General features: G+C 36.0%; 2 protein-coding genes across 8 annotated transcripts; both read right to left on the bottom strand.

The window, feature by feature from the left end:
- Window positions 1–25491: 25491 nt before the first annotated feature.
- LOC149552381 (endoribonuclease YBEY, chloroplastic-like) lies at window positions 25492–134102 on the bottom strand. Of its 6 annotated transcripts, none has more exons than XM_089787921.1 (12): window positions 133505–134102; window positions 97162–97413; window positions 96976–97071; window positions 96634–96838; window positions 96440–96520; window positions 96153–96253; window positions 95859–95951; window positions 78600–78671; window positions 69996–70115; window positions 26530–26580; window positions 26211–26399; window positions 25492–26111 (listed from the first exon to the last, which is right to left on the bottom strand). In XM_089787921.1, exons 1-12 carry the CDS (start codon window positions 133901–133903, stop codon window positions 25944–25946), a joined length of 1827 nt encoding a protein of 608 aa, XP_089644047.1. In that variant the 5' UTR covers window positions 133904–134102; the 3' UTR covers window positions 25492–25943. The 6 variants fall into 6 exon arrangements, 5 of the variants coding, with proteins under 5 accessions (XP_089644047.1, XP_089644046.1, XP_089644048.1 ...); XM_089787920.1 differs by having other exon boundaries at window positions 96440–96547; window positions 133505–134032; XR_016352918.1 differs by having other exon boundaries at window positions 25875–26111; window positions 26211–26335; window positions 96440–96547; window positions 133505–134035.
- On the bottom strand, window positions 27541–30907 carry LOC149552382 (uncharacterized). Of its 2 annotated transcripts, XM_089789785.1 has the most exons (6): window positions 30001–30907; window positions 29578–29863; window positions 29035–29432; window positions 28697–28920; window positions 28406–28593; window positions 27541–28308 (listed from the first exon to the last, which is right to left on the bottom strand). In XM_089789785.1, exons 2-4 carry the CDS (start codon window positions 29648–29650, stop codon window positions 28828–28830), a joined length of 564 nt encoding a protein of 187 aa, XP_089645911.1. In that variant the 5' UTR covers window positions 29651–29863; window positions 30001–30907; the 3' UTR covers window positions 27541–28308; window positions 28406–28593; window positions 28697–28827. The 2 variants fall into 2 exon arrangements, with proteins under 2 accessions (XP_089645911.1, XP_089645910.1); XM_089789784.1 differs by lacking the exons at window positions 27541–28308; window positions 28406–28593; window positions 28697–28920; window positions 29035–29432 and having other exon boundaries at window positions 29651–29863; window positions 30001–30904.
- Window positions 134103–144179: the final 10077 nt, after the last annotated feature.

The following is a 144179-nucleotide window of genomic DNA, read 5'->3' as shown; positions in this document are numbered from 1 at the left end:
TCTTGCTTCAGACTCCTCCTTCTCCCACTAACCCCTTCCTCACCCTTACTCATCCTAGGTTTTGCTAGCAAAGCCCTTCTTTTTCTTAGAGGGAGGGGAAGACATAATAGAATTGTTCTTACAGTAATTCAAAATTACTAAAATTAACCCTTCATGTAAAATCAGATGGGACTTTTTTTTTCCTATGCGCTTGAAGACTTTGGAGTAAAGAAAATCTCAAATAAAAAAGAAATGACATCTTATCCTTGTGCCTAAAGTGATTCAGGAACACAAAATAAAATTTATGAACATGCTTAGCTCTACCATCTAAAATTAAATACTCAAGGATGCAAGAGAGCACATCCTGCCAAATAAGCTTAATTTGACCCAGCTCATAAAAGTTGCCATTCTTCTCTAGGTTCTTTTCCTCATCATTTGTTTTTCGAAAAAAATTTAATGCAGCATTTGAAATACTTTTTTTTTTTACTAAATTTTATGCCTTCCTTAGGCAAACTCGTCACCTCAACAATGAAATCTTTAGACAAAGCACCCATCACCCCATGCATAGAAACCCTATCCTCAATCCAATTTCTGAAGAATGCCTCTATGACATGTGGTTTATAGCCATGAAGGCGCTCCAAATAAGTGGTGACATTACCCTTCTGTAGAATCTGCCAAATAGAGGCTTTGGCCTTCCATGCTTTACAATTTTTAGGTTCTTGTTTTCTTGGTTCCTTGCCTATTTCCAATGACTTCATTTCACTGTGAAATGCCAAAGTTGAGTGGACAGGTAGAAATAAAGTATTAATCGAAGCCGAGGTATTCATTAAAACAACAACTAAGGTACTCATAAAAACACATACGTGCAAAGCCAGGATAAAAATCACATTAATGTACTTTCTCAAGAAAATAACACTGACTTTTGTAACCCCACTTCCATATATCATTAAATTGCTAATCTTAGTGAATCTTTCCCCTCGTCGCGTGAGTTCTGTCATAATTAGTAAGAGCTTTAAAATCCACACTCCTGCTTAAGTCATCATGCCATGTCATCTTACACTCTCATTGGACAGCCCGGTTAGTGATCCAGTCAGCTCCAACATTACCTTCATGAAAAGAATGAGATATAAATACTTTCTCAAATTTTTCCATTAAAGATTTGATTTCCATTACACTAGCTTCAATCGACCAAGTAATCAAACTTTTACCATTAAGCATATTCACAATGTTCAAGGAATCTCCTTCCATCCAAAGGTACCGAAAACCAGTTTCCATTGCTAACCTCATCGTATATAGAGTTGTAGTAGCCTTAGCTTTATGGCTATTAGAAATGCCAATAGGTATAGCAATAGCATCTATTATATTACCTGTGTGATCTCTCAGAACTCCTCCACAACCCGCTTTTCTTGGGTTTCCCTTAGTTGCACCATCAAAATTCCCTTTAAGCCATGCCATAAGAGGAGCCTTCCATCTAGTCTTCAATCTTGGGTCTTCTTTCTTCATATTAGAACCTATGGAAAAAATTGGATTGTCAATTTGAAAATCTTTATTACATTTTCTCTGGGACTCAAAATTTTCCTTTATTGCCCTGACAATGTTTTTTCCAAGCACCCACTCTAGCACTTCTTTATTTCTAAAGATTCTATTATTTCTTTCTTTCCAGATACCTCACCAAAGATGGAGAAGAGTAACTTTCCATAGGAAGTCAACATTAGTATCCTTAGATGGGCATATCCAACTTTTAAAACAAAGTTCTATATTATTTTGATGAACCCAAGTAATATTCGAATAGTTGAGAATAGAGCTCCATACTTGTTGACTAAGTACAGTTTAAAAATAAATGATCTCTATCTTCAAAACCTTCTTTACATAGACTACACCTATTAACCACATTAATGCCTCTCTTTTGCAAATTGTCCTGAGTAAGAATTTTAATTTGAATCAAGATCCAATAAAAGATATTTATTTTTGGTATAAGACTCTTTATCCAAGCTTTTGTCCATAAAGGTCGCTTACCTTTCTCCTTAGATTTGAAAATAGAGGAAACTTTGAACCGGCCACTAGGATCAGCACTCCATATCATCTTATCCTCCTCAAGGGGATACAAAGAAAAGGCATTCAACATAATCTAGATGTTATGAAAAACTTGGTTAACATCAACAAGGTTAACCCAATTGTTGTTATGCAAGTAATGTCCCACAAGAGTCCCATACAATTGTTTGCATCTGTCAATTTAGGTCCTATCCTCAAAATCCTCAATCAAGGGATGATCTATTATCCAAATATCTTCCCAGAATCTGACCTTCTGCCCATTTCCAACTTTCCATGAACATCCTTTACTTAAGGTATTCTTAGTTCCCTACACAGCCCCCCAAATAGCAGAAGGGGAAAGAATATCAGGAGATGACAAAAAATCAGATAATGAAGGAGCATTAAAAAGATACTTATGTTTCCATATAATACTTCATTCATTATCATCATGATAAGCTCTCCATCATGACTTCAGCTTTGCCCATGAAAATAGTGTCATCAAAAAATTGACCATGAGAACAAGTAAGAGGTTGAGAACAAGGCTACAAACTTTTCATATCCCCTTGCAAAACCAATTTCTCAATATATCTCCCCAAATAATCGGCCATAATAATAAAAAGAATAGGGTATAAAGGATCTCGCTATCTCAAAGCTATAGAGGGACTAAAGAATTCAATAGAGCACCCATATACCAAAATAGCAATAGAAGTTGTAGAGATCAACTGAGAGATAGCCCTTATAATCTTATGATTAAACCCAAAGGCCTGTAAAATCTTACCAAGAAAAGCCCATTCAACTCTGTCATAAGCTTTCACAATATCAACTTTCATGATAAAACCCTGATTGTTAGAGCAAGATAAAGAATGAATATTCTTATGAGCAGCAATAATAGAGTTAAGAATTTGCCTACCTGGGATAAAACCATTTTGTTCAACAGCAATAAGAGATGGAAGCACCAAAAGTAGCCTAGAAGTGAGGACTTTTGAGATAATCTTATAAAAAGAATTACAAAGACTTACAGGCCTGAAGTGGTCTGGAGAATCAGCCCCAATATTTTTAGGAATAAGGCATAGGAAGGTAGAATTGATCTCCTTAAGCGTTCTTTTAGCCCAAAGAATTCTTTAACAGCATCACATACATCTCTTCCAACCAATTTCCGAGCCTTCTGGAAAAAGAACATGGGAAAACCATCTAGTCCTAGAGATTTATCCCCTCCTAGAGAGCAGACAGCTTTTAAAATCTCTTCTTCCTTAGGAATGGAACCTAACAATTTATTTTGTTCCTTAGTAATTAGAGAAGGAATCACCTTTAAAAGTTCAACTTGATGATCAGAATCAATGTTAGAGCCAGATGTCATTAAAGAAGAAGAAAAGTAGACCATCTCTTTCAAAATATCATTTTCCTCAATAATCTTCAAATCACCCTTCTTAAGATATGAGATACGGGTTTTAGCTCTATGCTTTAGAGTAGAAAGATGAAAAAGCCTGGTATTCTTATCTCCTTTATTCAACCAGATCGATCTAAATCTTTGCCTCCAATAAATTTCCTCTTTATTGAAAATGTCATGATACTCTACCAATTTTTCATTCTCTTCTCTAACAAGGTCAGGAGTATAACCTTCCTTTTGTATCTTGCCCTGAAAAATTTCGAGTTCTTCCTTAATACTTGCTTTAATCTCAAAAATATTACCAAAACATCTTTTATTCCATATGTTAACCTCATTTTTAATATTTCTTAATTTTGAAGCCACTCTAAAAAGAGCAGTTCCTTCAACATCTATGTTCCACCATTCATCCAATTTACTCTCAAACTGTGGATGTTACATCCAAAATTTTTCAAACCTAATAGGAAAGTTTTTTTTTATATTAATCTTTTTAGCAGAAAAAATAAAAAGAAATTATCCAACCCAATTTTCTATAATTCCTCCAGTTTACATACAAACTCTTTAGTCCAATCAAGAGAAATAAGAACTCTATCCAATCGATCCTGAATACAATCATTACCTAGCCTCTTATTACTCCAAGTAAACTCAATTCCACAAAGATCCAGGTCCATTAAATGCTCCTTATTAATGAAGTCCATAAGATCCAATCTCTCATCTAGCTGGCTCACATTACCCCCCTTTTTTCATGGTCATAAAGAGGAACATTGAAATCCCCCATGAAGATCCATCTACTAAATTAATCTTTACTCTTTATATGAGAAAGAGTATCCCATACCTTTTTCCTATAATTCTTTATATTTTGAGCATAAATATTAACAATATACCATACATTATTCTGGTCAATGCTAGTAATTTTAACCACCATGAAATGTTTACCAGCATTTAAAACAGTTCCTAAGCAGTAGGATTTCTTCCATAACATCAGACTTCCCCCTGAAGCTCCCTCTGAACTACTAGCTTTTAAACAATAATCTTTAAAAGATTTGATTTGTTCAACTCTCTCCTTCTCCATCTTTGTTTCTTGCAGCAAAAGAAAATCCAATATGTGCTCTCTAACAAAATTCCTAACAACATCAAGTTTATGACTACTATTCAATCCCCTAATATTCCAAGTAATTATTTTCATGTTTATTTTTTAGGGGTAAAATCCAGAATACTTCCATGTCTTCCATCAACAATATTCTGCATACTTTCCATTTCTCTAGTTTTCCTAGAAGATTTCCTTCCAGGTTTTTTTGGAGTTCCAACATTTGGTTTCACCTCAACTTGCGGCTCCAATTTACTACTTCGAGTCTCTACTCCTTTAGGAACTGTATTACTCTTCTTTTTCATCTTTTTCCTTTGACTCAATTTATGTTTCAAATCCGTGCCTTCCTCATTTTTCCCCTCAGATTCAAAATCATTCCTAAAGGGAACAATTTCTTTGCACAAGGGTGTCTCAAGAGGCTTAGGAGTAACATTCTTATTTTCAATCAACTAGAAATTCTGGGACTCTCCTGACACCATTGATTTACTAGTATCCAACAGAATTTCACCCTCCTCTAATTTCTCCATCTCAACTAGGTCTTCCCAGTTTGTCTCAGTCTTCTGATAAAAATTAATTGCTTCGTCATATCCACCATATTCTCTATATTTTTCTTAGGTGTGGTAGAGTCTAGCATCACCCTAGCTTCTTGATTTTCACTACTCAAGTTTTCCTTCAAGGCAAAATATGGCATTTTACCAGTTTCCTAAAATTCCAGATACAAGTTATTCTTCACATCTTTTGCATGAATAACTTTAGGTTTCCAAACTTTCTTCTGGATTTTTACTTCTTTCTTATTGTCTTCCTTATTAGTCTTAGGATTGTTCTTACCTCTTTTAGGATAATTTTTCACCCTATGGCCCTGTTTATTACAAGCAAAATAGGTATTTGGGAGATCTTCATATATAACTTCCTGCATTCTTTTCCTCTGTTTTGAAATTAGTTCCACTTTCTCAAGGAGGTGATTCAAGTTTGCCACTTTCACATATAATCCAGCACTCTAAAGTTTAGATTTTGAGGGCATTGCATGATCCATTGAAATTAGTTCCCCAAAGGAACCAATAATTCCCTTTAAGATATATTCATGCCAAAATTCTAAAGGAAGGCCAGGAAGTCTAACCCAGATCGACGTAGTTAAGAAGAAGGCATCAGATAAATCCATATTTGGCTCCCATTTCTTAATAGTGAGAGTACTTTTGCCAAACGACCATGGACCTCCGCAAAGAACCATATTCATATCTTCTTTGCAATTTAAAAAATATGACAAGAATCCATTCAACATAGGAGCTATATAAACTTGACCACGGATAACCCATTTCTGTTTAATCATATTTTCCAAAGTTTATATATCTAGTCTAGCCCCCATGAATTTTCCCACAAGAGCAAATTCAATAGAAGATACAAAAAAATCAACGATTGGGTCTGGAATAAATATTTGAAACTCACCTTTCTCCCAGTAAGATTTTGATGTAATCGGAGGGAAAGATGATTTTCCACTAGGTTTCCTACCAAATAAGGAAGACCATGTCCTTTGATCACCTAACCCTTTTTGAGAACCTTCTGCTTTTCTCTCGATATTGACCTCCACATTCTCCAAAGAATTCTTCTCATTCTCAAATACCTGACCAGGCACGTGATTTGCAGTAAAAGAATCCAAAGAAAGGTCTCGAACCCCACAACTAGTGGTACCAGCATCCGTAATTCTTTCAGAATTTGCTAGATTTTCCTCATTTTGACCTTTTGTCCCTCCAAGATCAGCACCTCCCACAAGATTCCCCCCTTCAAATTTCCCGCCTAACAGGGAGCCAGCCAATTCAAATACACTTAGAGCGCCAACCATCCTCTTCCCTACCAAAAATAATATTTTTTTGTTATTGTTATTATTATGTTCTTGCAAAAAAAATTCCATGTTGTGTTGTGTGTGTCTAATTGAATAAGGGGAGTACCCTTCATCAAGTTATCTTTATTTCCTTTTAATTTAATTAAATCTCCCTACCTCACCAAAGTGTTAGTGCAAGTGAGGTGACTTTGGGTCATTCATCCAATGAGGTTCCATCAATCTAAGTATAACAAATTATCTTCATATTTTCATGAACCCAACTTAAAAGAAAAATTCATCTCTAGTTTTTCCAAGTGATTAATAGAGCATTACAAGGCTCTTCTATGAGCTTCATGACCCAACACGTATAAGGAAATCCTTAAGACTAAACATTCCCCCTTACAAATATAATCCTACTAGACTAGACCCAACACTTATAGAGAATATGGATACTAATGATTCTTTTGGATCTCATCCTTCACTCCAATATTCAGATTCAACATTTCACCAATCTCGAAATCTAGTTCTCAAAATATAATGACAAATTATACTCTTGAATCTCCTTCCACTAGAGACCAAGATTTTGATCTTACAGTCCTATTTGACCAAATTCAATCTCTTGAGAAGATTTTGATATATTTCAAAGAATTTATTGACAAAGAACATGTTTTATCTAAGGTCAATTCTATCATTAGCAATCTGAGATAAATGTTTGTCTCACATAGAAAACCCCTTGAGGTTCTTATGGCATTAAGAAAAAATTGTGAGTTCTTGTATCCTCCACTTTGTTCACTTCCTAGGACATGCACTTTGACACCACTAGTTCACAAATTGATTTTGTTATGCCTACTGCATTTATGCACATGCTAGTAAAAAGATCTAATGTTGATCCCCTATCTTGTGGTAACATCCCTAGCATCACTATGGGTAAGTTTTCCTTTGGGTATTCCATTTCACCCCCTAGTATTGGAGTTAGCCCTAGTGTGGAGTTGGTGCTTATGACTAGTAGTTCTAGTGCTTGTGTTAATGCTTATAATATGGTATTGGCAATATTGGTCCCACTACTGCTAATGCTAGATGTACAAGTGATATCTAATGCAATCATGTATGTCCAACACCTCCCACTCGCTAATCATCATTGCAACTTTCCCAAGGTTCTTAAACATGCTATAATGTATAAGAAAGCATCACCTTCATCATTCAAGACAAAGTTCAACCAAGGCTCTATGCTTGAATTTGGTTGTCAAATATGCAATCCTCCAACTTTTTTCCACATGTGCTTGTTGAGCATGCTTGCCTTCTCTTAATTTTTTTCACACCACATTTGCAATTAGTGGGATTCCTTCTACCTTGCCTTGCATTGAGCCAGCTATGTTCTATGAGGCATGTATTGTTTAACTCACCTGAGGATATTTTGACAATCTTCACAAGATGAAAATGTTGAGGTGGCATCATCGTTGGCTTTGTTTGTTGGTGAAGCACCTAGGGTTGCCTTACTGGTTGTACCTTTTCAATCTTGGTATCCCTCCCCCTATGATTGATATTGGAAGGGCAGTTATTTGTTAGTGTAGGATCATTAAGGCAATTATCTCTTCTTATATGTAGATTAGAGCATGCTTGTATGCATTCCCCCATTCTTGTCCTTCAATATTTTTCTCTTGAAGGAACCAAGTTATGTAGAAGGTATTTAGAAAAAGGGGATCATAATTTGTACATTTTCCCTATTTGTAAGTGACTTTTTCTATTTGACATATCGTGGCTTTCGACATTCAAGGATGATGTAAATCATTGGTGGTAGTTATGCCTTCTTCCATGTTAACCTAAGTTTTTATTTTATGTATTCATGTGCACTTCTTTAGATGCAAAAACATTGAACTCATGATGAGTAGCTCCTATGCAGATTTATATTATTAATTTTTGTAGTGTTATGGATTCTAACACTAAATAATTGTATCCCCTTGTCTCTTTGCACATTTCAATACTTAAAGTATCATGTGTCGCATGTTGTAGGGTGGCATTTCATGAAAGCATCTCACTATGTTGACATGTAGCAACATCTCTCATCTCCTTCGATTAATCATGTTCCCCAATGTATTACATGTTCACTCTAAAGGGCGACTATCTTATCTGTACCATTTACATTTCTAAACTTTAAAAAATATTTTTAATCTTTTGTGTATGTGGGCCCAACCACAATCTTTTAATTTGTTTCCTTTATAGGATTCATTCCACTATTTATTGTAGCTTCCTTTGTGGTGGCCACACTAACCAAATATTTTGCCCAGTCATATTGCTATCTAACATAGCACAACTCGTTATCTGTACTAGTGTAACCTTGGTTATCATTATCTCACAATTTGTATCTAGTTGCCTACCATTTTAAACTTTTTATTCAAGTGCTTCAGTTTTTTATCTAACATGTTTGTCTATAGTTATGGTGCAACTTTGCACTATCTCATAAAGGTTCGAATCTTTTCCCTAGGGGAAAACTCTGCACAGATGGAAGATTTTGCTTCCTCTTAATATCTCCATATAATCTCTTGAAATCTTCTCTATTTTAGCTTTAATATTAGTATCGATATGTTTTCTAAAGTAGAGGGAACATAACATCGTAAATTGCATATTGTATGATTCCACATTGCATTGTGCCTCTACTTTGGCCAAATCAAATATCCACTTAAGCCTCCACTCCATTTTCTTGCCTAAGCACCACCTTTTATCCAAATTCCCAACCATGTAGAATATTTTGATTCAAGATACATGCACGTTGCAAAGATGTTCATGTGGCACACATTTATCCTAAGAATCTACAAAAAAAAGGTGGTGGTTGGAGTGACACACTAGTTGTCCTGATAATGAGGTGTGTTCTTTGCTTGGCACCCACACTGCAAATTTTGTTGCCTCAAACCATTCACTTTAGCCTCATTTTGGGTTTTCTAGACTACATTTTGGTCATTTGAATACCTTTTTTGTGGCTTTCATTAACTTCTCCATCATTTTTCACATTGTTCTACCATCTCTTATTGCAGGCCAAAGAACACTCACCTTCATCCCAAAGAGCTTAGGCTTATTGGCTTCAAAAGGGAGTTATCTCTCACCTTACACTCTCATTTCAATTTTAACAAGCATTTCTTAGTATCTTTATCATATCTTTATGTATCCATTATCATTTATTATGTGTTGGATTGTCTATTGTATTTCTTGGTTGTTCCTAGAGGTAGAAACACCAAAATGAGGATCTAACTTGGGCAAGCTCTAAAACAAACTACCACAACATTTTTTCTTGTTGTCGTCTATATAGGTTTAAGGAATGGATTGAAGTAGTCCATCAGGAGTTTCCTTCAAAGAGTTATAAAATCTTCTCTCCATTCCTAGTTTACTTTCCGTTCATTTACTTAATCACAGTGTACCTTTCTAGTATGGCCTTTTGTACCCTATCCCTTACTCATGCAAGTGTCCTAAACAAAGTTCTCATAGAGACTACTAGTTGGTCTCAATTGTTTTCTTTTTTCTAGTAATGTTGCTTAAACATTTTTATCATCATCTATCATTGAGTTATTTTAGTTTTTTTCATTATTTGATTATAGTTAGATTCATTTCCCTTTCTTAAATTAAATCCACCTAGCTCACCAAAGCACTAAGCACTAGTATATGTGGCGACATATGCTCATTTGTCTTATGAAGTTCCATCAATCTCTAAGTGTGGTGAAATTCCTTCTCTACACCACTTAAATAATGAAACTCAGCCCCCAAAGATTTATAGGAGCCTTCTTCCTCTCATTTCGACATCACTCATACTCAAATTTATTCTTGCTTATTGGAGTCTTACTTTTATGCATTAGAGCTTTAAAACCTTTAATTGTTAACTCTACTAGTATAGATTTTCCATCAAGCTTTTAAACATATTTATACAATGTTTTGTAGCCAAGAAATAGTTTATTTATGGATTTGAATCTTCCTTTTCTCATAACCCTTTTCATCTCTTAATCATCTTTCCAACTTACACCATTTTTTAAAAATTCCTTGTTTCTTTCTTTACCTCTATAACCCCATGGCACTTTTGTTTCCTTGTGTTTCTATTTTACCTTTCATATCGTTCTCCCACAAAATTCTACTCACTATTTGCCATCTCCAATTGGTAAGCATCAAAAGATTTGATTTTCATTTTAACTTTGGCAAGTTTATTGTAGATTGAATTTCAGGGTTTTGTTGCCATCATCAAGCAAAGTGGATCTATGTTTACTGCATGGCTACAAATTCTAGCATCATACTCGATACAATATAATTCAACCAAAAACCTCATTCTCATAACATCTAGATAGTGAAAAGAAATGTGTTACCTAATTGTTTCTAGAACCTTTCAACATTGAAGTTGAGAGCTACAATAACTCTAAAGTGGTTGGAAACTCTACAACTAGTACTGAATTTTTAGCCTTCGTTATAGAAGGGTATTTAGCAAGGTGAACATGTTAACAAAGCAAAACTGTGATTGATAAAGTTGGATGTCAATTGCCTACTAAATGAGGCCATGTTAGCAATAAGAAAAATTAAAGTTATAGATAAAATAGATTTCACTACTACCTTAAAAACAGTAATTCATTACTCCTTTAATAAAAGAAGCTAAGTTGTTATCAAAGGAAGTTGTGGGTGATGACTGATAAGCTTATGCCGTGTGAATTGGCGAGAAAATTCTACTACGTTTGATAACTAGGGCACTTTGCATATTTCTTGTGCACCTTAGCATGTTTTGCATAGATTTTTTGAGTTTGTGAACATGAGAAAACTAGCTTAATACCTAGGAAATGAATAACACTTTTCCCAACATTATTAGAGAACCACTAAGATGTGTAAGTATCAATCGGAATTTGTGACGATTCTTTTAATGGTTGTAAGACAGAACTGTTAGTACAGTATCTCCTACTCTCAAACAAAACTGGCCCTTGTGAAATAAAATGATGGTTGTTTGTATTTGGCTCAATTATATAACTAGTGTATTTTACACACTATCGTTAACACACTCCAAAAGGAATTAGAGGAGGGGTCTGGAGGCGCGGGGTCTGGAATTTTTACGAGTGTGATGAACCGCGGACAATAGGGGCTTGTTTTGGTGACTATGCGATCGCTGAAGACTTTGATGGTCTTATGCTAAACAATTTTTTCCTTTGCAGCTTTGATTCATTCTGCACAGACCCCGCATCGATTCATTCTGCAGCTCGTGAATAGAAGGCGTCTGCAGCTCGTGTACAGAGGAGGTATTCACAACGGTAGGGCCAAGCTCGTGAACGACGGACTCTCTGCAGCGGTGAAAGTGAAGGTGGGGCCTACAGCAGCCAAGGTAGGGCCGGCAACAGCGGCAATCAGTGTAGGGGCAGATTTGGTTTGGTCGGCAATCTTGGCAACCAGTGGGACCAGTCATCCAGTGCTAAAGGCTTTGCTATTACTAGTGGGTCCATATTTGTAGGCTTCAAGATGATGATTTTGTTTGCTATGGTGTTCCTCTCTTTCAGTGGGCTCGAGTCCGGTTCCATTTGAAGACACTCCAATAGGCAGACAAGTAGATCCCAGGTACACCTTTTCCCTTATTCTCACCTCTTACATTTCAATCTACACCTGTTCAGGCTTCCTTTATTACTTCTCCTAGCTTTGGTAAATTTACAACAGTAAAACAACATAAAGAATCTATAACAAGGCACCAATGGGTACAATATGGTCCTCATGGAAGGAACAAACGAGGAAATCACAGAAACATCTGCACAGAAGATACTTGTACAAGTATCATTGACTGATCAACCAAAGATAACAGAGGTACAGCCAGAACTAGGTGGGTCCACCTTGCAAGACACAGGATCTATCAGTAACAAGGTGGCAGAGAATTTGATAGTCAGGGCACCTATAACAGCAAAACAACAAACTAATCTGGGAGAAGCTACGAAACACAATGACATCTCTGGTAACAGTGGCTTGGTCCTGACATACGGGGATAGTTTAATGCACAGCAGCATCATCAAATGGAATCAAGGGAGTTACCTCATTCTTCCAGGACCCTCAGCCAAACACGCGAGTTCATTCAATCTTGGAGGGACAAATGGAAATTTACCCACAAACGCTTTGAGCTTCTCACAAGCCAGTGGACCACCCACAAGAGGAAACTACACCTATGTGAATGCCAAGGAATATAAAAGAATAATTACGCGGAGAAAGATATGAAAGTTTTAAAATGCAAAAAGAGGGAAGTTAGCAGCTTTACTTCCAAAACCGATTCCACATACCTCAGACAGCTTGAGGGAGGGAGAAATAAATCTGAAGCCGACTGAAATATCTGAAACAATTAAGTGGTTTGATAATATCAGAGATATTAACGGTAAAGGGAAGATAAATAATTCTTAGGTGATAGAAACAATGGAAGATGGGCTGCCAAATTATTACAGCCCCACAAGGACACCTATGACGTGGTATCCAGACATCTTTGTGAACGATTTGGTAGCTATGAAGGAAAGGGTGTGGGCACTTGAAGAGAGGAGCCAGATAGAAAGTATCACAATGAAAAGAGTTATTGAGGATAATTGGAAATTGGCAGTAGAGGTCAAGTCACTTAGAGAACAAATTCAAAAATTGCAATTTAATATGGAAAAAGGAGAGTATGAATTAATATTGTTAAAGAAAGAAGTAGGAGAAAAGAGGACAGCAGCAAGTACTACGGGAGAAGGAGAGGCTATGGAAGGAGACAAAAACTCGCAAATGAAAAATATACAAGATGCCATGGCCAATATGGAAATAAAAGAGAATCAACTCAGAGAACAAATCGAAGAAGTTAGATCATGGGCTAACATGGTAAAGGGACCATCAAACACTCCTATTGACAACATAGAAAAACAAGTTCGGAGACAGATTAGAGAGGAAAAAGAAAGAAATGAGAAAGCAACAAATATCGTCATCAAAGGGCTACGAGACTATGGAGAATAGGAGAAAACAACGGATTTAGTTAAAGACTTCTTTAAAGACCAATTAGACTGGCATGGAACAACCATACAAGCACAAAGAATCGGATAATGGATTAGAGGAGGCAAAGACAGACATGTTAGAGTGACAATGAAGAATACAGGAGATAAAAACAACATTTTCAGCAAGAGGAAGTTTCTTAGAGGCACACACATATATCTCGATGATGACCTCACCGTAACTCAACAAGAAGAAAGGAGGAAGGAATGGGAAAAAGTGAAAATAGCAAGAGAAAACGGCAAGTGGGCGTGGCTACAAAATGGCAAAGCCCAAATCAGCAACAAAATCACACACAATAAATAGGAACTCGGGCCCATCCAGGAACATTTAACTATAGTTAGCTGGAACTATAGAGGTTATCCTTAGAGAAGAGGACCTAGGTTAGGGCTGATAGCTAAAGATAATGACATCATTATGCTTACCGAGACTCATGAGCATGATGGATGTAGGGTTCCAAATTTTGAAGGGTAGAAAGTATCACTGTGGAATGAGAAGATAGATAATGGTAAGGGGCATGGAGGCATCACCGTTCTAATAAAAGAAACTTGGAGCAGATTTGTAAACATAGAGAAAGAAGATGTAAACAAGCAATACATTTGGATAAAAATAACAGAGAATCAGATTTCTACAAGGGTGGTTGTCTATTACTTCGCCCCAAAAGGCTCAAAAATATATAAAAAGCATAGATTGGATCAAGAAGACCCGTTCACTGCACTCAAAAAAGACATAGCAGCCTTTAGCTCTTTAGGGGAAATAATGATAATAGGGGATTTCAATGCTAGAACAGCAAACAACCAAACTCTCAATCTTAAGGAGAGTTACAATGAAAGCAGGGACCCAGTTTGGCTTGAAGAAGAAGGGACACAAAAATGGGAAAGATCTTCACAGGATAGCATGGGAAAGATTAGTCATTTTGGTGCTAAATTATTAGGCTTATGTTGCCTATATAACATAGTCATATGTAATGGTTTGGAAAAGTGGCCTAAATCAGGTGGAATCACATGCAAAAGATACAATGGACAAAGTGTTGTTGACTATGTAATATGCTCGCAAGAATATGTCGCAAAGATAATTAACTTTGAGATAGAGGATTGCCTCATGGAGCTAAAATCTGATCATAACCCCATCTTGATAAGGGTGGCCACTCATTTTAAAGATCAACGTATTGTCCCAAAACCTTTACAAAAGAGGAAGATGATTCCGATTGGCAAAGTTTTAATGACACAAGAAAATCATGCTACTTTCCAAAACTCTCATTTGCAACTGTCTAGGGTTCCGGGAAACCATCCCGAGTCTGATAAACAACATTTCATGGACAAGGATAATCTTGTTCTTACTATCATTAAAGCATTAGGGGAGTGTAAAAGATCTAGGGCCATAAGAGAAGCCAAGAACACTTTTTCGGCCAATCCGTGGTTTGATGAGGAATGCAAAATGGCAAAAAGAAATTGGAAAAAGAACATAAATAGAGAAAGTAGAAAGGAGTATGATCAGCTGATTAAAAAGAAGAAAGAAGAGTATGTAAACAAGAGAAGAATCGAGTTGATTAATCTTGGTAAAAACAACCCCAAAAAGTTTTGGAAAGAGCTTCAGTAGAGAAAAACTCAGATAGAGAACAACATAACATGAACCAAATGGCTGGAATATGCCAAGACTCTCTACGAGTGTGATCTAGGAAAACGTAGAACCATGGAAACAAAGACTACAGGGGAGTTATTCAACGAAAAGGATATTATTCAAGGCATAAGGAGGTTAGTTGTCGGTAAAGCGCAAGATATAGATGGGCTTCAAGCTGAATACTTAAAATGGGGTGCTGAAACCCTCACACCACACATCACTAAAATTTTCAACAGTGTCAATAGAGAAGGTTTCCCTGTAAAATGGAAAACAAGTGTGGTGATCCAACTCCACAAAAGTGGAGATATAAACAATCCTTCTAATTACTGAACCATCATGATCAATCCACTATTTGGCAAGTTATTTGGCAGCTTGGTAGAACAAAAAATTAGCAACTAGGCTGAAACAGAAGGCAAACGTGCAAAAGGGCAAGCAGGCTTTAGACCGAAACACTCTACTATAGATCACGGCATCACTCTTAGACACTTGATTGAGAAAGTTTGGGACACTCCGGGGAAAGAGGCTTTTTGTTGTTTCGTGGACTTTAAAAAAGCATTCGACACAGTGCCACGTAATAAATTATGGGATAGAATGGAAGAGTTGGAAGTTCCTAAAGAACTTAGGTCAGTGGTTTAAAAATTATATGAGCAGGTCAAAGCTAAAATCAGAACGATAGAAGAGCTATCAGAAGATTTTGACAACAACATCAAGGTTAAGCAAGGGTGTCTGCTATCTCCAACATTATTCAGGCTCTATATTGACAAGTTAGAAGAGTGGATAAACAAGACCAATGGTGAGAGGGTGCAGCTGGCCCACTTTGTGATAGGATTGCTCTTATATGCAGATGATCTCATAATTCTTGCTAGAACAGCTAAAGGTTTGAAAGAGCACTTGGCAGCACTAGAAAAATTTTGTCATGAAGTAGGAATGCAAGTTAACACTAGCAAAACCAAAATTATGATCTTCTCGCTAAAGAATAATAGGGGCATACAAGACGAGTTTCTGTTCGAAAATAGCCCACTTGAGATTGTGGAAGAGTACAAATACTTGGGCATCGATTTTCATAAAAAACTCAATTGGGATACTTGAAGATCAAAAAGGATCCAAGGGGGCTGGAAGGCGTTATACTCTTTACAAAACAAGTGCAGGAACGCAAAATTATGGGATTGGACGACCATGAAAACTCTTTTTGGTTTGCTGGTCACTCCGATTATTCTATACGGATGTGAATTGTGGGGAGGTAGTATCTCCGAACAGAAATGGCGGCAAGTAGAAAGAATTCAAAAACACTTCATCACATGCAATCTTAAAGTCAAGACCACAATTCTGTATGAGATCCTTTTGGCGGAGGTGGGTTCCTTTCCATTAGAAGTCGTTGCTTTGGTCCGGATGATAAGCTATTTAAAGAAAACCCAAGGTCTGAAAACACATCGTTGGCCCAAGTTGATCATAAAGGAAAAACTTGTGAGGCGGAAAGCACATGGATGAAGCAAAATGACAAATGGATGCGAAAATGGGGTATCAACATCCAAACTTGCCCAGATAACATTACAGAAATAAAGAAGTTTGTCAATGAAAAATTTCACAATATTCTGTAAACAAGACACACAGGGCGGAAAAAATCTTATTACATTAAAGAATTTAATCCCACTTCTAGTCATGATGAAAAGGCCTATATAAAAGCACCTATTAACTGGAAAGCAAAAATGTTGATGGCACAACTTAGAACTAGTTCACATCAGCTGCGATGTGAAACTGGTCGGTGGCAAGTTCCAAAGGAAGAGTGGGCAGACAGAACATGTTTATTTTGTAATATGGGAATAGTTGAGACAGACCAGCACTTTGTCAAGGAGTGCCTGGCTTACAATGACATCAGATCTGGTTATACAAAAATACTGCAGAACAAGGACTTCAACTATTTATTCAAGGAAGATCAAGTGAAGAGAGCAGCGGATTTGATTACCAAACTTCAGAGAATGAGAGACAAGTTAACCAAAACTTTACAACTGACTAGTTTCGCTCCTGAATTGGGAGGGTGATTGCATGGGTCCCATAGACTACTTTAGTCTCGTGGACGTCATTAAAATCTATCATATTATATCATATCACTCAGAATCCAATGAGAATTTATTAGTAACATAGGGATGCAAAGACGCAAAGAGTGTGGAGACTAGTACCGGTGTTGATATGGTTGATTTTCAACACTAGGAGACGGCAAATTTTCCTTTGATATAAATTAATAGTTTCCAAGAAAGAGCATAAAAAGCAAGAACATTATAAAGGTTTAAGTTTGAACATTAAAACCATTGCATCAAAATTCAAATCACTAATACTAATAGTAATGTCATTTAATATAATGTCATATAGAGTCAAATAGTTCAAAACTCACACTACATATCTGATTTCTGAGTATTGCCTATGATCATATCAAATTATCATTACATATTTGGAATTCAAAAATATAAATAAATAAAAAATCAAACCCCCAATGTTGCTTTGTATGTGTGTGCAATTCACAGATTCAATCAACCATGACATGAAACAACAACGTCTAGGCTTCCAACAGTGACAAATGGTCGTACAATTTTTTTAACATGTTTTTTTCACTTGGAGATGTGAAGTAGACACCATAAAACACAGCAGGAGATTTGGTTATAGCAGGAGACTTGAAGATGAACTCTACCCATTTTTGAGCTCTTTGTGTGTGTATCAAATCTCGGAGATGCATCTGTGTCTCCAAGACTCATGTTCGAGTGGAAAGAAAAATCTCTCGATTTCTATAGACATTTATTTATATGTTCCCTACATGTGAATAATAATGTGCACAATGAAAATAAATATATTTCTTTTTTAATAAAATAGGTAAGACAAGAAAATTATGCACTTAGTAAGGATATTCATTGGAGGCTAACGTCTTGACCGATGTTCAGTTGCCCCCTCTTAAGGAAGCAATTTGTAAACCAAAGCGAAGGGTCATTGTCCTTGTGTTGATTGAGATAAACCTTGGTTGGATTAAGCAAAAAAAACTGGACAAAGAAATCGCCAAATTATTTGTTGCAAGGCCACAAAACCAGACCTTGGATATCCAAGATAATACATGAAATTGGAAGTAGATGTTTGCTATTTGCATTGCCTTCCAAATTGAAGTCTATATATCCCACTCTGATTCCATCATCTTCCCTGAAGCACTTGATCACAAGCTATTAAGTATCTTGAATATATTGTAAATGTTTTAGGATCTCTGATAGAGAAATATTTATTTATATAAATATTCCCTGAAAAAACTTTTCTTAAGTCTGATGTGGATATATTGAAAGTATATACATAAATGAGTGAGTGATCTATTATTGCACAAATGATATAACTGTAACTTTAATTAATTCAGACATTGATCGTTGTTGTAGACAGAAAGATTGTACTATAATTATATCTTCTACCAAAGTGTGACCACCTATAGGCATGGTTTGACGAGTATAGTCCCCGTAGGGACATGACTTTACATGGAGTCAAGTCCACATAGAGCCATGTCCCTACGTGGACTTTAATACATGCTCTCATAACATGTTATTAACTAATTGCACATCTTCCAATGGACATAGATCTAAATGTAGTTCAATACAATTAACTTTGATTTGATTTAATCATATATATATCTATATATATGAGATTTCAAGAATAATAATTATATAATGTGTGTGTGTGTGTGCGCGTGTGTGTGTGATACAACATGTAATCTTCAATTTTACAGAAGCTACATTTTAACACTCCTCTCAGTAAGGGAGAATTGAAGTAACTCATATTCTCTTGATATGTGCACTGACATCAACCTCATTGATACCTATCAGGAGAATATGATATCTGATTTCTGGCACTCTGGGACAAAAAATTAATGTACTCTATCAAGTAATAAGAAATCACCAGGTCATGATCTATATCATAACAAATATCATAATCTTCGACACCCCGAGACAACAATTTATGAAGTTTAATTATGATATGTTTCATTATCATGACTTCCGACACTCTGGGACGGCAACTTAATGTAGTCTTGTCATGATAACATGTCCAACTATTGATAAGATCGTCACCTTTCAATAGTTACCCTCGTAGCATATATATCAATGAAAGATTGTCACCTTTCATGAAACATTTCATATAAAAATAGTACCCTTTCTCATCAAGAATATACATTTACATATATTACAAAACTAAGAATTTTTCAACAATTACGATCATATTTGTACCATACCAAGTTTACCTCTGAAGTATTCCAATTTAGGTTTAGACAGAGGTTTAGTATGTACATCGGTTGTTTCTTCATTTGTGTTGATATATTCCAGCTTGAGAACTTCTCTATCGACCATATCTCTAACATAATGGTAAGGAATTTCAATATGCTTTGATTGGTCATGGAAGACAAGATTCACTGACAACTTTATGCAACTTTGATTGTCACAGTGCATAACTGTTGGCTCCAAAGGCTTTCAAAACAATCAAACTAAAAAATTTCTTAACCATACCGCTTCTCTAGTTCCCATGGAGGAAGCTATGTATTCCGCTTCAATGGAACTTAAGGCAACTGATGATTGTTTTCTACTAAACCAAAATATCATTGTTGAACCAAGATTGAAACAACATCTTGCAATGCTTTTATGATTAGTAGAGCTATTAGCCCAATCAGAATCAGAATATCCATGAAGTTGAATCTCAACTTGATCATACTTAAGAGCCAATTCAATTGTACGCGCAAGTATCGTAAGATGTGCTTGGCTGCCATGAGATGGATCTTTTTAGGCTCACACATGAATTGACTTATGTTGTTTGTTGCATAATGGATATTAGTACGAGTATTCACCGAGTACATCAATGATCTGATTATTTGCCTATAGGTACGATCAATGGATTTTTATTCAAATCCGTCATTCTTAAGTTTGTGTAGATTTGCTTACATAGGTATGGTCAAGGGTTTGCAGTCCATCATTCCAAACTTTGCTAGAATGTCAACAGTGTAATTTCCTTGGTTTAGAAAAATGTAGTTCTTCTTTTGCCATACTTCTAGGCCTAAGAAATAGTGAAGGAGCCCTAGATCTTTCGTGTCAAATTTAGCTACCAGATCCCGTTTGCATTTTGCTATAAAATGTTCTTCACCTGTTATTAGTAAGTCATCAACATATAATACAAGAATAATCATATCACCATCAACTATTTTGAAATATATATTAGAATCAACTTCATTTTTAGAGTATCCTAATTTTGAAGGATAAATGTCTATTCTTTCATACCATGCCCTAGGGGCTTGTTTAAGATCATATAGTGCTTTCTTCAGTTTACACACAGGAATTTTTCTCATGGGTGACAAATCCTTATGGTTGTTCTATGTATACTTCTTCGATAACATCTTTTAGGAATGCAATTTAACATTTATTTGGTGTGTATTCCACCCTTTGGATGTTGCAATGGCTACAATGGTTCTGGCAAATGTGTAACGTGCAACTAGAGCAAAGGTTTTTCTTCATATTCTATTCTTACATTTTGAGAAAATTTGCGAGCTGCAAATATGGCTTTATATTTTTCAATACTACCAATTGGTGCATGCTTGATTTTGAATAACCTTTGGAGGAGACAACTAATTATATTTAGGTCTAGGTACAAACATCTCATACATCAATTTTTAGTGTGGATTGATGTTCTTCAATCATTGCATCTTTCCAAGGTTGACATGATAATGCTTCTTCAACACCCGAAAGTTTTATTTTTATGACTTTAGATACTAGAGCAATGTAGCATGTGTGGCTTCTTGTCCTTTTGTTTTCTCTGAAGACTTCACTAGGTTCTACTTGATTTTTCTCAATCATCTTCCTTACCCAAAGTGGCCTCTTTTTAGGGTTTTCAATGTTTCCTATAATAGGACAATGTGGTTCATTTCCTTCAAAACTATTCTCCCTCTAATTCTCATCTATGGGATACTCATCTAATTCACTAGTTGAGTCTGTCTTTGATTCATCAATGTTTTCAGAGAAGTTAAAAGCAATGTCTTCTTCAAATTTCACATATCTACTAATTTCAATTGTTCTTTGTCCAGGAATATAGACCCTGTAACCTTTCGATGATTCATTGTATCCTATAAATATGTCTTTCTTTCCGAAAGGTTCAAGTTTAGTTATCTTTTCTTTGGGAATATGAATATATACAGGACATCCAAAGATTTTTAGATAACTTAAGTCTGGTTTAGTTCCTGTAAGTACTTCAGTTGTTATGTTCTCTACGATTGAGTGAGGACATGTATTTTGAATATAAATTGCGGTGTTGGATGCTTCAACCCAAAATGATATGTGGATATTTTGGTCATGCATCGTGGCTTTGGCGGATTCTATAATCAACCTATTTTTCCTTTTTGCAACTCCATTTTGTTGAAGATTATATGGCACAGAAAACTCCCCCTTAATCCCAACAAAGGTGCAAAATTCTTTGAAGGTTTCACAAATGTAATCACCCCCATTGTCAAATCTTAGAGTATTGATTTTCTTCCCAATTTGATTTTCAACTAGAGCCTTGAACTCTTTGAATTAGGATAATAATTCGCTTGATTCCTTCAATTTTAAGAAGTAAATACAAGTTTTTCTAAAGAAATCATCTATATAACTTACATAGTAAAGACACCCACTTAGAGAAAGGGACTAACATAGGACCACGCAAGTCAGTATGAATAAGTTCAAGTATGGTTTTGAATTTGTGTTCACTTTTGGGAAAGGATCCTTAGGTATTCTTTCCTAAGACACATCCTTTACATGTTTTAGTATGATCAACTTTAAGGTTAGGTAAGCCTGTTACAATCATTTCTATAGATGATAAGGCACAAAAATGAAGGTGGCCCGATCTTCTATGTCAGATTACATTAGAACTTGAAATTTCATGATTTAAGACTAGATTTTGATTGTTACAAAGTTTATACAAGCTTCCATCTCTGAGACCAATAGTGATAGCATTCTTGATATTTGAGTTCTTGAGCCTAGATAGAACTTTATCTTCTTAAAATGTAATGTGATATGCTTGATCTGCAAGGCCAAATATTTAAACTAAGTTTCTTTTTATGCCAAGTACAAATAATACATTTTGTGGCTAAATAGTGATTCTTGTCTTTAGTTCTATTGAGCAAGAACCAATTCCTTTTACTCTATAAGTAGAATTATCCCCAATAGTTACTTCTTCAAATGAGTAATCTTCAATTGTTTCGAATTTGTCTTTGAATCATGTTATGTGGTGGGATACTCCACAGTCAATTATATATGTGTTTTTGTTAGTGTTTAACTCACTTAATAGGGCTAAATAAAATGCTAAGTTCTCATCCTCAACTTCTGCTAGAGTAACTTGAATTTTTTTCCTTTCCGAGCAGACTTTGTGAGTGACCAAATTTGTCACATTTGTAACATTGTACTTTGGACCAGGCTCTTTTCTTGTATGATTGGTTTCCTTTTCCTCTTTTCCATTTGAATTGACCCTTCTTTTCCTTATTATTTACATTAGTTTACAGAGCTTGGATTTCTCCCTCTTGATGTGGATTGATTCCTCTTAAGATTAGTCTCAACTCCTCAAGTGCATTCATTTTTCAATTGCTCACTATTTGGTATTTCAGGTTGAGAGCTTAGTCCACGGAGAATGTTTCCCAACATAAAGGTGAGCCTTTTAGAGCAATTACACATAACTATTTATTATCCACTCGATTTCTGATGATAGCAAGTTGATCTTTTAATTCTACAATTCTTTAAAAATATGAAGTAATAAACTATCCATTGTTCATTTTGATGTAACTAGTTGCTGCTTCAAAGTTAGTAGATTGCTAGTATTATTAATTTCGAATGTACTCTTAATAGCGGTGAACATCTCGTATGTTGTTTTGAGGCTTGATATTGGTGGGAGTTTATGATCTTTAATAGAATGTATATTGATCTTCATAGCTTTATTATTATGTCTTCTCCAGATCGTTTTGTCGAGATCACTTTCAAGTATAGACTTATTTTCTTCTACATATCCTTCTAATTCCATTTCTTGAAGGATAATCATCATTCAAGTTTTCCAAGATGCAAAGTTGGAGGCACCTTCAAGTGTATCTTCTAATCTTACATAGTTCATGGTTGCACATTTGAGATAATTCAATGGATCTAGAATCTAAATGAATCTAAGTGTTTTACTCTATCGGTTAGGCTATGATACCATGTAAATGTTTTAGGATCTCTGATAGAGAGAAATATTCCCTAAAAATACTTGTCTAAAGTTTGATGTGGATAGACTGAATATAAATACATATATGAGTGAGTGATCTGTTATTGCACCAATGATATAACTGTAATTTTAATTAATTTAGAGTTTGATCGCTGCTATAGACAAATAGATTGTATTGTAATTATACCTTCTGCCAAAGCAGTGGCTGCATATAAGTATGGTTTGAAGGAGTCAAGTTCTCGTAGGGACATGACTCTACGTCGAGTCAAGTCCACGTAGAGCCATGTCCCTATGTGGAATTTTATAAGGCCAATACAATTAACTTTAATTTTATTTAGTCATTTGTTATGATTGATTGTTTTTTTCTTTCTTTTTTTCCCTTGTTTTGTGTGTTTGTGTGTGTGTGTAATCCAAGAACCACTTGAAGAAGCCAACTTCATCATAGGATGGAGCCCTTTAGAGATATCCATCTCCACAAGGATGCGAACGTACATTGTCCTAAAGACATTGGAGGAAACCGAATCAACCATTAAGAAATCTCCAAGGGCTTCCCCCACAACCTCCAAGACTGAGTCCTGTCATAGGTGAAGGGGAAGATTTGGCAATCTAACCCAAAAAGGAATCTTATCAAAGGACTCAGTAGTCAAGTTAAATGCCGGATACCAAGGTTTGGCCATCAATGGTTACCGTTCCTCCCAAGAGAAACCACAGCACAAGACGGAAACCCTATCATCAGCATTAGCAAATTTCACAATACAAAAACCCCTTACCATAGGGTAGATCTAAACTAAATCTAAAATGATTGGTTCCCAAAATTTGGAGATCCAAGCATGCAAATCAAAGAGAGAGGGCTAAAAACCCCTAAAACGAAAGATAGTAGCAATAGTAGAGAAATCATCCACATATGTATTGATCTCATCAACAATGTATGATTCAAGCTCAAGCAAAAGCGGCTTACATACAGGAATAGACACAGCCTCATAGTTAGCCACAATTGGATGGGACCCCTTCCCCAAAACCAGAGCATTAATACCTGCTTCGAAAGCTGCCACATCTGCATAAGAGATAGCAGATTGTCCCCCAACCACTTGAGAAACAACAGGAAAAGCGTTCACAGCAGGAACAGCAGTATCAGATCCAGCAGCAACCACAACAGGAGGGGACCAAGGAACCTGGACAGAGGAAGCCGTAATAGCATTTGTTGTAAGGAGCCGGGCCGCAACAAAGGCAGCCACCACACCACGAACCTCCCTCACACCATCGCAGGAACAGTGAGTAGGAGCTGAACAGTGAGTGGGAGGCGAAATTTCAAAAGCACGGGCAGGAGCTAAGAGATAGCAGATTGTCCCCCAACCACTTGAGAAACAACATGAAAGGCATCCACAGCAGGAACAGCAGTATTAGATCCAGCGGCAACCACAACAGGAGGGGGCCCAAGAACCTGGACAGAGGAAGCCGTAACAGCATTTGCTGTAGGGAGCCGGACCGCAGCAGAGGCAGCCACCACACCACGAACCTCCCTCACACCATTGCAAGAACAGTGAGCAGGAGCCGAACAATGAGCGGGAGGCGAAATTTCAAAAGCACAGGGAGGAGCCATTGCAAAATCATCTATTTACTATTATTGTTAACATTTTCATTTCAAGGTATTTTCTGCACTAATGTATTAAAAAACATTTACATTTGTCAAAGTATATGGTCACATATATATCTGTGCCTTTTCCTTGCATAAATTTGGATTGAAGTACGCAATTTTGGTGACTGAAAAACCCAATTAATGTGTTTACCTGCAGCTTTGTAGGCAATGAATCAGGGATGTTGTCTGGCAATGCTCAACAAAAGTAACATTTGTGTCCTGATTTATAAAAATTAAGGTTATTAGAAGGCATTGAGCCTTGACAGCCAGAAACAGAGAGCTTGTTACCATTCAGCCCACGGGCAAAGTCTCCCATAATTCCTTCCTCTAATGCTGGGGATTCTGAAAGCCATATTATTGGAATTGAATCCAACATTACATTTCATATTTGATATTGTCTTATTATGCATCCATATCTCTCTTCCATGTCTTTGACATTTTCCATCATAAATGCAGATGTTTGTTCATTTGCTCTCCTTTTCAGCATCTATTGAGAGCTTTCCTTAATGTTGATCACAGACAAGTGTGCAGTCTCATCCATGAATTGGTTTGGCATAACTGTTGCCTTTGTTTGAGTCATGCAGTAGTTCCAGAGCAGCGTTCCAACAACAAATAAATAGTTTTCCCAATATTACTTTGGGTCCTCTGCCTATGCATCCTTAGTTTATCCTGTGATTGGAAGAACATACTGACATACAGCATTTACTATTTCCAGAACAGCATTTGAACAAAACAAATAATGATTTTTTCCAATATTACTTTGGTTCCTTGCCCATGTATTCATAGCTATCCTCCTAGGAAGTTCTACAAGGTTCTTTATTTTTTATTTTTGGCACACTGAACTGACAGTTATACATGCCACCCTCAAATTTCACTGCTCAGCATTCTTGAGCTTATGGAAAAATATCAATTGAGTAAAGAGTAAATGGGAGGTATCAAAACTCATTGCTGTACCTTTAGCAGGTGAAAAATGAAATACGCATTACAAAGATTGAGGGATAAGGGGAATAGAAAAGTCATTGAAGAATCTGGGAGTTGGCATTCAAGTACTTCAGGTAGTGGTTCCCAAAACTGGACAATTTGGTAAGTAAAAGGCATACACAAATAATTAATCTACCTTCTTCAATAGCTTAAATCATTCATTCAGTCAAAGCAATCACAAGATAGTTAGCTATCACAATGCATAGCGATAGATAGCATCAGCTACACCATCCTCGTCATTACTAGTTACAATTGCATTTGCTACAGCTTTTGCTTTTTCTGAGCCGTTAGCCATCACAACTCCCCAACCAACCAGATCAAGCATCTCCACATCATTTTCACCATCCCCAATGGCCATCACCTGAGCAGCAGGAATTAAACAAAAAAATAGGCTCATCCAGAAATTATAGGAGACTAAACAAAGATATAACAAAAACCACATTAAGAAAAGAATGCAAACCTCATCACTATTTACTCCAAGATGATCAAGCAGCATCTGCACTCCAGCCCCTTTTGAAGTACCTGGCGGAATTATCTCCAACATGTCTGGTTGTGCCTGGACTACACGCCCTCGTCCTTCCGTAGCTAGCGACCAATGTGGCCGCAAAACATCATGTACATTCTCAGCAGTATCAATAAATAGTAATTTCTGCCATGTCCAAAAAAACAGAGACAGGAGAGATTCACAAAGATTACAAAGATTAAAAGCCTACCAAAACAAATCAATACAATTAAAGAAAACAAAAGGAATCAAAGGAGAAATCAATTTTTGGAGATACCTGTACACTAACAGAAGACAAGAGATGCTCTACAGATGACATTACTTCTGCCTGAAAACATTAAAAACAATGCAAAATTCATATAAGCAAGGTTGACACATTTAGTAGTTGTCTTTACCATCCTTATGTACAACAGAATGCACAAATTTCATTGAGATGTACATCTTGAATGTAAAGGTTAAAGGGAGAAAAAATGTAACACTTACAAGTCTATTCATTAATGTTTCATAGAAGTCACAGATTAAATAGATTTAATATATAAATCTCTAAAACAAGAACAAAATATCCCATAGCAAACCCTAGTAATAAGGTTAGAAAAATTGGAGCACTCCAGCATGGATTGTCTAAGGTTTGATTTTGATGCCTTCAAAAGGAACTGTTGCTATGCCAGAGCTTTGGGGGTGTTTCGAGAAACCAAAGGAAATCCATCCCTAATTTCTTTTGAAGCTCTAGGATTGTGACTAATCACTTAACATACTTCAGAGCATAGTTGGAAAACTAGCCAAGCCCCCCAAAAGTTTAATCGGGAAAAACTCGGCAATCTAAAAAAAAAACTCAGGAAAAACTCGGGAACCTCAATAGATTTAATATATAAATCTCTAAAACAAGAACAAAATATCCCATAGCAAACCCTAGTAATAAGGTTAGAAAAATTGGAGCACTCCAGCATGGATTGTCTAAGGTTTGATTTTGATGCCTTCAAAAGGAACTATTGCTATGCTAGAGCTTTGGGGGTGTTTCGAGAAACCAAAGGAAATCCATCCCTAATTTCTTTTGAAGCTCTAGGATTGTGACTAATCACTTATTTGAAGAAAACATACTTCAAAGCATAGTTGGAAAACTAGCCAAGCCCCCCAAAAGTTTAATCAGGATAAACTCGACAATTTTTTAAAAAAACTCGGAAAAAACTCGGGAACCTGAAGAACTGCTGAAATTTAATTAAAAATACATTTATTTTGCAAAATTTAATGAGAAGATGCATCTAATAAGTTAATTAAAGACAATACAAAAGAAACAAGCATAGTTTAGATATATATAAATGCATAGTGTGTACAAAATTGCATTCTCATGCGGAATGCTCATGGCAGGAAGCAAAATAGTAAATATTTTCAATCTGTCAAACTAGAAGTAAATACTAAAAGTCTAAATACATCAATGATCAATACAATCACATCTTCCTCTTTCCACTCGCACTAGCAGGAAAGCGAGGGGGTCTAGTCCTAGAAGAATACCCCGCACTGAGATAGGGCGTGAGCTGCGTGATTGTGAACTCTGTGACTGTGCCCCCTCGCTCGACTGGCTCGAGGTCCTGGAAGAGGATGCATCTCCTCCTAATGGTCATGCCTCATCCTCTAAGCCTGAATCATCATTCTCCTCATCCTCATCTCAATGTCATCCATTGTGAACTGAAAATCAGTTTCAGCATCCCCCTCCATGGCTTGCCTCTCCAAATCAGCGATCTCATCCGGTGTAAACAGTGGAACTGGCTCCTGTGCTGTCCAATCAAAATAAGGATCTATCTCATCTAGATCAAGTGGACAAGTGGACCAAGTAGTTCTGAGATTTGTGCCTTTTTTATGCGCAACTTAAGATTATAATGCACATAAACAAGGTCATTAAGCCGTTTTTGAGTCATTTTGTTTCTTTTCTTTGTGTGGATGGACTCAAATAAGCTCCAATTGTGCTCACAATGGGATGAGCTACAAGGTTGGGATAGGACTCTGAGAGCAAATTTCTTTAAATTGGGGGTATTGCCACCCCAACTTGCCCACCAAGAATCTGCAAAACAAAATATAAAAAGTTATAAAGCAATAAAAAAAGATAATCAAAAGCACAACTTGTCAATTAGCAAAAGTTTTAAAGTTTGACGCTTTACCTGGTGCTTGAGTAGATCTTGCTCTCTTTGCTAGCATAGAAGAGAACAAAGGACCCCTCGATTCCACATAGATGTGTTGTTCGGTCACAATAAGGTCTCTCTTCGCTTCACTGGATATCATTCTCTCAATGCGTTTAGAGAGACCTTCCATGACCTCTCCATTAGACTTTGAGTAGGAATCATTAGCCCTAAAACAAATAGAAAATGATATCAAGTCTTACTACACAACCTTAAAAAGTAGAGTAAAATAAAGTCTTAGTAAAATCCCAACTTCAAGGACAATCATAGTACCTGAATTTCGGGTTGAGGAACTAGCCTGCTACATGAATGGGTTGGTGGAGCATATTGTTCCACCTCCTATCAATTATTTCCCAAATGGGGTCAAATCTGAGACTATCCCCATGATAGTAACTTTTAATAACCTATTTCGCCCTATCCATGGCCTCATAAAGACCTCCCATTGGGGATTGCTGCCCATCACATATGCGCAAGACTAGAACCAGGGGCAGAGACATCTACATTTGAAATTGAAAAATACAAATTAGTTAATTACATAGTAAGTTATGAAATAATAATGAAACTTGAATAAACTAAAAATATAATGTTTTGATTCTTGAAGTTGAAGTTACCTCCACAATCTCCTTAGCCTTTGCAAAAAAAATATCATCAAAGACTATCCGTGCCACAGCCTCTCCTTCGGGCTTCTTTGAATAAGGTGAAGCAATCCAATCAGCACACACAAACATTTGTTTCAAAGCCAATATGTGGTCAAGAATACTTTGCAACGTCAAGAAGACCGTGGCAAACCTTGTCATAGCAGGTCTCATCAAATCTTTGCCCTTAGTGGCCTTTCTCATCAAACTGAGAACCCATGGGTGATTATAGATATATTTGGTGACCCGCCTAGCATCTCCCACAACTGGACTCGCCCAATCAAGTTTTCCTATGTCCTCCAAAAGAAGGTCAAGGACATGTGTTGCACAAGGTGACCAAAAAAGTGTGGGATGCCTCTCTTGGAGGATTCTACCTAAAAGATTAGCAAAAAATCAATAATTAGTTACAAATACAAACTTTCCATATTTAGTATTTACAAATTACATCAAATCTAAATTGAGTACCATAGCATTACATTCATGATTCATGTTGATTTGAACATAAAAAATTAAATTTACCTGCTGCTGCATTATCTGTGATTATTTGCACCACATTCTCTATTCCCACCTCTATGACAACATTCTCCAACATTAAAGCCAATGTGGCTGCATTTTTCACTTTGTTGGAGGCGTCAACAAATTTCCAAAACACCACATCATCTTTGCAAGCAACCAAGAAATTAATGATGGTTCTACTTCTGCATCTGTCCACCCATCAGATAAAATGGTGCAGCCATACTTCTTCCACTCTTTCTTTTGGTCTTCTATCAATATTGTTGCCCTACCAACCACTTTGTCAAGCAACCTACAAAATTTTGGTGTAATATTAAATAAAGTGTTAGTCAAAAATAGGAAATAAGTTATAACAATTAAGATTTAAAATATAACAATGAACTAAGTGAATCACAATTATTTACAATAACTAAATAGTAAAATACTAACCTTCCACTCATATCCTTGCGATTAGGCGGCTTGTACCCTTTGCCTGATATTCTCATTGCATTCACCATATTGACCCAATAGGGACTATCAGCTGCATTCATTGGGATATTGTTGAAAAACCAAAAATCAAATGCTACAATATCAGTTTGCTCATGCACCTCCTTCAACCATGTAGTGCCTTCTAATGATGGTTGTGCTCCAGATGTGTTCGTGGGCACAAAATAACCCCCTATCCCTGATGTGGATGGTGATGAAGAAGTAGGAGATGTAGAAGAAGTGGAACCAGTAAAAGAGATATTTTGTTTGCGGATCCATGGGCCACGAAGAGATCTTGGTATGTTCTCAAGTGCTTCTTCTTCTTCTTGTATATCAAAAGGAGCTCCTTCAGATTCAGCTATGGCTGCCCTCATAGCTAATTTCGCCCTCTCCCTATTCAATTTTTTCTCTTCAATAGCTGCAAGTAGGGCATTGATGAATCTTTTTTCTTCATCAGTTACCTTGAGACAAGAATTTGAGTCATGTTTCTTTATGCCTACAAGGTGGTATTTGACCGGTTTATGCATCAGAAATAATTCTCTCACATGGAATGCATATCACCTTCCCAACATCATTTGGAGCTTCATAGGCATACCGCCATGCCTTATCTCTTTCATTTTTAGGCCGAGTTCCTATATATCCAGATGGGCATGGTGTTTGTGGCCACTCTTCTTGCGGGTTTGTCATGTTTTCTTAATGCTTGACTGCTGCCCTACATATAAATTTATAGAAAATGAATAAACAAAGTTAGAACTTACTCAACTTAGAACTTAGAAGCTAGAAGTCTAGAACAACTAGGGTTTCAACTTTCAAATGATTCAAAGTTCAAGCATAGAGTTAAAATGATTTTAAATGATTTGAAATCATTTACAAACAATAACAAAAACAATAGAAACTTTGCTTAAAACTATAAAAAGTTTTCAAACAATGATAAGATGAACATACTTGGAAAGAAATTTCTCTTCTAGATCCAATTGGAATCCTCTAAAATCCACTCAAATCTGCCTTGAATCACTTGCAATCAGTTAAAACCTTCTTTCCTCCACACAAATGAAAGAAACAATGCAAAAAACAATGAATTTTAACCTATTTAGCCGTCACTGGGCGTGGGTTTCCTGAACCACGAGTTTTAAACGAAAAGTCGCCGAATTTTTTGTTAAAACTTGCCAATTAATCGGCAAGTTTTTGGACTGTAGCCGAGTTTTTCCCTGGGCAAGTTTTTGGGCGATTTACTCACCATACCAAAATACTCGGCGAGTGTTTAAAAACTCACCGAGTAATCGGCAACTTTTCCATCTATGCTTTAGAGAACCTCAAGATCAGCAAGTATTATCCAATACTGAAATCGAAGCTATATTCTATGAGGATGAATTGCCTAGGCAAATCCTATTGTTCCCATACCTAAGACATTTAAGGGATGCATGGGCAATAGGAAACATCCATGAAGCTGTCCCGAACTGTGTAAAGAATGTGAAACATCCTTGGTACACCTAAAAAGAAAAAGGGATCGGCAGGGGCCACCTGGCCATCCTTGGGTTGGTGAGGGGACACCTGAAATTCCCCAGCCTTCCAAAGATTTGCCAGACATCCCTGCAGCCCAGCCATACTAAAAACATGGTAACAAACTAAATATTAAATATTTTGTGGTTGGAAAGAGTTCTTGAGGTGGCCAGTCTTGACAAAAGTCCATTCAGAGCCTTGGACGCAGCAGCAAATATTTTGCTAATCCCTGATTGTTGCCTGGGATTGGGATTCGTTGTGCTGCACTATCCAAGTGCACTTGCTCTCCTTCCTTTTTCTTCACCAACAGCAAGTTTCAGAATGTTCATAGAACAATCTTTTGGCCTCATCAATAGTCAAAAGGCACTCCATACCCTCTATACTGAGATTTTGATGTTGAACACATAGTTCGAAAACTCAATCTCAGCAACAACTAGCCAAGCCCCCATAAGTTTATCTGGGAAAAAATTAGCCAGTTTCTAAAGAACTTCGGAACCTAAAAAACCACTTGAATTTAAATAAAAATACATTTTTTTGCAAAATTCAATGAGAAGATGCACGTAATGAGTTAATTAAAGAGAACACAAAAGAAACAAGCAAAGTTTCACCTTTTTTGGCCTTCAAATGCTGAAAATGAAAGTGGTGAACAAAAAAAAACTTTTTTTGCCTTTAATGCCGCTGTCTGTCATGCGGCCGAGTCGTTGGTAAATACTCGCTGAATTTTTCTTAAAAACTCAGCGATTAATCTGCCATTAAACCAAGAAAAATAGGCGAGTTTTTTAAATTGACAAGTCGCACTTTTTTCTGAGTTTTACTTGTGCTGGAAAAAAACGGAAATTAGTTGCTAACTGCCGATTAATCGGCGATTATGCCAACTATGATTGAACATATCCATTTAGTGGAGGTAATCACTCTGGCGTTGATTGCATCCTTTCTGCCCTGTCCCTTTCAAAACTTTGACAGCCTTGATCACCTTTTGGGGCACAATTATAGCTATATGTGGGTCCAACTTATTGTTGCATTACTAACCGCCCTTTTGTGACATTTATGGCTTATATTTATTACCAAAAAGTGTTTTAATTTATTTTCATTTTTGGAGGGAAAGTTATTTTGAGAGTCCAAAATTGCAATGCTCATTAAGGCAAACAACAGTGCCCTCCTTTGGCATCCATTACGTTTTTACTTTCAAATGAATTTGCAAATTAAAGCTCTCAATGATGAAACAATGTGATTGTCAAGTACAGCAGTGACAGAAATCTTCAATACTTAGTGTTGCAAGATATTTTCTGGCCTGGCAAGTATTTAAGACTTTTACTGACACCAAAAACTCTCCAAATTTTTGGTAAAAACTGGTACAGTACTCACCGAATTTTTCTAAGAAACTCAATGAGTTTTTGTTAAAAACCCGATCGTAGTTTTATAACAGCATTTAAAGGCCAAAAATAGCCCAAATTAATTTCATTTCTCAATTCCTCACTTGTATTTTGCTGAGAGGAGAAAAATAATCTTCCAAACCCTTTGTGAGGCCTCACCTCGACCCATCATAGCATAGCGGTTTATTTGCATATTGGATACTTTATGTTTTGAGATCTTATTATACTTTAGACTTGTGTGGACTGTGGTTCAGACTATTTGATACTATGTGATGTTTTTTTTATGATGATTAGGACTTATTGATGATGCTTGATGATTAGTTATATTCATATACTTGGTTGTTTATTCTATTGATGGATATGGAATCGTGTCATAAATGCAACTGTTAGATGGGTTATATTTGAAAGTTAAGTAATGGTGTAAATGGTTATATCATGTTTAGTTTGATTATGTAAGTATTATTTATGCACATTGTTTTATACATAGAAATGTTATTTGGAAACTGGATTGAGAAATGGTTAATAATGTGATTCGGTTATGAATGTAGATTTGATGTGTGTGTGTGTGTGTGCGTGTGTGTGTGTGTGTCTGTGTTATTTTATCTTGGACTACTGATACGCAATTTGAGCATACAAAAAAAATAACTATGGTAAAACCGGAGAACCAAGGCTGAACCTTTGTGCAAACTGTGAATGCCAAGGTTCAATCTAATGAAAAGATTTGAACCTTGTTGTTAAGTGTTTTGTTTCATAAACGTAATGTGAATGAGTGTTCTAGATTAAATTCATTTTGTGAAAATTGATTTGTCACTCGTAATGTAAATTATATTTTTTAGTGTCACTTGACACTTGTTATGTTATGTGTATAGTGATAAATCAAATTAAGATATTGGCAAAAAACACCTAACCTTTCTTTAAACCAACTAGAAATGCCTAAGCTCAATCCAATTGCATAGTGTTGTCATGTGAAGGCTTCAATTTGATGAAATTAGAACTCTAAGTTTAGGGTGACTTTAGAGGGCTTTATGAGAGTCCTAGAGTGTTCTTTTAGTGAAATTAACTTACCTACATGTTAGTACTATATGTTAAGGCTTTAATTTTGACTTATGTTTAAATCACTTTTATGACCCTTTCAAAATCAGATTTTCCAAGTGTTGCGAAAATTGAAGAAGGCATAACCAACTTACTATCTTATCTTCACTTAGTTGGAGTTTCAATCAAGTAGGGAGACTTAGGTGGAGTAAAAGACGCTTCTCTCATTTATGATGAGAGGGGAAGTAGGAGTTTAGAGGCCTTTTGAAGGGGAATTTGAAAATAGAGTGGTTGTTCACCCACTCTCTAGTTTTAGAGATCTATTGGTTTTGGACATTGTCAAGCAAGAAAGGATAAAAGGCTCTTCTCAAGTTGTTCATTTGCCATAGCTTGGAGGAAGGTTGGTGATTTTGCCATGGCTGAGAATTATGCATAGTATTATTTTCCTTTGCAAATGTTGTATGAATTTGTTGTAGATGCATGTGTATTGTAAATTGTCCATGTTTGTGGTTTTCGGTGTGGATGAATTGTATTGCCTTCTCTTTATTTAAATTTTGATAGCATGATGTTTATGGGTGTGGAAGGACATCACTCACCCTTGGGAGGGAAGCAGTGGCCTTAGGATGAAGGGGTTAGTTGCGCCTTTCCCTGATTGCAGAGTCTCTTCCCTGGAAGGAAGGGGGATAAGCATGAAGTATGGGCTTCATGTGCCAATACAATGTTTTGCACTTAAAGGTGATTAGGGAAGAATCTCTGTGAGTAATGGTATATGAATTTAAAGCCTTGTGAAGGCATTTTGACTTATGTATTTGGTCTCCCCTCGTGGTTTAGGCAACCCTTCACCCTTCTTCATGGGTTGCAATGGTAACCCATTGTTAAGCTCAAAATGGGAGTTCAATGTTGTATTTTGTAAATGTTGTTTGTGAGTTTGTGCTTGTATGTTACCCAGTTGGTCTTGGTTCTCCAAGCTCAGTGGCTGGTCTTATAGAGACCTAGGTTGGGAGGTGAGTTCTCCATGGTTGCATTTTTTGTTTCTTTCAAGTTTTCATGAGGATATTTGTTGAAGAAAAAGCTTTGGAAGATTGTTATTATGTTGGTGTTTATGAGAAGAAAGATCATAAAATTGAGAGTTATCGTATTAAGAAATTCATTTGTAGTCCTTCCTTGTCGAATTATATAGTTGCAAGTTTGAAATTGGATCAAATGATTTGAATTTAAGATTGTAAAAGTGTAGTGTAAAATCAATTTTGTACATGAATTTCATTGTGAATGGTTCTTCGAATTTCATTGTGTAATTCGTATTGAATCAAAAAGTAGTATTCAGGAAAGATTGATTGCAACATGTTTTCAATTGTTCAAACAAATGTAGATGTTTAATATCAAAATCATAAGTAAATTCTGATATGTAAATGAATGATAGATTATATGTTGTTTAAAGTTTAGTGAATGGTAGAGTTCTTATTTTGATATCATGTATGAATGTGTATTAAGAAGTTGAATTTGGATGGATAAAAGTTTGAAAAAATGTTCATCTCTTAAATCCAACAAGCTTCAATTCAGGTTGAAAAATAGATTATACATCTCCTTCAAATCAAATATTTAAATTCAATAGTAATGCTGGAAGTATTTCAAATAGTGCATTAGAATATTTCATATCCTAGCTACAAAATCCACTAGTTCGGAAAAAAATGGGTTAGTAAATTAGTAAGATGCATCAAATGCAAAAAGACAAAAAAATACATATACATGTGAAAATACCCATTAGAGACATACAGGCCTCTAGTTTTTGTATGGGAAAGAAATAATTTCCCTGTAAAAACAAATTACAGAGAGCTTTAAGTAATCTCCTAAATTAACACCAAAATTGTCCTATAATATAGATTATGACAAAAAGTCAAACAAACAACTAATGGAAAATGTGAAAGGTGTAAATTAATGGGACTCAAACATGTAACCCGTACATACAACCTATATTTAGAAAATAATGAAGTACCTTTTGATATGATCCATCCATCCTATAATTCAGTAAAAGTAATTGTTAAAATATATACACATCCTATTAAGTACATGTTCTAAATAAATATATATAGACATATAGATATACCTCATATGCGATTCTCAAGGAATGAGATTTAATATTAAAATATATATATTATATAGAGGATGGGGTGCCTGCACGGGCCCCACACCTCCCTAATCATCCATTCACGCGTTGCGTGCGTGGATTTCAACATAGTGCATTTTTAACAATAATAATAAAATTCCACCGAAGTGGAAGTGGACCGCAGTCCACTACGGTGGTCCCACGGCCCCTATTTTGGGTGGTGTGCAAGGACATACCACCACCCACCTTAATAAAGGTGAGGCGGGGTATAAGGTGAGTTTAACTTTTGTTTTTTATTTTATTTGTTTTGTTTTTAAATTAAATTTTAATTAATGTTTATATTATAAATATATTAAATATTGAATTATATATAATATTTAATATATTTATAATTTAATATATATATATTATTTAGGTTTATTTAATGATATATAATTTTATAAATCTATTAAGTATTGTATTTTATATAATATTTAATATATTTATAATTTAATAAATATATTATATTAAGAAGTAATTGGTAAAATACTTGTTTGATATTAACAGAGACTGAGAGGTCAATATATACAAGAGAATAAAACGATATTTCCTTGGGAAACAATTGTAAAGAATAGAAACATTCTATTCTAACTAAAAGAAAGGTAAAGAAAGCTAACAAATAACTATAGACTTAGTAATATTAGAAACATTCTAATATTTACAATAGATTACAAATAGATAACCATTAACTAATAATAGAAGCTTATTGATTCTTGTAATACCCTCCCTTAATGGTTAATCTATCCACAACACCAAGTTGTCTTCTGAATTTAACAAACATATCAGGACCAAGAGGCTTGGTGAGAATGTCTGCAATCTGATCCATGGTAGGAACGTACTGCAAGTCTATTGTCTCGTCTTCAATCAGTTGTTGTATGCAGTGACAATGAACATCCACATGCTTAGTTCGTACATGGAAGACTAGATTCCATGCTAATTTGATAACGCCTTCATTATCAACAAACAAAGTGGTCGGTCCTACTGGTGACATCTGCATATCCCCAAGCATCCAACGAAGCCAAACAGCTTCACAACCTGCCTTGATTGTCCCTTTGTATTCGGCCTCCATAGAGGAGAGAGAAATTGCCTATTTCTTCTTACTAGTCCATGTGATGGCACCAAATCCCAAACTGAACACATCTGGAAGTTGACTTTTTATCGTCAACAAAGCCTATCCAATCTGCATTTGTAAAACCACTAAGTCTAGGATTAGAACTTTGAGAGTAAATAAATCCAAAATCTGTAGCGCCCTTCACATAATGAAGCACATGCTCTACTGCCATCCAATGATCAGCCTTAAGAGTTGTCATAAAACATGAGATGTAGCTGACTAAGAAGCTAATATCAAGCTTAGTAGCAAAGAGGTAGATGAGGTTGCCTACAAGTTGCCTCTATGTAGTATCATCAATGGGAGGAGAATCATATTTGGCTGATAACTTGAGATCTTTCTACATGTGTGTAGATGCAAACTTGCAATTGTGCATATGGAATTTGTCTAGCAGAGCCCTGGCATATTTGGATTGAGAGATGAATATATCCGAAGACTATTGTCAAACCTCAACCCCTCGGCAATAGTTCATGAGCCCAAGGTCAGTCATATCAAAAGATTGGCATAAATTCTATTTAATTCCCTTAATCAAAGATATCGAACTACCAGTGATGATCAAATCATCCACATAAATAACCGGAAGGATGATGTCATTGCCAGTAGTCTTGAAGTACAAATTTGAGTCTAGAGAACTCTTCTGGAAGCCTTGATCACTGAGCTACTTATCAATTTTCATATACCATGCTCGAGGGGCCTACTTCAAGCCATAAACAACTTTCATTAATATGAGAACCTTAAGTTCTTTACCAATAACCTTGAAACCAAGAGGTTGCGTCACATATACCTTTTCTTAGAGATCACCATTCAAGAAAGCATTCTTGACGTCCATCTCGATGGAGCCTTGAAATTTTTGCAAATTATAGCCTCCATTCAAAACATTTTATCCAATCATTCACTCAATCCAATTGGATAAGAAAGTGGGAACAGATATGTACAAGATATATAGTGTTTGAGGGTTCAATCTGAACTGTACAGCAACATACAGATTGTAATAGAATTTATATAAAGTACAAGGTAGACCTATACGCATAACAGCATTTCAGTATGTATTATTTTAAGGAGCAAGCAAAACTTCATGAAGTATGGAAGATTTTGAACTCATTTTCAATTTATTGGCCCTTCAGCACATTGATGATGGATGAATTCATCAGGATTATAACAGTATTTACAGATTTACCTCAAAGAGGCTGTCAGCAATTTTTATTCCAGTGTATTCCTGTGTAGTTGTATCTTCACAATCAGAATTTTGGAATCGGGCAGTAGATGTAAGCAGAGATCATCTTGAAGTGGATCATTCTGAACAAAAGGTGTAGCACGATCAGAGGCAGCTCCAGAATCTTGTATTTCTCCCAGTCTGTGGATTGTAAGCATGATTATGTCCATTAGTATTCAAAGGAGAAATAGTGGCATGTGTTTGCGTGTATCACATGCATCATCCTAAAGTGATCATACCCTGACCCATGCAATTGTGTATACAACATCGCATGTATTCACTGGTCGCAATTAATGGATGAAGAGAGCCTGCATTTATATTCTATTTGAGATATCCGATGATAGAAGAGAACTATAGCACTAGGAATTTTATAACAGATTTAAATCTTGTTCGATACTAATTTATTTTTTATTTTTGGTTGTAGGTGCAGAGAGGAAAGGATCTGTGCATGTGAAAATCCCAGTATCCTCAATAATGGAGACTTCTCTACCTGTATCTCACAAGGTTTATAAGATATATGATGATGCAATGATCGAATGATAGTGTGCACTGAGCAAAAAATTATTGAAATGGCAATCAGATACAACGTACTCAATGTTTACGATTCCACCCATGTTAAGGGGCAATTAAAATCAATTTATTCATGGATTCTGACGGCAGTAAATAGACTCAACGATAGAAACCTTGTGATGTAATCAGGTTTGGCACGCAAAAAGATTGGATATGTCTAGAGTATCACCATGGTAGAGAGCGCGTGCATGAGGAAGACTTTTCAGAGTTTAGTGGCATAATTCCAGCCCTGCCAGATGTGGTATTGAAATTGTTCAGTATATTTGGAGATATTCACTGGAGCAGAGGGGATGCATCTGATTCGTTGCAGACATGTCTGTGAGAAATGAATAGTTCACAAGGATGTTTGTCGGCATCAGCATAATTCTTTCTTTATGTTGCTTAATAATCCAATCTATAACCAGTTGTTATAGAAAGTTTATGTTTTGAATAACTACTCAACAATATTTAGAAGGAAGTTATTGATTAGTTTTTGTTATGAAGCAGTGCATTGTTTTGGGAAGAACATAGCACCTCTTCATTGTTTATAAATATAGAATGTAAAATCAAACAAAAGACACAACTCCATATTATATAAAAATTCTCTGCATATTTCTGAAGCATATATGTCATCAAATTTCTTCATTGGCAAAAGACTGGATTTTAAACCAAGCTGGTGGATATCGAATTACTGGGCATAAATTTTTATGTTATTTGGGATCAAGTTGTGTTGAGTAGAACATCAGCATATTAGTGTCTTCAATACAATTTTGTCTATAACATAATCAGTAAGAGTTTTATTTTATTTAAAGCTTTTAGAGTCATAATACTATATATTTCATCTTTTATAATTATCTCTTATTTTCTATAAATAATTTGTTATTAGGATAAGTGGATCAAATCATTCATTGCTATTTGAACCTGATAAATACAAATATTGTGAGAGACTATAATTGTTTCCTTATTTGTATCTATTTTGTCTATGTAAAGGTTAAAACATCATCGACTAGTTCAAATATGCATGAATACAATTGATTTGTAGCATCTTGATGATTGAATTGTTTATAGATTTAATATACATAATATCATAGAGTTGTATGTGAAAATGTATAGTTTTGGCTCTATTGCCTCTGTTGGTGTAAATTAGTATTCACTATTTACACTTTACTCAAGTTTACTTATGTCAATGCATTATTTTATTATTTATTATGTTGAAACTTACGAGTTTGTGTACTTTTATGAAGTAAGCAACTCTAATTCAGCACATAGTGTCTACAACACTGGAGTTTGCATAATTAACTAAGTTATCATGTAGACAACATAGTTATTTGCACTCTTAATTAAGCACATGGTGTCTACAACATTATTTTTTGTGCTACACCTTTGTAGGTTTATCCTCTCATCATCGCACTTACTCCTGTGCTTAATGGAGGATAATCCACTCCTGGTGGACATGTGCTTGGTTATAAGACTTATCAGTGTGCTGACTACTAGACATTCTAGAACCATTCCAAAGGCCTTTATACACAGGGACTCCTAGTGTACTTGTACATCAATTTGAATACTATATTGTTATTCTGATCATACTCTGGTCTATTCTGTGCTTGTGCTTGAGTTCTTTGATCTTGAATGATTTTTCCATAAGGCAAATTCTTACATGGTATCAGAGCTGAGGAAGATTCTCTCACATAGCCACTGGAGACCTTGTCGCTTCATCTCTTGAAGGGACCCAATTCAAATCCGAAGTATCTGCAGTCATTGGGAGCGTCTAGAGCCAAAACGGACCTCGCCATTGCATTCGAAGCGTCCATTCAGTGAAATTTGACTATCAATACGCCTATGCTAGGCTATAGTCGAATTTGAGGCAAAAAAATTTTGTAAACCGGCACTCGAACGCCCGATTTGCAAATTCAGTATGGTCAATTTTTTAGATCTGCAATTTTAATTTTCAAATCTACCATTTTTTGGAATATTTTTCTGTCTACGTTTTTTTGCACTTTTTCCAACAAAGAAAATTTTTTTTTGCAAGAACCAGGTGGTCAAACCTCGGCCCCCGTAGAGTATATTTGGCAGAATATTCCATTTTTTTCACATAACATTCTGGCTGGCTCAATATCATTCCGATTGACCATTTTACAAATTTCGACCTTCGTAACCATCCATGGTTGACGACTGCCTTTACCATATCGGCGACTTGTCTTCTTGATAACATCTGCGGTCTCTTCCTTTTCAATAACAAAAGGACCACCCACCTTGCGCATGTGGGATTTTTCTTAAATCCCTGTCAGATCTATCCAGACTTCCAGGCACCCAACATTGAAGATTCCCCTGGTGGCGTTAAAGATTCCCCCAGTAGCATAAAAGCTTCCACCGACGGCTTCTTCCATTCTGGCCCACTCCCAGCAGCCTCCAACATGCAGCTTCCGTAAACTGTGCCACGCAGCACATGCAGTCGCCAACGACAATCCAGTAGCACCCTTCCACGTGGCACTTTCCACGTGCAGAGTGCCACGTGTTGCTGAACACGTATGCAGCCGAGTCAGCAAGTGATGATCGTCCATGTCGGATGCGTACGCCACGTGTCGATCCGTACAACCACAGTTAGCAAATCAGCACTGCCACGTCACCCTGGGAGGTTTTTTTTGCTAACGTTAATGGTTCTCTATGTTAAAATTGACGGTCGTCTAACCGTCATCCAAAGGCCAATTTGAATTGCTACAATGGTCATTTGGACGTCAAATTTAACAGTGTTTTCCTCTGTAAACCCCTCTCCACATTCAATTTTGATTTGACAATCCAACTTTGGGAGGCCATATCTCAGTAATCCGGACTCCAAATCAGGTGCAATTTTTTTTTATTTTGGGTAGAATTTCCTAAACTCTTGAGTGGTGTTCTTTTTTGGTTTCGATGCACAGATTTGTCAGAAATTTCTTTTTTTGGCAACTATATCTATCTAATCCTGCATTTTGCAATTTCAAACACTGTATGGGCTCATCTAGACTTCAAAACAGGTCCCATTTTTTTGAAAATGCATACTTTTTCATCTACTTTCCAAATCTGCAATCAGATTATAGGCTTGTGTATTGTGTTCTTGTGTCTCCTTGATATTGTGCTCTTGCTTTATGGGTTCTTTTTCAAATTTAACTCCACAAAATTATGCTACTTGGAAAGAAAATATGAAGGAACCATTGGTTGAGAAAGGTTTGCTGCGTTATGTAATGGGTGCAGCAAAGAAACCTCCTACTGATGTTAATGAGGCTTGAAAAGAAGACTGGGAATCCAAATAAGAAATGGCCCTAGGAACCTTGCTTAAGAATATCTCAGATCCCGTCAAATATCATGTTAGGAAACTTACGAATCCAATAGAAGTTTGGGCTAAACTTGAAGCATTGTGTGGGACCGTAGATGAAGATATGGCCTACACCATTGAGGACAAACTTCTCAAGTTGGATCCTAGGAATTTCAACACCATCAAAGATTATCTTACCCAAGTAGACATGTATAGGGCACAACTTAAGGATTGTGGTGAACCCATCAAGGATGGAAAGATGATCAAACATATAATGACTCATCTTCCACCTGAATATGCTCCTTTTGTTTCTAGTTATAATACTCACAAATTAACGATGGGTAGTGCCTACACTAAGCCTTCATTCGAGAAATTTTTAGAAATGTTGGTCTTAGAACATGACAATTTAGTATGGGAATTCTCCAATCCTCCAAGACCAAAGCCTTGGTAGCTAATGAAGGGAATTCAAGTGGTAAAAATTCCAACAAGAAGTAGAAGCAATGAAAGGCTAAGCCACAAGATGACACACAACAATCCTCCTCCAAACAACAATCTTCCTCACATCAATCTTCTTCCACTCAACAATCTTCCTCACAACAAGGTAAGTCTTTTTCCAAAAATAATCAGAAGAGGAACAACTCCAATAAAAGGGAGAAAAAAACTTGTGCCTATTGTAAGAAGAATGGTCATGATGAACATAAGTGTAAGGATAAGCAGACTGATGAATTAGTAAACCTAATGAGGAAACACAAAATTGATGTACCAAATGCCTATAAGGATAAGGGATCTTCAACCACTTCAAAAGGTAAGGGACAAGCTTTGGTAGCAAGTACAAACAATGCTGAGGAATGGGTTCTTGATTTAGGAGCTACATATCATATGGGTGCTTTAAGGCAGCATTTTTCCTCTTTGAAACCATCAAATGTACCTTACATCTATGTGGGAAATGAAACTCAAGTGGAAGTTGAAGGGAAAGGGAATGTTGAATTGGACAATGGTGTCTTCAAGGATGTTCTACATGTTCCTAACCTTAGCACCAACCTTCTTTCCATCTACCAAATAACTCACTATGGATGTGGCAACAAAGTGGAGTTCCTTCCTGATACAGTTGTACCAAAAATCTCAAGGATGATTCTATGGTGGTGGTTGGAAAGGCTAATCATGAGACAAGGCTTTACTCTTTTTCTCATTTTGTGCCTAAGTCCACTTCCCTTGCCTTGTTGACTCATTCAAATTCACAAAGTAAACTATGGCATGAGAGATTTGGACATCTCAATTATCGCTACCTTCAACAACTTAGCAGCAAGGATATGGTCACTAGTCTACCTCAAGTCAAGTATTCAAAGGGTGTATGTCGAGGTTGTGAAGCAGGCAAGCATCCCAAAGAGAAATATGACAAGGGGAAGTCTTGGAAGGCTACTGTTGTTCTTGAATTGGTTCATAGTGATGTAGCTGGCCCATTTCCAGTACCATCTTTTGGTAGGGCTCGCTATATTCTCACCTTTATTGATGTCTTTTCACACTACACTTGGGTCTTCTTTCTTGCTCACAAGAGTGAAGCATTTGATAAGTGTATCACCTTCAAAGCTCAAGTTGAGAAAAAATCAGGGAAAGCCATCAAGATTCTACGAACAAATAATGGCAGGGAATATGTCATCTCCAGACTTATAGACTTTTGCACTCATGAGAGTATTGATCTTCAACATTTAGTTGTATACACGCCATAGCAGAACGGTGTTTACTAAAAGGAAGAATGGAACCCTTAAGGAGATGACCACTTGTATGCTTCAACATAAGTCTCTAGATCAAGTGTTTTCGACAGAAGCCATGTGTTGTGCCAGTTACATCCAAAACAGAAGTCCCCATGAGGCCTTAGATGGAATTACACCTTTTGAGGCTTGGTGTGGAAGAAAACCAAGTGTAAAGCACTTTAAAGTTTTTGGTTGTCCAGCATGGGCAAGGATACCTCCACAAAAGCGAAAGGCATTAGAACCTCAAAGAAAACCTTGTATATTTGTTGGATATCCTAACCATCTTAAGGCATACAAACTCATGGATCCAGAGACACATGAAATCTTTTTTGAGAGGAGCGTTCACTTTGAAGAAACTTGTCCAAGTTTGGCTTCTTCAACTCCTTCTTCCTCCTTTATGGAAAGTGATAATAGTGATGATAGTGACTCGGAAGATGAGATTCCTTCAACTTTGACTCGCAAGACACCACCTTCACAGGGTCCACAAACAGTTGAGGACATTCCTTCTTCTTCCACTAAACCTTGTTGGCCACAACAAACCCTTGATTCAGCAGGTCAATTGGTGGGGAATCCTTCCGATATTCGAAGGACAAGGTCACAACACAAATCATTTCCACATGCTTATATTGCCATTGCTTCAAATCCACAGTCATTTAAGGAAGCATCAGAGATTCCTAAATGGGACAAGGCCATGGAGGAAGAATATAACTCTTTGATGAAAAACAACACTTGGGACTTAGTTCCCCTTCCTAAGGGAAGAAAGTTGGTTCGGTGTAAGTGGATCTATCTAACCAAATTTGCAGCAGATGGAAGTGTGGATAAGCATAAGGCCAGACTTGTTGCCAAAGGTTTTTCACAAGTTCCTGGTATTGCCTATATTGAGACATTTGCACCAGTCGCTAAAATGAACTCCATTCGCTTGACACTAGCTATTGCCGCAGCTCATGGTTGGGTTGTACATCAGATGGATGTAAAGAGTGCCTTTTTGAATGGTGATCTTCACAAGGAGATTTATATGGAGCAGCCACAGAGGTTCATACAGGATTCTACTATGGTTTGCAGATTGAAAAAGTCTATCTAATGGAACTCTAAAATTTCGGCAAATTTTAGAGTCCCAAGTACCATGGTAAAGAGTGAATCTTTAGATCTTACCCACTACTCATGTTCAAACAATATGTTTCAAAATAGTAAAAAGCCATGACTGAAGTATTCCTAAAAGTGAAGTTATTATAATGAAGCCAACATTTATTGAAGCATTTTCAAACCATCTTGTAATAGCATCTGCAATGGTATCAGAATAAAAATTTCTACTAGCTAGGGGTTTATTTAGACTTTGACGAGCGAAAGAGTAGATAATTCTCAAAGCTATGAGCATAGCTTGGGTACACTAAAAAGATGTTTGTGAGGAAGCAGTGTAGGACCCCTTTCATATAATCATGTATCTTCCTTAGGGTCATTTTCACAGTAACGAATGGAATGGCTAATTTCATTGCTCAGTTGCTAGATGATTTTCCTCTGCTCATACACACATCGATATCACCTAGGTAGTGATGACGGAGGAGAGAGTTATGAGATTGGCAATGTCAAAAAGAGGATTTACTGATTTCAATACATACAAAGAATAAAACTTGAAGTGAGAGGCCAAACAAATATCACAGGGTAGTCATATAACACTTTCCAATAAAGCGGTAAAGATGTGAGCGTATCCCAGTGCGATATTGGAGACTCTAATATACCTCAAATCACAACTTTTTTCAATACAAATATCACTATTGGGAATTATAGACTAGTAAAAGTTTGTCAATGCTCTTCACAGATGATAAAAAATTTACAGGCAAAGTCAAAATTGCTTCCAAGATGTAAAATCATGGTGTGCCCTTATTAATATTGGATATACCAATCCAGTTATTTAGTTACTACTCGTGTTGCCACTTGGATAGAAAGGACTGCGTGGAAATCAAAAGGACCTCAACTGTTGAAGAATAGGATGCAGCGAACTCCACTTGTATTGACACAATGGAGCAGAATAGTCTATGCACAGATTTCATCCAATGAGCAAATATCATTCATGAGGTTGAAAAGTTCAAATACTGATTTAACCACGAGGATGTAGTAAACAATATAAAAAAGGGTTATATTCCAAGGGCGGAAATATATAGTTGAATAGCAGACATGAAGACTCTATTCACCATTCTCACCCAACCTCACCATTCACTTCTGGGTGGCCAAAAGCACACAATGACGGGCATCCTGACAACACATTGAAGACAAAAGTTGCGTGGAGGGCTAGAAACAAAGCACCATTCAATATCGAGAGCCACCAAATTGGAATAATTTGAAGTTATTCTCGATTCCAGTATGCGTCAACGGTGAAGTCCAAGACATGAGTGATTGCCCGTAAAAGGAATTAGTGATATTGTTTTACCTTAAGGTATAAATTAATTAAAAATTAAGAAAACGAAAAGGTGTCGTTGAAACAATAAATTAAGTTATTACTTTAAAGGATATATAGCTTTTCATGTGAAAAGTCATATCTTTTAAATAAGAAATGATATATAAGATAGGAGAAAAAGACAATAAGACATATTTAAACAATTACATTCAGATTTACTCTAAAGAAGCATTTTTATATTTATTTATTTTTTGTGAGGAATAAGGGCTCAATATGGCTTTGTAATATAAATTCCATTATTTTATTTTTTAAATAAAATAAAATGTCTTTTGTTTATTTGTAAATGGCGTGGAGATTTAAATTGTAGGTGAATTGTCCTTTGTAATTATCTTCTGGATTTTTGCATACAACTTAAATATCAGATAAGTGGACATGGTCATCTAGCATTTTAATTCGATCATCACAGATAGTGTGAAATATTTAATTGTTTCCGCATCTATGTCCAGTTTGTCTCCCTGCCAGAGGAGTTAAAATTCAATCTGGACTAATTTAAGATTGCATAATATTTGGTCTGTCGCATCTCGATGATTTAATTGTTAGCAGTATAAGTGCATATGGACTTTATGAAGTTGAACGTGAAAGTTCACTAAAGTTGACTATAATAGCCCGAATGAGCAAAGGCACTAGTCCTTTTATTGAAGTCAGAAAATCTATATATTCCTTCTGCAAGCATCAAATTCATTATTAACAAACTTTATACAAAACATTCAATTATCAAGTATTCAACATCCAATTTCATTTTGATCCAAGTTCGAGGACCTTGCCAGCCAAAGAACTCTAGAAGTTTAAATTTGTTATAGAAAAGCCTTGAACCGGACAGTCAATGTTTGAGGTAAAGGTTTACCCACCTGGGTGTAGCAAAGCCTGAAGTGCAGGGGAATCGAGAAGTATTCACGTTTGTTGGCCAAAACTGATTAAGAAGTCCTATTGGAGAAGTGGCAGGCTCTTGGATTTCGAATCTGTGGTTCTGGGAACCAACACTATCTATGGTCTTAAGCAGGCTCCTCGGGCTTGGTATGCCAAGATGGATTCCTTCTTACTCTCAACAAGATTCACCAGGTGTCATTCTGATTTGAATGTCTACATTCTTCAACGAGATGACTCACATTTGATACTCCTGCTTTATGTAGATGACTTGATCATTACAGGAAGTACTTCATCCATCATTGCTAGTGTCAAGACCTCTTTGCAGGACAGATTTGCTATGACAGACTTGGGTTTGCTACATTATTTCCTTGGTATTGAGATCACACAGTCTTCAGCAAGGATCACACTTTCTCAACCCAAGTATGCTCTTGACTTGCTTTCTCGATTTTACATGAGTGACTGCAAACCTGCTCCTACTCCCTTTCTTTCAGGTGTCAACTTAGAGGCCAAGTGTACCACTCCACTTGTTGATGTTACATTGTACAAATAGTTGGTTGGGAGTCTCATCTACTTGACACATACACGCCCTGATTTAGCTTTTGTAATCGGCATGGTTTCTCGCTTCATGCAAGAGCCACATGAGCTTCATTGGAAGGCTGCCAAGCGCATCTTGCACTACATACAGGGTACACATACACATGGGATACATTATGCAGCAGGTACAAGTCTTCAGCTGGTTGGATATACAGACTCGGACTATGCAGGGGATCTTGATTCTCGCAAGTCTACTTCAAGACACATGTTTCACCTTGGTTCCGGCCCTATTTGTTGGCAGAGTAAGAAGCAAAATAACGTCGCTCTTTCTTCAACAGAGGCTGACTATCAAGGAGCTATCAATGCAACTACAAAGGCTCTTTGGTTACAGCACATCCTGGAGAAGTTTGGATTTGATCTACCTAAACCTACAATCATACATTTTGACAATCAGAGTGGTATTGAGATCTCAAAACATCCAGTTCAACATTAGTGGACCAAACACATTGAGGTTCATATGCACTACATCAGAGAGCTGATCCATGAGCAGATCATTGCATTACACTATTGTCGTACAGCAGAGCAGGTCGCAGATATCTTCACCAAACCCTTCAATGAGGTCAAGTATATTCATTTGCGAGATCTCTTGGGGGTGCGAGATGTTGCAAAAAGGGGAGTCCCTTGACTTCTCTCTTCTTTGTTATGGGGGGGATCTTTTCCTCATTTCAGGTCTTCTTCTCTCTCATCTTCTTTATTGTACTTATCTCTCTTTTTGGAGGAGGGTTTTTCCCATGAGGTTTTCCCTCTTTCTCCACTTTATGAGAGATTGCATTGCATCACATTGTATGTAGAGCATTGCTTTTGTACATGGGTACCTAACATGGACTCGTAGTCAAAGACCCATCATGCATTTGTGAGCTTAAGGGCATTTCCCCAAGTTGCACTTAAGGAGGGGTGTTGGTGTAAATAAGTATTCACTATTTACAGTTTACTTAAGTTTACTTAGGTCAATGCATTATTTTATTATTTATTAGGTTGACACTTAGGAGTTTGCATACTTTTATGAGTTCTCATGTTGACAACACAGAAGTAAGCAACTCTAATTCAGCACATGGTGTGTACAACACTGGAGTTTGCATGATTAAATGAGTTGTCATGTAGACAACACAATTATTTGCACTCTTAATTAAGCTCATGGTGTCTACAACATTATTTTTTGTGCTACACCTTTGTAGGCTTATCCTCTCATCATCGCACTTACTCCTGTGCTTAATGGAGGATAATCCACTCTTGGTGGACATGTGCTTGGTTGTAAGACTTATCAGTGTGTTGACTCCTAGACATTCTAGAAGCATTCCAAAGGCCTTTATATACAGGCACTCCTAGTGTACTTGTACATCAATTTGAATACTACATTGTTATTCTGATCATACTCTGGTCTATTTTGTGCTTGTGCTTGAGTTCCTTGATCTTGGGTGATTTTTCCTTAAGGCAAAGTCATGCAACCTCTTTGAATTCACTTGCTCATAATTCTTAATCTATATGCTGGCAATAATTTAGTCTCTTTCCTTTAAGGGTTTGATATCTATTTGCTTTAATAATTTACTTTTGATCTTATTTCAACATTCACAAGTTTATTAAAGTAATCATATTATTGAAGATTTACATTCACTTAACCAATCCAGAAGTTTTCTAACCCTCCTGCCATTTCGGGAAACTATCAGTGCATTCAATCTTTCTGCTATAAACATCTTGGATCTAAGGTTGTTACCCACGATCAAGTGCAACCACCTTGGTTTTGTAAAGCCTGAAGTGCAAAGGATCCAAATCGAATTGATTGATCCTGTCAAGTTGGCCACAACCAGTTGGATATTGCAACACCGAACAGGCAACGCTCGTAGGATTCCAATCTGCGATATTGGGAACCAACACATCTCATGGACCTTCCAGTGAAGCTGTGTTGCCATGGCTAGGGCTAATCTGATTGTGCTCATCTTTGCAGTAGGGGCAAATGTCTCCTCATAATCAATGCCCTAACGCGGAGAAAAGCCCTTTGCAACTAAATGAGCTTTGCACTTACCCAAGGTACCATCAGATTTGTATTTGATTTTGTAAACCCATTTGTAGCCAATGGGTTTCTTCCCTGGTGGAAGATCAGAAAGAACGTAGGTGTTATTCTTCAGTAGGCTCTAGTGTTCAAATGTCATAGCATGTTCCCACTCTGGAATTCCTTTAGCCTTGAAATATGTTTGAGGTTCAAACTTCAAACACATTGTGAATGTTGACCATGAGAGCAAAGTTAACGAACTCTACAGGTTTGCTCTTTTTCCGAGCAGTTCTCCCATGAATGAGCTCATCATCATGAAGATCAGCAAGTGTCTTAGCCCACCACTTACATCGGAGAGAAGAATGACCAACATGAGTATCAGGAGATGCTCTATGATCAGGTACCTCATCAGAGAAATCTGGACCAAACTCAAGCAAAGCATCTACAAATCTGGGTGATCCTACAAGAGAAGTTGGAGGTGTCTATACAAGGATCATTGGAATAACTGGAGCTGTAGGAGCTACTAGAGCCCTCCCATCAGGTGGACCTGATGGAAGTCTAACTCCCAAATCATGAGCATTTATACTCTGATCTACTGGATCAAGAACAGGAGCAACAGGCATGAATGGTCCCTGGTGCTCATCAAAGGCTACATCACAACTGCATAGAGAACGAGATGTCTCAGTGTCGATCAAGCAGTATGCTTTGTGAAGACTACTGTATCCACCAAGCATGTGTTTCTAAATCTTGGCATCCAACTTGGTGCCTGATGCGTCATGGATCCAAACAAGAGCAAGGGAGCCAAAAACTTTCAAGTGATTGATTTTGGGCTTGCGAACTAACTAGGCCTCTTCCGGAGTCTTATCTTTGACCGCCATTGTGGGTGACCAATTCAAAAGATAGACTGCAATGTTAATTGCTTTTGCCCAGAACTTCTTCGGAACATGTTTGTGTTCGAGCATGAATCGAGCCATTTCAGTAATTGTTTTGTTCCGATGTTCAACTACACTATTCTATTGTGGTGCCCGGGGGGTGGGTAATTGATGCTTAATGCCATGAGTATCACAGAAGCCAGAGAAATCATTAGAACAAACCCCACCCCCCCCCCCATTGTCTAACCTAAGAGCAATAATAAATTTCCCATCATCTTATTCAACTAAAGGTTTTTACTTCTAAAACACAATAAATGCATCTAATTTCTTTTTAATATACCCACTTTTTTCTACTAAAATAATCAACAAACAACAAAAACTACTTGGACCTAAGAATGCAAGGAGTGGTCATAGGGCTGTAGATATCGGCATGAACAAGCTAAAGTACCTGAGAAGCTCGCCATGAATCGCCATTGATGAAAGGTGTGCGATGTTGCTTCCCAGCCTAGCATGCAACACAAAATCCAAGCTGTTGAGTCTGAATCTCTAGTAAACCAATGACAAGCTCTTCTTAAGTAAGAGAGATAATGCACATTTAAGTACCCATATTGCTGATGTCAAAGTGCGCTAACAAAAGATTGTTGAGCAGCCATAGCTAAGTCCCGAAAATCACCAGAATCAGTAAGTAGGAAAAGACCATGATCCTCAATACCCATTGCAACAATAGATTGAGTCGCCCTATCAATATTGGTACTCTGATGTGAACTGAAGGTGACATCCAACTATAGAGAATGCCGCAGCAACTAACTAACTGGAAGTAGATTTAGTTCCATCCCTGGAACGTAGCACACATTGAGGAAAATGAGATTCCTCCCAGCATATTGAATTTGAATGTTGCCTTCGCCGACAATGGTGTACTCTTCTTCACCACCAAAAATAACAGAATCTGAGTAAGCCTGGTAGTCAATGAACCAATCTCTGTAGTGGGTGAAATGATGAAAGGCACCTAAATCAATGTACCAGGCAAACAACTTCACATGATCTACTAGTGTTTTAGCCATGAAGGTGTAAAAGGCAGATTCCACCTGCTCAGTGTGCTCTGCACTATTTGCTTTGGGTTGTTAACCTGATTGCTTAGATTGGGCAGCTAAGTGTTTTCGACATTCAACCTTTTGGTTCCCAAAATCACAGATTGGCAATCCAAGAGCTTGCTACTTCTCAATCAATTTTGGCCAACGAACGGGAATACTTCTCGATTCCCCTACACTTCAGGCTCCACTACACCTAGGTGGGTAGACCTTATCCTCAACCAGATCACTTGGTTCAAAGCTTTTCTATAGCAAATTCAAGCTTTGGAGTTCTTCGGCTGGCAAGGTCCTCGAACTCAACCAAAATTAAAATTGGATGCTGAGTGTTTGAATTGTATAGGGTTTGAATAATGGATCTGATGCTTGTAGAAGGAATATGTAGATTTTCTAACTTCAATAATAGAAAGCCCAGTGCCTCTACTCATCAGGGCAATTGAGTCAACTTTAGTGAATTTTCACATACAACTTTATAATGTTTTACGTACTTATAATTGCAACAATTTAATAATCAAGATGCGACAGATCAAATATATATGTAATTTTAAATTAGTCCAAATTGAACTTTAACTCTTCTGATAGGGAGACAAACTGGACACAGATACGAAAACAATTTAATATTTCACACTATCTGTGATGATCAAATTTAAAAGCTAAATGACCTTATCCACTTATCCAACATTTAAATTGTATACAGATTCCAAAAAATAATTACAAAGGACGATTCATCTGTAGTTTAAATCTCTACGCCTTTAATAATAACAAAGAACATTTTATTTTATTATTAAAATAAAATAATAGAATTTACATTAGAAAAGCCATATTAAGCTCCTTATCCCTCCATACAAAATAATATAAAATGCTTCTTCTTTAAAAATATGAATCTGAATGTCCGAATATGTCTTGCAATATCCCCTTGGCTCAATGTTCTTATTATTATTATTATTATTATTATTATTTATATCTCTTCCTTCCTAAAGTCATACCTTTTAGAATAAAAGGTCATATCTTTTCTTAAAACATAACTTGCTCCGTTATTTATTATTTATTTAATCACACCTCTTCTTCTAATTGCATCAAGTAAGGTTTTTAATCTATGCTTAATCAGATTATATTATTAACCAAAGTGTAGATGGTAATAATATATTTGATGAATATCTAGAACCGCCATTGGTATATGATAATAATTTTCTTTTTTACAATTACTCACTTTTGACTTCCTCTAATTATCGGGCTGCTTACGGAGGCTACAGTTCAAATTTTAATATTTCAACAACAGTAATATATAGCCGCCAATGAATTATTTTGAGATTCATCGACCCGGCACAAGTATCTTGCCAAACACGATAAACTCTGAGAATTCCTTGCTTGACCTTTTCAAGCTTCGATTCTAGCATCTCATGTGTATCATCAATACTTATACTTTATTTCTTCCAAGCCTCCACGGTCGATGATGGCAGAGCCTTCCTTCCATAACAGTATGCTAATAGAGACAAAGAGAATACACCTTGCAAGAGTCTTTATTAATGTCATCACTAAAGGTATATGATGTGGCATGTATTGAGGAAGTCTCCTGTATCCACGATATGCAAACCTGGGAAGACTGTTGTCTATTTCATTGTTTCCAGTGCTGTTCTCGCTCATGCTAAGGTAGTTTCCTTTGCAAATCGACTGATGCATTTTCTATGGTGCTTGATACATATTTCAACGGATCAAAACCAATACTCACTATCCAATAGTGTCAAAAGCGGCAACTATGAAGTTTCTTCTTGCTATTAATCCATATCGTATCATGACCTGTATTTTTCCTTGCTATTTAAAACCGATTAAATTGCCATTTCACATATATTACTGTCGACACTTTTTGCCATTCGATACTCAATTCACTTTGGTTTTTTCAAAACATCCATGGTAGCAGATTTATCTCACACATGACATTAGGTGTTGTCTCAAAAATGGACTATAGCGTGGAAGTTTGTCATCTTTGCTAAAATTAGATCATTGTCATTGATGATATAAGTTTGCAAAACTCCAACATTGATTTATGCTGCATATGATGATGATACATTCAGAAAATCTTCAGTTCATTATTCCAGCCAGACTGTGACTTCTATTTCTCACAATAGATTATGTAAAATGAATTTCTATGCACAGGTGACCCAGAAATAAAACTCCAGCTTGTTTGATAAAGGTACACCACACACAGCTACATGCACCATCAGCGACAGCAGTCCTCTCTCCGGTGACAGGTCCGGACTTCTCTGCACTTATCCTTTGGTCTTGAGCTTCTCTTTGACGATTGTAAACCGCTAGTTGTTTTGCGGTTTCGTGGTCTCTCTTTTGTGGTGTTGTCTCTCTTTCTTTGCTTTTTGTTTTGTTGGTTTCCTTTTTCTCGGACACCATTTGTTGGTCCTGCTGCCTTCTGGCCTTTGTTTGTACTTTCAGTCCCTTAGGCCTATTTGTGGTCTCTTGCTGGACATTAATAATTTATCTTATCTCACCATCAACATTCCACATGAGAATGTGATTTTGTACCCACTTTGCATTTATATATATCTAAACTCTGCTTGTTTCTTTTGTGTGCTCATTACTTAACCCATTGAATGCATCTTGTCATTGAATTTTGTAAACAAAATGTATTTTTAATCAAACTTAAGCTGTTTTTTAGGTTCCCTGATTTTTTTTAAAAACTAGTCAAATTTCTCCCAAGTTTTTTTTTTTCCGGAGTTTTTTTTGGGCTTGGTGAGTTTTTGCCAAGTGAGTTTTCCATCTATGATCTGCACTTTCTATTGCGATGGACAAATATTTACGGTTGCACTCACTAATAAATCTGAATTCTGAGCCTCGTTTAAATTTTATTAACTTCTGTTATTGTAGAATATGACATGATTATCAAATCTTAAATATTGTTTATACAAATTGGTGGATGTTGCAATTTGCATTCTAATTGTTTATGAGTTGTTGATGACTAATGATTGCCAAACTGCACAAGTGACTAAACAGAGTACAGTGCTACAGTTGTGAATCAAAGTGATGTGCCAAAAGAAATTTAGTTCCCAAGACCAGGGGGGATGCAGCAATGGGGAAATGGGTTCCTGGGACAGATTTCTTTTCCTAGAACAGCAAACAGCAGGAGACAGCAGAGGGAGGACTATATTAAAAATAGAGAAAATTTAAAATGTTTAGGAAAATTTCAAATATTCATATAAAAACATGGATAAAGCATGCTTATATACAATGTAGAACCTTAACATATAACGTTTGTGTTAAATAATCTTAATGAGAGTGGAAGTCAAACAAAATATCAAAACTCAAACAGTAATTTTACGGGACAGCCAGCGGATGGGTTTACAAAAGTTTCGAGATGTCCCCATCTCCCAGATGGGTCAAATTATGCTAGAAATGCTTCTCTGGGTAATAATAATCTGCTCATTGTACTGTGTGAACTGCTGGATTCCTGGGTTAATTCAGATCTAGCTAGTGGTAGTTGGCTTTTGGAGTTTACTTTCATTTTTAAAATTAGTCCAAGTCACTGCAGGGTTAGGCTTAGTTTAGACTTAACAGTTGCTTTTCATTCTTTCATTAATCACAAGAAAATCTTTATTTATTTCCAAAGTTCTATTTTAATTTCAGCCACACATCTAAAGGTTATTGTAAAACTTGAATTTTATTTGAGTTTTAATTTGGGGACAGCTTGTTGCCTGGGATTGGGAGGCTGTTCAAATTGATATTCCAATAAGGCACTAAATAGCTGCTACGCTATGTCTTCGATATTTAATATCTCCATTAAATGGAGGTAATCGCTCTGGCATTGATTGCATTCTTTCTAAGGCTGAAAGCAGTTGACAAGGTGAGCCACAAACCATTCGAAAAAAACAGATTTAAAGCCCTTCTAATATTGTTTTGCAAGCCTTTCTTGAAGCTATCCTCAAATCTGGTGCCCGATAGCTGCATACTTAATGTGATATGTGCACTGCCTTTGCAGTATCAATTTTATGATTAGTGTATAAAATTCAAATAGGTGGGCAGGGGATGAACCCCCTGTTGTTATTTTATCAGGATGAACATAAATGTTTGCAGGGGTTCTCAGGTGCAATAGACAAAGCTCTATTATCATGATCAAGCCTTTGGGCCTGAAAGGACAAATAAAGACTAGAGCTACTGCGAGCTTCATCAGGGCAGGGCCACTATAAAATTGAAGGACTGATTTATGCCTTGAGAAAAGTGAGAAAGGAAGTTGTGATATTTGACTCGACAATGTAAAAATTTGCTGTACATTGAGAGTAGGTCTGAGTGGATTTCAGGCACAAATCACATGTGTACTACGATAATGGATAGTTTCTATTATCTCTGTTTAGTATCTAATGGTTATCTATTGTAATCTATTGTAAATATTAGAATGTTTCTAAAATTAGCTAATTTGTAGTTATCTGTTAGCTTTCTTTAGCTAGAATAGAATGTTTCTATTCTTTACGATCGTTTCCTCAGGAAACATCGTTTTATTCTTTTGCATTTATTGACCTCTCAATCTCTGTTAATAAGAAGCAAATATTTACCAATTACATCAGAATAATGGGTTGGTTAAAACTGTACAGGATGACCTTGCTGCATCCTGACAGGATGACCTCCACTGGCAATGGAGTTGGAACTTTTGATGGTCTTCTGTTGTGTTTATGCTAAATACTATGTTCTTCATTTTGAGAATGGCATAAGAACATTCAAACAAATAAAGATACTCGGGTAAAAATAACACTATGTAGTATGCACATTATGCCAATGTTTTTTTCTGAGCGGAAATATGCTAGGCGTATCTAGTTACCAAACCCTTAACTGCAGAGGTATGATTCAAAGTATACCAATACAAAGCAGAATATATCACATTTGCATTCGCTTACAAATAACAGTTCTAGCAACTAAATGTCCTCACACAGATTTAATTAAAGTAGATTATGCGATGAAGCACATACATATATAACACTCCAAACAGTTGTAGGGGAAGAAACAGGCTATTCCCGTGTTCTGTAGATTCACACAAGGCTAGTAGACAATGTCTTGGCTACCATCGAATTCCCTGGCTCACATGCTACACAGCTGAAGTGCCACAGGAACCTGAAACAATCTTTGCAATGCACCACGATGAGTCTTACAACTATAGATGCTACTCCATGTATTACATTCTCAGTCATACACTACTAAAAACTCGGCTTGCAATACCTCCTAATCCCTAGCCAAGATATCGTGGGTTCAATCTTTGCGTAGTCACAAAATGGCAGCAACAATATACTTCAACCTGCAATAATATCAAAATGCTCAAGTTTCACTGTAAACCTAACTGGTATGATTGCATTTGAGGTTTCGTCCAAATGATTATAGATAGGATGTCATCCTATTCTAACAAAGTTGCAAGGATGAAAAGATTACTTGAATTCGCATGCCTTCCTTCTGCCCGAACATCTCCATAAACTGCTCACAATATCTTTAGCGATGACCAAGAAAAATTACAGTGTAACCATCATGCAAGTGTTACACAATACCGTTGAAGGGAGTCAGTGAGGTGGCAGCCAAGTCAAGAGAAGATGTCAACAAAAAGCCACACAAGCAAAGACCACAACAAAGGGTCGAAAAGTGGGAAGAATCATGGGTGAGGTGGAGGATTTAAAGTATAACAATCTTGTCCCTTCCACTCTCAAGTCACCCCTAACTAAAACACTTAGGCCTATCTAGGTGTGGAATAGGCTAAGTGCCATCTTAGAGTTTCAATTAACGAGAGAGGGCATGACAGTCCTCCCTCCCTAGGATTGCTTGTCCCCAAGCAATCGAAGAGCTAGGCATAAGAGAATCTGATCACCTTCCCAAGTAGCATCTTCAACCAGCAAATTGGCCCATCTAACCAAATACTATCTAATGTTTTTGCTCCTTAATTGCCTTCTCTAGTGTCCAATACTTTTGCAGGTACTAGTTGCAATCTACCCTCTTCATCAAGTGGTGGTAATCCTGGTGATGTAGTAACATGCTGCTCCAAGGCCCTTTTTAGACAAGAAACATGAAAGATATTATGAATCCAACTATCGGATGACAACTCCAACTCATATGCAGCTTCCCCAATTTTGCTTGTTACCTTGTAAGGTCCATAAAATTTATGCCTGAGTTTCTTTGTCCCACTCTTTATCAGCGAGCTTTGCTTGTAAGGTTAGAGTCGTAGAAAAACTATCTCTCCAACCTCAAAAACTCTCTCAATTCGATGTCGGTCAGCATAAATATTATGTTGATTATGAGCAGGCTGCATGTTCTCGAGTGGACAGAATATCTTGTTGCTCCTACAACCAATCTTTGGCCAATGGTGTCTGACTATCTGCTAAGGCTAAGTCCACAAAAGAGACATAAAGTGCCTTGAAAGGTGACATACCAATAGTAATATGATAACTGGAATTGTAGCATTATTCACCCAAATACAACCATCTGACCCAAGTTCGCTGCTGTCCAAAAATGTAATTATGGAGGTCTCCCTCTATCCACTTGTTTACTATCTCCATTTGACCGTCCGACTGTGGATGGTAATTGGTACTATGTATCAGCTGGGTCCCTACAAGTCTGAAAAGTTCCTACCAAAAAATGCTAGGGAACTTATTGTCCCTATCATTGATAATTGTCTTGTGTAGACCATGTAGTCGGAAAAGCTCCCTGAAGAATAATGCTGCTACCTGAGACTATGTTTATTCAATTGCCATCGTAAAGAAATATACATACTTCGCCAATCTATCTACAACCATAAAAATGTTCTCTTTACCCTGCACTTTCGAAAGTCCAATGATGGCATCCATGGATATACTCTCCCACTTGTGCTCGGGAATCAGTAGGGGCTGCAATAAACCAGCAGGGTGCACTTGCTCTGACTTGTTTTGTTGACAGGGCAAATACTCCCGACATGACAAAGGACATCACTCTAAAGCCCCTTCTAGGTGAACCTCTCTTGTATCTGCTCATAAGTCTTAAAATAACCAGGATGACCTATTGTAGGGCTATTGTGTATGGCTATTGTGCATGGCATGCATACTCTGCTCTTTAAATTTGAATTCAGAAACCAAGTAAATTATGTTCTTGTACTAAATAATATCATCTATCACCTTGTACCTATCATCCTAAATTTGCTTGTCCATAACCTCACATGCAAAGGTATTTTTGGAATATTCAACTAATAGTTGAGACTTCCAATCAGCTGAAATCTCTGACATAGCACAACAAGAAGCAATAGCCAATCTCCTAGATAATGCTTCTGCAACTACATTGTTCTTCCCCTTGATGTACTCAATGTCAAAGTCATACACTTAGATCTTGCTGATCTATTTCTACTGTCTTTCATTCAGTTCCTTCTAAGCCAAGAAAAACACAAGCCATTATGAGCTATCCTCACAACAAAGCATCCACCCACCAGATATTGTCTGAATTTGGCTAGAGCATTCATGATAGCCAGCATTTCCTTATCATAGGTGGAGTACAACTTCTCATGATCTTTCAAATTCCTGCTCTCATAAGCAATAGGATGCATGTCCTGCATAAATACAACATCAATCCTATCACTTGAAGCATCACGCTTCAAGATGAATGGTCTAGTGAAATTTGTTAGTGCTAGCACTGAGCATGTGCTCATCACCCTCTTGACACCATCAAATATCACCTCCAAATCTGTAGACCATCTAAAAGCCCCTGCTTTCATAAGATCAATAAGTGGTGCTGCAAGCTATGAAAATCCCTTCACAAACCTCCTGTAGTAAGAACACAGTCCCAAGAATCCCCTTAAGTTTGATATGTTTTTTATACATAGCCAATCTAGGATAGTCTGAATCTTTTTTTGATGAACTTTGACCCCATTAGCACCAATCACATGCCCCAAGTACAAGATCTCTGTCAAACCAAACTCGCATTTGGATTATTTAGCAAATAGAGAGTGCTACTCCATAATCATTAGAACCTCGTCCAAATGTTGAAAATGTTCCTCCCATGTCCTGCTTAAAATCAGAATGTCATGCCTGATTGGAATGTAGTAGGTGCGTTGGTGGCATCTGAATGCAATCTTATGTATATCCTCCTTACGGATCTTAATTTGTTGGTACCCAAAGCAGAGATCAATCTTAGAGAAGTAGAGAACCCCATGCAATGCATCTAACAACTCATCAATACAGGCTATGTGATAGTTTTTCTTAATAGTCCTCTTATTCAATGCTCTGTGGTCAATACACATTTGTAGAGTTCCATCCTTTTTCTTGACCAAAACCACTGATGAAGCAAACAGACTAGAACTCAGGCTTATATGCCCCATGTCAAGTTACTCCAAAATGGTCCTCTATATCTCCTTATAGTGTCTAGGGTAACGATAAGGTGTCGTAACGATTGGCTTCGCACCCTCTTCAAGCTCTATCACATGCTCAAATCAACAGTTAAGAGGTATACTAGTAGGGATATCACCAAAGACTACTTTGTGCTTCTCTAACAATGATTGAATATCAATATCATGTTGTTGTTTTAAGACTTAGTGGAGTTAAAACAATGCACTGCCTACTCTGCATCCTCATGTCTCAAAACGGATTCCATCCTATGAGCTGAACCGATCTCCTATACAGACTAAATTTTCTTCTGATCATGATCAATGGTGTATCTACCAAGAGTATGCTGCCACTACAAACCCAAAATAACATCAATCCCACCTAACTCAATCGCGTAGAAATCCATCATAAGAGTATAACTATCTAGTTGAACCTCCAGTTCAGAAACCATCCCTACACAATTAAGATCTCCACCAGCAACTTTAACATCAAAGTGCAAAACTGCATCCACTAGTAACCTCCTTGCTACTATAGACGTGCTAATGAAGTTATGTGTGGCCCCTGTATCCAAAAACAAACCATTTGCTGCCCTTTAACCACTCCCTTAAAATGGATGAGACTACTTGTAGAAACTAATGAGAGAGTAGCAATGGTAGGTGGCTGATCTGAAACTTGTTTCTCCACCTTTCCCAACTGGGGTTGCTCATGAACACTATCCTCATCGATGTCATCAGACTTGTTAGCATCATTTTCATCATTTGAAACTACTCCAATATAATGAACCTTGCCTTTCCCACGGCATCTATGATCCGATGACCAAGGTTCCTTGCATGTAAAACATAAATTCCTCCTTAGCTCATTTCTTGACTCAAAATTAGTTTCAGGTGGATTACTCTTATTCTGATTTGAAATTTTCAGATTGGTCTTAGGTCCCTCAAAGGCTTTACGATAGGCTGAACCACCAAAGATGAGTCATCCAAATCAAGTGTCATCTTGATTGCATCCTATAAAGTACTTGGTTTCAGCCCTAGCCCTTTGACAAATCCCTTGAACCTCTCACTCAAACCTTCCATGAACAGCATTACCTTCCTATTTTATGTCGTATCTGAGACCATGGTGGATAAGTATCCAAAGTTCATCAATATAACTATCCAAAGTTCCACTGTGATTGAGCTGAGCCAACTCCCCATAGAAAACTTCTATGTCTTTCCTATCAAACTACTTATCAGTTTATTGCTAAACTCATACAAATTAATCATGCCATGATCTTGAGTGACTAAACCATGATGACCAATCATAAGCCAAACCATCCAAATGCATAGTAGCAAACTTGATTGCATCAGTTTCAGACATGGGCTTAAGCGTGAGAAAGGTATCCATTTTTTGTATCCATGCCTTGGCTGTAGTTTTCCTGCTACCATCAAATACGTGTAATGAGAGCTTGTTCATAGCATGTTTAAAATCTTTGTTTGGGGTCCTTGGCCTCCTATCATGTCAAGCTCTTAGTAATTCCCTTCGCTGGTTCATATACTAAACAAAGCCTTAGACTACCTTAACATTGTCTGGAAACAAATTCCATTCAACATATGTAGCCATGGCATCATCAAGAATGTTTCCTACTGCTCCAGCATTAACAACCTCAGCCTCACCATGATGTTCAACAAAAATTAGCATTAAAGGCTTGTTTGTGGTTTGAGTGGGTGCTACCCTACATTGTGGTGATCCAACTGCACTACTACCCACACTTTCATGGCTTTGGGGTCTTCTAGGCCTAGTATTCATCTGTTGGATAGCTTGCGTAAATTGTTGCAGAACATGAGCAACGTGATTTTGACCATCTCTAAGAGCCCTCAACATTTCCTTGGCTTCTCTATCTGCTCCCTTGATGCCATTTGGAGCTCTTTCAGCCATTGGGTGTACTCCAATGATCTCTGAAGTTGTTCGGTGTATCTAGTTACCAACACACTTAACTGCAGAGGTATGACTCAAGCATCCCAATACAAAGCAGAAAATATCACATTTGTATTCGCCTAATAAAAATTCTAACAATTGAATGTCCTCACACAATTATAATTAAAATAGAGTATTCGATGAAGCAAATACATATATAAGACTCGAAATAGTCGTAGGGGAAGAAACCTTCTATTCCCATGTCCTGTAGATTCACCCAGGCTAGTTGACGATGTCTGGGCTACCATCAAATTCCCTAACTGCATGCTATGCAGCTAAAGTGCCACAGGAACCTGAAACAATCTTTGCAACCCACCACGATGAGTCTTACACCTACAGATGCTACTCCTTGTATCACAACATCATTCGTGTGCTATTGAGAACTCAACTTGCATTACCTGCTAATCCACTAGCCAAGATATCGTGGGTTCAATCTTAGTGCAGTCCCAAAACAACAGCAACAATATACTTCAACCCGTGATAACATCAGAATGCTCAAGTTTCATTGTGAACCAAATTGGAATGATTGCATTTGGGGTTTCATCCAAATGACTGTAGATAGGATTGTTAGAAAGTAAAGTCTACTAAGAAAACTAAGACCGAGGGAGGGGTGTGAATCAGTTATCAAATCAATACAACTTTTATCAACCTTATTAAATCTTAAACATGTGATCAATATCAACAACCATAAGAAGATACACATACACAGAAACACAAGATATGTTAACTAGGGAAACCCTTGATCAAAGGGAAAACCCTAGTGGGGATGGTACCCAAAAAAGATGTATTAATATATAAATTCTTTGTAAGAGGATGGACTCTGCTAGGAGCCAATGAAATACATTTAGTACATATCAGTCCCTATTAGGAGACTTTGAATTCCTGTGAAGAGATTACAAACCTATTTGGAGTTGTGTGAATCCTGTTAGGAGTTGTAGAAGGCAAATGGACCCACTGTCCAAACAGCTTCACGGGCAAGACCACCGAACTCAATGTTCAACGCCTCTATATTATTCTTTTCAGAATAATAGAAACATAACTAATCTCAGCAACTCTAACTCTTGCTCTGTCCTCTTATCGTGTCTTTTCCGCACCAAAACACTGCTCAAATCTCAATGCCAGATCTGCAAACTCGCATTGCAATAATCCCTTTTATCGCTTACTTGCATTGAAATTCGCATTCACAAAATACTTGATCAACTTGCTATCACACACTTCCATACTTCATTACAAGGAAAACAACTTTCCTTTATACCAAGTCCTCAAAATAATTCATTGAGTTGGCCTTGAAGCTTTCCCAATTACAATTACAATAGGACCTCATTAAGATAACTCGCTACATTACATTTTTTCACAATTACATAATATTGTCGGCTCACAGTATTTATAACTCTCACACTTGCAACCTTGGACTTCGTAAACTGGCTGACGTCATCATCCGAATGTTGACATCAATAACAAACATAGTCATGAATGTAACACACAATCATGTTGTCAATCTCTCCAATACTCCAGCAATGCTAGAATACTCCCCCATAGGAATATCATCAGCATTCATGCTAACAAGGATGTTATCCTATTCTAACAAAATTGCAAAGAGGAAAGGATTACCTAAATTTGCATGCCTTCCTTCTACCCGAACATCTCCATAAACTACTCACGATATCTCCAGCGATGACCAAGAAATGTTACAATGTAACCATCATGCAAGCATTACACAATACCATCAAAGAGAGTCGGTGAGGTGGCAGCCAAGTTGGGAGAAGATGACAACAAAAAGCTACAAAAGCAGAGACCAGAACAAAGGGTCGAAAAATGGAAAGAATAACGGGTGAGGTGGAGAATTTGAAGTATAATAATCATGTCCCTTTCCACACTCAAGTCACCCCTAAATTAAACACTTAGGCCTATTGGGATGCAGACTAGGCTAAGTGCCTGCTTAGAGTTTCAGTTAACGAGAGAGGACATGACTTCTGTCATCTTATGCAGCTGAAGATTTACACTGACATGTCATTTAAATCCATTTCAAATATATAAATAATTGATATTTCCTAGAAAAAAATTGTGCCACCCCTGTCATCCCATTGAAAAAGGCCTCCCATCATAACCATCACAGAAATATATCTCACCGCCCACTGCTGACCCCATCCTATAAATAACACAAAGCTTAGGATTGAAGTAACCAATAACAGTAATCAATGCAGTCAAAAAAGAGAACTAGAAGAGTTAATAGCTGAAATCAGAATTGCCTGAAACTGTGTCAGGAGATTACTTCACATCCAGGGAATGATGTTGAAAGAGAAAGAAACAAAGTGGTCACATTTCTTGCAAACTTGGGGATTGAGTTAAATCTAAATGGGGGCCTTTTTAATCCATACCAAGTGCCCCTTTTCCAACTCTATTTTTGGAAAATACTAAAAGCATTCTTGCAGACATGCCCCTTGGAAGATAAGAGAACATCAGCTATAATTATATCTCATTAGGATTTCCTTTATATACATGGCAATAGTATGAACTATAGGGAAGTGTGTCTGCTGAATTGATTTTTTTAGGGTCAGTTGGCCTTTTCCCACTCATGTGGGTGCGTTAAACACCCACCGTCTTCTTTTTCAACCATTATGAGAACAGCAGCAGTGAGTTGGAAGGATCAAACAAAGAGTATGTATTTCTCTGCCTTGCATTTGTTTTCTTGTCTACAAGGAATAGCTGTTTTGTTTAATAGCTCACATGTCAAATCTTTGGCCTATGAATGACATTTGTTCAGGATATTACATAAAGGAAGAGAAATCTGCAAGGTTTTAGGAATCTGAACTCTCTAGAATGGAACAAGCATGTTCTGTTTGGATTCTTCTCTGGTTACAAATATTTGATCCCTGTATTAAGGCATGACGATGGATATCTCGTCGCCATGAAAAAAAATCCAAAACACTCATTACTTTGGTGCAAAGAGACATAGAAGAGAATTTGTAGGATGAGCTCACTTTGTATCTTAAGTGCAATATCAATATCTAATTTGGTATTTTGGATCTACCTATTGTTTTGAGGTTTTCACACCATCGCCCCAAATTTGGAGTGGTCCAGCGGTTTTTTTCAAATTGATAATTTCACACCTTGGGCGCCTTCGGGCCAAGGAGGGTTTTGGTTTGTTCTCACCCAGCGCTAAACTTGATTTTTTCCGGAAATTGTAATTTTATCCTTAGGCCAAAAAGAGTTCAACAACATTTTTTCGATAGTTAAAACGATATCTAGTAGGATAAATTTGCAAAATTTGGACTTAAACGAATTTTTGAAAATTTGATATAATTGTATAAGCTTGAGCATTTTCAAATGAATTTTTTTAATTTAGTCGTTTTGGAAAATCTTGAATTTTTTGGTGAAAAGGAAATTTTTGACAGTGAAACTGAAATTGGAGTTTGAATTTTGACTGCCAAGAAAAGGATTTATTTTGTTTTAAAAAAAAATTGAGATTGTATTGCAAGATTGAAATTGGATTGAATTGCAAAATTACATTAATTTGGTTGAAATTTTGCCTAGGGGATTTTAGAAATGTAAAGGAAATTGGTAATTTGAAATTGAAAATTGATTTTGGCTTGCTAAATTCGATTTTAATGATATTTTAATTGCCAAACCATTATTAAATGAAAATTTTGACATCTCCTAGGCTTACCTTATTTCTATTTTGCAATTTCTGATCAAAATTGGCAGTTAAATGGGCCAATTTCACTATAGGGCTAAGAAATTTTAATATTGCATTTAAATATGGGCTATTAATTAAGGTACTAAATTTTGTTTTCCCTCTAGGCAGGTCGGCCCACTTGGAGAGGCAAAAAGCTTGGTATAAGACGGGCTTCCCCTCCTTATTTCCTCATTCCTTTTTCCTCCTCCTTGGAGGTGTGATTTTCTTCTAAGGGAAGCAAATTTCCACCGTGGGCGATTTTTGGGGCAGATTTTTCATTTCTTGGCGGCAGTTTTCTCCTCCTTGCTTGGGCGATTTCTGCCCTAGGGCAATTTTTTGGGACAGATCCGAATTTTTGCAGAGTTGGGCAAGTTCTTTGAGGTCTGATTTCTTCATCCTTGGCAGTGATTTCTCGTTCCAAAATTGGGTGATTTTTTTGGTGAAAAGGCAATGTGATTTAGGGTCCAAGTTTTGGCAATTTTTGGGAAAATTTGTAGAACCGAAATTCTGATTTAGAGCAGATTTTTCTGCCCTAGGGCAGCGATTTCCTTCATTTTAGGCGATTTTGGCAAGGAGATCAAGATTCAGTGGTGAGCAGATTTTTTGCAAGCATTTCGTTGGCTAGGGCATCATTATTTGCAAGGAGGATTGAAATTTTCAAGATCTGATCTGAACTTGAAGAGGCCCAGTTATTGGTAAAGGCAGATTTAAGGTAAAATTCTCATTCATTTTTAGAGGTGAAGATTGGTTTTAAAAGCGAATTTCATTCCTTGTTTTTGCTTGGTTTGTTTCCCTTATCTTCTTCTTGCACTATTCATCCACCACTTCATCATTTCCATTGATAAGCTGAAGTTGGGAGATATAAGTGTAGATTTCATGATAGGACATTTGGAGAAGCAGAAATAAGCTAGACCACCCGAGGATTCAAGTTTGGAGATTGATAAGTGTAGTCCATCCTAAGGTAATGAAAAGGCAGAAATAAGTGGTAGTCCCATCCCTAGAAAAGAAGTTTGGCGATTGATAAGTGTAGAGATAAGACTTGAAGAGGTAAAAATAAGCTAGATTTTATCGATAGAAAGAAGATTGGAGATTGATAATTGCAGTCCATATCATTTAGAACGAAGGGCCAGAAATAAGTGTTTAGGATGGTAGATGTTTGTGCAAGCAAGAACTCAAAGGGAACGAATACCAAAAAAGACAAGAAAGACATGATCCCTAAGACCACCTTCTTCTCAAAAGTGAGGCAAATAAGTAATACCAATATCGGCACGGTGAACATGGTACAGTTAAAGGATAGAAGGAAGGACAGTCCCCCATGGCAAAGAAGATCTACAAGAGCCGAATTACACACACGGCAGCTTTCCCTCCTACCTTGCCTTGTCCGAAATTGGTAATGGAATGTGCATCCCAATTTGATATTGTGACGAAGTCCATCAATTTTTATCAAGGGAAGAGACTGTTGGCTAACATTAGCAGACAAGTGGTCAAAGAAGTATTTAATATTCCTCAGCATAAAGGCATGACAATGGTGATGATGGATCAGATGGCCAAGTTCTATCAGGGTAACAAAGAGGCCTACTTCATTCATGGTTACACGAAGGCAAGAAGGGAGTCACCAAGTCGTCAAAGCTCACCAAGTCAGATTTCAAGCCGGAGTACAGCGACCTTATTGTGCTTTTCAGCCGAATCATGGGCATGGCTCAAGGTATGCAATTCAAGAACTAGATGTATTATTTTATTGATGAAATTGAAAATGGAAAGATAAAGTTTGATTGGCCTAGAATCATAAGTGAAAATCTCGAGTTGCAACTTAGGACAGTACAAAATCAAAAGCAATTCTACATAGGATCCTATCTTTTCCATCTGATTGCGAGACTATATGAAAAATCTTGGACTTAAGGCCTTAGGAGTGATTGGCAATGGGCTGCGGATTTGGTTGGTGCATGAGTGCTATCCATAGCTTCATTTGCACAATACTAAAGATTAAAAAATGTTTTATGACGCCTTGCCATGAAGATAGTAAGGATATTACAAGGGACACCTGCCACGAGGCTCTCATTGGAAGCAGAAGCAAAAGTTAAGAAGTATGGGAGTTGGTTCATCCAATTTCCGCAATTCACATATATTAGAGTGGCAGGAAGTACAGTTTGTCCCACAAGACTTCCAAGGCACCCGCCAACAAGATAGTTTTGATGGAGTTGGCTAGGCAACTTGAGCATTATGACAAGATGATGAAACTTAAGGATGAGATAGGGATTACCTTCTCATTTGGAATAGACAATGATACTTGTCCCAATCCTATCGCCTTTGCAGCTGCGGAGAAAGAGTTAGAACAGTATCATCTAGGATGGTATAGAGCAAGACAAGGATTCGATCCTAATGGTCTTATCAAGGCATCTCACGAAAACACATTCAAACATATTTCTACTATAGACGATTTTTGGGCCAATGCACAAGATGGCTTTCATGTGAGGAAGCTAGCTTTCTCAAGATTGTCAGTGGGCATGATGAAGGCAATTAGATGGGAAGGCCTTGATATTCCTGATCAACTACAAGATGATGAAAATGTGATAAGAGAAGATTATGATATAGTGGATGGGACAGAGTTGGTTCCAATGGATTGGGATGATCATCAGGATCCTTCCTCAAAGGCAGTTACAAGGACAGTTAATCTACACACTGAGTCATGGTACAATGAGAAGTTAAGGCAATTACAAAGTCGGAAGGTACACCTTACTTATGAGAGGATGAAACTAGAGGAAGAAGGTTCAATTGAGTCAGTCGGACAGAAAGGTGAAGGCAGTAGCCAGCAACTAAGAGCATTTAAGAGCAAGAAGAGAAATTTGGAGGTTGAGAAAAGTAAAGAACATCAAGAGCCTCCAAATAAGAGACAAAATGCAGCACCGTCAAGGAAGCATAATTGAGGCTAGAAGCCAAGGAGATAATATAAGTGGACGAGGGGCCGCGGTAGAAGTGAGCTTTGATTTGGAATCGGGTGGTTACAGTGACAGTACCGAGTACTCTCCTCTCTCGGAGAACCAACATCGAGATGATGTGACAGTCACTAGTGAAGAAAAGGATAGGCCAATTGATATGACTTGACTCAAATTTGCAGTAATGAAGCCCTTAGATAAAATATGGAAATTCCATCAGGCAGAAGCTATTAAAAATGGTTATTCAAGGTGGCAAACTTGATGCTATTTGTGGAAGTATCAAATTGACCTTGAGTGGCTTGGAAAAGTTTGCACAAGAAGGATGAGAACCTTCTGTCACTTCTTGAGAAGTTGAGGCTAGATGAAATGGATCCCAATGTGGAAAATAACAAAGGTGTAGTGATGCAGTCCACATCTTGAGAGATAATTTAGGTGATATGGAAACTTGATATCAGCAGGTTCAAAAGTGTATATGTTTTGGACATCAGTTTATGATCATGGCTTTCAGTAGGGAGTATGGCAGGAAGATTGACAAACACATTTTGACTAACGCCTAAACTTTTTTAAATTATGCTATATATGACTGGATTTACAGACTTTACCTAAAACATCCTTCAAATTTCAAATATTTGTATCTCTATCACATCCTCAAGCAATCTGTTGGGACTACAGTTCATTGCATGCAGTTTATCTTTCAATAGAGACTTCGTATTTTGATCCATGATGCTTTCTTTATGGAAGTCAAAAGAATGCAGATTATCATTTTCTTAAGGGTCCATTTGATCTTAGTGTAAATTAAAGGAGCTCATGGCACTTTTTTTGGGTGACATTATTGAAGAAAAAGATAAAACTATTGTCTTTATAGAGTAATCATGTTGGTTTCTTCATGGAAGCCAACAATACAGATTCTCAGCCTACCCTTAAATTGTTACTTTTGACCTCCACCTGTATTAACAGTAGAGGCCCAGTCTTGAATGACTTTATCACAAAAAGTCTATAGAAATGTTTCTCTTTATGAAATATTAATAGTGTGGAAATCAACAATGCATATTCCTAACCTTTTTATTAGTTGGGATCTTTTGCTTCATGTACATTAACAGGCTCATGGCCTTTTTCTGGCTGACCTTATTGGAAAGGGAAATACCGTAGAAATACTTGGTTTAATGGAATGTTCAACGAAAGAAATTTCAATTAAATGAACAATATTATCATATTTCTGGCTGGTCCACTTCTTAATTTTTATAAATTAGATGCTAAAAAATACCTTTGGCTCAAAGTATACAGCATGAAGAGCATCAATTAATGGGTGGTCAAACAATGTAACGGTTCGATCTTCGCTAAAACCAACAAGAGGAATCTGTTGTTCCAAAGAATATAAAAATGCCTGCATTCATAGAAAATAAAAGTTTAAAAAGGTATCCTTTCGTATTTGCCAAGGTATATAATTCACTTTTTGCAACACAATGATTAGCATGCTCACAAATGCAAAAGTCAACACTACATGATCATGTTCTACCTCAGAGATATGCTTACTTGACTTCACTTTAAATAACAAGAAGCCTTCAAAAATCTAATTCATGCATGTTAAAAAAATTGAAATGTACCCCACAAATATGGAGTTGCTGACAAAGATTTAGACCCTAGAGTAATGTTCAATGCCCCCTCCCCTTCCCCTCTACCAAATTTATCCCGAAATTATTAGATCAAACTGAATATTGGCAAGGCCTTACTGGGAATCCAAGCCCCACAAAGCTGGTAGTGGTGTTGAGATGAGATTGGGCAAATCATGTGTTAGTTTGTGTTGGTTTCAGGCATCCCATTCGATAAGATGGCAGACAATTTTGGAGTTTAGCATGGAAGGATTGTGGCAAAAAGACAGAATCTGTATTACTTGTTAGTCAAAAATGTTATGAAAATATTAGCATCTCCTTGACAAAGATTCCTGGATGTCAAGCATGGTCAACAATGATGCAAGAGCATCCTAGGCTGTAAAAGCAGTCTTGCATCACCCAAAAACATTTTCTCACGTGCTTGTTTGTTTGCAAGTTCTCTTTGTAGTCAATTCATCAATCAGGTACCACAAATCACCACACTTGCACATTCTATCTCACATGTGGGAACACACATTCTGCATTAATCCATCAACATCATACTATATCTTCCAGAGATTCTGATAACTGCACATGCATATACCAATCTTTGATCCATGATCAACGATAATAGAGCAGCAAATGATTTTATTGTTATGGTACAGCATTTTTCCAAAGCATGCAATGACAAAGGAAACACTTACATGTATACTGGACCATGAAAACCATATAATGTGAACTGAATCAAGATTCAGAGATCCATCATTACCACATTCATCTTTGGAGATCCTTTAAAGTGTTTTAGCTAACTAAATGTTTTATAAGGCATCAAGTTGTGTCTCATCTTGAGGCCACTTGAGATCACTCCTAAGGCTAGAAGTTTCTATATAAACATTATCCATGATTGTTGGGAGACAGTTCAGAAGAATAGTAAGAAAAGTTAACTAGTTTTGAAGTCACCACTTTGCACTTCAATGTACTATCATCTTTACTGTAATTTGCATATTTGTAATTGAACAGCTGGGACCTAGAATGTTGTAAGCCCATTGTGGCAGATTATAATTCATTCAAGACTCAGAATCAACAAAAGTTCATGTTATTATTTCACTGCCATTGGAATTTTAATGTATAATTGTTGTCCTTTCATTTTACTACATTAATGACTAATCTTTCATTGGGTCCTTCATCCACGACTATAATAAGTGGTATCGGAGCATGGTTTTGAGTCCTTGGAAGGTTATGATTCTGCTTACAAAGCACTGATATGAGGCAGATTACACAACTGACTGTGGGCAGACCACCAACTTTGAGGCAATTTACATTAAATACAAGATGCCTCCACAAAGAGAACAAGGCATTGTGAATTGTTGGATAGATGGAAGACATATTTAAAATGATTAAGAAAATAAAGATCTGAACAGATGCTTGTTTAAATAGTCATGTAACCCTAACCCTAGAACTAAAGGGTGTGATGAAGAAAAAAAGCTAGACTTGCCAAGCAAAGTAAAACCAAAGAGGAAGACAAGTTGGAAAGAACACATGCATTGGTAAGAAAACTATAATCAGTGTTTGTAATTATTCTAGTAGTTTAAACCCTAAGGAATTGACAGATTGGATCCCAGTTATGGAAGAATATTTTAAGTAGAGGATGTTAATGATCCAAATAGAGTAACATCTGCTCAGAATAAGTGGAAGGGTATTGATGCCATCTAGCTGAGAGAAATTCATTTGGCAAGAAATAGAAGAGTAATATTTGTAGTAACTATTAGGATTGTCAAGAACATGTAGAGGGCATAGTCAATATTTGCCGTAGCTGACAGACTTTCTAAGATGGTGTATTTCATTCCACATAAGAAAAATATAGATGAATTTCTTGTAGCTGATTTAATTTTAAAAGAAGTTGTGAGGTTGCACAGATTGCCAATGAGCATAGTTTCAAATAGAGATGCTATATTGGTTAGTTACTTTTGGAAGGCTTTGAGGAAGAAAATATAGATAGACTTGAAATTCAGCTCAACATATAACACACTGACTCATGGTCCAATAGAGACCACATACTAAAATTTGGGCAACTTGTTGAGAAGTTTGGTTGGAGAAAAGGCAATAAATTGGTATATGGTTTTAGAAGTGGCAAAGTTTGCATATAAAATTTCATTGAATAGGAGTACAAGTAGTAGTCCAAGAAATGTATCAAAGTTGATTGACATCAATACTGATGAGAGAAGTGCATGAAGAAAGGAGTTTGTAGAGCACGTGAAGAAAGGACATGCAAAGGAGTCATTTGAAAATGATGAGTGATAGATATAATGAGAAAGATTATAGTTTGAGGTTGGCAAATGAAATGATGGTATATCTCAAGGAGGTAAGATTTCTAGTTGGCACATATATAACAAGTTAAATACGAAGAAATTTGTACTTTGCATAATTGTGAAGAAATTTGATTCAAGAAATGTATATGCCAAGGGTTACCAAAAGGTTTAGGCAAATCACCAATATCAAAATTTCAGATCTATCATAGTCCCATGGAGTAGAGTCAGGAGACAGTGGCACAGAAGTACAATAAAGTATTAGATACTACAACAACAAAATGAGGAGATTAAGGAAATTTCCGACAGTGGGATTGGAAGAAACACCAAAAATAGATAGTTTGATTATTCATGAAATGGAAAGGAAGGCCTAAAAATTTCGTCTTAGATTCCTCAAGTTGAGGTAGACCATCTCAGTTTCCCTATAGCCACTAGAGAGTAAGGGTCTCACTTTCAATAACCCCAAGTGATGCAAGAGCTTTCAAAGGTGTAAGAGAAACCTTGCATCACCCAATGAATATTCATTAGTCAATCATCACATATTCTACTGCACTCACACATTTTACCTTGTTGTTGGGAACAGCATTCTACATTGAGCGATCAATGTCATGTTCAATGTCCCTACGCGATGCAAGAGCTCCAAAAGGTGTAAGAGAAACCTTGCATCATCCAATGAATATTCATTATTCAATCATCACATATTCTACTGCACTCACACATCTTACCTTGTAGTTGGGAATGAGCATTCTACGTTGAGCAATCAATGTCATGTTTAATTTTGAAGAGATTCTAATCAGTACATAAGCATTTATCAATTTCTAATCTATTACTGAGCATAGTAGAAAAAAAAACAGGTTTTTATTGTTCAAGGATCATGGCACGTTTTTGAAGTGTGCAATGAGGAACAAACACAGTTATAAGTATGAACCACATCAAGATGTATTGATCCATCACTACCACAATCATCTTTGAAGATCGTTTGACACTTTTGGCCAACTACACATGTTATGAGACATGAAGTTTTACCACCTTAAGGTTGACTGAGATCACTCCCAAAGCTTTAAGTTCTATACAAACAGTTTGTGATCACTGGAAAACATTTAAGAGGAATAGAAAAAAGAGTTGTTAAGCTTTGAAGCTTAGCACTTTGCACTTCATTGCAATATCAACTGTATACTGTAATTTGTATATTTATAATCAAACAGCCAAGAACTAGCATGTTGATAATTCATTAAGAACAAAAATTCAATTAAGTTCATATTGTTATTTCATTGCTCACTGGAATTCCAGAGTGTTACAATTTCAAAAAAGGCAACAAAATGACAGATACTTTACCAAAGCTAGAAAGCTCCTTTAATCTTCACAAAGAAATCAAAGACCTTGTTGCACTAGGTTGATGCTGGTTAGAGCAGCACAAAGAAATATAATTTGAATAAAAAATTATGAATTTAAAATGGACGGCTGGATTACCTCTATGGACTCTTATAGAAATAATTTTGAAGCCCTCTGTGCTATGGAAAGGAAGGTCATGGCAAGAAAAATGCATTACTGCTAATTTCAAATTGAAAAATGTTGGTAATATCAAAATCTGCTTCCCTTGGCATGAACGTCCCTCCCTAGCTCTATCTCACATAAACAAAATGACAAATAGGTTGATGTAGTGAAACTCGTCCTGATTGTAGACAGCCAAAACTCTCTTGATGATATGTGCATAAGGCAACAAACCATTCTAGTACTTCTGTCTCCATAACTCCTTTGCAATCTTGTCAAATGAGATTAAGTAGCAGTGTGTTCATGCACAATTGGTGTTCAGGAATTTCAAAGAAGAAATAGTTATTGAATGAATGAACGAAGGATTTTAATAACGTCTATGGAGCCAAAGCAGCCTATGGGACCCGCCTGCTAACAACTAGCCTAATCCATCTGTAATCCTTTAACTAATTCGTCTCTTCTTTGGTGTATTTTGATGATCAAGTTTGCAGTCTTCTCCAACTGCATTTCTTCTAAGAGGTGGCCTATTTTGTTGTTTTCTAACATCTCTGAATACCCGGATCTGATGTCGTTGTACATCAGGCACTCCATGACAAAGTGGTGTTTTGTTTCAATTGAACTCGTGTCACAGAATAGGCAGGTCCTATCTTCCCATTACTCTTTTGGCACTTTCCATCTACCCGTCTCGCATCTCAACTGGTAAGAACTAGTTCTAAGCTAGGCATAAGCATTTTGGCCTTCCACTTAATTGTCGTGCCTAAATACACTTTTTCCTCGTGGCATGTGTTGGGGTTAAATTCCTTAATATAGTGAGATTTTTTCCTCCCCATGTGCCTTGTCCACATGATGTTATGAAATCTTTCACAAACAAATTTCCTAATTTCTTCAGTGTTATCTGGGCAGCTATGGCTGTTGACATCCTACTTTTGCATTCATTTGTTGTTTTGCTTCATCCATGTGTTTTTTCTCCTTTCTAGCTTTTCTTCAATGACTAGCTTAGGCCAATGATGATTTCCCATGCCCTGGGTTTTCTTTACGTAGCATATCAGCCGGACCATTGCAACAACTTCCAAGGTAAAGGCACCCACTTCAACTAATAAGATCTCATAAGGCAATGAGGTTTTAATTTTGAGGTTGTTGATGATAAGGTGTTTCTGTATTCTTTCTACCTGTCTCCATTTCTGATCCGATAAGCTGCTGCCCCAAATTTCGCATCCATACAAAATCACAGGTGTGACAAGCAACTCAAATAACATTTTCTTTGTCTTCCAATCCTAGAGTTCTGCATTCCTGCACTTATTCTTTAAAGAATGCAGTGCCTTCCACCCCCTCTTAGATTTGCACATTTCCCAGTTGAGTTTGTTCTAAAAGTTTATTCCCAAGTACTTGTATTCACTCACAATCTCTAGAGGGTTACCCTTAAAGAGAAAAGTGTCTAGGGGTCTCTTGTTTCTTTTCAACGAGAAGATCATAACTTTGGTTTTGTTGGTATTAACTTCCATACCCACCTTTTGGAAGAAGCTTTCCAATGCCTTCAAGTGCTCTCTCAAACCATTGGTTGTCTTGGCAATAATGATGAGATCATCTGCATATAACAATAGTTTTATCACATAACTAGCCAATTGAACCCCCTCACCACTGGCACTATCTAACCATGCTTTCAACTTGTCAATGTAAGGCGCAAACAAGGTTGGAGATAGCAGGCACCCTTGTTTGATCCCTGTGTTGCTGCTAAAGCATTCTAATAACCCATCCATAGTTCTATTATGGCCTTAACCAGTTCATATAGTCTGTGTACTACTGTCCTTAGCACCATAGGGATTCCCAGCTCTTCTATTCTTTTCCAAATTTTGTGAGGAGGTATTGTGTCAAAGGCTTTTTTGAAGTCCACAAAACAGCGAAAAGTCTCATCTCCTGGAGTGTCCCATATTTTTTCAACTAAGTATCTAAGAGTCGCCCCGTGATCAATAGTGGAGTGTTTCGGTCTTAAGCCCGCTTGTCCCTTTGCTCTTTTTTCCTCTATTTCAACCCATTTACTGATTTTTCATTCTACCATGCTTCCAAATAGCTTGCCGAGAAGGGAGTTGATCATGATGGTCCGATAGTTAAGAGGGGTTGTTCGTGTCTCCACTTTTGTAGATTGGAACCACCACACTAGTCATCCATTTTTCGGGGAACCCCTTCTCATTGGTGCTGTTAAAAATACGGTTGATATGAGGTGCAAGCAAATCAACACCCTATTTTAGATATTCAGCTTGAAGCCCATCAATATCCATCGCTTTACCTGCCACTAACCTCTTTATGCCTTGGGTGATATCATCAATGGTGAATAGATATTTTGTGTGCATAGTTATTGGGGTACCATGTTCATCTTGCTCGCATTCATAAAGCACTTTCGCATATTCCAGCCGTTGTGTTCCAATTATATTATTCTCTGCCTGCTTCTTTTTATGTCCAAGTTCATTCCAAAACTTTTTGGGGTTGTTTTCCCCGAGATTAATCAGCTCAAGTCTTCTTAAGTTCACATATTGTTCCTTCTTCTCTCTTAGCAACTTGATATAGTCCTTGTTTTTTTTATTATCCTTTTGTCCTCTCATATTGCTTTTTGCTTTCTTGCATTCATCATCAAACCACGGCTTAGCCAAGAATATATTCTTAGTGCCTCTTTTGGGTTTAGATCTTTTAAATTCCTTGAGAGCCTTGTCCACATGATGTTGTTTGGCAGCGTTTGAGTTCTTTTGCTGATTGTTAGATATCCTACTAAGAGAGTTTCTGAAAATTTCCTGATTTTCTTGTGTCATTAAGATCCTACCAGCCAAAGGACCTTTTCTTTCCTTGTAGATCTGTCGAACATTTTGTTGATCTTTTATGTGAGTGGTCAGCTTGCGTGAAATCGGCCCATGGTCCGAATTAAGATCGATTGGGCATTCCCCTATTTCAAACTCCAATATCTTTAAGGTGTGGTTTTGAAAGTAAATGATGTAACCCATTGCACTTTGTCCATTGTAGGTTTTGCAAGTGATGTTTCTTGAGTCGGGTCATTTCCTCACCCCATTGCAAATGGACCATGTTGTGAAGCCAGTAGACACCAAGTAATTCTGCCCCAAAATGATTGACCTTGCCTTTGTCATCCTGCGATGACCTCTCCCAATGTTGGGCCCCCTCTTCCTCTAACCATATCGGATCATTGTTTTCTTTGTACCCTCTTTCAAGTTTGAGAGTCTGATTATTTTCTGTCCTAGCATTAAAGTCACCTATCAGCAGAATTTCACCTAAGGCACTAAATGTAGAAATGTCCTTTTTTAGTGAGGCAAACAGGTCTTCGCGGTATTTGGGGTGCCCATTGTTCGATGAAATGGAGTCCACTTCTCGTACTGGCAAGGAGCTCTGTAGTGGCTTGCTTAGTTGGTGGATATTTAATTTTTTTCTGACAAGCGTTGTGCATTCTCATGGCCAGCTAATGTGCAAGCATGTGTTTATTTTCAGTATGCTTTCTGCCTTTATAGTTTAGTTCCACATATCACACGAGCAAAAGAATACTCTGCCTCTACCATCCCTGTTTCCTAACCAGCTAAAAGTCACAGATTCTAATGTTCAAGTTGCCAAGAAAAAACTGGACGTAAACCAGTTTAATGGACTTCAGAAGGCTGATAGGGAATATTTGGTTGACTGTAAAATTACAGAAATGCTTCTGTCTCTCTGGCTCGGGGTAACAAGTGAGCACTCAGCCCCTCAACGCCTACTCCTAGTCACTCCAGGTTCGTGCAGCCTCGCAGTAGCTATAATAGGCAGCGGGCCCACATTCGTATTTGCTCATAGAGACGGCCCAGGGCCTCTCGTCACACCAGATCCTACCCTTCAGTCCTGGAAATCTTCATATCAGTGGGCAGAGATTTGCACGTTGCTGATTTTTGCCTCCGCTCTTCAGTTTTAGATTTGCTTTGTTCTGCTCTTTTACCAGGCACCGTTTGGTGTTCCTGTTGCTGGCTGATTTTATAGTGTACTGTTGCAGTCCCTTAGACCCTCTTTGCGGTCTCTAATTGGACATTAACAAATTTATCCTATCTTATCTGTACTTCTAGAGCATGCTTCTATGGAGGTGAAATCGTAGATATTACTGAACTACCACTTTAGATTCTAAATATACTTGAGACTACAATTCTATAGGGTACAAACAATAATGTTGTAGAGATTGGTCATGCTGCAAAACTATGAATTACCAGAGGGTTGAGAAAGAGTTGCACTAACATTGTAAGGATGGATTAAGGTCAAATTTTAACACACAATTCTGATTTCTCTTCCATCTCTATCAGCATGGGAAAAATGTGCTTCTTTTCAGAGATATGGCGATGTTGGTGGCTATGTTACAAATAATAATAAATGTGACTATTCATTACAGTTTACCTTTTTAAGTAAAGCATAATATACACTACAGTGATCTAGATCCAACACTAACATCACCAATGTCACTGAAGAACACACCTCTTTGCAGATATCTGGGTCTAGATTTTTCCTGTAAAGCTCAAGGCCTTGTATCCCATAAACCAGCAAACCCTGGAAAAACCAAGCAAAAACTACTTCAAATCCAGAAAACAATTTGAAGAAATAAATTCCTTGCAAAGATGTCATTACATTTCACTAAAGAAATGAGATAATAAATCAAGCTTCAACCAGCTTATAATGTCAAGTCTGAGAAATCTAGCTAATAGTCTGATTAACATTATCAGTGAAGATGAAGATGCTAAACAACTTATTGATCATCAAAGGTCAGAAAACTGTCTCCATTAAATAGAATATTAAGATAGCTATAATTTGAGCAGAAAAGCATAGATCCATTGCGGAAAAGAAATTTTAATAATGATCACAGAGATGTCAGTCTTTTACAAAGAAAATAAGCTTGCTGTTACTGAATCAGAAATACCATATTGTTTCTCACAAAATGAATACTACAGGCAATATCTAGAAATTGGGATGTCCGATTTGTATTCTCAAATGCAATCTACAGAAGCACTTTGCTAGGTGAAGTTTCTCTAAGTTTGCTCCTTTGCGATCAGCTTCAAACTATCTTGCAGCCCCGCGCAATGCTAATGTCTCCTGCTCCTAGGTGCTAGCCTGATATTGTCTTTGCCTATTGAGGACAAAGGCAAAGACAAATCACCCCCAATATTTGGTTCAGTCTCCTAAGTATGCCGATTAGATGGCCTGAGCCTAACCTCCAGGTGAGTTGCCTTTGTCCAATGATGATTGTCTACAAAGAATGAGAGGAACTGCATAAATTACCAGCAATTGTGAGGGCTTGATCTTCTGTGCAGAGGCAAGGGCATCATCGTACCTCCTTACCCGCCTAAGATTCGCATCCTAGGTTGCCTGCGTGCTTGAGAGCTAAAACAATTACAAACCAGCATGCCCCAACCAAACAAAAGCCTCACCTTATATAGGTGATCCAACAAAGACCAACCATGTCGGCCCAAAAAGGAAATAAAAAATATTTTATTTAAAATTATTATTAAAGGCCATCCAGTTTGACTATTTATTTAAATATTAATTATGAAACAAATGAAACGGTTCTTTAGAGCGCTGTACTGTTCCCATTTTCATGAGCATCAGAATTTGAGGGATTCACCTATTATTGTATCCCTTATAGGCTAATTATTGTGGATCTTTCGAAGCAAAGGCTTGGTTAATAAAGGTTCTTGTCATCTCTAGAATCCTATATGTTCCAGTTTGATCTTCGTTTGGCTCATACTGGACTTCATTTGGGCTCAATTTCATATACTTACTATTAATAGTAAGCCTGATGTTGATAGAGATGGGCCCTTTAGTAAAACAGTCAAATGGGCAGAGGACGCAATAGTCGACTCCTTGGTTCAGATGGCTTGTCAAAATAATGAGTATTACTGAGATATTAATAATTTGATGGCCTTTAATGATGTTTTATTATTTAGTTATATTATAAAGTTGTTATCACTTAAAATTGCACCCTTGTCAAGTTTGACTAAACTTAATGTTTCAAGGAAATATTAAAACACTCGTAAGTTGTGGGTTGCTTGTAAAATGGATTGAATCTCCGAATAAGGCCGGCTCCTAGTTGGTTTACACTCTAAACTATCGAAACTTCCAAGAAAAGGGAAAGAAAAACTTGAAAGAAAACAACTGATAATTGGAAAAAAAAGGGATGAACTAAAACTTATTGCATGAGCAAACCTACAGTGGACCAACTTAAAAGAAATGAACACCTGCAGAATGACACTGATCCAAGTGCAGATAATTTCCAGAATCACAACTTATTATGAACCTCTTGCACATAAATAGTTCATTAACTCATTGCAAATGACAAAAAGCTGAAAGGAAAATATAAATTATCACTTACAGAAAGATGCAAAGACATGAGACAGAGGTTTGAACAAGAAGGTCTGACAACACTCCAAATTTCCATCTTAACAATCACTGAAGCATGCTAAATTGCAATAATAAGTAGGACAAGATTGATATTCTGCAAATAATAGGCCTTCAATGCATTCACTTCAAAGCTGAGTTACAGAAAAAGACAAAAAGAACAAAGGATAACCAAAATCACTAAGTCATCTCTCCAATAATCCAAACCCCATCATAATGAGTTCAAAACTCACTAAGTACACCCACAACAACCTGGGTCGGCTACAGAAAAAAAAGGCTATCCGAAAGGGTCTAGAACCTCCAAAAATGAAGTCTAAACACCTTACAAGCTCCACTAAGCCATAAATGCCCCTGTGACTCATCAAAAACTGCCCACAATACGCTCCAACTGACAATAAAGATCCTATAACTACCTCTGACAAGTCAAATTCGATCTGCAGACTCCGATATTCGCTCCAACTGTTCCCAAACTGACTCAACTTTTGGTCAACACATGATGACAAATCGGTTTTTAACTTTACATCTTATGACACATGCATTTTTTGTCTTGAAGGTCACTTATATCAAGCCAACTGTTATGGAAACAAGATAAAAAGTCATAAATATTTGCATTTAAGTAATAAGATGTAAAAAATGGTTTATAAAGATACCATTAAATAACCTTACTTTACATTAAAGATATGCAAATATGATAAAGGCACTAGGAAATTATATGTGTCCAACACACCAAGAAAAAGACCCACAATACCTTTATGAAAAATAAAAACATCATATTCCAAAAAAATTAAACTCCAGCTTCAAGACATATACATGTATTCTCTCAAACCTAAATGCTTGTTCATTATTTTATTCGAGACTAATGGTGAGAAATGATGGGAAATGCCTTAGGGTTTGAGAAAATTTCATCTCCAAGCCGCCATTTGTGGACAATTCTGCCTCTCTTTGCTGTTTTTTGGGATTCTGGCGTTTGATGCCACCATTGAAGATATTTTGCTGAAATCTGGAGCTTCTCTGCTATTCTTTTCAAAGGTATATTGCAGCTATTATCTCAATGCCAATTTTGACCTTCATCCTTGAGCATTTTTCTCATTTTTTTCCTAAATTCTTGGGTATTATACAGATGAAGTGCCATTTGTGCACAGTTGATCCCATATATGCAGGTAATCATGACATCTCTTTGTAGAATCTGGATAATTTTCTTAATCTTTCTGTTAAATACACACAGATGCATCACAGGTTGTCAAGCTTTTTTCTGGATGGATTTTTCAATAATAATGCAGGCTATGAATTTTCCTCTATTTCATATGTGATGTCGTGTTCCTGCAAATAATTGCTCCCATTGAAACGCAAGTACGAACTCTTATCATTCTGTTGTAACTTATGTCTTTTCTCTAATTGCTGGCTGCCGTTTTCACTTGCATTTACACATCTCTGTGTCGAACCAGTTTTGGTAATGTAGGCTTTTGTTTGCTAAAAGTTTCTGGGTATGAAATGTACACCCCATTTCCCTTTCTTGCTGTAAGAAATCACCATTCATTGCTTGTACACCGTGACAGGAATTTGCTGAGGATTTTCTTTGAAATCTTACCATAAGGATTTTGCAGAAATGAGTTCTGGAAGTTCTAGCTGAGGCTTAAGTCACACATCCATTTAGTATTTGGAAGAAAACTTCTTACCCTTTTTGAGAAATACTCAACTTTCTGTGATGAACCTCATCTATAGTCTTTGGATGGGTTTGTACTTTGAATTCTTGAACTCAACTACTATAGCTGAAGCCAACCCTTTTGCACACGGTAACTCTTCAGCCAGCCTCGAACTCTAATGATGTTAAATTCTCCCTCTTCAAAACAATGTCACCTCCACAGATGTTTACATTGCATTTCTTGTTAATTCTGTAACTTATTAATCATGCTGATCTGACAGTACATATCGTACGGATCAGAGTAAGTAATCTATGCCTTCCTTGTGATAGGCCAAATATATAAATTGCCTTGTCTTAGTAAGGATCGACATCTCCCTTGGGTTATTTAGAGAAGTATAACTTGTCTTTAAATTAGTTAGGATAAACACTAACTAATGTCTTTTCCCTTGAGCGCCGATTTTGGATAAACTAATCATGGCCGACCTAGATAGGGACATGTTTGTTAGAGAGACATGCATTTAATACTTATATAGGATGGAAATGTAGTTAAAGGATGTTGTGAGGTTCTCACACCATCGCCCCAAAAATTTTGGGGACCCCTCTTTTTTTTAATCGCCTTGGCAAATTTTTGGATTGTCCAACAATTTTGATTTTTAGGAAATTTTACGTCCTGGACACCTTTAGGCCAGAAGGGAGAGGTTTAGCTTATTTTCACCCAATTCCAGCTTGATTTTCCAAAACAACCAATTTCATTCTTAGGCTGGACAAAATTCTCAAAAACAACATTTGGCAGGATAAAATTGTAAAATTTGTACTTAAACGATTTCTTTTGAAAATTTGGATATAATTGTGTAAATTTAGATCATTTTCAAAAAATGAAATTTTGTTAGATTTGAACTTTTTTGAAAAATCTTGGAAGTTTTTTGGTGAGAAAATTAATTTTTGTTATGATGAAAGCAAATTGCAAAATCAATTTTAGACTTTAGAGAAATAATTTTATTTGTGTTAAAAATTTAAATTGCTTGGTAAAATCAATTTGAATTGAACTACAAAAAAAATGGCTTTAATGGATTAAAATTGCCCTAAAAAATTTTAAGCCTTTAATGAAATTGGTAATTTAATATTGAAAAATGGCTTTTGGCTAGCCAAAATCCGATTTTAATGACATATTAATTGCTAAATCATCATTAAATGGAAATATTTAGCATCTCCAAGGCATTATTTAATTTCTTTTTGCAATTTTGGTCTAATTGGCAATTTAGAAAAATATATTTCATCATGGCAAAGTTAATTTTGTGCTAAGCATTTAATTGGGGGCCAGTTTTGTGTGCTAATTAATATTTTTCTTGCTCCCAGGGTCCCAGTCGGCCAGCTAAGGAGAGTATCTTTCCCCTTTTCTCCTCATTCCTCACTCCTCCTCTTTGGTGCTTAGGCGATTTTTGGCTAAGGGCAGATTTCTTCTTCCTTGGACGATTTTTGCAAGAGCAGATTTTCTTCTTCCTTGGACAATTTTTGCAAGGGCAGATTGGTATTTTCCTCGGATGATTTTTTTTGCAAGAGCAGATTTGCACTCTTCTTGCTTGCCGAATTTTGTGGAAGGCGAATTTTATGGGAGCCGAATTTTATGTGAGCGAAATTTTGAAAGAGTCGGATTTTGTGGGAGCCGAAATTTGTGGAAGATAAAATTATGATTTTCAAGAGGGGCTGCGATTTTCTCCTAGAGCTAGGGCCTCAAGATTTGGAAGGGGTTTGAAATTTTTGAAATCTGATCCTAAATTCCAGAAAGAAGATCCAACTATTGGTAAAAGTAATTTCAAATCATTTAGAGTTGAAAGGGGTCCTTAAGCTGATTTCCTTCTTTTGTTCTTGTCTAGATATTGTCTCCCTTGGTTCTTCTTGCATTCATTATCCACCACTTTACCATCCCATAATCGGGCGACGAGATGGAGGATAGTAGTGCAAGCAAGAATCCTAAGGGAACAAACACTAAGAAAGACAAAGAGGATATGATGCCCAAAACAACTTTCTTCTTAAAAATGAGGCGAATAACAGATCTGGCTATTGGTAGAGGTGACTTTTAATCATTTAGAGTTGAAAGGGTTCCTTAAGCTAACTTTTTTATTTTGTTCTAGTCTAAGGATTGCCTCCCTTGGTTCTGCTAGTCTAATTGTCCACCACTTTACCATCCCATAATAGGGCGACGAGATGGAGGATGTTAGTACAAGCAAGAATCCTCAGGGGACAAACACTAAGAAAGACAAAGAGGATATGATGCCCAAAACACCTTTCTTCTCGAAAATGAAGCGAATAACCGATACCAATGTCAGTACAGTAAACATGATACAGGTAAGGGCCAGACTAAAGGATGGACAATCCCCTTTGGCAAAGAAAATATACAGAATCCGATTGCACATCACAGCCCAGGCATTGATACTTCCATTACAACCATGATGAATGACATCGAAGCAGCACTTGATTTTGAAGATATTAGAGAAGAGGACATCAATGAAGCAAGACTTGGATCAAGATTGGATGAGTTAGGAAAGGTTGCTATCAAGAAAAAACATTTGAACACCCTTTCCTCCCTCAATGCCTTTATCGAATTTGCAAAATAATATGAGAAGGATCATGAGAAGACACTATAGGCAGCAAGCAACATGATGGAATCGACTGAGCTCAAGATGAAGTATACACCTTGTCCTCCCATGGAGGAAGTCAATGAGAGGTTAGCTAGGTTCATTGCCTTAGCTAAAAGAATGAAAGAAAAAGGGAGATTTATATTAGAAGATCATTTGATGTAAGCTCAAGTGGCAATTTCCCTTTCTTCTAGGATAGGACAAGCCTCTAATTCTGATTGGCTACCATTTTGGTGCCTTCTCATTGGTTGCCACTTTTCCTTTTTTCTCATTGGTCCATCGACAAGGTGGCATCTTTTCATTGGCCGATGGGGTGGCAACCCTAATTAGAGTTCCTAGGATTCAATCTGGATCGTCGATTTTGATTTTGATCTCTACCATCGATTGTAATTTTGGCATCTATAAAAGGCCATTTGCTCTCATTTGTAATGGTCGAAAAAAATTGTTGCATAAGATAATACCAAAATTCGCTATTTGTTTCTCATTGTTGTGACTTGCATGGTGATTAAGGGCTTTTGGTATTATTGCATGGTTTCTACTTCCAAAAAGTTAGAGTAGATTTCTTTTCAAGTTGTTGAAGTAAATTTCATTTCAAGTTGCTAAGTAGGAGTAAAGTAGATGGATAGTTGTATGGTAGCATTAGTAGGTGTTTGATAGGGATCAATACTAGACCACTAGCATCCTAGCAACTTGTTGGGAAGCCTTGTGTTGCAAACTAGTTTATTTTTCCTTTGAATCATTGCACCTATGGAAGTGAGGCCGCTGGTTAACTTTCATTAGGTTCGATCCCAGTCCATTTGTTAGTCTTCCATCCATAGGAGTAGGATAGCAAGAAGTTTAGGACTTAGAATTTAGGAGAAGAGAGTTAGAAAAACACCAGTCCTAAGAACCATTCACCCTCCACCACCATCATTTTCCATCAACAACATCTAGCATTCACACCAAAACACTATCTCCATCTTCCCACCAAAGTCCAAGTCATCCTCAACAATTTGCGTAAGGCCGCCTACGTGATTACCAACAAATCACATCAATAAAACTGAGTGAGTATCCACAAGTGTAAGGAACATTGGAGTTATTCTCATATCCCATGAGCAATAACTTTTCAAGAGAGGAATTGTATGTTTGATACTCTGTATTGGATATTCAATTACTAATATGTTATGTAAGAGATACAAAACTCGCATCAACAAAGGACACACAAGAAATATAAGTCTGCTCCTTTAAGCAATTCTGCCTAGTCAAATTTATTACAGAGATAAAACAAATTTCAGAAGAGCATTTAATATTTTGATAACACCTCCTACATTCAAAAGATAAAGAAGATCATCTACAACAGTAAAGAAGGTATTATCCAAGTTTGATTTAATTACAGAATTTGCAGAAACTTTACATGGTATCAGAGCTCTGGTAGTCAAACCTAGGCTCTGCAAATAAAATAATTAGACCTGATATATATCTAGCATCACTCTCCTAGCTTCAATGGCATACACAACCAGACCCAAGGACAGGTTTGATGGAAAAGAACATTTTGATGTTTGGAAATTCAGAATCATGATGATTCTTGAAAAAAATGATGTAAAACAATTTGTTGATTCAGCATCCAGACAACCTACTGTTGAACCTCATAAAACTATCTGGAGTAAAGGAAATTGGAGAGCCATTCATATCATATTAGATGAAGTGAAAAATGATATAGTACCCACGCTAATGAAACATCAAACAACATTTGCTATGATGAATGCATTACTAAATGCATGAGGTTAACAATGCAACCAAAGTTCTCGCACTAAAAAGACAACTAAATCACATTCAAATAAAGAAGGGAGAATCGATGAATTCTTACTTCCTAAGGGTTGCCAGCCTAAGAGATGAACTTGCAAGTATAGGAACCATCATTAATGACATGGAACTAACACTGATGGCTATAGATGGATTACCAGATTCATGGAAAACATTCACACAAGAAGTAAGTGCCAAAGATAATCTTCCTAACTTCAATAGACTTAAGGGAGATTGTCTTTAGGAAGAATCCAGAAAACTAAAGAAAGGAGGAAAATTGAAAATGGAAGATGCAGAACTTCATGTTCTTAATACAAATTCCTACAAAGGCAAAAAGAAGCACTTCAAGAAGAAAAAGGGTAATCAAAAGAATGACAAACCTAAAAAAGATCTATCCAAAATAAAATGTTCCAGATGCGAAAAGTTTGGAAACTACAGATCTAATTGCCCGGGGAATTCTAAACAACAAGTGAACTGTACAAACATAACTAGGGAAGAAGATAACTATGATCGTGAGAATCCTGTATTGTATTCGTCACTATCAAATGAAGTATCAAGTAAAGCATGGGTGATTGATAGTGGATCATCTAGACATATAACAGAATACAAAGAAGAACTAAACTCTTTATTAGAAAAGGTTAATGGCGAAGTCACCATTGGTGATAATTCAACACATTCTGTCAAAGAAATTGGAAATTGCACCTTGAAACTAAAGGCAAGAAATTATCTTCTTAAAGGAGTATCCATGTACCAGGAATAAAAAGGAATCTAATCTCGGTTACAACACTTGAAGATGATGGACATAATGTTGCATTCATGGACGGTAAAGTAATAACCTGGGCTAAGAACTCCTCATTTAAAAAAGCAAAATTGATTTGTCAAAGAAAAGGGTATTTGTATAAATTAAATTCAAAACCTAGTCGACCTATTCAAGCCTTAATTCATGAAGCTATGGATATAAATGAAATATGGCACAGAAGGTTACGACATCTAAATTTCAAAACTTTATCAACTATGGAGAAGATGGTTATTGGTTTACCTAAACTAAATAAAAATCACTCAAGCATATACAAAGGATGCACTCTAGGTAAGAACACCAAAAGTCCATTTCATGATAGCACCAGAAAAACAAACAATGTTTTGGAATTAATCCACTCAAATTTATGTGAACCTATGTTTGTTCCTTTAACTAGTTCTAAAAGAAATACTGAATCTGAGTCTCAAAGGGAGAACATGGCAAAAATTGAAGATGAGATTCAAAACCTTAATCTTGAAGAAACTCAAAGTTCTAAGAAAAGACCACTTTGGGCCATTAAAATAGTAGAGGAAGCACAAGACTTTGCTGCATCATTTGGAACAGTCATAGAAAGCAAAAGACCTAAAAGATTTTCTAGTTCTACAGCAAACATGAATGATTTGTCTAAATCAAAACCAATCAATATTTCAGATGCTATTAAACATACAGCTTGGAAAGAAGCTATGATAGAAGAATACCAATCTATTATGAAGAATGATGTTTGGGAAATTGTTCCAAGATCTGAAGGAAAAGCTGTTGTTTTTTCCAAGTGGATATTTAAAATAAAGCATGCTCCTGACAGTAGCATTAAAAAATATAAAGCCACATTTGTAGCCATGGGATTCTCTCAAAAAGATGGGATTGATTATGAAGAAACCTTTACCCCTATTGCCAGATACACCTCTGTAAGAGCAGTCCTAGCTATCACAGCATCGAAGAGATGGAAAGTATATCAGATGGATGTAAAAACAACATTCCTAAATGGAAAAATTACAGAAGAGGTATATTTGGAACAACCTGAAGGATTTGAAACTCATGATTCTAACATTTTCGTTTGCAGACTTAAGAAAGCTCTCGATGGGCTTAAATAGGCTCCAAAGGCTTGGTATGAAAGAACTGATAAGTATCTCACCGGCTTAGGATTCTCCAAAAATGAAGTTGATCCAAATCTATATTATAAAAGGGATAAAGATGATATGGTAATTTTGATACTATATATTGATGATTTACTAATAACAGGTGATGATCATCTCATAAATCAATGCAAGAAAGATCTAATTAGAGAATTTGAGATGAAAGACTTGGGACTCCTTCATTACTTCCTAGAACTGGAAGTACAGCAAAATTCTGACAGCATTATACCTAATCAAGGGAAGTATACATTAGATATTTTGAAGGGATTTGGAATGTGGAATTGTAAGTCTATGTCTTCTCCAATGGAGACTAATCTATATAAACTTAAAGAAGTAGCAACAAAATCACCTTCCTTAAATTCTACTCTCTACAGACAAAATGATTGGGTCCCTTATGTACTTGGTAAATACAAGACTCCATATATGCTATGTTGTCAACGCCTTAAGTCAGTTCATGTGTGAGTTAAAGGAGATTCACCTAGTTGCAGTCAAACACATTATGAGATACTTACAAGGCATTCTTAACCTTGGGCTGAAATATGAGAAAGTTGACTTGGATCTACATGGATTCACTTACTCAGATTTGGGTGTAAGTGTTAAAAATAGAAAAAGCACTTCAGGATAGTTTAGGATCAACAATGATATCTTAGATATGTAGAAAGCAATATTCAGTAGCACAAAGTTCCACAGAAGCCGAATACATTGCAGTAGCGATGGCCTCTCGAAAAGCAATTTGGTTTAGAAAGTTACTTGTGGGATTATTTGGTCAAGCCATGAATCCTACGATTATTCATTGTGATAATCAGAGTTTTATCAAACTTTCGGTGAATCCAGTTTTCCATGACAAGTCCAAGCATATTGAAACTCATTACCATTATGTAAGAGATATGGTAGACAGGAATACTATAAAATTAGAATACATTTGCACTGCAGATCAAACAACAGATATTCTCACCAAACCTCTCTCTAGAGTGAAGATAGATCACTTCAGGAAAAGACTTGGTATGGTTGAATTGTAATTCATTTGTATTCTTTAAATTATTAATAAAATAATTTTATTGTCAGGCTATTTACTGTTATGGGCTCCACCATTTGTATTCATTATTTTAGAGGTGACGATCTCTGAGATAATGAACACTTGTATGAACGACATTATGAGAGATGACGATCTCTTAGATAATGTGCTAAACAGTAGAGTTCTACTGTAAGATCTAGATGAGTTCAAGATCACATTGTGATGTAGACATTGCTATGTCTATAAGTTACAATTTGGATAAAGGAAGAATTTTATTATTCTCCAGAGTTTATCCTGTGCTCTGGTAGATCTTAACTCAGGATCATGTTGTGATATAGGAATACCAGTACCTATGAGTCACAACTTGGATAGATGAAGAGTTTAATTATTCTCCAGATTTATCCTATATATTGTATTCTTCGCAATACTATTATCACTAGTATCAGTGATATGTCATATCATAGGTTTAGTAATATGACATAGTGACACCACATACTCTGAAGATTCAGATAGATATAGAGTATCAATCTATGCTTATTCGTCTTAATTGATGATGCTAGATATGTTATCTCTCAGTATGATTATTAAGTTAAGAGGAAGTGTTAAGTCTGTAACTTATTAATCATGCTGATCTAATAGTACATATCGTACGGATCAGAGTAAGTAATCTATGCCTTCCTTGTGATAGGCTAAATATATAAATTGCCTTGTCCTAGTAAGGATCGACATCTCTCTTGGGTTATTTAGAGAAGTCTAACTTCTCTTTAAATTAGTTAGGATAAACACTAACTAATGTCTTTTCCCTTGAGCGCCGATTTTGGATAAACTAATCATGGCCGACCTAGATAGGGACATGTCTCTTAGAGAGACATGCGTTTCATATTTATATAGGATGGAAATGTGGTTAAAGGACACACAAGAAATATAAGTCTGCTCCTTTAAGCAATTCTGCCTATTTGAATTTATTACAGCAATGAAAAAAATTTCAGAACAGCATTATATATTCTGATAACACATCCTACATTCAAAAGATAAAGAAGATCATCTACAGCATTAAAGAAGGTATTATCCAAGTTTGATTTAATAACAGAATTTGCAGAAACTTCACATTTCTTACTTAAACTCCAGCATGAAGTTTCTTTTGAATAAACACATGAAGACATCTTATTTGTTTCGGCATATTTCTTGAACATCTCAAACCAGTTACAACGTAGAATTTATAATTTGCTGCCGACTGCAATTTCTTTTGCAAAAAAAATATATCTCATGTACATCTCTGCTTATCTTTTGAAATGCTCACTGATTCATTTCTGCTTCATTTATTTGAAAGTATGATCATCCTGGATCTGTAGAATTTCTTAATTTGGAATTTTGTACTTGGTCTCACTCCTCCTGCTACCCATGATAGCTACTATTTTCTATGTTCTTTTTCAGGTATGGCATTGTCTATTGAACCTTTAAGCCATTTGCCTTTGAACAAATATTGGTTTCTCTCAGACATCTTGCTCACCCTAATATTTTGCCTTGTAGCATATCTCAGTTTTATTGCAGAGATTCAGAGATCCCAGAATGAAGATCAGATTTTGTATATGTTCCATCATCTTTTCTCACTTTCGCTTTCATGATCACTGAAATCTTCACGTTGCATTAGTGACTCCTCTCTGTTTACTTGTAGTATATTCTGGGATAATTTTCATGCATCATTATGTCACTTCTGCTTGCTAAAACATCTCACGAATTCTTCTCACCTGCACCTATTAGTTGCTTCCATTTATGTTGTCAGTTGAGCTTGGGAATTTAGCATTGATTTTACTTGTTTGAGGCATATAAAGCCATACATTTCCTCCTGTAGTAAAATACAATATGTTTACTTCAGTTCTTCTATACATACTGATGTTGATCAAAAGACTTGGAATTCCTGTAGCTTTTACTGACTGGCTCTATTGTTATTACGTATTTGTGTTCTTTTACTTTGCATCTTTTTTCTTTGCTGCTATTGACACTTTGCTTTCATCTGTTACACACCCAGCCCCTTACCACTTGATCTTTGCATGCCATTATGGAGCACCTTTGTTTTAGCTCAAACACACTATGTTATTTCTGCAAATTGTAAGGTTTCAGTTATTGACTGCTGTCCCTTAAACAATTTCATACTTGCTGCAACCGTGTTCTGCATGATAGTACAATAAAAGGTTCCATATCATGAATTAGTACGTCCCTTTGATATTATACTTCTCTCTTGTTTTTAAATATTTGTTGATTAATGACATGCTGGGCTCAGACCCTTGTGGGAGCCACATATTACGTCCACATGTCATTAATTCATTTGCTACACATAACACAAACAGTAAGAAAAAATAGATCAGGATTTTGGGATTTTTGGATATGAATGCATATGCGAAGGGGGGGCGGATTAAGATGGTGAAATTGCTAGCTATTGTTTAGATCGATTAGATCTAACCCTCCTGTTTTCACTCGCAGGATATGGCACGGGAGCATGGAAAGCGGAACAGCTGGAAACAAGATGCGGACAACCAACAACGAGGCCAGTCATTCCAGGGAATGGCCGGCACCCATGAACCTCTCACTTTCATGTCTTTTCTTTCCGCATTTGTATTTATGTTCATAGATGAGGTTTTGAATTATTTTCCTTGGTTAGTTTATCGGCCTATGTCGAACATTATGGACACTTGATGAATAAAGTTTACATTTTCACAAAAGATAACATGTAATATATGTTTGCTCTATGTGTATAGCTTTGAATTTTCTTCATAAAATGTAACTTATATGCATGGAAAAATCAAGTGAATACATTACCAAATGCATTAAACATAAACAATCAGATAGTCAATCAGTTCTTAGCATGCATGGCTCTACCTATTTGAGCCAGTAGGTGAAAATGGGTAACAAAAGTATAAATTGACTTTATAATAGAGTGGGGCTCATGCTGAGGGTAATGAGTAATAGTTAATTGATACTCGTTGATTTACAATGTGCTTTATTAATGATATTATAGAGTGAACGCATTATTATTAAAAAAAATCAAAATCATTAAAAAGAGTTGTTAATGAAGATTCATGGGAAATATTACAAAAGAGCCTTGGAGAGAAATAAAAAGATATTCTATTGTGCATTGGCTTTTTATTGAATTTGAAACAAGGGTTTCAGATTTGAGCTTGGAGAATTGTAAATTCTAACAGCTCAGCACTTTGAATTGGTAACAAGATACCAGTGAAGTGTGCATTTGAGAGATGGTTTCAATCAGAGGCTATTATAGAGCTGCAATGGATGGAATTTGGTGAAAGATTCAGAATTTAGTGAAGATATTAACAACAGATATCATTAATTACCAGCAGATCGAGCATCTTACCTTGCAGTGTATATTTACAATTAACTTCCGTGCCTTCTTCTATACATCACGTGAGAGTTTGGGAATGAAGTGTTGGAATTTAAGGGGATACGATCTGTATATAGGCTCTCAATAACCTCAGGCACATGCATTAGAAGATATTTAAGTCCACTTCGGAATAACAAGATGAACTGCTGAAGAAAATATACAGCCACATGGTTTGCCAGGTTTACTATATTCCTTTGCTATTGGTCAAAGTTTTTCAATTTTGCATATAGATTCATTGTAACAGTCAGGAATTGAATAAAATAAAAAAGTCTTTGGGGTTTGTCTTTGCAAAATTCAGAAATTAGTTTCATTTATTTTTCTACTTGGTCAAAAATATTGAATGTTTATATTTCAGAATAACCATAAAGTGTTTAAGCTTGCAAAGATGAAACAAGAATAAGAGCTTGAATACAAAGTGTCTGACAAAATGTCTAGCATCAGAAACGTGAAGCAATTCAGTGTTTGCTAGAACCACTTGGGGTTCTTCCAGTGGTATCAGAGTGGTTTCCTGCCATCCTGTGGTGAAGCCTCTAACATTCAGGACAAAGGATTTATGGGGGGGCTCACTGCTTTTTGGAAGGTGAGTCTTTATGAAAGGACCTGAGGGCAATCAAAAGACATTCACTATGCAATCTTTGATTATGTTATTTTCCTCTTCCATCATAAATTTGTGCAGGACACAACCCCTATAGCATCCTCTGTACTGGACACAGACACAGCACAGATATTTGGATCGTAGACTATAATTCTCAGCAACAAGCTGCGAGCTTTCTTACACAAGGAGTTAGAATAGACTTAAAAGCATTTATTCTCAGCAACAAATTTTAGTGGTTCTTCTTCACAGAAGACCTGACACTAATTCAATATCCTGCAGTTGGGAAATATATTTCACAGCTGAAGGAAGGTTTACCCACACAACAGGCGGTGAGCCTAAGTCCGCCAAAAATCTGAGATATTTGTGCTAGTGTTAAAGTTTGGAATTCCGGTATGTTCTAGTTTGGACACAATTATTGCACATTCAGATTATATATAAATACAATAGAGATCCCACTGTCTATTACTCGTCATGGAGTGAGAAATGTGTATTTGAGAATTACAAATTCTTCTATAATTGCTGTGAATCAAGGTTACCAGGAGACTGGGGTACGTGGAGACCTTGGAGACTGGTACTGGTACTGGTACGGCTAATTTTCAAAAATAGGAGACGGGGGTACTTGGAGATGTTAATTGTTGTTTAATAAAGAAATAATTATACATCATTGACAAGTCTTTCTAGAGGCAATTAAGCAAATTGATTGGAAAACTATAGTGGCTATCATTATAATTACTAACATATATGATATAAGTAATAACAATTTTTTAAGGGGTGATGATAGAGGATAAGATTTAGGAGTTTTATGATGCCTTATGCTCAATATTTTTGGTGGGAGACGTCAATTGTTGGTTGAGGGACTTTGGAGATGGCAAGCAAAACCTTTTGCATCCAAACACTTTTGGGGACGTCTCCGGTACCTAGAGACATGTCTCAGGTACTGGGGGGTCTCCGAGACGCGTCTCCAGGTGTAGGAGACGGGTTGCCTGGTAATCATGCTGTGAATCAATTTCTTTCGAATAAATAGTGGAATTTTGTTTTAGTTTGCAATAACCCCAAGGAAAGATCATGAGAGGGAAAAAATACTACAAAATCACAAGTATTGAAGGATAAGAAAAAAAGAGTATACGGCCAGCATATAACAGTGGATAGAATAAAGGGATGAAGAGTGACAAAGATGAATAGGTCAGACTAACAGTAAGGGCAAAATATTATATTAGAAGAACTTGGTAACTGGTCACAATGAATGTTTTTACATCATCCTATTAACTCAATGCCTCCTCCCCAAAGGTTGCATCAATCCAAAGAGTCATTGAGTACAATAACATTATCTTCAATTCTAATTACAACAAGAACCCTTACCATGATATAAGTAATAATACTGATGGGCGGTTAAAACAATATATAAGATATAGAAAGCATGGCCCATGACACATTTTATATTTAAAAAAATCCATAAAAGTAATGCTAATAATCTCATTGCAGTCAAATTATCTTAAATCCAACTTGAGAAAATTCTGACAAAGTTCTGACCAATTTTAGTTCCTGTTTACGTCCTAATTCTAACCCAAAAACCAACTTACAAAAGTAATAAATTATCACACCAAAAAATGATAAAATCCCAGCCTAATATGCAAATTATAAAAAGAAAACAGCATGTTGTAAAGAGCAATAAAATTAGGAAAAAAGTCCGGAGGAAAAGGAATTTATTGGTTTTCTCCCATTGAAGTTTCCTTTTCTATTTACACCATTATTAACTTCTACACCCTGATTCATGTCACTGCCACCAGGTGTCTACTCAAGTTTTCAGCTGACAGTACTTTTTAGTCCACCTTATTTTAAGAAAACAATTCACCACTTTTCTACACACCCATTACTGATCCTTGGTGCACCATAGCTTTCTATCAAACTTTATACTGGTGTATGCTACTACTGTCCATGGCAGAGACATCAAAATTTGCCAAAGTGAATTAGAGGGCTTTCCACTTCTGCTCAAGCAACATGCTAAGATGAAACTGAAAGGGTTTTTTTCAGTGTCAATTCCAACATACAAACTGATCTAATACTTGCCCCATCAGGAATTCATATACCCACTTGATTTAGATAGTCAATAGCTCTAACAACGACAAACACAAACATACTATGAGATGGTAAAATTCCATTTTGTTGTATATTCAGATTTTTCAGTTGTAAAAATCACATTAAATAGTAAGACACATACAATGTCTCCTTCCTATATTATGAATTCAAGTTAACATATCAGAACCCTGTTAATAAACTCAAATCTGTTTCAAAGTGTGCATATTGAAAGAAGTAATGGAAAAACACATTTCCTCAGATAAAGTATTCAACCTGTATGAAAACCCCAGGGGAACTTTTTGATAAAATACCATCTTGCCCAGCTAAATCCACCATTTGTAGAGCACTTATTGCCGCAGGACGTGTCTGTTGAATAAAAAAAAGTAGAATGTCTGAATAATCTGTGAAATTGTATTTACAGCTGCAATATATGTTTGAAAAAGAATGGTTCTTTAAAACTCCCATGTAAGTAATAATGGATCAAACATACATCAGAATCCATAAAGATTTTTTCTACAAGCAATTCAAGTGCGTAAGATGTATTATAGGGTAGCCCATTGTGTGCACCTTGCCAGTGGCAATAATAATATTCACTCCCCTTGAATTTGCTTCTCTAAGAGCTTCTGCTGTCCCTGGCATTATTAAGCTTTTGCTATTCAATAATGTGCCTGCTCCAAGAAACACCAGACATTATTTATAAAAGATATAGACATCCTTAACTGCAACCACTCACTAAAGCGGGGAGGCTTTGAGTGGGAAGGAATTGAACTTATTTGCTCTTATCAAAATTATTTAAACATAGGTGAATTAATGAGTGCCTACATAAATGTATGTGAAGCAGAAAGGCATCTTACCATCCATATCACAGAACAGATATTTAAATTTGGGCTTGGAAGATCGCGGGACTTCTTTTTCCTTGATCTTAATACCTTGATCTGGCCAACAATCAAACTGCCAATCCCCTTGGTAATTTTGTACGCATCAATTCTTGATTAAGACTTGAGAAAAAAAATTAAAAATGCTGACAAGAAAGTTGCCAGGCCATTACCATTAATCACCGACGAGCTGATATATTCTTTTTCTGACTTGCATGGTAAGCTGCAATCTCCAAGACTTTCACTAGTACTACGTATCAAGCCTTTTCCTTTCCACCCCAGGCATTTCAGAATAGTGTCTTTCTCATTCTCCATCTCTTTTTGAGCCTCTTTGCTTCTTTCATTGTTATATCCTAAAAGATGTAGCATCCCATGAACCTAGTCCCAGCATCCCAATAAAAAACAGATATAAATACAAGTAAGGATAAGACTGCTATTATAGGACACTCAAAATGACCAGTCCCATCTGAAACCAACAGAAAATTAATAATAATCAACCATATAAACAATCTTACCATCAAGATCCGTATCTCATCGAGAAGACTGTGGCCTCTTTCTACAGCCTGCTTGGCAGCTGCATCCACAGAGATGACAATATCCCCCAACATTAGCTGTCACAAAATAATGTACCATAATCAGTGATCTTCAAAAACAAGATAACAAAATATACAAAGACAGCATACTGGAAGATAAGGCCTTACAACAGAAAGTTGGCATCCAGGAATATGCTGTGACATTGAAAGAACATCAGTAGTACAGTCCTTACCACACCACTCTTTGTTCAATTCACAAATGAAATCATTGTCACACAATAATACTGACAGTTCAACCTTCTCAAAACATCCCACATCCTCTATGGCAGTGTCTCTTGTTTTGGCAGATGAATCTTTTATGCCATCAAAGGCTGCCTTCATTGCCATTGGAACATTGAGATGAAGAAGTTCTGCAATATTCTGTCACAGTAAAGATAAAAAAAGAATTAGGAAATGGAATTCCAAAAACATTTATCGTTAATACTCAATTAGAAACCTTAAACAAGATATTAAACATTACCCTTCTACAAACCCAAATCTTATGACAGAGCATATGCAATGAGAAGATTTACGCAAATGCATTTATTTGTTGCTATAAAATCAGAGCTACATCCAACCTGTACCTGCTAATGCCTAGATTAAATGCCTGGCTATTCTGCCATTAGCTGCATTTGGAACATAGCTAGTATTTTAGTGCTACTCAAGACCACAAATCAAGCAAAAATGAACAAACAATTTTATCAATCTACTAGGATCCCAAGCCTCATTCAACTAAGATGCTAAAGGTATTCTGTTCAGAGGAAAAATGGTTCTGCTACAAGGCATGTTACAATCCTATGACTAAAAACATCTTTTTAGACGAGAGCATAGGAATCAGAAATGTTTAAAAGGATCACACTGACTAATATTGCCACTACTTAAGATACAAGAAAAGTTGGTGTTATTTACATGCAATGAAAGCATGAACTTTTTTTCTTCCTTTTTTGCCTTTAAAGTGAAATGCCACTCAACACCTGCTGACCAGCCTCCACATGTTTGTGCTCTTTGAAAATTGTTCAAAAAAACCAAGTCTGTAAAATTTTTGACTGCCGCTAAATCATCCCACTTTTACCCATGTGAATGTCTATTTGAAATAAGTGTTGGCTATTTTCGCTCCCCTTCGGCATTGATAACCGATCTGACAGATCTTCAGCAAGCTGGATTCCTTGCGGAGGGATATCATCGCGCTAAGGTTGGAGGCTAACATTTCATGTTAGTTCGGTTTGTTCTTGGTAGGGCTCATTGGCTTGCGAGATCTGACGGCTCCAGTGTTTAAGCATACTATCCCAACATCCTCCCAAAAAGCACGAGATGCTGCCACGCATCACCAATCTGGCGTTTCCTCACGTTGCAATGTTTCGGCAAGACTCTAAAGCCTGGAATTGCATGACATGCTGCCACGCATCGCCATTCTGGCATTTCTTCACACTGCAATGCTTTCCCAAGGCTCTGAAATCCACAATTACGCCACGTGGCTGAGGGTCCCATCTATGGCACTTAAAGCTGCCCAATATGCACATGTGCAGATCGACAGCAGAGATTCAACGAAAGATTAAAAGATCGTCGTATATTTCGTCAAACGGCAAAACATATGATGCTGTTGTGCATCACCATCCCGGCATTCCTTTATACACCAGTGTCTCCGAAACACTCCAAAGCCAAGAATTGTGCGTGGCACTGACACACGTCGCCATTCCGGCATTTCCTCACTCCCCAGTGCTTTCTCAAGGCTCCCAGACCTGAAATTGCACCACGTGGCGGGTGTCCCCACTTTTCATGCTATCTGCTCCCATCATTGACGGATCTCCTCACTGCATCTCAATCATCCCCTAAGATGGAGCCTAAAATTCTAGTCTCCATTTTTTATCTTAAAGAGTGAGTAAATATCAAATTTGGAGCAAGAAGGGATTCAGAAATTTAAGTTCACATACAGAACTTGCTGGACAGAAGATGCAGTCATGACAAAATATTACTGATATCAGAGATAATTACACATATTGTCCATTCAACATACCTGGGCTTGTTGTCTCTGTTCAGTGCTCATTCAGTAATAAAATCATGCAAAGTAACTTGAAGTTTATATCAGAAGAACAATGGAGAGGTAGCAACACAAAATTATTATTAAAGGAACCAATGATGTTATGCATTGATGCGAATAGCTACAGTATGAATATATTGAAGTAGCAGCACGTATATACACTGTGGAATGAGTAACAGTAATGTTTGGAGTCCTTAATATGTACGAACTCAAGTCCCGTGAACACATTACCAAGAACTAGAGAATACGGCTTGATGTGCAGATTCTAGAACAGACGTGAGTCTCAGAAGCTGGAGAATGATTTGCTGGAATATTTTGGTGCTTTGACATAATTTATGATGCACGAATGTTAATGTCCATACCTTTCAAAAAAGCGGCCTAAGCAGATTTACAAGCATTCAGGAGTCACCAACACGTTACAGGGGCTGGAGATAAAATTTTAATGTTTTAGTTTTGCAAAATCTACTCCCTAACTGGCATGGCGATCAACAAGGAGCACATCATATGTTGGCGGAGGAGACTTAAAATCTAAGAAGAGGCAACTAGCGGCAGTATAAATGAAGACCATGAGAATTGATAGGGCACAATACAAGAGACCATGCGCAATAATAGTCATGCAAATTACTAGAAATGACACATCGTGACACACATGGACCCTATGTAGCAGCGGTGACTAGTATCAGATGGATAATATAAGCCATCGAATTCTTGAACAGTAAAAAGCAAGTATAACGAAAGTTTTCCCGTAGTATCATTGGATCCCATTATAACGTTCAAGGAGCAAGCAATATAAATATTGATAGAGCAGAATAATTCTAGAAGAAGATTGGCGTCTTCAAATAATGGCAAAGAAGGATGCAATGCATTACAATAAGAATTGATTAATTAATAAATACCAAGCACCAGGAGCAGCTTTAACAAGATCATTTCCGGAGTTAGTAAAATATGCCAATAAATGTTTAAAACAAGGGAGCCTGATAACCTATTGCGGCTAAAATTATGTGGATTTCTCATCACCGATTTGTCACTTATTATTCATGTTTCATTTAGCAGTTCATATCTAATAATACTCATTTGTTTGTAGGAGACTCTTTCTGGAGGAGAAACCCGCGTGGATTTGGATAATAGAGATTGGAGCCTATTTATATATTTGAACAAGAAGTCTGAAACCGATCTTAATTCCTGTTGAAGACAAGATGAGATAAAACTGTCATACCATCGATTATTTTTGTCAGAGTTATATGAAAAGCTTAAGAGAGTTTAGTTATTTGTTATAGAGAGGTGCAGTGCTTGAAAAAGCAGCCGACATCCTTCAGCCTCCTATAAATATAGATGTAAAATCAAACAACAAATATATATTCATATATACTTTCTAAAAATTTCCATACTATATGCGCTATGATATATTATATTCTTGTATTGGCGAAGAAATGAATTTTTGAACTAAGCTTGTGAATTCGGATTATTGAATAAATTCTTATGTGATTCTAAAATCAAATTACAATGGATGGATCATCTGTAACGAGTGTCTCCAATGCAATTTTATTTCCGGCATGATCAGTAAGAAATATTTATTTTATTTGCATGAAGCTTTAGAGTAAAAATATTATATAGTTTTGTCCTTTATAATTATTATTTTAATTTTATAAATAAGTGGACAAGATCAATTATAGCATTTTAAAATTGAAGATCATAGATGTTGAGAAATATTTAATTGTTTCCAAATCTATGTCTGGTTTGTCTCTGAACCACAAGAGTTAAAGTACATTTCAAACTATTTTAAAATTGCGTCCATATATTTGATCTGTCACATCTTGATTACTAAATTGTTTATAATTAGTGTGCGTAGAATTTTATAAAGTTGTATGTTTTAAACTTATAATACTAACTCTATCGCCCTTCGACATTGGTCTTTATATTTTCCATAAGTCATAATCCATATGCTGGCAATTATTTCATATCTTTCCTTTGAAGAGTTCATATATTCATTTGTTGCATTAATCTATACTTATTCTTATTTTAAAAACATCCATACAATCATTTACTTTTATTCTTAATTCATAAATTTCAAGTTTGAATTTTTCTATAATCCTTGTCATTTGAGAATAATTCAATACATTCCCATTCTAACCGATCTTCTCTAAGCATCTTGGATTTAAGGTTGTTGTCTAGGATTAGGTACACCCGCCCTGGTTTTATAGAGCCAGAAGCACAGGGGATTCGGATCACATTGATCAATCCCGTCAAGTTGGCCACAACCAATTGGATATCCCAGCATCAAGTTGGCAAGACTCGTAAGATACCAATCTACAGTTTTGGGAACCAATAGCATGTTCTTCACTTGAAGCAAGGATGTACAAAGGAACCTTTCCCAAAAAAATTTCATAGTTTTGTTGGTGTGGATCAACATAAGTTAGCTTCATCTCCAAAGAAGCTTGTTGTTGAGTCACCATTAGTGAAAGCAACAATGAAGTATCCTGAATTCAAATCTATTGACTTTGCTATTCTCTTTCAGGGAAAGGAAGCAGACATAGCTAGTGACTCTCATTTCTTGTTTAAATAGTTGAATGTGTTGAGATGGTAGCCACAATAGAGACCTTTATCTCTGGTCTCCTATAAAATGAAAATATGTTTGTTATGACCGTTATGGTCATCTTCAACTAAAAGAGACATTAGTGGTATTATATTATATAAAAAGACATGTGTCATACGTCATATGAATGGAATTATGAAGTGTTGAATATTTGGAAAGATGAAGCATTTTATTTTTGGGATTCAAAGAGATCTTCATGTGCGAGATGAAGATTCTAATGCAATCTATTTATGTAATTGGTTGGTATATTGTAAAATGAACTAAGTTGCCAATTTGGATTCGGGGACAGATTCAGGTTCGGGGTTCAAGCAAAAAAATTCCCATTTGTGTTCGTGGGTGGCTTCGTGAGTGTATATATATATATATACAAAAAAATAAGAGACTGTAACTTAGGATATTTGTGTTGGAGCTTCAACGTATTGGTAAGGCAAAAACAAAAGCCATAACTTATTCCGATATACCAATAATGAATTTGGTTTAGAACCTAATTCTCAGTGCATTGTAGAATTTGATGTGAAGGTACCTGGATTACTTGATGGTCCAATAAGTATATTAACATATCTTCACCATCTTTGATCTTTGCAACTACAATAACCTTCTTCATAAACAATGTCCTATAGATAATGAAGAGAAAACAACTAGAAGGAAACATTTGAAAGGTTCGACTTGTGTTGATGATTCAAAGCTTGAGGAATTTTTTGCTAAAATTACACTTGAAGAAGTTCAAAATACATCCAAACCAAGATCTATGCAATCTGATCCTTTTGGATCTATATGCATCCCTTTATCACAGCACAAAATAGATATTTTATCTATTGTAAGTTCCCCACCTTAGAGGTTTCATCATTGATGTGAAGGTGTCTAGATTACTTGATGGTTCAGTAAGTATATTAACATATCTTTGCCATCTTTGGGACTACCATAAACTTCTTCATAAACAATGTCCTACAGATAATGAAGAGAAAACAACTAGAAGGAAACATTTGAAAGGTTTAACTTGTGTTGGTGATTCAAAGCTTGAGGAGTTTTTTGCTAAAATAGCACTCGAAGAAGTTCAAAATACATCCAAATCAAGATCTATTCAATCTGATCCTTTTGGATCTGTATGCATCCCTTTATCACAGCACAGAATAGATATTTTATCTATTGGAAGTTCCCCACCTCCTGGATTCGCCATGGGTCTGTCCGGATTCGCTGAGGGTCCGGGCAGGGTCCTTCATTTGGATTGTGGGTCTGCCCAGGTTCGTGCAAACCCGAGCGGACCCACAGTCCAAATGAAGGACCCTGCCCGGACCCGCAGCGAACTCAGGTGAACCCACAGTCCAAATGGACCCTACACAGACCCGAAGCGAAACCAAACCCGGATCCGGGCAAAAAGGTCCAAGCCCGGTAACTTAGAAAATGAATCAAGTGAAATCTTTGTACTCAAACATTTTTTTACCATCAATAAAAGAGATATTTTGCTTGTGTTGCTAAGCTTTTTGTCCCTTTAAGTGGAAGGGTTTTCCCAAGATAAATGTATTGAGTTTTCTTGTGCCTTGGCTATTCTCTTCTTTGTTGTTGTTTATCTAATTTCTGGGCATAAAACTTAACATTGTATCAGAGCCTAGTTTGATATCAGCAATGAGGTACGGTTCAGTCTTGGTCATGATTGTATCTTTTAATTTTGGATCATTTTATTATGTTGGCTTTTGTGACTCTTATCATCATTTTTGGGTGTTTGTGGGTGGATGCTATTATTATATTACCTACATGTCGTATGGAGCTTATTAATGCTGATGGTTTATCTTAAGTTTATCAGCACCCAAATTCTATTTGTCTAATCCTATGGTAGTTTAGTATATGAAGTCACGAGACCACATTGATTAATCTGTCAATCTTGTACCATAGAAGGAAATATTACACAGTGTGATATTTTAAAAAGGCAATAGTGTCTAGCTCAATAATTAGGTAAAAAATTGTGGGCATTTCCCACCCGTTTCCAGGGTTCTCACGATAGTTTTCTCAACTGGAAAATATTTGTGTCCTTGCAATCTTCTCTTCAATGACTCTGACGACATAGACAATGTATCACCCCCCTTTCCCTTTATACATATTTAATTTCAGTTTCCTTCTCCCTTTTCCTCTCAAGCAATAGTTTAGGTGCACCTCGATAGTAAGGAAGCCGGCCTTCTCTAGAGATTCAACTTCAGAGCGCAAGTTCCACACTTGGAGGTCATTTCCATATTACACAAGGTCGTTTGAGGGTCATATCTCAAGCAAGGATGCAAACTTTTGTGTCAACAATAAACAGCATTGCTTATTTTATTTGCCTGACACCCATATTCATTGAATTGAAATGTTGTTAGTATCTGCAAGTACTTTTCTATTTATACCCATCTTAATTTCCAGATAATTTTGTATTGAATTGTTTAATCAGATATAAGGACAAATCAACAAATTTCTATAAAAAGTTGCATAGTACTTATTGCTGGGTGGAAATTTTGTTATTACTGAGTGGAAATTTTGTAAATCATTGTTACCGCAACTTACAAAACTATGGATGTTTTGCAGCCGACAATTTTTAGGATCAATTGCAAGATAGTGATTCCAGCCATAGCATGTAAGAACAACTTGTCCTACTTCTCAAGAAAGGTTCCCCCCTCTTATTGCTACAGGAATCAATAGATCACTTAGCTACTATTTATACTAAGCTAAATCAAGGTGGGACAATCATCCTATTCTCTTATTTCAAAATAGATGTTACTGTTACAATACAATCTTAAATCAATTGTGTAATTTACTTGCAAAGAATATGTTATAGCAATAATTCTGATAAACATAAGATTAGACGTAAGAATAACCTTCAATGTACCAGCATTTACATAACCAAGGGACTCGTGAAAGCACAAAGTATTTCCAGGGCTCCTTATAAGATTTTACGAACAAGAATGAAACACATGCAGCTCACATCTCCAGCACGTATTTCACCTTGCATGCACAAACTGAGAAAGTAAAAACAACACAAAGTCTGCAAATTACCTCCTTGTCTAAAGGTTCTACAGTAGCTTCAAATTTGACAAGCAGCTCAAACTTTGCAAGACCGAATTTAGAAACAAACTATAACTTCGAACACAATATGCAACTCAAAGTCTACAACATTGAGTTCAAATCTATTTTCAACTAAGCACCAAAACTCACAATCAACTCAAGAAAATGCCATCATATAACAAAATTGACTGGCACAAAACCTCAAAACAACCTGCCTCTTTTATTGAAAGCAATCTAATTTACATTTAAGCTCAAAGTCTTAAGAGTGCAAATACAACATTGCCAAAAGATGAAATTACAAAGAGCACCCTTGTTTATTCTTAGGTGAGGGGCTGAGAGAAAAAGGTGTGAGAAACCCAACAAACTTTGTCCTATCCCCTAACTAATTTTGAATTATTCAAATTGGAAGTCCTTATGTACTTGACCTACAGTTTGATTACATGCAATGACTTTGCAGGTGAATAGGTTACTTGCAATTACAACTTGTTTCCCAATTATAAGTAGCTTGTCAATAATAAAATTACAAAATGCAAGATGAAAATAAACTAAGTGTCTAACAAGACATGACTTTTCTGCATCAAAAAAGCCTTTATTGGAAAAGCATCCTTTCAACATTTCTTTCTATCTCTATCTTGAAAGAATTATATGCTTGCAATCATTCTATCACTCATACCTTTCCTTATGGTTCCATCATGTGATTATTCTTGCCTTGTGTCACTCTCAAGTCTTGGAATCTATTTGCAAAAAAAGAACAATGCCATGATATGTTAATTGTGTTGATCATACGCGCAAATAGCAAAAGTCGTAGATCTTTCTTCCAACCTAAAACTTTGCAAATCTAGAGTTATACATGTTGGGCAATCAAACCTTGAGGGAAAATGGATGGAATCAACTTTTAAAATGGGGAAAAAGAGGATATACAAGGTTTTTCTTGAGCATTGCAGGTGAATGAAATGCAAGTATTTGGTATGGAAATGAGTTGTAAGTGTGTCTATATACAAGTGGCGGTACTTCTAACTTATGATCAGGATTTTTTAATCCAACTACAAGTCATTTTGGGAAGGATTGTTGCCTGCAAAGAAGTTATTAAAGTCTACTTGAAGGTTGGCACAAAACTTCATTTGTGCTTGAAAGACACTTGCAAGTGGGATTTTAAAGTCCACTTGGAGGTAGGGAAAAAAATTAGCCCTTTTATGCCCAAATGAACTTACAAACAAGATTTTTAATTCCGTTTACAAGTGGGGAAAATATACATTCTTAAAGTTCTTTCCTCAAGGGAAGATCTTATATTTCAATTTAGGTAGGAACTTGTATTGCTTTTGAAAAACAATACTCTCAAACATAACTCTACAAATCACTTGTTAAGAATCAAAAATGCAATGAGGAAGAAGTATTTGAACTTGGAAAAAGTCCCCCAAATCTTCAATTGAAATCCAAGGAAAGATCTTCAAATTGCAGCTAAGATAAATAAATTTGATCAAATCCTCTCAAAAAATTAATGCATTTTCAGCCCTTCATAGCCTCTTGACAAACAACCAAGCATGAGAGTCGAAATGCAAGAAGACAGGAACATTTGAGACTCATTCAAAAACCAAATGTGGTTTGAACATGCAATTGCAAGTTGCTTGCAGTAGAGATAAAAAAAACAACACTCAAGAAGAACCACGTGGTTTGGAATCTGGATGAATCAATACAAGTTGCGATCTGTATTTTATCAAATTGTGAATCTATTATGCCCTAAATCAGGGTTTTTAAGCAGCACTTCAACTTGTATGATTTTTCCTCTTAAAAATGTCTCAAATGCCCTTGGCAGGGTTTTAGAATGGTGTTTCAATGCTAGGGTCGATTCTTTCCTTTAAGGATCACTGCAAATTCTTTTAAGGCACAATCCAAGGGTCATGACTCCAAGTAAAACGCCTCTTGTTTATTCAAAAAATAGAGCACTTTACATGTCAATGGGCTTTTTATACCATGAAACATGTTTAAGATATTTTAAGACATGATAGAAGAACATAGTTGGCCTTTTTAAGCTTGACAACATGCTCCACATTCATTTAAGGCAATTATTTTCTCTTTAAAATACATGGTCTGATTTTTGATTTCGAGTTGCTAGGAGTATTGGAAATATTTTTTAGTTGTAATTAATATAAATAGTTGGAATTTAAAAGCTCATCTACATACACTTTTCCTTAAAACACTTGCAATCAACTTGAAAAATGGCATCTTAAGAGCATAGGTGGGTTTTACATGCATCTCTGCAAGCATTTTTTGTTATGTAGCAATCATGTAACTGTGCTTTAAAAGCCCACTTACTGTTGGCTAAAAGTTTCGGAAGTCACTATAACCACAACTTGCAAAACTATAAATTTAGGCAACCTCATATGAGATTACTCTCTCCTCTCAGTCATAGAGGAGGCTCCCTTCTTACCATAGGTGGTTCCAATAAAGACTTGACTAGAAATTACAAAACAAGTCGTTTCTCTTAATCTATACCTCTTTTTTCAGGAATGATTTTGTGAACAACTTATGAACCACACTAAGATTTAACAAAAAGAACCTATTGCTACGATAATATCAATGGATTGTGAGTTGACATAAGAACAACAAAAAGATACCAATCTACTTTATATATGAGAGGAAGAGTTGAAGAAACTCACATCTGCACTTATCCCGAAATAAGATTTAATAACTTGAACAAATAGTAAGGCACAAAGTCTTTCAGCCTTAAGTATTTGAAGCCACTATCAACTATATTAATTTGCCCTTCTGCATCACAAAGTCTCAAAAATCTCAAATTGAACTATCACTTTGAACATAATATGTGTCATCCTACATTTTGTCACCAGAAAATGTTGGTAACAGCACAAAACTTTTTCAAGCTAGTTTCACATTTCTCTAAGCTTATTTCATTATTTAATTGGTTTGTATTGATCAATCAAATGACGCCAATTGATATAATGAATCCTTTTATCGAAGGCTTTCATCAAGTCTTTTTTGTTTCTCTGATTGTCGAGCCTATGCTTGATTTTTGAGGCCTTCAACATCTTTTTCTTTGCTTTTGAGTTTGCGTTTGTTGGTTTTGCAGTCATTTGGTCTTGCTCATGTCATGGCTTTCGGTTTCCCCTTCAATTTGATCTAACCTAGAGCTTAATCGAAGTTGTCAGTCAAGAGTTATGGACATTTTAAAAGTGGACCTTTTTTATGCAACAACACGAATTAAAAATATCATGTATATTTTCAATTTGATATTCACTTTTTGAAAAATATAACTTAAGTTCACTTTATGTTATGTTTTTAAGTTACTTTATCATTTAAATTTTCACTTAAAGTAATAATAGTGCACTTTATGTTATAATTTTAAGTTGAGATACTTTTTGTTATATAGTTTCAGTTTAATTTTTTATTTTTAAATCAAATGCTCATTTAAATGTTACTTTTTAAATGATATTTATGTGTTATATTTTTAATATGATATACAAGTATTGTTTATGTCCCACTAAAGTAACATTTTAATGAAATTAAATGGATATATGTTTATTAAATGACTTTAAGTCATCAAAAGTAGACATTTTATATGCAATTACATGTAAAATCCATTAAAAGTGGAGATTTTACATGTCATTGCATATAAAATTCAACTTATAAGCATAGCACTACCAAAAGTGGACCTTTTTGGTGTCATTACATCAAAAGATGAGTTTTTGTGTCATTGCATCAAAAAAGTGAGATACAACTTAAAATATGCATTGCACTCCAAAAGGTCTGATTTTGAACATATGCATGTTTTAAATTTGTGTTATGCTCTCCAAAAGGTCCAATTTTCTTTGTTGAGAGTTTTTAAAATATGCAAGTCACTCCAAAAGGTCCAATCTTGACCAAAAGCATATTTAAAAACATGCATATCACCCCAAAAGATCCGATTTTGGAAGAACACATGCATTTGCTCTCCAAGAACCCGATTTTGTTCATTATGAGAGATTTACTTGATGGTTTTGCATGAGATTTTCTCCAATAGGGTCGTTTTTTCTTGGCAATGGATTTTCCAACATTGAAAATGGATTTATCTTGCTAAAAAACATTTTTTCAAACTCCTTCCAAGGGTACGGTTTTGGAAAAATCTTCAAATAAATCCATTTTGAGTGATTTAAATCACGTTTTTGCAAGGAAAAGAGGCATTTTGGCATATTCAATCATTGGCAATACATTAAGGGTCACGTTTTTGCATTTGGAAGTGGAAAATGACTCATATTATTCCTTTTTTGAATCACATTTTTGCTAGAACGCCCAGAAAATTGTGATTTTAATCCATTTTTATACGTGTTGAAGTCACTTTTTTGCATTTGGATCCATGTATTTGCATTTTGGGAAGTCATTTTTGCATTCACAAGTCAAAAATGACTCAAAAACATGCATTTTTTTGCCACGTTTTTGCAAAAACGGCCTAGATTTTTGGATTTAAAAATCATGTTTTTGTTCAAAAAAACTCAAAAAATGGCATTTCCAGCCCATACCTTTGATCAAGAGGGGTTGTTTTTGAGTTTTAAATACATGATATTGTTGTTGGAGACCATGTATTTGGCACTTTCATATCAAATTCGACTCTTCATTGCTCATTAATATTTGTTAAGTGCAAGTACAAAAAAAGTCAAAAAGTTGTTTGAAAATCCGAATTTGAGGGAGAATTGGTCTTCAAGTCCATAAAACTTGCTATTTTGGCTCACAACCTCCAAGTAAGTGGACATTTTCAAACTTGCTCATCAATTCATGCTTATCTTGCTATTTCCATGCATATTATTGCTTGATAATTGCCACTTGTTGATTTTGCTGCCATGGAAAGTACATTTTTCCTTTAAAAATGATGAAATGGTTTATATTCATATTTTTGGTTTTTCCCCAAACTCCAAATTCGAATTTGTGTTGAAGTGTTTTGCATCTTGACATGTTTGAGTCACTCTCCAAAGGTACGTTTTTTCTTTTAAGTTTTTGTGCTTTGTGCTTGCTTGTCGGTTTTCTCCACTTTGGAGAAGTTACAACAAGAACTTGTTGTTTCACTTCATGCAAAAGCATCATCACGTTTCACTTCCATCTTCCATGTCACAACACCTCACATCTCATCTGACGAATGTGAATACACATTTTCCATCTCATTGACCATCTGCACATGCATGTAATCTCAGGTTCCGCTTCCATTTTCACTCATCTCACTTTTCACATCCACTCACATGACACAATTACATGAAAAGTCTTATGTGTAACTGCATCTCCAAAACCCGTTTTTGACTAAAAGTCACTTTTAAAAGGTCAAAAGATGTCACGTGCATGTATTCCCATGTACTTGGACTTCACCTTTCCTCAAAAACATCTATAAAAGCTCACTTCGCATCAAGTTACATTGCATTTCCATCTTTCCATATGCACTTACACCTCCATGAGCAAATACATGTTATTCCACTTCCCATGTCATTACGCATTTCATCTTATTCGTCATCTGTACTTGCATGTAAGCTCATCCTCCATCCACATTTGCATGTCATCTCACTTTATGTTTCTCATTACATGTTGTATTTACATGTAATCCATTTTCTGTGCAATGACATCTTGAAAGCCCAAGTCACAATTTTAAATTGAAAAATTTTCATTTGCACGCATTCCCATGCACCAAGCACTTACTTCAAAAAATTAAAAAATTAAAAAAATAGTTCAAGGTGCTGATGAAAAGTTATTCCGTGTTTACATCCAGACATCGTCAAAAAGGTTTTCGAAGTGTCAAAGAATCCAGAATGTGTCAATCTACAAAGGAGAATTCACGCCAACTTGAACGAAAAAAGCTTGATCACATCAAGATTTTAAATGACAATGGGCAATTCATCAAAGAGAGTTAGAGGTTATCAAAAGATGCAACACCATGGTTATCAAGGTGAATGCAGTGATACAAAACACAAGAACTTCTGATCTTGTGATTATCCGGGATAGCATCGCCAAGTACAAGGCCCTTCAAAACAATTGCTAGGATTGTTTCAATTCTTATCTATCTTTCTTCTTCTTCTTTCATGTTTGTAATTGGAGAGGATACATAGCATGAAAAAATGTAATTACACGTAATGCGAGTTACATGTATGTTAGAAGATGTAATGCGAATTGCACGTGCAGTTGCATGTAACCCTAAAATTTCTCTTCTCGTTAGACCGGGTCAAAGTTACTTGAGTTGCTCCTACTTTTTCCTACACCTTTTTCTCAACTCCTGTGCGTATATAAAGGAATGCCCCCTCATTGTAAAAATCATCTTTATCTTTATGCAAGAGAGCTCTGAAGAAATTGTGCTAGTATAACTTTGTTTGTGTAAGCACTATTTTGAGAGAAAGTGAATACAAAGGAGCATTTGAAACTTAACTTTGATTAAGTGAGATTGTTACTTGCGTGAGTTATAAGCTTTGTCTATAATTCATCTAAGTTACCTTTGATTCATGTTATCTTGTGTTCTTCGTAATTGTATCTTATGAATTGAATATTAAAAGAGTTAAGAAGCAATTGGAGCCAGAGCTTTGACTAGGAGCAATAGTGGAAGTGTATACCTAGAAGCTTTCTTTGTAGCTTATACTTTTTTCTTAATTCACAAAATAATTAAGTTACTCTCACTTCTAAGAGTCTTTGTGCCCTAATTGTAAAGCTTTAACATATAGAAGTACAACCAGACTTAGAGCCAAACCGGTACATTTTTAGTTAGCCTTTGAGTTAGTAAAGGTTTATCGGTATCACTATTTCTAGCTCTTGATAGAAGTGTAGTTAGAGATTCACCCTACCCATTACTCGCTCCACGAGTAAGTGGATTCTTTCTTGAAAGATAAGAAGAAAGAATATTGGTAACACCCATTTTATAAAAACTTTGCACTTCTTGCTTTCCTTGAATTGATCCAAGGAACGGTGAGAGAGGTTAGCCTTCCCTTTAAGGTAGAAAAGATTTTGTCTCACATGTTGTGGCTGGTCATCCTATTTTGCAATTGGATTTTTACCCAAAACTGTCGGTTGCAAAATATCCACCCAATAGTATGCAGCTCAAAGTCTGTATGATTGAATAGAAATCCCTCTTGAACAAAGCACAAAACTCACAATTAATATTCAAAAAATGTCATCACATAACACCTTGAATCAACACAAAGTTTGAAAGCAAGTTGTCTCTTTTATTGAAAACAATTTAATCTACATCCAAGCACAAAGTCTTAAGAGTGCATATACAAAAAGGTAGTTTTCTTGTATCGTCAAAAGATGATAATTATAATGAGGCTCCCTCCTATATATAGATGAGGGGCAGAGGGAGAAAGGTGGGAGAAACCCAACAAACCTTGACCTATTCCTAAATAATTTTAAATTATTCAAACTGAAAGTCCTAATGTAGTTAACCTGCAATTTGTTTACATGCAATGAATGACTTTGCAATTACGTGTTTTCCAATTACATGTAATTTGTCAATAACAAAATTATAAAATGAATGATGAAATTAAACTAAGTGTCTAACAAAATAAGACTTCTACTACATTATATGCTATACGATGCTCCATGATTGATGTGTTCAAGTTTGGCAGAAACATCCTGAATTGGAACAGGAACCTACATTTTGGAGTATTCTGCATCTCGAAAGCCTTTATTGGAAAAGCATTTTTTCAACATTTCTTTCCATCTCTATCTTGAAAGCATTCTATGTTAGCAATCATTCCATCGCTTATCTCTCTCTTTGTATGACTATCATGTTGTCGTTCTTGCTTCGTGTCATTCTTTAGTTTCCAGAAAAACCATAACACGATCTTTTGAGCTAGAACTTTGCAGATCTGAATGAGTATACATATAGGATATGAGCGGAAGGCCCTTGAGCAACAAGGATGGAGAAAAGTGAAATCAACCTTTTAAATACCAGATTTTGACAGCTACAAGAGCAAACAGATTTTAGATATATTTGGACACAGCGGATAGGCTATTTACTCATACATCGCTCACTTATAACAAAGATTTTCAATAGCTTACAATTGATTCCAGAAAATAAGGGTTTGATTTCTGATAGTCCCTGTGGGGCAAGAGCATACTCTCTATTACAGACTGGACTAAGACTTTACACAAGACTCACACCTTGGACACTTGATGCCCCCAGGGGTAGACAGCAATCTTATTTATAGCCTTTCTTGAGAGAGTCGATGCCTTATCCTTGACAGGATGAACGACAAGTGTCTCTTCTAGAAAGACTTGACCTTATCTCTAAACTTATCACTACAGAGGGAGCCAATTCTCCAGATAAGATGCCCACTAAAGAGTGGACCCCAATATCTTGTCATAAACAAGCAAATGGCTGACAAACATATAGGACCCACACATGTGGGCGGCTACTTTACACCCAAAAGCAAATATGGGGATCTGATTTTTTGTCACAGGAAACGTAACCCATGTCCCCATTGATGTGGATAGACTTAACGTGTCCTTGAACCAGTGGACAAATTCGTAGTCTGTAATGACTGTGGTGGTTAACATGGCTAACCACTACCACTAATTAGAGTTGTATGGTATGTACTAAGTATCCTTGGTTCCTGGTCATTCTTGGTTCAGGTTATGAAATACCAGACTGGGACCATGTTGTAGGTTACACATTCCAGCCATTCTTCATCTGCAAGATGTCGTGGATCCCAATGTTTTGGAGGGCCTTAATTCCTGAAGAGCCAAAGATTAACTGGTGAAACTTCCCTATTCCAAAGATGTAATCGAAAGAGTTTCCTTTCAAGTTTGGATGGAACATGCTCAAATTCATTTGGAAGTGGTCCTCTTAGGTAATCTGTCATTAGGGAAGATATCCTATTTTGCCATCAATCCTGATAAGGGAATGTGCGGTGATGCACATGGATGCCCCATAGTGAACCATGACTGTATGTGGTTATTGGTTGCTCAGAGAGTCATTCAAATATCTCTTCATTGGTTTCAATAGGATAAAACTGATGCAGAATTAATTATGTTGTTGTAAAACTTTGTTGTGCATTATGCTGTGCTTTTCTAAACTGATAGTAGTTACTTACTATTTGTGTTGAATAACTTATCACCTCTTGATTGATTGACTGGTAAGTAGAGGTGTGAGTGACGTTACAAATCATCCTGACTTGCAGTTCCTTAGCTCCTTCACAGCTCAGAAAATCTGCAAATATGTTAGCAATTCTTGGAATGTGATTTATAGAGAAATCAAATGCATCCAGAAACTGTGCCCATCTGAGTAGTCTTCCTCGTGCCAACTCATTTTTTGATTGTTTTTTGAAGAAGCCTTTAATATTCTGGAGATCAGACCTGAGCACAAAGGGTTTATCAGCTATAAACATTTGGAATTATTTGAAGGCATTAACAAATGCTAATAATTCTTTGTGGGTAGAGTGAGAGCTTAGTTCACTTCCTTTGAAACTACCAGATGCATATCTGACAATTTCTTCATGACCATCAGGTGATTTTTCTTTTAATATAGCTCCCCAACTGGTTTCACTGGCATCTATTTCAACTATTTTACGCATATTGCCTGGAAGTCGTAGTGGTGGTACTGCTGACATTTATTTTTTATTCTATGGATTGCTTCATCATGTTTGGCCATCCAGGGATCTGGATTCTTCTTTAGCAATCTGTTTAACAACTTTCTATCTTCCGCAATATTCTGATAGAATCTTGCAATGTAGTTTACCAGGCCAAGGAACTGTTGAAGCTCCTTGATAGAAGTTACTGTTATGGAGGTAATACACCTTAGAATGTGTTCTTGTGCCTCCATCTTTCCCTCGGGTAGAAGTTTAATTCCTATAAAAATGATGGATTCTGGGCATAAGTGGCATTTATCTGGGTTCAACAGAAGACCATGTTGAAGACAAACAGATAGAAAGGTTCAAAAATGTTGCAGATGGGACTTTAGGCATTGGGTCAAGATCAAGATGTCATGAAATGAAGAGACAAAAGTATCTCTGGCCAGAATTTTCAGAGCCATAATATTTCAATGCTTCTCAATAAATTTTGGAATGGGAATAAAAATGATCCCAATAGCAGCCCTGAGATTGTCTTCAAGTGAACGGCACTAGCTGGATCCCCCACAAAAAATGTCGTTACAGAATCTGACTCCTAGCTTTCACATATCGCCATTTAAGAAGAACTCCTAATATGAATTCCAATGAGGAAAAAAATTGCTACAATGTGAAGAGCTTCCCAAAAGACAACATGACAGGAGTTACAGAATACGCACAGCAACTGTACATATGAATAGATGCCTCCATAAAGATTACTGATCATGTTAATAAGAGAAGTGAGGACTTTAATAACTGAAACGACCATCTTAAAAATAATAAACACCAGACCTTCAGCACAAAACTCCTTCCCGCTTACAAAGACTCCTTCATGTCAGTCGTGAGCATTTTGTGGGTATATATATATATATATATATAGGCAGAAAGGCACTTGAAAGGGCCTCCGACATAGAGCATCTCAAATTGGCCATACTTGATGAGCATGACAACCAGGAAAAATTGATAACAACATTCCCTAATACAAACTATTTCACATTGGGGCAAACCCAATTGAAAGATCCCTTGAACAATCTGAGTTGAACAGAGACTAGAGGGGTGGTTCCTTGGATTGAATAGCGGAACCTAAATATATCCGGCAATGAAGACGATAATGAAAAAATAATGAAAGATCATTTTCTTCCAAGTTTGTACCTCTGCTTCATATGGCACAAAATTGAGACGAGATGCCATCCATATCGTAACAAAATCTCCATTCTCATTTGATCATTCGATGTCGGGTAGAGACAAAAATAAATGTGACACTCCTTGAACACTCGAAATTGGAGAGTTGAGGAAATAGCTTATGTCATCCCTCTGTATCAAATGACAGAATGAAGTCACTAATTTACCTTTTAAACAAAAAATGAATACAAAAGCCTCTTGAAGAGGAAATCGTTATCAAGAAGGTCAAACGGAGCTGATCATAATAATTGAAGATAATCAAAACTAATCTATATTGTCAGCTCCCGCTCGAGCTCCAACATGAAACTCTTCAAGAGCCTATCAAGAAAACTCAACTTGATGTTGATGATAAGCAACAGCAATGGAAATCGCTCACATCATGGTTGTAGAATGATAAGCTTGTTCTTCATATTTCCACACTTTTATCCGGAAAAGAACAAAAAAATCAAGCTATTCATAAGATATTCTATGGGAGAAATTCCCAGAATAAAATTTGAGACGACAATACACATAGGTCTGCAATCGAGACCCATCAACTGCATCGCAATTACTTGCCATGAGAAAATGTCTAGAGCATTCCCGGTAATTGAAGGAATATAGATGAGGATACCAAGAGTGAGATAAACTACACATAAGGGCAATCAACAATGTCAGAAACAGCAAGACCAGATGTCACATTATATCCACGAGTCATCACGAGTATATTTTAACAGTTATACAACTACTATTGTAAACATAGAATCACTACTGCAATTGAAAACTTCTTGAGGAATGAGAAGAGATAGATATGAAGCATTATTAATTGTTGTTGCAATAATCACGATACCACATAGACATGAAGCCTCTGCTTTTTTTTACTAGGTGGGACAATTGAAGAATAACGTGGCTCCATAGATCAGTACAGATTCTCTACGGCAGCCAAAGATTAAACGATATAGAATCACCATGACACAACAAAGAACCGTTATATAATAATGGAAGCAAGAGAAATCACAACGCTTTTCCAGCACAAAATGTTATTTTCTCTAACTGATCATCATCGATTTCTCTCACAATTTTGTCTTCACCAGCATCACGAGGAACATGCAACATTGGTTCATCCAACCTCCTTCATTTCAATCTCTAAGGCCACATCTTTTATTCAAGATCACATCCTCCATGATGATGTCCCCATCGACCAACACCAATATTTCATTTGGTACAGAAACCTCCTCGATATGCACGAGCCTCGCAAGTTTTACAGTTCACTGGCTCAATGCCCAAAGGTAAAGAGACAATGGTGGCGGCAACGTCACAGCCCTACATCATCTATGTCGTCAGAGTCATTGAAGAGAAGATTGCAAGGATGCAAATATTTTCCAGTTGAGAAAACTATCGTGAGAACCATGGAAACGAGTGGAAATGCCCACAATTTTTTACCTAATTATTGAGCTGGACGCTATTGCCTTTCTAAAATATCACACTGTGTAATATTTCCTTCTACGGTACAAGATTGACAGATTAGTCAATGTGGTCTCATGACTTCATATACTAAACTACCATAGGATTAGACAAATAGAATTTGGGTGCCAATAAACTTAAGATAAATCATCAGCATTAATAAGCTCCATACGACATGTAGGAAATATAATAATAGCATCCATCCACAAACACCCAGCAATGATCACAAGAACCACAGAAGCCAGCAAAATAAAATGATCCAAAATTAAAAGATACAATCATGACCAAGACTGAACCGCACCTCATTGCTCATATCAAACTAGGCTCTGATACCATGTTAAGTTTTATGCCCAGAAATTAGATAAACAACAACAAAGAAGAGAATAGCAAAGGCACAAGAAAACTCAACACATTTATCCTAGGAAAAACCCTTCCACTTAAAGGGGAAAAAAGCCAAGTGACACTAGCAAAATATCTCTTTTATTGATAATAAAAAATGTTTTGAGTACAAAGATTTCACTTGATTCATTTTACAATATACCAACCAATTACATAAAAAGATTACATTAGAATCTTCATCTCACACACGAAGATCTCTTTGAATCACAAAAATAAGACCCTTCATCTTTCCAAATATTCAACACTTCATAATTCCATTCGCATGACATATGACACATGTCTTTCTATATAATATAATACCACTAATGTCTCTTTCAACTAAAGATGACCATAACGGTTATAACAAACATATTTTCATTTTATACGAGACCAGAGATAAAGATCTCTATTGCAGCTACCATCTCAACACATTCCGCTATTTAAACAAGAAATAAGAGTCGCTAGCTATGTCTGTTTCCTTTCCCTGAAAGAGAATAGCAAAGTCAATAGATTTGAATTCAAGATGCTTCATTGTTGCTTTCACTGATGGTGACTCAACAGCAAGCTTCTTTGGAGATGAAGCTAACTTATGTTGATCCACACCAACAAAACTATGAAAAACATTTGGGAGAGGTTCCTTTGTACATCCTTGCTTCAAGTGAAGAACGTATTGTTGGTTCCCAAAACCGCAAATTGGAATCCTACGAGTCTTGCCAACTCGATGCTGGGATATCCAACCGCTTATGGCCAACTTGACAGGATTGATCAATGTGATCCAAATCCCCTGCGCTTTTGGCTCTATAAAACCAAGGCAGGTGTACTTGATCCTAGACAACAACCTTAAATCCAAGATGCTTATAGAAGATCGATTAGAATGCGAATGTATTGAACGTTTCCCAGACGGCAAGGATTATAGAAAACTTCAAACTTGCAATTTATGAATTAAGAATAAGAGTAAATGATTGTATGAATGTTTTAAAATAAGAATAAGTAAACATTAATGCAACAAATGAATATATCAACTCTTCAAAGGAAAGATATGAAATAATTGCCAACATATGGATTACGAATTATGGAAAATATAAAGACCAGTGCCGAAGGGCGATAGAGTCAGTATTATAAGTTTAAAACATACAACTTTAATAAATTCTACACACATTAATTATAAACAGGTTAGTAATCAAGATGCGACAGATCAAATATATGGATGCAATTTTAAAATAGTCTGGAATGTACTTTAACTCTTGTGGTTCGTAGACAAACCAGACATAAATTTGGAAACAATTAAATATTTCTCAATATCTATGATGTTCAATTTTAAAATGCTATAATTGATCCTGTCCACTTATCTATCATATAAATTGTTTATAAAATTAAAATAATAAGTATAAAGGATGAAACTATATAATTTTTTAACTCTAAAGTTTCATGCAAATAAAATAAATATTTCTTACTGATCATGCTGGAAATAAAATTGCACTGGAGACACTCTTTACGAATGATCCATCCACTATAATTTGATTCCAGAATCGCATACGAATTTATTCAATAATCCGAATTCACGAGCTTAGTTCAAAAATTCATTTCTTTACCAATAAAATAATATAATATATCATAGCACATATAGTATGCAAATTTTTAGAAAGCATATATGAATATGTATTTGTTGTTTGATTTTACATCTATATTTATAGGAGGCTGAAGGGTGTTGACTGCTTTTTCAAGCACCGCACCTCTCTAGAACAAATAACTAAACTCTCTTAAGCTTTTCATTTAACTCTGACAAAAATAATCGATGGTATGACAGTTTTATCTCATCTTGTCTTCAACAGGAATTAAGATCGGTTTTAGACTTCTTGTTCAAATATATAAATAGGCTCCAATCTCTATTATCCAAATCCACGCAGGTTTCTCCTCTAGAAAGAGTCTCCTACAAACAAATGAGTATTATTAGATATGAACTGCTAAATGAAACATGAATAATAAGTGACAAATCGGTGATGAGAAATCCACATAATTTTAGCTGCAATAGGTTATCAAGCTCCCTTGTTTTAAACATTTATTGGCATATTTTACTAACTCCAGCAAGGATCCTGTTAAAGCTGCTCCCAGTGCTTGGTATTTATTAATTAATTGGTTCTTATTGTAATGCATCACATCCTTCTTTGCCATTATTTGAAGACGCTAATCTTCTTCTAGAATTATCATGCTCTGTCAATATTTATATTGCTTGCTCCTTGAACATTATAATGGGATCCAATGATACTACCGGAAAACTTTCCTTATACTTGCTTTTTACTGTTCAAGAATTCGATGGCTTATAATATCCATCTGATACCCGTCACCGCTGCTACATAGGGTCCATGCATGTCACGGTGTGTCATCTCCAGTAATTTGCATGACTATTATTGTGTGTGGCCTCTTATATTGTGCCCTATCAATTCTCATGGTCTTCATATATACTGCCACTAGTTGCCTCTTCTCAGATTTTAAGTCTCCTCCGTCAACATATGATGCGCTCCTTCTTGGTCACCATGCCAGTTAGGGAGTAGATTTTGCAAAACTAAAACATTAAAATTTAATCTCCAGCCCCCGTGACGTGTTTGTGACTCCTGAATGCTTGTAAATCTGCTTAGGCCGCTTTTTTGAAAGGTATGGACATTAACATTCGTGCATCATAATATATGTCAAAGCACCAAAATATTCCAGCAAATCATTCTCCAGCTTCTGAGACTCACATCTGTTCTGGAATCTGCACATCAAGCCGTATTCTCTAGTTCTTGGTAATGTGTTCATGGGACTTGAGTTTGTACATATTAAGGACTCCAAATATTACTGTTAGTCATTCCACAGTATATATACATGCTGCTACTTCAACATATTCATACTGTAGCTATTCGCATCAATGCATAACATCATTGTTTCCTTCAATAATAATTTTGTGTTACTACCTCTCCATTGTTCTTCTGATATAAACTTCAAGTTACTTTGCATGATTTTATTACTGAATGAGCAGCAAGCCTAGGTATGTTGAATGGACAATATATGTAATTATCTCCGATATCAGTAATATTTTGTCATGACTGCATCCTCTGTCCAGCAAGTTCTGTATGTCAACTTAAATTTCTGAATACTTTCTTGCTCCAGATTTCATATTTACTCACTCTTCAAGATCAAAAAGGGAGACTAGAATTATGGGCTCCATCACATACCTTGAGCTATTTGTTTTTTGAAGGCAAGCAACTCATTTGGTAACCTCTGCACCACAGAATCCTTCCTCATGACGGAAGACAATGAGTCCAAAAAAAAGCACTTTCTTTAAACCCACTTGCTTCAATTCTTATCTGCCCAGCAAGAATGAGATCATCCTCAATTTCAATTCCCATATCCTATGTGGCTACAGGAGTAGATGGAGTTGCTCTTCTTAACAAAAATTTGACTTTGGGAATCTCAGCATTGCCAAAGAAACACTTCAAATTTGTAATTGTAGGCTGAGCAGCAGTTGGAATTCTCTGAGTCAACTTGTTCAAATGAGGAACAAATTCACACAAAGGTGTACAAGATTCCTTCTTCAACTGGGTGAGTTGAGCCAATAGGGCTTGAGCATCTTCAAGAGGCTTGAACTTTTCTTCAAACGGGGCTATGAGAGTAGCACAGTTTGTAATAGTTTGTGTTGCACGATAGTAAAGCCAGTTAGCAGCCACACCTTAGGGAGTTTCCACAAAAAACCTCACAAAGACACCCTCATGTTTAACACCATAAACATCATGTGCAATGTAAAAAGCAGCAATATGTTCATCAGAATGTTGTCCATCACCAAAGAACTTGGGAAAACTCTTCTGTGAGCCATCAAGAAGAGCTGTTAAAATTTTGGTAAGTTTATATCAGATTTAGAATGAATTTCTTTTCTCAAAAACCTTACAGTTTGAATGCTTGAATGTTGCAGATTTGATCTTCAATATATATATATCAATGTGATATGTGGCAGAAATTACAAATGTATACACAGTAACTTCAGAGATAATGAAATGCTTTCAATCACTGAGCTGTATTATTATTCAGACCTTGCTTTATATTAATTGATTTCGATATTCAGCAAGAATGAACAATTGGATATATATTCCCGTTGGAAAGACATGAGGGTGAATGAGCATGTCTTCAAAATGGAGACATGACCATTCATCATCATGTCTCTTCAATAATTAATTATATATAACAACTGCTAACTACTGATCGGTGTCACCTTAATGCCAATTCATATATTAGTAATTAGCCTGCACATTTACCTTGTATAATCGATGGTTATCATTAGCAATGAAGATAAGCTAATGCAGATTTAATACAAGCATATCGAAGATCACCAAGATGTTCCAAACAAAGTATATTGAAGCATATATATTTCATCGGCAATGCCATGCTGTGCTGATTGAACTATGTGTTATTTTTCTTTGTTACCTTTGTATTCATTAGTCTCTCATATATCTTACCTTCGCATCTGATGATTCTTAGTTCCTTATTCTCGTCAACAAAGATTGGGCCTCATTATGTTGTGCATTTTTGCCATTCACAATTTTGGAAGTACCGTTTTTAATAGTCTTATTTGGTGGAATTTTTATCTTCTCATACCATCATGATTTTCTTCTTTTAGCGGTTGTTTTATTATTATTATGCACCTCTCTAACATTTTTTTTGGTCAATATCATTATATTTTAATATTTCAAAGGAGCGTTGAGTCTTCTTCTTTTTTTCATATGTGGAGAGTATCTCCTCAACCATTTTCTTTCATTGCTCCCGATGTTAGTTGGCGAGTGGAATTGTTTGGTAAATGGTGGACCCTTCAATTTGTATCCACCACAGAGTCTCATAAGCTCTCTCCCCAAGTGTCTTTCAAATGCTAATATCTCTCACTTGTCATTTCTCATTTGGTCAGGTCGGCATCGTGTCTTTGGTTTTCATTGATTGCTCTGTCTCATTTAAAGATTCTATTAGTTGTCTTCAACAATAAAGGAGGAGTCGGGTCTTTCATCTTCGACTCATTTCATTGAATGAAAATATTTTTAATTGTCTTCTGAGAAATATTGTAGCACTTGCGACTATTTGTGCTGTTTTTGATATGGTGGAAGACTTATTGTTATTATGTGCAATTTTTAATAATCAAAGTCTCACCTTTATGATGGTCAGTTCCCAAGATTCACTTTCTTGTAACCGATTTGTCATTTATTCCTTTCCATGATCATTTTGGCAATCACATATTTTTTCTTGTACTGAGTCTTTCCGGTTGTGCTTGCTTTTGAGTGAATTTGTAAGATATCTTGTTACCAACATCCATTTGGTATTTTCTATTTGTCATTTCTTTGGCACTCATTTTGTTGTTGCTCTTTGAGTGAGTGACTGGGTGATTACAATGAAGCTCAAGATACTCATACTGGATCAATTCATTTTCATTCTGATACTACCATCATAACTGTGGCAGTCTTTTAGATTCCTAATTTTTATGGCTGATGTTTTGGGATTTTGTATTCTCTAGGAGTTCATACTAAAATTGCTCCTTACTGTGAATTTATATTTGTTTTGATTATTGAATGATAACATGCATCACTAAAGGAAAATCTTCGCTGTTGACTGGCCAACACCCAGACAAATTGATTTTCTTAAAGCCCATCATTCCATTCTGAGGAGATGACATAATGTTACATGTGGGTCCATTCTAAGCAGTAGTGTCTAGCCACCAGTGAAGTTCTAGCTCCTCTACATGAAAGAGATAAGTACTCTAATTTTTTTAGAATTCATATATTTTTATGTAATAGCATTGATATTTATGGTTGTTTTAATATTTCGCTTGATTATTGGATGCAACAAGAAGCAATGAGATGTCTTGATGTTGCATATTAAGAGGGAGCTTGTGATTCAAAGGTAGATGTTCAACTTCAAAGGGAGGTTACATTAACAATCTTATTATGTCGATCAAAATCATCTCTGCTGAGAGGGAGTTTTTGTTGAGAGGGTATTTCAATCATTGTATGCATGTTGCTAATGAGTTTCCATATCTATGATAAGTTATTGATATTGTAGAATATTAAGATTCTTGATGGAAATGAGTCTCAGCTGTGATTTTCTTTTGTTAATTACGGATTCTTACTCATGTGATATAATAAGTTGTAAGGCCAACCTGATAAATCTCACTTATGAGAGATTCATAGTAAGCATCATGTTGAGAGAGTCCATGATATCATCACATTGAGAGATTTTCTGATGAGAGTTGGAAGTCATGTTGAGAGAGACCATGACTATATCACGTTGATAGAGTCGGTGAGAAAATGTTGGTAGTAAACCTTACCTAAATTGTCATATTGAGAGATTCCATGACAGCGTCATGTTGAGTGAGTCCGTGATGAAAGTTGAATTTGATTTTTACAAGTTTTTCATGTTGAGTAATTTCCATAATTATGAGTAACTGTTACAAGTTTATCATGTTGAGTGATTCCATGATTATTAACAATGAATAAATTATTCTCTTAGTGTAATGTTGAGAGATTCCATGACAACATCACATTAAGCGAATCCATGATGAAAGTGGTTGTATTTTTTGTAGGGTTTTCATGTTGAGTGATTCCATGAAATTGTATAGGATCTATGTGATTAGATTTTATCATTGACATTGTTTTCGTTACAGCCTTGTGTTATTCAGCTAAAGATTTCTCACTCACTAAGAAGGATTGTGGGGGTTTGTAGTTGAGATAGAAATCTTTATCACTAGGCGTTAATTCTATTATGGTCACCTTCAGCTGAAAAGGAGATTTATGATAAATTGTAATATTAAATACAAACTTATATCAATTAATTAATAATACAAACTTAATGGATATATATATATATATAAAATAATAAGCTTATATCTCACATACTATTATATCTCATATATAATGATATGAATAACCATAGAGTTATCCGACAAAAGCTACCAAACATTAACACTCCCTCTTAGCAAGGGAGGATAAACACAAGACAAATATTACACCATTGGTAATATTAGGAATTTAAGGATGTCTCAAAAGTTTTCCACCATTAATATTGCATACGATATCAAGAGTATTACTCTCCAGAATATCAACATATGATAATCATCAATTACTCAAAAACAAGGTTTGATATCACATTTGGTATCAAGAGTATTGGTCTCCCAGAATATCGACATCCGATATTCACCAAGTACTCAAATAAGGTTTGATATCACATTTGATATCAAGAGTATTGGCCTCCCAGAATATCAATGATATTCACCACTTACTCAAAACGTTTAGATATCACATTTGATATCAGAGTATTGGGCTCCCAGAATATCAATGATATTCACCACTTACTCAAAACATTTAGATATCACATTTGATATCAAGAGTATTGGCCTCCCAGAATATCAATGATATTCAACAAGTACTCTAAGAGTAATGGCCTCCCAGAATGTTGACATACAAGACATTCACCATCTACTCAATTTATTTCATCTCATAATACAAGTTTATTGTAAGATCATCACCTTACAACAACTTCTCCAAATACAAGTGATGATCATTTGGAAGTTGTCACTTTCTCATGATGTACACAAGGGATAGGCCCATATAAAATCACATGGTCACAATCCTCTTGATTGTGACAACTCATAGATCATTAGAGAAACCATCTCAACATGGTTTACTCCCTCTTAATCAATAAGATCAGGTTCACTGAAGGTTAACAAAATAGCATCCTCAGTCTTCTCCCTCTCTTCCAAGGTTGCCTCTAATAACATCTCAGGCTCCCTCTGAATCATAATCTCCTTCTTCCTGCAAGAACATTCTTAGAGGAAAAGATCCAGGTAGCTCTTATAGTATATACAAAAATACAAATAACAGAGAGACTTCATTAGTTGAATAAAATACTCAAGAATAATACGCAAGTCCACATAGTATAAGACCACTCCAATAAAGCATATATGTATATATTCCAACATCTATTATAAAAATCATATTTTCAATAATAATTATAAATTATCCTTTGGTTCTATTTACATATTTTACACTTATACATATTATACATATATACACATATTATATATATATATATAGTGAACTATACTAATGAATAAAACAACATATTATAAATCATATATTTTGCCATATTATACAAAAAAATAAATAATCATTGCATACCTTCATTTTACCTCACTATCTCCATGGTCTTCTTTAAGGGAATGGCTATATTAAGTTATATATGAAATTCCCAACCATTTTAAACTTCTTTAGCCATACCGTATATTATCAAACAGTTTCCTCTTTTGATGTCGCACCTTTGTTTTATCCTTATATATTTTATTATCTTCCAAAATGGAGATCGATAATTGTGCATATACATAACATACCCTTCATAAATATATTCTCTCCAGCTAGTTTATCAAAGAGGATTTGTTAGTTGATGTGGAAGTCAAATAGAATTGATTCATTTTAGTTTTATCTCCCAATAACATATATGTGTTTGTGTGCAGATCATTCTCGCGTATTTGTTCTTCCCACTGTCCAAAGTACATCCATTCCTTATCGCAGCCATACTTCAATTATTTCGAACCATGGTATATTTGTATGTAACTGAGATTCTGTCCACCGTAATGTACACTCAACCTAAGTGGAACACAAAGTAAACTCAGAAGGCTACATGCGTCATTCCAATCTACCACTCAGACGTTGGGTTTGTGAAATCTGCAACCAGCTTGGGTATCAACTCAGTGCCCAGATATCATTAATCGTGTTTAGATTTTCCCTTCACACACACACCAAGTATTAATTAATCTCTTGCCTTTGTGGTTTGAGTATATGCGATGACACATTTGAATGAATGGTTGACAATTACAGCCAATGCTTCATTATCTCCCACTTCAGCAATAATGTTTATTTCTAGTCATGCCTTTACTGAAGTTTAACCAATGGCATTGCAATTTCATCAGCAACTGTTAGCAGTAAGCCCAAAAGAATGGTGCTCAATATTAATTTATCACCAAAGTTAATAATGATGATATACTGAGTCGATCATTCATACACCTAGCATCCATAGTGACGTTGTAATGGGCTCACAATGTTGCTATTCACTATTTCTTCAACAGCGTAAATTATCTTAGTAGGCTTGGGAGTCGCCTGCTTTGATACCATGTTAGTTTATTGAATTGTTGCAATATGTAATAGCACGGCCTATTGAGGTATATGTTTTTCATATGCAACATCCTCTCATTTATATTAGGCATAGGTCAATGAATAGACATGTCTATTCAATAAACAGATAATTAATAATACAAACTTAATTGTGTTATATATATTTATATATATATCAAATAATAAGCTTATATCTCACATACTATTATATCTCATATATAATTATATGAATAACCATAGAGTTATCCAATAGAAGCTACCAAACATTAATAGTATTGTACACATGAATTATTATTATCAATAGAGTGATCTTTTCTTGTGTGGCTGGGTTTTTCCCTTCATTCTAGAAGGGTTTTCTGAGGATATTTTTGTGTCTCTTGTATCTATTCTGATTTTTCGTTATTGCTGATTATCTATTTTCTAGGCAAATATCCAACATAAACTAGAATGCAAATATTGGAATACGTGGGTGGAGCGCATAGGCCATTATTTGCAAAAAGGCATTGAAACCTATGTTCCCCCAAATTTCCGGGACAGGGATGGCAGGAGGCAGTGGGACAAGTTTCTGGGACAGAAAAAAATTTGCCAATTTTGGGGAAGAGGGGACGACAAATGGGGACGGCTATATAAATATAAGAAATTTTAACATATACACTGAAATTTGCAAATATACATGTCATTCATATGAAACCAAGCACAAAGAATCTCATTCAAACTAAACACTATATCACGTGTTAGTTGAGACTTAAAATGTGCAGGACACATGTTGAAGTGCTTACAAGTAAAGAGAGGGTTTGTCATATTGTATAGAATCAAGAAGAGATTACGGAGAAGTAACAGTAATTGCCTGTTAAGAGATATTGTAGAACCCATGAAACCAAATTTGCAGTGGGCACACATTGTAAATTTGTAAAAATTGGATTGAAAGTGTTAACTTTATTTTAGATCTCTCAAATGCACCTTAAATTTAGCATCTTCCAATGCAAGTTTCCATTTCAAAAAATAATGGACTACAATAACTAGTGGTTCCGTAGGGTTGTGTGCAGTTTAGAGGTCACTCATGGTGGACTGTTTTTAGTGTTGATGATATACGAAGTAAAACCATAGTTACAAGAATTGTGGTAAATCTCATAAGCAAGAGAAAATATATTTCAGTTCTATTTTTGATGTATTGGCTCTTAATTTTAAAGTTTGGTTTACTATGCATGTTTTATATTTGTTAATAACAGCTAAGCAGATTACTATCATAAATTTCCAGCAAAGTCCCTTTAGAAATTCAATCACATCAATAAAATAAGCTTTCAACATTTAATTATTTTGTGCTTTAATGTTGGGGACGGTTGGCCGCCCTAGTATGGTTGGGGGACGTCTGTGACATCCTCAGCCGCACCAGGGACAGTTGGTCGTCCCCCATTTTGTCCTATGACGTCCCCCCGTTTCCGACACATCTCCTGCAATTATTGGAATTTTGGGGACATGGGGGAGACGTTCCATACCCATCCCCCTGTCCTGAGGGTGTGCCCGTTTCAGAAACTCTGGGTTTTTTGGCAGGGACACATCCCCAGGTCACATAGGTTAAAAACAATAATGTATAATCTATCTTGTTTACAGCTTCATCTTTGGTATTACTGAAGCGAGTTATGAATAGAGATCTCAGACAGGGCAATAAGTGTCATTTTTATAGAGCCATATAAATTTGAAAAATATTATTTGACAAATAGTCTTTCTGTAGCTGTTTGCGCTATACATTCCTAGATTAAATTACAAGAAATGATTATTCTAAGGATTCCAGAGCATAAATATGCAGGCAAAGACTATTATGTGTAGCAGTCAATATTTCCCTAAGGCAAAGATATTCATCGAGCCTATATCTTTTAGGAGCTGTTTAATGTGTTGGTAATTAATTAATATATAATGTGAAGGAATTGGTTCAGGCCAGGAGCAATATTGGCATATGAAATAGAGGAGGAAATTTTATTATCACTCGACGTATCTAATGTTTGGGAATAAATTTTAAAATAAAGATCGCAGACTTATACTTGTCATTTTATCTTAAGTCGGGAGAAATATTTTCTATCAGGATGTTGTATGCCGTGGGAAACTAATAATAATAAATCTCTTAATTCTGTCTGTTGTGTCTCTCACTTTTAATTATCTTTGACAGAGATTATTACTCTGGGGAAGTGACAGGGTAAATGGTGAGATTCAACTGGAAACTTCTTTTTTTGGAGATGTATCTTGCTTGCTACAGAGTAACAGCCAAGTTGTAACATCTGGAGGGATTTCCGTGGGTGTATCATGTCATTGACAATTAACAAAGTTTGGATTGCAGACAAGTTTTAGCAGGTGGAAGGCAATATTCTGTTTGAGTGATTATTCCACAAAATCCAGAGGCCATTAAAGAGAAAAAAAGGGGAAATTTGAACGGCATGCTCCAGGAAAGGTTCACTTTTTTTCTAATGAAGTGTGGATTACCTCCAGTAGGGTCGGGCTTTCCTTGCAATAATAAAGCACTCAAGAATGATATTTTGTGATTTTATTAAGTGGACAATCTCAATCCCCTATAAAAAACCCAAAAACTGCCTCTGGCATATTCAGCACAAGTACAATAACTATTGTTGTTACAAGATTTTACAAAGGGTCTTGTTTTCATTGAATGAGAAAGGATCTCGATCTTTCCAGTGAGGTCTATGTCCCAGAATAGTTGCAGCTACAGATTGATAATGAGACGACAATGTGAATGTTTTCAGTGCTCTCAGGAATTTGCAGACATTGAAACAACTTTCTAATCTGTTGTTTGAAAGCTGTAAGAGTGTGGTTTATTTATCTTATACAACACATGGGGTTAGATCTGCAATTGGTAGGCGAATACTCCATCCCAGAGCAGAGTAAATAGCAACACCAAGCAAAAAGTGTGAAACAAGTTATTGTGTTGTGAGTTTTGTTCATAAGACAGGATTACGGTGCGTGAACTGTTGGGGTGAATGCTAATGTCTGGTACAAATTGTGGCCTCCTCCACCTAGTTGTGACAATTGGAGATTAGAGCTACAGACTCAAGTGTTACTTTCATGCTCTCTAAAGTGTATCTCAGACATGCAATACCAATGAAAGGCAAGAATTAACTTCTTGCCTCTTACTCTTACCAGTTATTATATCTGTTGTCTTGATAGTGGTAGCTCCAATAATGACTCAACAGGGGAACTTGTGCCATGTAAGTTTGTAGAGATGAATGGAGGTTGTTTAAAAATTACTTCTTTGTTGTTATTTTACAATCTCCTCTGGATTGTTATCCTTTTTGGAAACTTGCATCAGATAATGGTAAATAAGGGAGATGCTCTTATGGTTAGTGCATTGGCACTTTGGCTGAACATGAACTGCACTAGTTTAATCTGTAATTAAAATAAGTCTGCCTAAAAAATTTAGACATCTTATCAAAGGGAAAATATATATATATATATACACAACCTGTTTGACTAAATTGCATAAGTACTAAATTAATGAGAAGACTGCAAAATTGTGAAGCCAACAAGTTGGGATTATCACAGCGATAGAATGAAAGTAGTGTTTAAAAAAATTCAAAGGTGAACAAGGGTAGAACACTACAGTGGTATCCAAATTGGGGTCATCAAAACAAAATGAAGACAATGGAAAATCTGAAAAGCAATGTTTTCTCATAAGAGTTTAATGACACCTTTAATGGCGAACACTTAAGAGACTTACTGAAAGAAGAAGCAATAGGGAATGGATTGTCTATCAATGGATTGCAATTGATGTATAGCAAAGTTATGAATGGTGTTCTTACAAAGTTGGAAGATTTGGATTCATATTTATCCAAGGTAGAACAGTCCGATTGGAGGTTATTGAATTGGGCTTTGCAACACTCAATGGTTTCCTAGTCCAGTACAGGTTAATGGAGCACCCGTGTAAAGATGTGAGACTAACGGTTGCTTCTTGTCTCGGTGAGATTATCATTATAACAGCTCCTGTCGCACCATATGTTGATAACATGAGGCAAGTTCTACAAATAATAGTGGATAGCTTGTGTGGATTACAGGATAACAAAAGCACTACTTTTGGCAAGAGGACTAAGACGTTGGAGATTATGGCAAAAGCCAGAAATTTCATCATTATGTTGGATCTCAGTTGTGAAAAGATGTTCTGACAATTGTTTCAATGTTTCTTAAGATAATTTAGAAAAAATCATCCAAGCATTGCGAGATCTTGCATAAAAACAATCATGTCATTAACATTAGATGAGGATAATAACATATTTAAGCAATTACAATCAGATTTGTTAGTCATTTGGAGAGGTGAACATAAGATCCCACCTATGGCTTATGAGCTCACAGTGGATTTGATTGAACATAAGATTGATAAGTACAAGGGGCACATGACTGAAATGAGCTAATTTCAGTAGGCATACAAGTTGCAGGATCTCCAAAAATGAGCAAGAACCAAATGAGAAAAGAGCTGCTTTGTTTCAAATGCCAACATACTTGTCACTTGAACAGACCTGTGAGGACAACAAGGAAGAAGAGGCAGCCCGAGAAATTCAGACCAGCGCTGAAGAGGATAAGAATCCAATAGTGTGGCTCCAACATAATGATACTCAAATTTGCAAAGACTTGGAATCAGCTATGGTTAATGGTAAGGGCTATACAAGTCTTTTATTTGGTGACTTGGAGGTTGTTATTGATGAGTCAGATGACAAAGATTATATTCAGAACTATGACACCCAGCGCTGAAGAGGATAAGAATCCAATAGTGTGACTCCAACATAATGATACTCAAATTTGCAAAGACTTGGAATCAGCTATGGTTAATGGTAAGGGCTATACAAGTCTTTTATTTGGTGACTTGGAGGTTGTTATTGATGAGTCAGATGACGAAGATTATATTCAGAACTATGACACTCAGCACTTAACCAAGATGGGAGCTTTTTATTGTGACTGCATAGGGAGGAGTACTCATCACTGCTTTTCTGATCCACACACAGAAGATTTGATGATGAATCAGTGTGGATTGGCTCAACCCAGAGGAAGCATTGCAGACAGCTTTCATCAGTAGATTGGGCTGGAACTTATCTGTACTTGCCTGGCCAGGCAGCAATAGTGGAGGTCAGAACAGAGAGAACACGAAGAGATTGATTAGGGTTCAAAAAACTCTACACATCATGGACAGTAGAATAACATTAGGAAACAAAGCACACCAAGCAATTTTTATTGCTGAAAAATAGTTTGAAAATCTAGTTCTTAATTTCAATTTTGTCACTTGTAATGGTCCCCTGAGGGGCTAAGATATTTTATACTTTTTTTTATCTTGGACATTTCCTCGTGTTTCTCAGATTATCATGCCTTTTTGGTCTTATCTTCCTGTCCTAGCACCGTGTCTATTATGTGTTTGGAATAATGATAACTTTGTACTTTCTCGGTACCTAATTCACCTAAAACTAATGTCCCTTCACTTAAACTAACCTTCCAATGGGTTATTTATATTATTCCGGACACAATAAATCAAAAACAGAAAAACAGCAAACAATATTAATTCATTGATTCTGTCAGTTCCCAGTGTGGGAACAGTTCTCCCCATCCAAACGGTTTATTATACCAAAATATCTGGGACAAGTCAATGTGAGAAATTTTAGTATTAATTGATGTTAAAAAAACACCCCCCTACTGGTAAAAGTGGGGTAAAAGTGGGAAAAGGGAAGAAGAAGAAAACCTCTGTTTTATATTCTATAAAACTCCTTTGTTCAGGCATTTCTGAGGTTCAAAACATTCAACTATTCCTGATAACTTTAGGGTTTGCAGAGCTCAAAATAATTGCATTTAAAAAAGAAATGGATACCTATTTTTAGTCTTCTACAATTGCTGGAATACAACTGGAATAGGAATTGAAAATTAGAATTTGTTTTATATTCTCTGTTTGGTGCTCCAAATCAGAATTGGGAATAGGAATACGTATTCCCATTTGATCTCCAAAATAAGCATATGTCCATTCCAAAAAAAAACCTGTTATTGGAATAGCTATTTGTATTCCCATTTTAACTTTGCTTATTTGATAATGTTTTCAGATCCATTTTGGTTTCATGTTGCAGTTCTATGTGGAATGATACATTCTTGGAATGGTAGTGGCTGTAATGAGTGTCGAGAATCGATCCCTGGGCGATGAATTGGATCTGTACAGAAACAGAACAGAGGATGAAAATCCCGCCATCCGAAGGATCAGTTGTTAACCGGCCGACCAAAGGATAAAATTTTACCAGTGTTTTAGATAATGTTTTGGCAAGATGTTCTGCATAAGAGATGAAGTTGTCCGTAGGGGTTTGAAAGAGAAGACCTTTTGAATGTATTAGACGAACAACATTTTTAAATCAAAGCATGACTGTTTAATCTGTTGAGCTTCAGAAGGAGCAGATGGGAATATAATTTGTTTTCTATTAACATGAACCATTTTGCTCTCGCACAGAAAAGGCATGAAATTCAAGTAGTATCAAATATCTTCAATACATTTCCAGGGCAGTTGAGCTCGATTTTGAGTCGCAACTTCGAAAGAGCCTGTTTTTTATTTTTAATGTGCAATAATTCAATAATGGATGACTTTTTGAGTAAAAAGTAATTAAAAAGGAAAAAGTGCAATTATTGATCACATTTGGAACACGAAAGCCAGTAAAACATAATTTAAAAAATGGGAGCAGTTCTGGGTGTGAAATGCCTAAAATTGTTTAAAACCTCTGTGCTCCAGTTCAAAATTTGGTGGGAATCTGTGAGGGCCTTGAATTCCAATTTCTATTTTGTGTAACCAAACAAAGAATTCAAATTCCTATTCCAGAATAAAAATTCTAGAATAGCAATTCCCAATCCTCAATTCCTATCCCTGCCATCAAACGGGCCCTAAAGTTATTTACTTTCATATTTTTCTATTTTCTTTTCTTAACTTATTCACATTTCTTATGGTGATTGAATCCGGAGGTTCATCAGCAATGCTGATATAAGTAAATCAATACACAGTTTTCTGGTAGCTTTAAATGCAGATTCTGATAACGATTTGTTGAACATGAGAAAGCACACGTACCAGGAGTTCTTCGTCTTTATGGACATTCTCGGCAAAGGCAATTCGAATGTCTAAATCCACCTCTTTTTCCGCGGGGGTCCTCTTAAGAGCCGGCCTCCTCATCCTCCGGAACCATCTGACAACGGGCAAAGATGCCATGAAGCGAGTTCCCTCCGGGCGAGGGGGCTGGTAGTGAAGGGTGTTGGACATATGCATGGCAGAGATTGATGGAAGGTGAATGGGTACGGGCATGGCAGAGATTGATGGAAAGTGAATGGTAGAGCTCCAGGTGGAAATGGAAAGGGTGGCGCCCATCCCTCTTCCCGTAAAGCGCCAGGAGCATTTGCAGATGGTATCCATGACTGCTCCTCCAAAGGAAGGCGCGCTTCGTAGAAGAAAGCTGCAGCTGCAGGACACCATTTCCCCCTTTCAAATTTGTTTCGTGTAGAGGCAGAAATACAAATGTACGTGAGTGTTACAAGTCGAAGAGGTGCTGTGGACCCAAAAGAAAACCAAAGAAATTCCCTCAGCAAGAGGCCAGTGGCGACGCGGTAACTTAAATGCCCTGTATCCTTACATGGTAAGAGGGGTTTATTCTTTATTCTAGAATGTGAGTCCTACTAGGATAGCAAGGATAGCAGGAATAAGTTTGCGGATACTATATGTGACGGTTCTTGGCGTAACCTGTTCAACGAAGAGTACATTGAGCAATTGGGGGGGCTCATCATTAGTCTACACAAGAGGCGAACAGCGCTACTTAAGCCTCCTTGAGTTGTCTTGCTGTCCCATAGGCTATTTTTAGCCTCGTGGACGTTAAAATTTTATCTATCTATCTATCTACGATAATCATGTTAAAACACATCAATTTTTTAAATGAAGGGTTTTGATCACAGTAATTATGTTATTGTGGATCCAAAAGAAAATCAAAAAAAAAAATTCAAAAAGAGGCCAGTGGCTATGCGGTAACTTAAATGCCCCGTATCCTATGTATTGTATTTGCATGGTAAGAGGGGTTTATTCTTGTACGGCAATTATGTTAAAACACATCAATTTTCCAAATGAAGGGTTTTGATTACGGTAGTAATTATGTTGTTGTGGACCCAAAAGAAAACTAAAAAAATTCCCTCAAAAAGAGGTCAATGGCTACGCTGTAACTTAAATGCCCTGTATCCTATGTATTGTATTTGCATGGTAAGAGGGGTTTATTCTTATACCATAATTATGTTAAAACATATCAATTTTCCAAATGAAGGGTTTTGATCATGGTAATTATGTTAAACACATCAATTTTCCAAATGAAGGGTTTTGATCAGTTTATCAGAGTGGTCAATCTAAGGGATCATATGCTCAAAATATTAATTAATTTCTATTCTTTTTTTAAATGTGTAAACAATTTTGTTCTAATAGTGATTAATAAATTACTAATTTTGTTGATCTTATTTTGTTCAAATAAATTGTACATATTTTATGTTTTCAGATTGATTTTATACTAAGTACAAATGTCTTCATACATTACACATTCAATGAGAGAGTGTTATTTTGTCTCAATCACACAAAATGATCATAAACAAAAATATTATACCCATGCATATACAAAATAAAAATTTAAAATTACTATATGTCATTTCAAGTGGGAAGATTGAAACATTCAAAGAGGAGTGGGTTATTATAGTTTGTTTTGTTTGTATAATAAAGTAGGTAAATTTAGAATAGTATCAAATCATGGAGTGTTTTGTGTACGAAGACATTCGGACCAATTATAGTAATATTCTAAAAGTTGAATTTTAAATAGCTTAACTTAAGAATAACAAAAGAATGATTTGTTAAGATGGTAATTTATTTAATAAAAAACTATAGCAAAAGACTTATGATCAATAAAGAAATAGGGGACAATCAAAATAAGAGTAGGACAAACACTACCATCCACAATACAAATGTCCTTCTCCTCTGAAACTACCACAAAGCCAAGAATAATATCCACGCCACATCTTTAGCTCGATTTTTGAACCAAGTACAAAGAGGAAAGTAAAAAATAATTAAATCACCAACAATATCCAAAAGCTCACTACTATAAGTGGAGAAGAAAACCCCTATAGAGGCCCCACAAATTGATTAGGGGACACAATCTCCAAATATAGTGTCTCCATACAAAGATGACAATGATGTCTCGTATCTATGAATGGATGCACGAAAAAGAAATAAACCTCCTTTCTCGACACCAACTTGAAGACCCATAATGGAAGAGAGTTAGTAGTCTATGAGAGCCAAGATTGAAATCAAAACAATGTTGATTGAAAAAATTATTGATTGAAATGATATTTATTAATGTGGTATGCAAAGTCCAAGATCATAAACAACTAAATAACCATGAAAAGGACACCATTGTCATCTTTGTATGGAGACAATGCATTTGGCAACTGTATCCCCTAACAAGTTTATGGGGGCCTCTATAGGAGCTTTCTTCTCCACTTGTAATAGTGAGCTTTTAGATATTGTGGGTGATTTGATTTTTGTTAACTTTGTTATTTGTATTTGGTTCATTAATTTGACCGAGAGATGTGGCATGGTTACTATTTTTGACTTTGTGGTTGTTTCAAATGAGAAAGAAATGTGTATTGTGGATGGTAGTGTTTGTCCTACTCTTGTTTTCATGTTTCTTGGGACTACTTGCCTTGTATCAATATTCTTCCCTATGATCTATATTTTAGGAGTTGATTTGATTATTTTGGTGTGTGAGGGTTTTTTAGTAGTTGTATTCACCTTAACAAATCTTGTCTTTTCTTTTCTTGGAGCTTTGTCATTGGAAGCCTTATTTTATTTGGTGTGGTAGGGTTCTTGCATTTCATCTAATGGGTTTCCTTCATGGGTTTCATGGATGCCCATCTTGGGTTTCTAGATGTTGTTATGAAAATGATCTATGGATTTCTTTGCTCATGTGATGTGTTCTTTTGCACTCCTATAGATATCCTCTTGTTTGTGTGTTTGTGGTTTTTGATTTTTTTGTTGGTGATGTCCATTGATAATGTATTTGTTAGAAGATTTAAGGAGATCTAGGTTCCTTACCCAGATGATTTTTTTTTATCGGCACTAGTGGTTACAATGAATTACAGTTGGTTTAAGATTATCATCATCGGGGCCAATTAGAGTGCATTACATGTGTTTAAATATCAATTTTCTTATGCTTATGGTGGAGGTTTCTCTTTTGGCGGCTTGGATGACGAGGCTTCAAATATTTTTGGGCCTTGTTTTTGCATGTTATTTGTTTTTCACATGTTATAAAAGGTATAAGTAATGGAGACATATGAATCTTAGTTTGAACAATTTCCTTCAGTTTGGAAGCCATGGGCTTTCATCATTGTTTATCATTTTATTACGTATTTTGAGGTCCTTTCTGACCTTTTATTCCAAAGAATTTGTGCTAGGAGTTGTCATCAACACCTTATGGTGGACCTTTTTTCTCATTGATCCTAAGGGATTTTTGGTGGTAGTGGTCCCTTTGTTTGAGGTTGTGCAGGGGTTTATGAGCTTTGGTGGCTCTATGATTCTCCTAAAGTTTTCTTTTTTGTTTTCTAGTTGTAGGTGTTCAATGGTGATTGAAGCTGTCATGGGTTATGTTTTGATCAATGGAAAGGTATTATTGCAACTCTCAAAGGGGATTGAAGATGTTTAAAGGTCTTCTTTGCTTCTACCTGCTACGAGCTTGAAGATGGTGCCTATTCCACTTTCTAGGGTTGAGTTTTTTCACCCCTGTAGTTTGATTGTGATGGACCTCATTGTCATTATCAGTTCTTTTTTGTAAGATTGTCCATTTTAGTTATTATGGATAGTGATTTTGTTTTTATTGGTGAACAATTAATTACTAATAGTTTTTAAGGGTTCATTCTAGTCTTTGGTTATTTTTGCTTGAATTTTGCAACTAATTTTGGGCATATGCTGATCTTTGTTTAAGCAAGATAGATTCTAATGTCTTGGTAAAGACTTGACACACTTAGGTTGTTTCTTCCTCTTTTACGGTTCTTATGGAGGTGGAAGAGTCTTCTATAAAGGTGGGGACTTGTTTCATGGAGGAGGAGATTCGTTACTTTGGAAGATCTTCTCCTTTTTATGGTTGTGTGGCATAGATTTGTGGTTGTTTCTCGAGATTGATAATTTCTTCCTTTTTTACTCATATTGTGATGAACTCCTTGCATATTTTTGTATAAATGAGTTTAGTAGAAGGGGTAGTTCATTGGTTGGAGAAGTATTGTTCTTTATGACACATTGATTTATGTTATTATTTCATTACCCATTATGAAGGCTTGGGTAGTGTAATCACCAAAAAATAGTCTCCTAAACCATGGACCCCTAATTTGAATTATTGATCATAATCATAAAAGTCGTAACCCAAAAGGCAATTCAATTTCTATCGTTAATATGATTTAATCATCAATTTTGCATAATTCATCAACTCTACATAATCAATTAATTCCTAAACATCAATATCAATCTAACAATCAAATTTATTTATATTAATTAATTAAAATAAATTTCCTATCATGTTAATTTAATTGAACCCATTTACCATTAACACATTTTTGAAAAAATAAGTTAAAAATCTAAAAATAGAGAAAATATTCTAGAAAAATATGAACAATGGTGAAAATATAAAAATTGAAAAAAATGAAAAATCTTCTAAAAAGATTCTAACAATTGCAAATAGTCATGAAAGAATTAATTATCTTGTTGAAAACTTATTAACAGGTATCTTGGTGATGCCAAAATAAAATCAAAAGATCAAAATCACAAAAAAAATGAAAAAGAAAAGAACAAAAAAAATTGGGAAAAAGAAGAAGAAGAAAAAAGTGACTTGACAAGAACTTGGCAAATAGGCATCTTGGTAAAAAAAAAAATCCAAGTATGTGAAAACCTGGTAAATAGGTACTTCTTGTATTTAACCGCTCCATCTATCATCTTATTTCTTGGCATTTCTCACTTTTATAAGCTTTTGTTTGTACATATCTTTCAGTCACTTTAAGGCTACCTTTGGATCTTCATGGGACCTTCATGGCTTGAAATGGACCAATGTCATAGTCTTAGGGAAATTGAGCCATAATAGGGGGCAACATCCTAATAATTCAACCAACTCATCCTTGTGTCGATTATTGTTCATCCAGTCTGAGTTAATTTCCTATCCCCCAACCATTGAAGGGTTTTTTCTACTAAAATCTTAAACACATAAGAAAACACAAATGGTCATATCTATGAAATGAAAACAATCACTGAAATTTTTTTAGCTGTGCTGAATTTTTCTTTGTATTTTGTCTTTTTAATTGGTTTTTCCTCATTAGTTCCTTTGAGCAACTTCAAGATGTTGAATGGGGGCATAATACTTTTCTTTTTTTTTTCTTGTAGGTTTACTTTTGACGATTTGGAAATGTCGAATAAACTAGGTGTCTATGGTAAGAGCCCTCATCATGATTAGAACACTGTATATACCTTAACTCATTTTATTCGGGAACTACAATGAGTTTGGAGCTTCTCTTTGTCTATTTTGAGTAATTTCTCATTAGTACTGTGATATAGATATCTACCCTAGGATGTGAACGTATTTGTCATTATAAGTATATAGTGATTAAATATTTCCTAGGCTATGAATGATAAAGGGTAATTGCGGATAGAACTATCATTATTGTATAGTATGAGAAGGGTCTTGATCTTGTTTGTTATTTTTGCATACAAAAAACATTCTAGTAATCTTGATGCTTTATGCCCTTGAGCTTATGTTCACTTGCTATATCAAAAGAAAGTGACATTCCTGGTCGTCCTAACTCAATATGCCTTGGTGCTTATGTCTACTTTTGACAAATCCAATTATGTCATATTCATATCCTCATGGTTCCTGTTGTCCTGCATTTTGTCACCACAAAATGTAGGTAATAGTACGAAACTTTTTCAAATTAGTTTCGTATTTCTCTGAATTTAGTTTATTATTTAATTGGTTAGTATTGATCAACTAATTAGTACCAATTGATATAATGAATCCTTTTACTGAAGGCTTTCGTCAAGTCTTTTTCATTTCTCTGATTGTCGAGCCTATGCTTGATTTTTGAGGCCTTCAATGTCTTTTTCTTTGCTTTTAATTTTTTGTTTGTTAGTTTTTAATCCTTTGATTTTTCCCATATCATGGCTTTCGATTTTTCCTTCGATTCGATCTAACCTAGAGCTCAATCAGAGTTGTCAGTCAAAAGTTATGGTTATTTTAGTGCTCCAAAAGTGAACCTTTTTTATGCAACAACATGAATTAAAAATATCATGTTATATTTTTTATTTGAATTTCTTTTTTTGATAAATATAAATTAAATTCACTTTTTGTTATGTTTTTAAGTTAATTTATCTTTAATTTTTTACTTAAAGTGACTATATTCACTTTAAGTTATAATTTTAAGTTGAGTTACTTTTTGATTTTTCACTTAAAGAGACTATATAACTATATAGTTTCAGTTTAATTTTTTTATTTTTAAATCAAATGCTCATTTAGATGTTACTTTTAAAATGATATTTATGTATGGTATTTTTAAATATGATATATAAATATTGTTTATGTCCCATTTAGTAACATTTTTATGAAATTAAGTTGATTAAATGACTTTAAGTTATCAAAAGTGGACCTTTTATATGCAATTACATGTAAAATTCATCAAAAGTGGACATTTTACATGTCATTGCATATAAAGTTCAACTTGAAAGCATAAGTGGACCTTTTTGATGTCATTACATCAAAAAGGTAACTTTTTGTGTCATTGCATCAAAAGTATGAGACACAACTTAAAATAAGCTATGCACTTTAAAAGGTGTGATTTTGATCGAAAGCATATTTTAAAACATGTTATGCACCCAAAAAGGTCTGATTTTGATCAAAAGCATGTTTTAAAACATGTTGTGCCCTCCAAAAAGTCTGATTTTGAAAGAAATGCATGCATTTGCTCTCTAAGAACCCGATTTTGGTTTATTGCGAGAGATTTACTTGGTGGATTTGCATGAAATCTTTTCCATTGAAGGTGTTTTTACTTGGCAATGATTTTCCTTGCATCAAGAATGGATTTAACATGTTGAAAATTATTTGTAAGAGCTCAAACCTAGGGCACATTTTTGAAGAAAACTTCAAAAAACACCATTTTTTATCAACGTGTTTGCTCCAATATGAATTGATTTGGTCTTATTTGCTAATTACATTGCATTTTGGTGTTTAAACACCAAATCGATTTGATCTTTCATCTTGGTGAAAATGTTTTTCACCAAAAACTTCTGAAGCATGAACATTTTTTAAAAATGTTGGATCTTGGAGTATTTTTAAGGCACGTTTTGGCATCTTTTAACAAGGACTCCTTGTTTTTTGCCCTTTACCGTTTGAATTTGCAAAGTTGGAAAAAGTCTTAGTATCTTTGGAGAATTTTTCAATGTTGGAGCATCTCTCTCGTTCATTTTTGGCACTTAATCTTCATGTAAGTGGACTCTTTCTTTCTTGCTATTTATTTTGTGCTTATCTTGTTGACTGTATGCACATGATTGCTTGATGATTGCCACTTGTTGAAATCTATGCCATAGAAAGTGCATTTTTCCTTTTAAAATGAAGAATTTGTTCATTTTCATGTTTTTGGTTATTTCTCAAGTTTTGATTTCGAATTTGATTATTGAAGTGTTTTGCATCTTGGCATGTTTGAGTTACTTTCCAAAGGTGCACTTTTCTTTGTGTTTGCTTGTCAGTGTTCTCCACTTTGGAGAAGTCACAAGTTCTTTCCCAAGAACTCATTGTTGCTTCACTTCATGCGAAGGCATTACCATGTTCGACATTTTGTTTTCGTGTCAGAACACCTCACTTCTCATTCAAAGAATGTGATTACATGTTTTCCATCTCATTCACCATCCACAAATGCATGTAATCTCATTTTCCATTTCCATTTTCACTCATCTCACTTTTTGCTTTCATTCACATGACATGATTACACGAAATGCCTTATGTGTAATTGCATCCAAAAGGTCTGATTTTGATTAAAAGTCACTTTTTGAACAGTCAAAAAGATGTCATTTTCATCTTTCATGGACTTTGACTTCATCTTTTCACCAAAAGTAACTATAAAGCTCATTATCCCTCTTCATTCTATTTTTTCCTCTCCATATCCATTCATGCCTTCGTGAGAAATCATGCTTTTCCATGTTCCCACATCTTTCCATACTTCACATCTCATCTTCCGTTCGCACTTACATGTAAAGTGCATCCCCCATCTGCAATTGCATCTCATTTCACTTTTCATTCCTTATTACATGTTGCAGTTACATGTAATCATTTTTCAACAACATCTTGAAAACCCCAAGTCACTTTTTAAAAGTCAAAAGTTCTCATTTGCATGCATTCCCATGTGCCAAGTACTTTACTGAGAGAGAGAGAGAGAGAGAGAGAGAGAGAGGTGTTGATGAAAAGTTATTTCAAGTTTAGATCTGGACATCGTCAAGAAGGTTTTCAAAGTGTCAAAGAATCCAGTTTGTGTTGATCTACAAAGGAGAATTCATGACAACTTAAGCAAGAAAAGTTGGATCACATCAAGTTTCCATATGACAACACACAATTCATCAAAGTCAGAGATTATCAAAAGATGCAACACCATGGTTATCAAGGTGAACACAGTGGTACAAAGTACAGGGACTTTCGATCCTATGATCATCCAGGATTGCATCATCAAGTACAAGGTCCTTCAAAACAATCCTTAGGATTGTTTCCTTCTCTTTCATCTTCCTTCTTCTTCTTCTTTTATATTTGTAGTTGGAGAGGATGCATGGAATTAAAAAATGTAATTACATATAATGCGAGTTGCATGTATGTTAAAAGATGTAATGCAAATTGCACGTGCAGTTGCATGCAACCTTGAAATTTCTTTTCTCCTTAGATTGGGTGAAAGTTGGTTGAGTTGCTCCCACTTTTTCCTCCATCTTTTTTCTCAACTCCTATGCCTATATAAAGGAGTGCCCCCTCATTGTAAAAACCATATTTTGTTGTATGCAAGAAAGCTTTGCCACATTTGTGCAAGCATAACTTTGATTGTGTAGAACAAAGTTGGGAGAAAAGTGAATAAAAAAGGTGATTAGATTCGAAGCTTTGACTAGAAGCAATTGTGATAGAGAAAATTAGAGCTTTGACTGTAATTTATGCCTATTGTATTTGATTTATGTTATAATTGTGTGTTCAATAAAAGAGAATAGTGATTTAAGAAGCAATTGAAGCCAAAGTTTTGACTAAGAGTGGTTTTGGAAATATATAGCTGGGAGCTTTTTGGCTATAGCTTATACTTTTTCTTAAATTTGCAAAATAGTTAAGTTATTCTTACTTTTAGTAGTCTTTGTGCCCTAATTGTAAAGTTTTTTCAGATAGAAGTATGACCGGACTTAGAGCCAGCCAGTACATTTTTAGCTAGCCTTTGAGTTAGTGAAGGTTTATCGGTATCATTATTTCTAGCTCTTGATAGAAGTGTAGTTAGAGATTCACCCTGCCCATTACTCGCTCCATAAGCAAGTGAATTCTTTCTTGAAAGATAAGAAGAAAGGATATTGGTAACACCCATTTTATAAAATCTCTCGACTTCTTGCTTACTTTGAGTTGATCCAAGGAACAATGAGAAGGGGGAGCCTTTCCTTTAAGGTAGGAGAGACTTTGTCTCACATGTTTTGGCTAGTCATCCTATTTTATGACTGGATTTTTACTCAAAATTGTCGGTTGCAAAATATCCACCCAATAGTTCCCTCACTGGTGAGGGTTTTATCAACATTATGTGTGCCACATGCTTTGTGATGAAAAAGAGCATCTCAAAATTAGTGACTAAAGTCCTACAGTATATTCATGTTAGATTTGCATTTAAGTATTTTTCAACATGATAACATTACTTTTTATATTACATATATCATATGACATTCAAACATTATCATTCCTGAAATTTATGTTAAAATTTTTATCATTTGATAATCTTGAATTCATTTCTAGGATCAAAATCAAAATCAAAATCTGACATCATCTATATTATCAAAATCTTAAATTGAATTTTTGGTCAAATATAGTTGACCATTTGTCAAATCAATCTTCGTAACATGAAATCTGTTCAAAATCATTCCAAATCTTTTCTAAATTATTAATCTATGTTATCAAAAGTTTTGGTCAACCATGGTTAACTTGTGATGAAACTTGGTTAGTAGGACCCAAAATAAGTATAGAATGCATTCCTAAATGATTGTAAATCAACCAACACCTAGTCAAATATTTGCTACATCATTTCTAATCAAAATCTAATGTTTTTCATCAATAGAATTGCTTGAATTCACTATGATATGTCTTCATATTTTGATTTTTCTCTTGAGGTGACACAAAAAATTTTTTGGTCAGTAATAGTTTTTTATATTATTAAAATAACATTTTTACATCATTACATCTAGGCTTTGAAAGATTAGCCTTTCCTTTACATATACATGTTTCATCTCAAAAAACCACCATTCTAATCATTCTTAAACTTAAATCATTCCTCACAAGTCCTAAAACTTTATACAAAAATTACATACATCTTGGCATTTCTTAAGTAGGAAACAACAAAAAACATCCAAAATGAACAGATTAATCTCCACCTATCCTGTTGTTCTCTTTCCCAGTCTTCCATCTGCAACTCCAGCGCCTAGCCTT

The sequence above is a fragment of the Cupressus sempervirens genome, chromosome 6, assembly GCF_028749045.1.
Source record: "Cupressus sempervirens isolate cs-2001-9-10 chromosome 6, ASM2874904v1, whole genome shotgun sequence".
In the NCBI taxonomy this organism is placed as follows: domain Eukaryota; kingdom Viridiplantae; phylum Streptophyta; class Pinopsida; order Cupressales; family Cupressaceae; genus Cupressus; species Cupressus sempervirens.
This window is presented reverse-complemented; position numbering and strand designations above follow the sequence as displayed.

Coding starts and splice junctions, on each gene's coding strand:
- LOC149552381 (XM_089787920.1), bottom strand. CDS start 133,903: ATGGTGTCCTGCAGCTGCAGCTTTCTTCTACGAAGCGCGCCTTCCTTT. Junction 97,072..97,161: donor CTGGATGCCAACTTTCTGTT/GTAAGGCCTTAT, acceptor ATTTTGTGACAG/CTAATGTTGGGGGATATTGT. Junction 26,581..69,995: donor CTGTATACTTTGAGCCAAAG/GTATTTTTTAGC, acceptor TAATGTTTTCAG/GCAGAAGTAATGTCATCTGT.
- LOC149552382 (XM_089789784.1), bottom strand. CDS start 30,563: ATGCATAAACCGGTCAAATACCACCTTGTAGGCATAAAGAAACATGAC. Junction 29,864..30,000: donor CGCAAGGATATGAGTGGAAG/GTTAGTATTTTA, acceptor AAAATTTTGTAG/GTTGCTTGACAAAGTGGTTG.